General features: G+C 53.1%; 39 protein-coding genes across 39 annotated transcripts; 15 read left to right on the top strand and 24 right to left on the bottom strand.

Moving 5' to 3' along the window:
* Window positions 1-2,339: 2,339 nt before the first annotated feature.
* On the top strand, window positions 2,340-3,308 carry N0V89_012462 (uncharacterized protein; the record flags this gene model as incomplete). Its single annotated transcript, XM_056221183.1, has 3 exons — window positions 2,340-2,437; window positions 2,487-2,890; window positions 2,941-3,308. The coding sequence occupies 3 exons, from the start codon at window positions 2,340-2,342 to the stop codon at window positions 3,306-3,308; spliced, it is 870 nt and encodes a 289-aa protein (XP_056065170.1).
* Window positions 3,309-3,856: 548 nt separating this feature from the next.
* Window positions 3,857-5,336, top strand: N0V89_012461 (uncharacterized protein; the record flags this gene model as incomplete). Its single annotated transcript, XM_056221182.1, has 4 exons — window positions 3,857-3,946; window positions 4,040-4,352; window positions 4,533-4,658; window positions 4,828-5,336. The coding sequence occupies 4 exons, from the start codon at window positions 3,857-3,859 to the stop codon at window positions 5,334-5,336; spliced, it is 1,038 nt and encodes a 345-aa protein (XP_056065169.1).
* Window positions 5,337-6,630: 1,294 nt separating this feature from the next.
* On the bottom strand, window positions 6,631-10,324 carry SET1 (histone methyltransferase set1; the record flags this gene model as incomplete). The annotated part of the gene is made up of 4 exons (XM_056221181.1): window positions 6,631-6,734; window positions 6,791-9,800; window positions 9,862-9,906; window positions 9,983-10,324. The coding sequence occupies 4 exons, from the start codon at window positions 10,322-10,324 to the stop codon at window positions 6,631-6,633; spliced, it is 3,501 nt and encodes a 1,166-aa protein (XP_056065168.1).
* A 1,504-nt stretch (window positions 10,325-11,828) lies between these two features.
* On the bottom strand, window positions 11,829-12,678 carry RIB4 (lumazine synthase; the record flags this gene model as incomplete). The annotated part of the gene is made up of 3 exons (XM_056221180.1): window positions 11,829-12,249; window positions 12,357-12,522; window positions 12,636-12,678. The coding sequence occupies 3 exons, from the start codon at window positions 12,676-12,678 to the stop codon at window positions 11,829-11,831; spliced, it is 630 nt and encodes a 209-aa protein (XP_056065167.1).
* A 643-nt stretch (window positions 12,679-13,321) lies between these two features.
* On the bottom strand, window positions 13,322-15,691 carry GFA1_2 (glutamine--fructose-6-phosphate transaminase (isomerizing); the record flags this gene model as incomplete). Its single annotated transcript, XM_056221179.1, has 4 exons — window positions 13,322-15,092; window positions 15,230-15,461; window positions 15,535-15,605; window positions 15,687-15,691. The coding sequence occupies 4 exons, from the start codon at window positions 15,689-15,691 to the stop codon at window positions 13,322-13,324; spliced, it is 2,079 nt and encodes a 692-aa protein (XP_056065166.1).
* Window positions 15,692-17,813: 2,122 nt separating this feature from the next.
* On the bottom strand, window positions 17,814-22,199 carry N0V89_012457 (uncharacterized protein; the record flags this gene model as incomplete). Its single annotated transcript, XM_056221178.1, has 7 exons — window positions 17,814-18,504; window positions 18,560-19,786; window positions 19,893-20,530; window positions 20,580-20,982; window positions 21,412-21,691; window positions 21,741-22,122; window positions 22,188-22,199. 7 exons carry the CDS (start codon window positions 22,197-22,199, stop codon window positions 17,814-17,816), a joined length of 3,633 nt encoding a protein of 1,210 aa, XP_056065165.1.
* A 345-nt stretch (window positions 22,200-22,544) lies between these two features.
* On the top strand, window positions 22,545-25,165 carry N0V89_012456 (uncharacterized protein; the record flags this gene model as incomplete). The annotated part of the gene is made up of 3 exons (XM_056221177.1): window positions 22,545-22,549; window positions 22,699-24,940; window positions 24,992-25,165. The coding sequence occupies 3 exons, from the start codon at window positions 22,545-22,547 to the stop codon at window positions 25,163-25,165; spliced, it is 2,421 nt and encodes an 806-aa protein (XP_056065164.1).
* Window positions 25,166-25,565: 400 nt separating this feature from the next.
* Window positions 25,566-27,125, bottom strand: MAK11 (the record flags this gene model as incomplete). Its single annotated transcript, XM_056221176.1, has 1 exon — window positions 25,566-27,125. One exon carries the CDS (start codon window positions 27,123-27,125, stop codon window positions 25,566-25,568), a length of 1,560 nt encoding a protein of 519 aa, XP_056065163.1.
* Window positions 27,126-27,433: 308 nt separating this feature from the next.
* eaf1 (RNA polymerase II transcription elongation factor SpEAF) lies at window positions 27,434-32,062 on the top strand (the record flags this gene model as incomplete). Its single annotated transcript, XM_056221175.1, has 4 exons — window positions 27,434-27,489; window positions 27,613-27,768; window positions 27,872-31,025; window positions 31,073-32,062. 4 exons carry the CDS (start codon window positions 27,434-27,436, stop codon window positions 32,060-32,062), a joined length of 4,356 nt encoding a protein of 1,451 aa, XP_056065162.1.
* A 1,615-nt stretch (window positions 32,063-33,677) lies between these two features.
* Window positions 33,678-34,552, top strand: N0V89_012453 (uncharacterized protein; the record flags this gene model as incomplete). The annotated part of the gene is made up of 3 exons (XM_056221174.1): window positions 33,678-34,063; window positions 34,117-34,212; window positions 34,270-34,552. The coding sequence occupies 3 exons, from the start codon at window positions 33,678-33,680 to the stop codon at window positions 34,550-34,552; spliced, it is 765 nt and encodes a 254-aa protein (XP_056065161.1).
* A 316-nt stretch (window positions 34,553-34,868) lies between these two features.
* On the bottom strand, window positions 34,869-36,170 carry N0V89_012452 (uncharacterized protein; the record flags this gene model as incomplete). Its single annotated transcript, XM_056221173.1, has 2 exons — window positions 34,869-35,125; window positions 35,387-36,170. 2 exons carry the CDS (start codon window positions 36,168-36,170, stop codon window positions 34,869-34,871), a joined length of 1,041 nt encoding a protein of 346 aa, XP_056065160.1.
* A 1,182-nt stretch (window positions 36,171-37,352) lies between these two features.
* Window positions 37,353-38,333, bottom strand: N0V89_012451 (uncharacterized protein; the record flags this gene model as incomplete). Its single annotated transcript, XM_056221172.1, has 1 exon — window positions 37,353-38,333. One exon carries the CDS (start codon window positions 38,331-38,333, stop codon window positions 37,353-37,355), a length of 981 nt encoding a protein of 326 aa, XP_056065159.1.
* Window positions 38,334-38,990: 657 nt separating this feature from the next.
* N0V89_012450 (uncharacterized protein) lies at window positions 38,991-39,878 on the top strand (the record flags this gene model as incomplete). Its single annotated transcript, XM_056221171.1, has 1 exon — window positions 38,991-39,878. One exon carries the CDS (start codon window positions 38,991-38,993, stop codon window positions 39,876-39,878), a length of 888 nt encoding a protein of 295 aa, XP_056065158.1.
* Window positions 39,879-40,238: 360 nt separating this feature from the next.
* Window positions 40,239-41,684, top strand: N0V89_012449 (uncharacterized protein; the record flags this gene model as incomplete). Its single annotated transcript, XM_056221170.1, has 1 exon — window positions 40,239-41,684. The coding sequence occupies one exon, from the start codon at window positions 40,239-40,241 to the stop codon at window positions 41,682-41,684; it is 1,446 nt and encodes a 481-aa protein (XP_056065157.1).
* Window positions 41,685-45,772: 4,088 nt separating this feature from the next.
* On the bottom strand, window positions 45,773-46,792 carry N0V89_012448 (uncharacterized protein; the record flags this gene model as incomplete). The annotated part of the gene is made up of 2 exons (XM_056221169.1): window positions 45,773-46,387; window positions 46,667-46,792. 2 exons carry the CDS (start codon window positions 46,790-46,792, stop codon window positions 45,773-45,775), a joined length of 741 nt encoding a protein of 246 aa, XP_056065156.1.
* Window positions 46,793-47,423: 631 nt separating this feature from the next.
* SEC59 (dolichol kinase) lies at window positions 47,424-50,294 on the bottom strand (the record flags this gene model as incomplete). Its single annotated transcript, XM_056221168.1, has 2 exons — window positions 47,424-49,594; window positions 49,646-50,294. The coding sequence occupies 2 exons, from the start codon at window positions 50,292-50,294 to the stop codon at window positions 47,424-47,426; spliced, it is 2,820 nt and encodes a 939-aa protein (XP_056065155.1).
* A 483-nt stretch (window positions 50,295-50,777) lies between these two features.
* On the bottom strand, window positions 50,778-53,636 carry APE2 (Aminopeptidase 2 mitochondrial; the record flags this gene model as incomplete). Its single annotated transcript, XM_056221167.1, has 2 exons — window positions 50,778-53,274; window positions 53,482-53,636. 2 exons carry the CDS (start codon window positions 53,634-53,636, stop codon window positions 50,778-50,780), a joined length of 2,652 nt encoding a protein of 883 aa, XP_056065154.1.
* Window positions 53,637-55,715: 2,079 nt separating this feature from the next.
* On the bottom strand, window positions 55,716-57,851 carry N0V89_012445 (uncharacterized protein; the record flags this gene model as incomplete). The annotated part of the gene is made up of 1 exon (XM_056221166.1): window positions 55,716-57,851. One exon carries the CDS (start codon window positions 57,849-57,851, stop codon window positions 55,716-55,718), a length of 2,136 nt encoding a protein of 711 aa, XP_056065153.1.
* A 2,822-nt stretch (window positions 57,852-60,673) lies between these two features.
* N0V89_012444 (uncharacterized protein) lies at window positions 60,674-62,387 on the bottom strand (the record flags this gene model as incomplete). The annotated part of the gene is made up of 2 exons (XM_056221165.1): window positions 60,674-61,800; window positions 61,883-62,387. 2 exons carry the CDS (start codon window positions 62,385-62,387, stop codon window positions 60,674-60,676), a joined length of 1,632 nt encoding a protein of 543 aa, XP_056065152.1.
* A 7,362-nt stretch (window positions 62,388-69,749) lies between these two features.
* txl1 (Thioredoxin-like protein 1) lies at window positions 69,750-70,857 on the bottom strand (the record flags this gene model as incomplete). Its single annotated transcript, XM_056221164.1, has 3 exons — window positions 69,750-70,518; window positions 70,572-70,719; window positions 70,779-70,857. The coding sequence occupies 3 exons, from the start codon at window positions 70,855-70,857 to the stop codon at window positions 69,750-69,752; spliced, it is 996 nt and encodes a 331-aa protein (XP_056065151.1).
* A 649-nt stretch (window positions 70,858-71,506) lies between these two features.
* N0V89_012442 (uncharacterized protein) lies at window positions 71,507-73,253 on the top strand (the record flags this gene model as incomplete). The annotated part of the gene is made up of 2 exons (XM_056221163.1): window positions 71,507-71,640; window positions 71,801-73,253. The coding sequence occupies 2 exons, from the start codon at window positions 71,507-71,509 to the stop codon at window positions 73,251-73,253; spliced, it is 1,587 nt and encodes a 528-aa protein (XP_056065150.1).
* A 1,126-nt stretch (window positions 73,254-74,379) lies between these two features.
* On the bottom strand, window positions 74,380-75,048 carry rpl36 (ribosomal protein L36; the record flags this gene model as incomplete). The annotated part of the gene is made up of 5 exons (XM_056221162.1): window positions 74,380-74,463; window positions 74,550-74,631; window positions 74,768-74,867; window positions 74,937-74,966; window positions 75,021-75,048. The coding sequence occupies 5 exons, from the start codon at window positions 75,046-75,048 to the stop codon at window positions 74,380-74,382; spliced, it is 324 nt and encodes a 107-aa protein (XP_056065149.1).
* Window positions 75,049-76,335: 1,287 nt separating this feature from the next.
* On the bottom strand, window positions 76,336-77,279 carry N0V89_012440 (uncharacterized protein; the record flags this gene model as incomplete). The annotated part of the gene is made up of 2 exons (XM_056221161.1): window positions 76,336-77,138; window positions 77,189-77,279. The coding sequence occupies 2 exons, from the start codon at window positions 77,277-77,279 to the stop codon at window positions 76,336-76,338; spliced, it is 894 nt and encodes a 297-aa protein (XP_056065148.1).
* Window positions 77,280-77,991: 712 nt separating this feature from the next.
* N0V89_012439 (uncharacterized protein) lies at window positions 77,992-81,800 on the top strand (the record flags this gene model as incomplete). The annotated part of the gene is made up of 3 exons (XM_056221160.1): window positions 77,992-79,068; window positions 79,115-81,403; window positions 81,450-81,800. The coding sequence occupies 3 exons, from the start codon at window positions 77,992-77,994 to the stop codon at window positions 81,798-81,800; spliced, it is 3,717 nt and encodes a 1,238-aa protein (XP_056065147.1).
* Window positions 81,801-84,065: 2,265 nt separating this feature from the next.
* Window positions 84,066-85,649, bottom strand: N0V89_012438 (uncharacterized protein; the record flags this gene model as incomplete). Its single annotated transcript, XM_056221159.1, has 3 exons — window positions 84,066-84,777; window positions 84,879-85,311; window positions 85,358-85,649. 3 exons carry the CDS (start codon window positions 85,647-85,649, stop codon window positions 84,066-84,068), a joined length of 1,437 nt encoding a protein of 478 aa, XP_056065146.1.
* Window positions 85,650-87,899: 2,250 nt separating this feature from the next.
* Window positions 87,900-89,984, top strand: N0V89_012437 (uncharacterized protein; the record flags this gene model as incomplete). The annotated part of the gene is made up of 3 exons (XM_056221158.1): window positions 87,900-88,224; window positions 88,396-89,372; window positions 89,424-89,984. 3 exons carry the CDS (start codon window positions 87,900-87,902, stop codon window positions 89,982-89,984), a joined length of 1,863 nt encoding a protein of 620 aa, XP_056065145.1.
* An 86-nt stretch (window positions 89,985-90,070) lies between these two features.
* N0V89_012436 (uncharacterized protein) lies at window positions 90,071-90,752 on the top strand (the record flags this gene model as incomplete). The annotated part of the gene is made up of 2 exons (XM_056221157.1): window positions 90,071-90,587; window positions 90,643-90,752. The coding sequence occupies 2 exons, from the start codon at window positions 90,071-90,073 to the stop codon at window positions 90,750-90,752; spliced, it is 627 nt and encodes a 208-aa protein (XP_056065144.1).
* Window positions 90,753-92,724: 1,972 nt separating this feature from the next.
* On the bottom strand, window positions 92,725-93,303 carry DPH4 (Diphthamide biosynthesis protein 4; the record flags this gene model as incomplete). Its single annotated transcript, XM_056221156.1, has 1 exon — window positions 92,725-93,303. The coding sequence occupies one exon, from the start codon at window positions 93,301-93,303 to the stop codon at window positions 92,725-92,727; it is 579 nt and encodes a 192-aa protein (XP_056065143.1).
* A 1,091-nt stretch (window positions 93,304-94,394) lies between these two features.
* Window positions 94,395-95,725, bottom strand: N0V89_012434 (uncharacterized protein; the record flags this gene model as incomplete). The annotated part of the gene is made up of 8 exons (XM_056221155.1): window positions 94,395-94,775; window positions 94,839-94,926; window positions 94,998-95,272; window positions 95,352-95,363; window positions 95,418-95,437; window positions 95,498-95,544; window positions 95,596-95,603; window positions 95,714-95,725. The coding sequence occupies 8 exons, from the start codon at window positions 95,723-95,725 to the stop codon at window positions 94,395-94,397; spliced, it is 843 nt and encodes a 280-aa protein (XP_056065142.1).
* Window positions 95,726-96,949: 1,224 nt separating this feature from the next.
* On the bottom strand, window positions 96,950-97,413 carry FMP32 (Protein fmp32, mitochondrial; the record flags this gene model as incomplete). Its single annotated transcript, XM_056221154.1, has 2 exons — window positions 96,950-97,007; window positions 97,064-97,413. 2 exons carry the CDS (start codon window positions 97,411-97,413, stop codon window positions 96,950-96,952), a joined length of 408 nt encoding a protein of 135 aa, XP_056065141.1.
* Window positions 97,414-98,384: 971 nt separating this feature from the next.
* N0V89_012432 (uncharacterized protein) lies at window positions 98,385-102,213 on the bottom strand (the record flags this gene model as incomplete). The annotated part of the gene is made up of 3 exons (XM_056221153.1): window positions 98,385-98,924; window positions 98,975-99,581; window positions 99,635-102,213. 3 exons carry the CDS (start codon window positions 102,211-102,213, stop codon window positions 98,385-98,387), a joined length of 3,726 nt encoding a protein of 1,241 aa, XP_056065140.1.
* Window positions 102,214-106,846: 4,633 nt separating this feature from the next.
* N0V89_012431 (uncharacterized protein) lies at window positions 106,847-108,109 on the top strand (the record flags this gene model as incomplete). The annotated part of the gene is made up of 5 exons (XM_056221152.1): window positions 106,847-107,070; window positions 107,124-107,178; window positions 107,218-107,502; window positions 107,553-107,858; window positions 107,906-108,109. 5 exons carry the CDS (start codon window positions 106,847-106,849, stop codon window positions 108,107-108,109), a joined length of 1,074 nt encoding a protein of 357 aa, XP_056065139.1.
* A 490-nt stretch (window positions 108,110-108,599) lies between these two features.
* On the bottom strand, window positions 108,600-109,951 carry N0V89_012430 (uncharacterized protein; the record flags this gene model as incomplete). Its single annotated transcript, XM_056221151.1, has 2 exons — window positions 108,600-109,462; window positions 109,513-109,951. 2 exons carry the CDS (start codon window positions 109,949-109,951, stop codon window positions 108,600-108,602), a joined length of 1,302 nt encoding a protein of 433 aa, XP_056065138.1.
* Window positions 109,952-110,582: 631 nt separating this feature from the next.
* Window positions 110,583-116,124, top strand: N0V89_012429 (uncharacterized protein; the record flags this gene model as incomplete). Its single annotated transcript, XM_056221150.1, has 5 exons — window positions 110,583-113,256; window positions 113,307-114,388; window positions 114,437-115,366; window positions 115,414-115,689; window positions 115,738-116,124. 5 exons carry the CDS (start codon window positions 110,583-110,585, stop codon window positions 116,122-116,124), a joined length of 5,349 nt encoding a protein of 1,782 aa, XP_056065137.1.
* A 732-nt stretch (window positions 116,125-116,856) lies between these two features.
* Window positions 116,857-118,299, bottom strand: N0V89_012428 (uncharacterized protein; the record flags this gene model as incomplete). Its single annotated transcript, XM_056221149.1, has 2 exons — window positions 116,857-117,327; window positions 117,397-118,299. 2 exons carry the CDS (start codon window positions 118,297-118,299, stop codon window positions 116,857-116,859), a joined length of 1,374 nt encoding a protein of 457 aa, XP_056065136.1.
* Window positions 118,300-119,166: 867 nt separating this feature from the next.
* Window positions 119,167-122,027, top strand: N0V89_012427 (uncharacterized protein; the record flags this gene model as incomplete). Its single annotated transcript, XM_056221148.1, has 4 exons — window positions 119,167-119,465; window positions 120,143-121,146; window positions 121,272-121,318; window positions 121,374-122,027. 4 exons carry the CDS (start codon window positions 119,167-119,169, stop codon window positions 122,025-122,027), a joined length of 2,004 nt encoding a protein of 667 aa, XP_056065135.1.
* Window positions 122,028-122,106: 79 nt separating this feature from the next.
* On the bottom strand, window positions 122,107-123,291 carry N0V89_012426 (uncharacterized protein; the record flags this gene model as incomplete). Its single annotated transcript, XM_056221147.1, has 3 exons — window positions 122,107-122,439; window positions 122,507-122,834; window positions 122,885-123,291. 3 exons carry the CDS (start codon window positions 123,289-123,291, stop codon window positions 122,107-122,109), a joined length of 1,068 nt encoding a protein of 355 aa, XP_056065134.1.
* A 1,259-nt stretch (window positions 123,292-124,550) lies between these two features.
* Window positions 124,551-126,230, top strand: N0V89_012425 (uncharacterized protein; the record flags this gene model as incomplete). Its single annotated transcript, XM_056221146.1, has 1 exon — window positions 124,551-126,230. One exon carries the CDS (start codon window positions 124,551-124,553, stop codon window positions 126,228-126,230), a length of 1,680 nt encoding a protein of 559 aa, XP_056065133.1.
* A 1,986-nt stretch (window positions 126,231-128,216) lies between these two features.
* On the bottom strand, window positions 128,217-129,161 carry N0V89_012424 (uncharacterized protein; the record flags this gene model as incomplete). Its single annotated transcript, XM_056221145.1, has 2 exons — window positions 128,217-129,084; window positions 129,142-129,161. The coding sequence occupies 2 exons, from the start codon at window positions 129,159-129,161 to the stop codon at window positions 128,217-128,219; spliced, it is 888 nt and encodes a 295-aa protein (XP_056065132.1).
* Window positions 129,162-129,840: the final 679 nt, after the last annotated feature.

Genomic DNA, 129,840 nt, shown 5'->3' with positions numbered 1-129,840 from the left:
TAGCATCGCGGCATGTCCCACACTGTCCCTTGTGGCACAATTCCTGACATCGATGATCCGGGTTACCGCATCTCAATTGACGACCGCAAGGGCGGGTGCAGATATGCTCTGCTTCAAAGCCCTCATCGGGATGGGGACGACGTGCAGAGTCGATGGGTCGGTGCTTCCGGCGCTGAGATTGCCGCTCGCCCGCTTTACGCTCACCAGAGCAACAACGTTCTCCGCATTCATGACGCCCACAGTTCAGCGATATCCGGCATATCCTCATGCAGTGAGGTGGCTCTTCAACGCCCTGGTGACAGACCGTGGTCGAGGTTGTGCGTCCGCAACGACAGTTAATGCTGACAGTTTGCAGACACGGTGGACACTTTCCTTGGTGACACCGCTTCTCACATGTGTGCCCACAGTTGAGTGTGGTCCCGCACGGTCTTGAGCAATTCGATATGGGGTCCTCGCAGGAAGACCGCGGGCTCTCTGAAATTTCACGTAGAGGTGTCTTGCCGCAAGGACAATGCGAAACGACATCAGGCGAGCGTGGACAATGGGCTGGTTGGGTATCCTGTCTGTGGCACTCTTTGCGACAAGAGTGTTTACCACAGTCAAACGGTCTCTTGCAGAGGTTAGGACATTCGAAGATGCCCACCCAGCGCTCGACGGTCAATGAGCCATCGTCAGCCAGATGCAATAAGCTGCTATCCCTCTCTTGGTTGCGCTCACAGCACAAGATGTCCTTTTCTTCCTGTCCACAGTAGCACCTCGCCGGAATGCGTACCTCACATGCGCCGCAAGGTCCATCGTGACATGGCTGGGGACATGTATGCTCTCCACACGGCATTAATTGTCCGCAGACAGTGCCGCAACTCCAGCCGCTCTCGTAATCCGTGTCTAAGCAACGGCGCGTAACCGAGCTCTTGCCACAGAAACAATGTTGCGTAGGTCCCATCAACGTGCAAGGAGCGCAGGGTCCAGCGTGGCAGGTCGTTGAGCACGGATGCGGGCACTTCTTGGGTAGCACACGCGGTCGAGCACATGTCTGACCACATGAGAATGGTGGAAGACCAGGGAGCGACTTAGGATCCGATTCCTTCTCACACCAACATGATGGGACCCTCGGCAGCTCGTCTTTTGGATAGTTGCAGCCTGGGCACCGCCATTGTCTCGGCGGGGGTATCTCGCCTTCGGGTGCTTGCTGTCGCGCGGCTACTGAGCCTTCGTTGGTGGACCACTTCTTGATGCAGCTCAGGTGGAATACCATCCAACACGTTCTACATGACCATATGCCCTTTGTTGTCCTCCTGACTTCCTCTGTGCATATCGCGCATTCATAGTGCCCATTGTCTATGTCCTCGTGTGTACGAGTGGCAATATCGGGGGCGATCGATTTTGGGCCTTGTGGTTTCTTATCGCGCGGTGGTCGTCGTGTTCGCTGGGGAGCCATAGGTCTTCCGGGAGTGAACTCTGGCGCATCTGCTTGTAATCCAGGCGTCTGCGCGGGAGGGTCATTCTCATGCGCGGCTGACAGCTGTGCTATCGCTCGTGGAGGCGCTCTTGGATGATGGGGACCGCCTCTTCCTCTCCGGACCTGTGAGCGAGGTTCTATGGGCGCTCCAGATTCCTGATCTCTGCTCCCTGGCGCTGGTTGCCCACGTCCTCGCCCGCGCCCTCTTCCTCTACCACCTCTTCCTCCTCGTGCGGCAGGTGCCTGTGATCCCGGCACTTGCCCCGACTCTTGTTGCTGTAGATCCGCGACCTGGCCGTTTGCGTGTCGATTTCGATTGCGAGGACGGCGTTGGCGCTGTTCGTTATTCTCCGAAGGCCTTCCAGTACCTGCCACGGCACCACTGGCGGCCGACATGCTGTTCTCAATTAAGTGCTGATTGAAGCTGTACGGGCAACCCAATGTGGATATATCGACTTGAAGGCAGACAATCAAAGGGGCCCTTTGCGCGTATGTGTCCTGAGTTCAAGGAAAAGAACCCAGGCTGTAAGTTCAGTATTATTCCTGACGTGAAGGTGTCTGGTAAAGAATGTGGGAGAGCTGCAAAGGCGGGCGAATTAGTGGCAATCGAGCAGTTAGTGAATAGCAAAGGATATACCCGGTGCCTGAACTAGCGCCTGCCACGGACGGAACTTCTGTATGACTCAAAATGAGTCCCGTTCCTTCGTTGCGGCTCTGGGTGGCGCAGGACCGCAGGCAAGTGCGTGCATGCAATAATTTTGGTCCCTCCAAGCGCGTCATAGCCAGCTCCAGCCTCTCGGCAAAACCCCGGCCAGATTGGCTCGACTACGCGCAGCTGTCGCATCAACCTCACAGCATCCACCACAGCTCCATCTACGCCATGGCCAAGTCAATAATCGGCGCACTCGCGCTGGCCTCGCTGCCGTCTGCCCTTGCTTTCCGCAACACGTCGCCCTACTTCCTCTTCTCCACCGCCGAGTGCGTACCAGAGGCCCCCCGAACCACATATCTAGGCTAACAAGTCCAGCTTGAACATCCCCTCTGACGATGCCGACGTCGCCCGCGCCAATGTTGTCGTCGACCAGATGGCCTCGGCACTCGAAGGATGCCCTACGAAGACGTATTTCGTCGTGCGACAGAACGGTGTCTCCTCCGCCGACTTCAGCGATGCAAGCCGGTCCGCACCGCGATTAGCCAGCTACCTGAGCGGCAAGAGCGAATATGTGAAGAGCACTTTAGTTGTGCCAGAGGTCATTGAAGAAAACTTCACGGCGCAGGGAATCTCGAAGTACCTTGAAAGCAAATGCGGGGCCGAAGTGTTGCGAGAAGACCAGACCCCATCCCACAGCGACAAGCAGCGCGTTGTACAAGTGTCGTTCGCTGCGCCCTCTGTAGACAGAGACCTTCGACCGACTGAACTAGAGCAGAGGGGTAAGTGGATACGGTGCGATGGTACAGAGCTTCAGATTAACTCTCCTTAGATAACGACCTCCAGCAGCTCATCTCGAAACTCGCTGATTTCGAGGACTTCACCGTCATCTACACCTCCACTCCTCATACCAAGTTCCATTCGGAACACCCACCGTACGAGATGGAGACCCCCTTCGGTGGCGAAGTACAAATGGAGCTGAAGCGTGACCTCTCCGCCCACAAGCGCGCTCTCAACGGCAAAGCCGGCCTCTTCGAGAAGTACCAGTACTTCACGCCGGGACTTTTCATGGGTTTCTCCGCCATGGTCCCGCTTTTCCTTATCATCGTGGTCGGTGTCAAGGCTCTTTTGAGCCTGGAAGTTTCGTATTTCGCATTCAGCAAAGAGATGGGCCCGGCTGCTCAGCGACAGCAGAAGTAGACGGAGTAACAAGGGCAAGTGTACATTCTGTATCAAGTATGAGAGCATTGGCACGGGCGTTGTACAGGATTGTTTTGTAGCGGACTCGGTATATCAACCTATTGGGCTTCACCTCGTCTTCCTCACGTTTTCCACTGCGTTCTCGTAGTATCCTGCGAGGACGATTACGAGTACCTCAGTCGGTGTCAATTGCGGTGCATGGTACGACAAGCCCGGCGGAAATGGCGTAGCCTGGAACAAAAAACTACTAACCTCCAGCCAGCTGTCGCCAGCACCCAACATTCTCCACCCACCTCTGGCCTACACCGACCCCTTTCCACTTACACATTCCCCCGCCACAGTTTGCGATGTGCAAAACTATGGTAAACCCGTTAGCCCCGCATTCACCTCGCTAATCGTTGTACGACCCTCTGATTGGCGCCCCAATGTCAGAATGATAAATTGGGGGTGTCAGAATTGCACTTCGCTCTTGATATATCAAGCCTGTAAGTAACAACAGTAGTGGTATAACTCAGTAAGTCCACACACAATATTATCAATTCGAAACAATGGCAGCGAAGCAGAAGGTATTGCTACTCGGTGCACATGGCGAGACGGGCGGCGATATCCTGAATGGCTTGCTTGAGGACGGGGGTTTTGTAAGTTTATTCATTTATTTATTTATTTATTTACTACACTGGAGTTGACTCGGGTACGTTGCATGTGTGTTGGAGCACTCTTCTAACCCGTAGTCCCAGGAGATCTCCTGCCTCGTGCAGCCCTCCTCCGCCGAGAAGCCAGCTGTGGAAGCGCTGCAGGCACGCGGCCTTCCCATCGTCGTCGCTGACATCTCAGGCGACGTCGAGGAGCTTGCGAAGACGCTGCAGGGCTTCGATACGGTGATCAGTGCTATCCACGCGCTGCACATTCTGGCTCAGATCCCGCTCGTCGACGCTGCGGCTAAGGCGGGGGTGAAGAGGTTTGTGCCGTGTGATTTTGCAGTCACGATGCCGCCGGGTGTGTCGAAGCTGAGGGATGAGAAGGAGGTCGTGCATCAGCGGATTTGTAAGTGTTGGTTCCTTTTTGTGGCATGGATGGGAAGTAGGGGTGCAGAACCAAGTTGATGCAGACGCATCGTGGCCTGTGTAGCCCCAGGATGCACTTTCACCATCTTCTTTCCACTCGGCGTAGTTTTGATCCAGCTGGTGTTACCAAAAAGCGGCGTACTAACATCGTACCTCATAGGGCAGGCCCACCTCCCCTACACTTTCATCGACGTCGGCTACTGGCACCAGCTCTCCTGGTTCCGCGTCCCCAGCGGGCGCCTCGATTACGCCCTGACCTTCGACACGCCCGAAGTCTTTGGTGACGGTACGTGAAGCCCGGTTACCTGGAACATACAGTATCTCGTCAAGATGTGGTACTTTGCGTTACCCCAGGATTCGCAACGATGTACCCAAACTTTTGATCCAGCACTGTAGATCCAAGATACCAATCCCTCCTTTCGAAACCTACACTAACTTCAAACCCACACACCCAGGCAATACACGCACCCTCCTCTCCGACAAACGCGACATGGGCCGCTTCGTCGCCCGCATCATCAAAGACCCCCGCACGCTAAACCACAGCGTAATCGCCTGGAGCGACGAAATCACCCAGAAAGAAATCATCCACCTGATCGAATCCAAAACAGGTGAAACCGTCTCCGTCTCCACCGTTTCGCCTCAGCAACTCGAGGTAGCAATTGCAGCCGCGGAGGAGACGCTGAAAACCGATCCTGAAAACTTGCGTGCCTGGGTGCAGCGCTCGGGCGCGCATTATAACCGCGCGAAGTGGATTCGTGCAGATGGGACGCTGGAGAATGCGAAGTATTTGGGGTATTTGGATGCGAGGGAGTTGTATCCGGACTTCAAGCCGGTTACCTTTGAGAAGTATATTGATGAGCTGGTTGCTGGGGAGGCGAAGAGGCCGTATAACGAGACGGTGTTTCAGGCGTTGATGGGGACGAAAGGGGACGGGGAGGAGAGACTCGTTCTGAGGACTGGGTAATCGCTACGCTACGCGTAGCTCATCATATTGGCAACGCGGAACACGAACCATGAGAGTATCTCGACGTATCCTACGCTTCGTGTTTACAGAGGGAAGCATAGACTACAATCCGCGTGATGATGCTCTTGTGGTGGAGGTACTGACGCAACTTCATCTGAGTTGCGTGTTTGATGGCATTCTAGCTATTGTACGTGAATGAATGCGTAGGTAACGCTTTGGGAATTTCTGATCTTATGGATCTACCCACAAGTCCGCCTTCTCAATTCCGTCCCAAATCTCACTGCTACCATATCGAAAGAACAGCAAGCAGGTGCAAGTAGGTGTACGACGCCTGGTCAGTCTGTACGGTAAACTAAGCCGCGCCTGTGATTAGGGAGGCAGAACAAGACAAAGATGGGAAGGGAAGGGGGAACGTAGAGAAGGTACGGCGACGATGATCCGAGCGTGGGGAACAGACGGCGGGAGAAGAGAGCACAGAGTGCGAGGGAATAGAGATCCGGGTGCGTAAAAAAGGAAAGGAAAGGAAAATCGGGCTTAGTCACGAGGTTTGCAGCTAGCCAGCAAGAAGAGGACTCGGGGCAAAGGAAGGGAAGGGAAGGGAAGGGAGCACCTTGACAAACTCGGTGGGTGGAGAGAAATTGCATGTGTCGAAGGAAGGAAGTAGCATCGAGAAAGCAGGTACCGTACCGTAGCAGCGCAGCATACACCTAGACTAGCATCGAGCTACCTTCACAGACAACACAACACTCAATCTGACACTTCAAACTTCGCTCTCAATTACCTATCAAACGCTCTCTCCCCTTGCCCGCGCTTCCACCCGCGCGCGCCTAAATACCTCATCTCATCTCATCGCTTTCCTCACCCACCCCTCTACCCAGTCTACCTTTGCATCGACAAATAGATAAAATGATACACTATAACACACTCGCGCCTTCAAAAGGGCACGCTCAGAACACGACGAGCCAAACCCCGCCCGCCCCCAGAAAACCCAGCCGTCGCCCTCGAGCTTTTCGCCCTGTGATGAATACCCTTTTCCCTTCCAACGCTGGTATGATGATGTGCAATGGCAAGAACAAAGCAAAGCAAAGCAAAGAAGAAAAAACGCCGGATGCATGCAAGTCAGGCGCTGAGGCTGCGCGTCAAGGCAGCCGAAGCCAAGCGGGTCATCGATCGAAGAGAGCAGATGCAAAAGATAATGTTGAAGCAGCGCAGTATGGTGAAGGCACTGTTGATCGAGATGTTGAAAATGTGCGGTGAGATGAGTACAAGGTAGGCTGGCAGTGAGATGGCTGGCTTAGTTAAGGAAGCCTTTGCAGCCGATGGAGCCGCAGAGGCAGGGGATACGGTCCGTGGCATCGAGTTCGCGTTCGAACTTGTAGTCGTAGGTGAGCTCTTCGTCTGCGTGCTGTTAGTATCTGTGCGTGAATGGGAGCAGATAGAGGTGCAGAACATACCTTGACCAATGTCTCGTAGAGCATAGATGACGATTCGCTTCGTGCCTTCGACGCGGATGATCTTGGCTGTGCAGTTTGGCGTACAGCTGTGGTTGATGAAACGCGCAATGCCGCCCATCTTTGTCGCATCGATGACTGTGTCCTCGTCGATGCGGAACAAATAGCTGGAACCCACACCCTGCTGGTCGTAGCGAGCCTCTCGCAGATCTGCCACGCGCTGCCGCACCTTCTCACCAACATACTCAATGATCATGTCGTTGGCGATGATGTTCTCCTGGGCATACAGTCCCCAGTTGTGAATAGCAGATCGGTCAAACTTGACGAGCTTCTTCCGCTTCTTAAGCTGATTGAAGCGCAGGGCGTCGCCTTCCGCACCGGTCATGTTCTTAGAGATGCTGATGTCGTTCACCAAACGACGGTTGTTCGCACGGTTGGCGCGGGAATTCACTGTTGTAGATGTTTTTGCCCCGCCAGTCGAAAACCTGAAGCCTTCGACGACTATGTTTGTACGCTCCTCTTGCTGCGCTTGGCGCTGCCGTTCTTCCCGTTCCTGCACGACACGGAGGCGGTGGGGCAGGTACTTCGACTTCTCAACCTCTTTGATTTTGTCCACGCCTTCGGTCCTGGCGGAACCCGTCTTGTTCGGGACGTAGTATCCGTTGATCTTGGTCTCCGATCGAGAGACGCCCTCTTCGCCTGGCCGGTTGAGATGTTTGATCGACTTCTGCTTCCAAGCCCAAGAGTTTGCATCGCCGATGTTGGCGGGAACGACCTTGTCTAAGGCAGCCTTGAGCAGTAGCAAGTCCTCTTCGTCCTTGACCAAGTGCTGCCAGCCATCAATATCCATGACCACACTAAGATCATCTTCAACGGTACGTCGTGGTTCGACAGCGGACACTCCGTAGTAGACACCGTCGCGCTCCTCTTCTGGCGTTTCTTCCAGTTCAGGTTCCGGAACGGCAGGCTCGGTTTCGGCGATGTCAGGGAGAACGGTATCTTCCTCAGCAGGCTCGACAACTTCAGAGACCGCGACTTGCGCAGCTTTGGCTTCCTCCTCCAACTGCTTCTTAGTCTTCTTCTTGGGCTTCGCAGCAACGCCCTTCTTCTTAGTTGCCTTGACCGGTTCAACCACTTCTGTAGTCTTAATAGGCTTGGCAGCCTCGTCGTCGTCCTGTGTGATGATGACTTCTGGCTCGAACTTCTCCTCGAGGTTGGTTTCCACGCCGAAGATAGCGTCCGCTTCCTGTTCGATCTTCCGTAATCGCTTGAAGCCTCTTAGGGCCTTGTCCGCCTTCTTCCAGATAGGCGAGGAGCGAGGAAGGATTGCGAGCACCTGCTCGAGCTCCTTCTCCGCCATCTGTTCGGGATCTTTGTGAATACAGTGCGCGAGTAAACTGCGGGCGTGGCTGTCATCCATCATCTCCTCGTCACTATCATCCAAGCCCCAACCAGCTTCAACTCGTCGTCGTTTGAAGCGTCGACTTCTAGCAGAATCTTCTTCTTCGTCGTCTTCTTCGATATCTGAGGTTGCAGCACGGCTGATGGGTCGGCTCTCCTGCTCTTCGGTGCCGCGGTTGATAGAGCTTCGTCCTTCGTCATCCGACTCATCCATGTCCATTTCCAGCAGCTTCTGGTATGGGTTCCTGTGCACTTGTTGACGCGGCTTGTGGGTTGCTTTTCTACGCTCATCGACAAACACATCAACTGGTCTGAGTGGTTTTCTGCCACCCCGGTCGCGATTGTGGTCACGTGGGCCAAGTGCTTTTCGGCCACCACGCCCTCTAAGCGCAGCAGTCCGACCCTTGGGCACCAGTGCCGAAGCCTCCATAGAAGGAAGCAACATTGACGATGGTCGAATTGTCTCTTCCTTAACATGTGGATCTGCAACATCGAGCTTCCGTCTCTTTTCAACATGTCGTTCGGGAGCCATGAGCTTCAGCAGTTGTGGCCCTGCGATTCGGGTTTTCACTTCGCCCACCAGCTTCTCCTGTAGCTCTTGCTTCAAAATCTCCAAAGCAGCAACAACCGGGTCCAAAGCTTGCGCTCGCTGTTGCTTCTCATACTCCAGATCTTCGGCCTCTTCATGCGCTACTCTATCCTCTTCGGCTTTTCGTTTCTTCTGTGCCACGACGCGTTCCGGGCTCGGGCTTCGTTCGTAGTTAGGGTCGCCATATTGGTTGCATTCCATGTTCATAACGTAGGTGAATAGCGGTGTCATGTGGAACTGCTTATAGCACCTCACGGTCTCGTCTTCGCCCCATTTCGACTCCTCGAAAACCACGTAATAGCCCGTTTGGTCGCACCGTACCTCCTGCATCCGGAAGGCCTTTAAACGTTTCCTCAGATGTTCAATCGTTGTGCTAAGAACTGGTACGTATTGATGTGCGATGAAAATATAGGGTCTCCGCTTCAACTTTGGTTTTATCGGCTCCCTCTCGATTAGGTGTGAAAGTTGCGCCTTTCGAGACAGCGTTTCACGGGGCGGAGGTGCGAGACGGATGCCTTTTCCGGAGGGACCCTTAGGGACGTTTGCTGGCAAATCAAAACTTGCAGTTGCGGTAGGCGTCGCTGGCGTAGCGGTTGCGGACTTCACAGCTTGAGCTGCCTTTCGCTTATCCTCTTCTTTCTTCAAAATCATATGGACCAAACGTTTGGCGCGCAAGCCCTCTCGGTCGCGAACTACACGAACACGCTGCATTCCGATGCGCTCGTTGTTGCCCTTCTCCTCTGCCTTCTTCGCAGACTCTGAAGCTTTCACGGGCTGGCCACCCCTTGGCGCTGGGCCATCTCGAAATTTCACCAAACATATTCCGAGTGGGCTACCAGTCATTGGGTGGACCTTGTTGTTGATAGACTCAACCTCACCGAAAGACGAACCAAAAGCGCGGAGCTGCGAATCGGTGGTCAATTGGTCAAAACCACTGATGACGATTTGTGTGGCAGGCCCGGGCCCGCATGAGGTCCTCTCGTCGAAAGAGTACGGCTTGAGGGTCCTGGGTGCAATGCGCAGCTTAGATTTTGGGGACGTGCTGCCTGGGGCAGTCTTCATGCGATATTGGCCAACAGCATACCCCCGCGATGACCAGACGCGGGTCTGGCATCTCAGATGGATCGTCCTGCAACACAAGTCACGTTAGCCTTAGCGTCGCAGGACGACCCATCTCTGGGGTATGTGTATAACCATCAACGTACCAGTTGTTTTATCGGTATATATTTCGGTTTGTACTTTTGTTTCTCTTTCCGATCCAGCTTGGGGTCTAAGTGGGGATCGTAGAGCCTCTTCGAGCCCAGGATCCCATCTGCTGGCCATATCGATTTCCTCGTCTCTGGCGGCGTGTGCACGGGCGTTATGGTATCGGCACCATTTCTTATGGAGGCGCTTGACGGCGCATTGCGTGAGGAAGCAGTCGCGTGCATCGTCTCATTCGGAGGCTTCGCAGACCGCGGACTAGGCAGCTTGCCAGGCGGAGACGAGTCTGAGCTCGTCAAGGGTGTGAGGGCGTGTAATGAAGCGGTGCGACCAGGATACGACATGGTGCCAGAGACTGAAAACACCGACGAGGCGACGCTAGAGGCAGAGGTATCAGAACGAGAGCCTGTTAGCAGTTCGCTGCGGCGCGCGCCATGGCTGCTGAGTGTATATGTGTTTTTCTCCTGTGTCGTAACTTCTTCCCGGGCCATCTAGGTCCCCTCTCCCCAACTGCGTCGCGCCGACGGACGGCTGAGTCCACGCAGAACACGTGTGCCCGTTGCGCTGACTTGCCTTCGCCCTCGCTGTTGTCAATGTGATGGTATATCAGTGTTATAGGTTCGAGCGCAGAGGCGCGCGAAATGAGCTGGCAGGGCTATTCAGCGATGTTGCGCGCCCCATCAACGTATGGTTGTGATATGGGTGGCCGTTGCTGCAGGAGCGTGGCCGGGGGGTGCCTCGAAGCTGGCCTCGCGGCGGTCAGGATGAGGAAAACGCGCGCTGGACGCGGTGAGATGCGTGTCGGGCTGCTGGCGGCAAAGCAGGCGTTCGGGAGCCGCGCAAAGAAGAGAAATGGGAAGGGATGCTGAGGCGCTGCAGTCGGCGGCGAACAGCACGCACGAACAGAGCTCGGGGTGGTGATGCGGGCGGTTGGAATGCCGTGGTGAAAGAGATGAGGTCGTGAGTGCCAAGCATCGATTTGCAAGGAACACTGAGAAAGGGGAGGCGCGACTGTCAGAACCAGTCTTGCTGGCGCGCAACGCCTAACATGTAACAACCACCCACCCGCCCGCGGAAATGCTGCAGCCAAGGCCTCCTGTACACTGCGGGCCTCTGGCCCTCTCGTCAGCTAGCTCAGACGACGTCCCTTTACCCTGAGCGTCTCGTCAGCCTGCAGCGCGCTGCAAGGTGTTCATCTGCATGCCCCAGCCGCAACGTCATGCCGACCTTTCGCTTCCCGCCTCCCGCGCCTGCGCCCGAACCCCATCGTCGCACAGAATACCTCGACGAACAGCCATTGTCGCGACTATCCGCTCGCGAGCAATCGCTATATGTGATATGCAAACTGATTGATAGTTACATGCATGTAGGAGTCCACGTGGGCGCAGCGACGATCCAGGCCAGGCCCTCCCGAGAGGGGCACACGACAACCCGACTTGCTCTCGGAAAGCGCATAAAGGGGGGTATGATCCTTGACATGCATACGTGCCTATAGACACTTTGAACTACCGACATTTTCATGTTCGGACAGCGTTTTGGGGCATCGCGACGCTGTGACTAGATGCGCGGGGTCATTTTGGGGAGTGTAGGACGCAACGGCGGAAGCGGAATGTCTGCTTGCATACGGTGCCTGCGACCAGTTGCAAGTACCGCCAGTTCTGTACTTGGGCAGCGTGTTGGAACCTGTCATCTTAGACACAGGATCCCGTAGCCGTTAGAAGCGGTCCTAAAAGCCATTGTATGACTGAACGAGAACAGCTTATGCATCTTTCCGCTATGCTGTCATATCTTATTGCTTTTTCGCCTTCTACCGCTAGACTTGCAATCTCATTTTGGTATCCTTCGTGTCTAGTCGACATACTTCCCGTCCAGCCACCCCTTCCTCTTAACACCCAGCTCCACCGCCGCGCTCCCCCAATCCTCTCCATGATTATGTCCCTCCTTCCCACTGCTCCCTCCAATCCCCGCCCTCTGCAGCCCCTGCTCATCGCTCAACAACGTCAATAGCCCAAATATCAACGGCACGTTGTTATCCAATTGGACCCTCATAAGCCCGTGGCTCACCGCATCCGCAATGTACTCGAAGTGCATAGTCTCGCCCTTGATAAGCACACCAATGGCAATGATGGCGTCGAACGGCGATTGCAGGGTCGAGGACGTCGGTTTGGAAGTGGGTTCGGTGGAAAGGTCAGAAACGGAGCCGAGGAGGTCGGCGGCGGCACCGATGACGCTCGTGGAAGAGGACTGGACTTGCGACGCGGAGTGGAGTCTGAGGGTTTTTAGCCGCGATACGGGTATGGGCCTCCCTTCAAGGAAGCAAGGTATCTCGAACGAAAGAGAGAGGATCAAATGCAAGGAAGATAGTTTCAGACGTACTGCTTCACAGCATACGGCAGCTCGTAGCTCCCTGGAACGCTCTGCAGGATGATGTTCTCGTCCTTGACGCCCGCGGCCTTCAACGACTTCTTCGTCCCCTCGAGCAGCGCATCGATAATCTTCGTGTTCCACCGCGCGTGTATGATACCAATCCTCAAACCAGATCCTGATACATATCAGCTATAAGCTCCTGCTAGCTTCGCGAAGCTCAGAAGCTCCAGACACGCGGTGGGCTGTCCGAGCACCAACGTCTGAACGCGGGGTGGGGTTCTTGCGTACCATCGTAAGTCTTTGCCTCACCGGGTCCCTTGAGCGTCGTCATCGTGGTGTTCCGGGTATATGTCAAGGGTGGTGGAAGTGGGAGAGCGAGAAGGACAGTTGTCAAGCGTAAGTGGTGAGTCCACGGGTGGTGCGGGAATGCAGGAACAGACAGGAACACCCCACCAAGACCCAACGCCGCCCCCGCGCACTCGACAGGGATCACCTGCATTGCGACATCAGCCAAGCGTTCCACCAAGCTCTGCGTCCATCTCACAGACTCACTCTGCGCGACACAGGGTATGACGAACTACCGAGAGTTACACCGGAATGTCTGATACAATTGCGGACTGTATCAAAAAGGGCTAGTTGCATTGGGGACATGTTAGTACAAGTGGTCGCTATGTCGTAGATCCAGGATTGTAGTGGTGAGAAGATCTCTCATTTGTCCAATCACGTTTTTGCAAAGAACATGATAGTATGTTATACGTGATTCATATTCCGATCTGCTATATCGCCCAATGGCAAGCCTGCAACTAAGAGCTCGTACATCATATCGCAAATCTTCCTTCCATCCAAGCGAGACAGCTTTTTACTCATATAATCGTGCATTCAACCCAGACAGATCAGTTAGTTCCCAGACGCAGCCAGCCAGGGTGTGCAGCCTCTAATTACGCCAATACCAATGTGTTCATAACAATCATGCTCTACTCCACGGTGACAGACTTGGCCAAGTTACGGGGCATGTCAACGTTGACGCCCTCGGCAACCGCCATCCAGTAGGACATGAGCTGCAGAGGAATGACGTTGATGAGACCCTGAAGGCAGTCGACCTGCTGGGGCACCTCGATCTTGTCGGTCTTGTCAGCGGGGAACTCGGGGTCGTTCTCGTTGCAAATGATGATGGGTCGGCCGGCACGGGCAATGACCTGTTGGTAGGCGTTCAATGACTTGGCGAAAATGCCGTCGCGGGTGAGGATCATGACGATGGGGAGGTTCTCGTCAACGAGAGCAAGCACACCGTGCTTGAGCTCACCAGACATGACAGCCTCGCAATGAAGGTAGGAGATTTCCTTGATCTTCAAGGCACCCTCAAGGGCAGTGGCGTGCTGAGAGCCACGGCCGAGGAGCAGCAGAGACTTCTGGTCCTTGAACCTCTGGCAGAGCTGCTTGATGGGCTGGTCGAGCTTGAGCACCTCCTTGAACTGGTCGGAGATCTTGGTGAGACCGTCGATGATCTCCTCGCGCCTCTTCTGCTTGGAGGCACGGTCCTCAGAGAGGGAAAGAGCGAACATGACCATGCAGACGAACTGCGAGGTGTAGGCCTTGGTGGAGGCAACACCGATTTCGGGACCGGCGTTGATGTGGACACCGCAGTGGGTGAGGAGGGAGATGGAGGAACCGACAGAGTTGACGATACCGACAGTGAGGGCACCGCGCTCCAAGCAGTAACGGAGAGCCATCAGTGAGTCAGCAGTCTCACCAGACTGTGAGACGAACACGCAGGTGTCGTCACGGAAGACGGGTGCGGAGCGGTCCAAGAAGTCAGACGCAAGCTCGACGGCGATCGGGATCTCAGTGAGCTCCTCGAAGATACCACGAACAGCCATGCAAGAGTGGTACGAGGTACCGCAGGCAATGAATATGATCCTGCGGCATCGCCTGATGGTTGTGATGTACTGGCGGAGACCACCAAGGGTGACGGTCTTGTTCTCCGCATCGAGACGTCCACGCATGGCGTTGACAACGGACTCGGGCTGCTCGAAGATCTCCTTCTGCATGAAGTGGTCGAAGCGGCCCTTCATGATCTCCTGAAGCTCGATCTCGAGAGTCTGGATGGCACGGACGTTTGAGGCACCGTCCTCCTTGGTGAGACGGTGGATGTTGAGGGAACCCTCGTGGATGTGGGCAATGTCGTCATCCTCGAGGTAGAGGACCTTCTTGGTGTGCTCAACAATGGAGGAGGGGTCGGAGGAGAGGAAGAACTCGGTGGGCATGGGGACACCATCCTCGGAAAGGAAAGCGCGCGACTGCGAGCGGTGGAGGAGCGACTTGTCTGGGGGAGCAAGCAGGCTGTTTGCGTTCTTCAAAGCAACGTTCTGCGAGGCACGCTCAGCAGGGAGAGCAGCCTCATCCTGGTACTCAACATCGACAAAGTCAACCTTCATCTTCTTCTGTGTCCGCACACCAACGACGAGGGGCGAACCCTTACGGGCAGCGACGACCTCGTGGGGGAAGTGCACCGACTTCATGAGCAGACCGAAGGCGCCCTGGAGCTCCTTGATGACGGTCTTCGCCAGCTGGACGAAGCTGAGCTCCGGGTGCTCATCGTAGATGTATTTGGCGAGCTTGGCGATGGCCTCGGTATCGGTCTCGGTCTCAAACCTGAAACCCTTGCCCTCGAGCAGCACCTTCAACTCCTTGTAGTTTGTGATGATACCGTTGTGGACAATCGAGAACTCCCAGTTGGGGTCGGACCTAGAGGGACGCGTGTTAGCGCTGCGCACAATATATGACGGAAGTCGGGGCGAGAAGGGCTGCCGATCAACGGACCAGCGGTTTCAGCAGGCGGGCGAACTCGGGTCTAGGGGTACAGAGTGGATAGTACCACATACCTGTGCGGGTGGCAGTTGACGCGCGAGGGGGGGCCGTGGGTGGCCCATCGGGTGTGTGCAATACCGGCGTGCGAGTCGAAGACCTTGGACTGGTCGAAGCCGCTCTCCTCGACGAGCTTCTTGAGGGCGGCGACCTTGCCGACCTCCTTGACGGCAAAGACCTCGTTCTTCTTGTCACCGTCAATGGCGAGACCGGCGGAGTCGTAGCCGCGGTATTCTAGACGCTGGAGGCCTGCAATGGTGGTGTTAGTGGGGCATGCTCACGAGCTGAAGCTGAGGAACGAGCGGCGGCGGGGGGCACTTGCCATTGACGAGTGTGTTGAGAATGTACTTCCGGTCCTTCTCCACCAGGTAGTTGATGTAGCCAAAGATTCCGCTGTGCAGTCCACCGTCAGCTACGATTTCCGTTTGCGGCCAGCTGTGTGCTGCTGGCGGCGCGGCGGGGCAGCTAGCTTACCACATAGTGCTACTGGGAAACGATTGTGTAGGGTATCAAGCGGGAAAGATTGTATAGGACGAAGGCTCAAGCGATTGGGTTGCGCAGAGCTGGTAGGGTGCGCTGGGGTGCAGTGGGGAGGGGAGAGGAGCAAAAGAGCGGTGTTGATTGTTTCTCTTTATAGTGGTGGGCCAAGCAGCGCTCTCTCTCCACATAAACGCTTTTCGCTTTTCAGCTGCTAGTCGGGCCCGCCCCTGCACCGGTGGCGTCGCCTCAAACTGGTCGACCATGCTCCAATATTGCCCTCCCGCCGTGTCCACGGCGACGGTGACACTGCGGGCTCTCGCCGTAGCCTCAGCCGTCCCCTATTCCGCCGTTTCGTCATATCGTGGGAGGATGCCGGTCGATGGGGGCCCTCAAGGGCGCGAGGCCAATGGCCTGCGCCTCAGGCATGGCCAGTGCCTGATCGACGCTATCGCTTTGATCAGGGCCCTGGGGCGCAGTGTTGCAAGAATAGCAACGCTAGCCATCGGCCTCATTGATTTTCTCCATTGAATGCTCCATTGAATTTCTCCATGCTGCTGCAAAAGTTGTCTCCTCCGAGTTCGATATTCCCAAGCTCCGTTGGCGTCGGGCGCTGTGGCTAGTGCTTGCCTGTCTCTCCTGCTTACGGGCAAGCTGCTATTCCTGCACTGCGCTGCACGCCGCGCCAGGGACCTCAACACCATGCACCCCTCGCAATCGTCGTCAGCAGCATCCCTAACCTAGCCGCCAATCAATCGATACTGTGCACCCTGCTGGCACCCGCCCACGTCTGCGGCGTCCGCACGGGTTGCTCTTCACGCTCATGCTCCCACCATGGCTTTGGCTCCGGCAGACGTGTCGTGGCGACGCGGTACTCTCTCCACTTAGACGGCTCCACCACCAGACCACGGCTCCACCTGCTGCCACAGAGCAACATGTGCGATCCAGCCCGCCGAGCCAAGCTTGCCGTTGCTATCAGACGGTGAGCAACGACTCGCACGTGTACACGCAGACCACGACGCTGGAGTAGCGGACCCCATTCGCACCCGGCCTATCGCGCCCTGCAGCAGCCAAACGTGAGCTTGTCTCAGCCGCAACGGCGTCCACTCGTGCCAGTTCGCACAAAATGCACCAAACCATGCGCCTAGATCAACCTCCAAAAGCTACCCCGTGTCCCTGCGCTGGCTCGACCACGCCTCAGAAGACCCTATACACCGCTCAACCCTTTTCCCCTTTGACAGCTCGAATTTCCTGTATGGCGCTTCAGCCTTCGAATCGAGCTTCTAGCCTTCCCATCTCGGCGTTCCGCTTTGGGCCGTCGAGCAGGGCCGTCTTTCGGCCTCAGATCCATCCAAGCTGACTGTGCTTTTCCTCGCTGTTCGTTCCAGCGACCGTATCTACTGTGTAAGGTTCGCCCCACGGGGGTTTCAGATCCCGCTGTTCTCCATTGGTGCCGGTTCTCGTCGCATCTGTGCTTATGGCACTGCTGACAAGCGATTATGGGCCACTTGGGCATGAGGCCGTGGTCGTTCATAAGACTTCGTCCGGAGCGCGCGAAGGCGGCTCTTGCCATGCGAAAGTTTTCCCTTCCCGGATCGTGACTTCCTCACTAGCTTCTGCATATGCTGTCTCAACGTGCATCATGGACTGAAAGTGATAAAGTATTGAGGTGCAAGAGTGGTGCATCACTAGCGCGGCTAGAACTGCCCATAAACACTGGCAAGGAAGCTCCTGCCGAACACATCCAGAGGCCCCTGCCTCAATAACGATCACGACTTCCTTGTTAGCTTTTGTGTAGCAACGTGCATTCTGGACCCTGAAAAGCACCATGATCGATTTCATTGTGTCGTCTGTGGCTGACGCTAGTGACAATCGCGAGTAACGCCTGTACACTCAGTATACTCAAGTATATTGCGCATACTAAACAATCTATCCTGATCCCCTCCGGACTCCATATCAAGCACGCTTGAATTTTGCAAAGTACTTCCCAATGCGCCACGATCCGCTCCTTTACTATTGGACTGCCTTCTCCCACTTCAAAAGATATAAACCTCTAAATGCATACGCCTTGTTCATTCTAATGCTGGAAAACGCGCCTCTCAATGCACCCCCTTCCCCTCCCCCTCACAGGTTCATCGTCACAGTCATACTGTTACTATGCACCAACAAACACGGCGGCAAGCCCTGACACAGCACCTCCAAATCACTGATGTACTTCACGCTCTCCGCCTCGCTCTCGCTCGTGCCCTCCACGGGACTCGGCAGCGTCGTGAACACTACCGCCGTGTCGTCCGAGTGCTGACGGATCAACTCGTTGAGGATGAGATGCTGGGCTCGGCACGGGAGGTCGTTGAAGGAGAGGGGGATGGCTTGGTGGAGGGGGTAGCCTGAGGCTTGTGGCTGCGGGGCTACGGCTGGTGGGAGGGTTGAGCGAGGTGGTGTAGAGGATGAGGGTGAGCTGGGCTGCGAGGATGCCATGGCGGAGGCGATGGGGTCTTTCTTTCGGGCGGCGGACGGCGAGGGAGTGTCGACGAACATGATGGAGGGTCCGGCGGTCTCTTCGGGGGCGACGGCTGTTCTTGGGGTTGGCTTGGACGTGAACTTCGGGAGGGATTGGTGTCGAATTGGTGGCGGCCGTACGTTGACAGGCTGGGTTCGTGGAGAAGATGTGCGTCTGTTAAATGAATTCTCATCCAATTTGCTCGTCGTTGGTAGTGCCGTATCGGAAGTCGTGGCATCAGGATGTGGCCTTAACGGGGTCACTGAGTCTGCCGTGGGGCGTTCCTCCTGAGATGGTGCCTTCCAGAGAGCTTTCCTATTAGGCAATGAGTATACGCATAGTGCAGGTTGTGTAGACTCGGTAAACTTACCGTATACCAAGCTTTTGGGTGATGAATGGAAGGCCTCTGACTGCAGTCGTGGTCGGAGCCCGTTGTAGCAGACCTGATGGACGGCCTTCGTCATCACTGTCAGAAGCGTCCAAGTCATACTCATCAAGGTCATTGCTCATCCCGACAGAACTTCCAGTATCAACAGCTTCTTCCTCGTACTTAACATCGTCCCCATCGGACGAGCTCGTAGATTGCTCGCTGTCGCTGTTTGACAGTAGCTCCGCGGGCAACCGCTGCGCACGGATACCAATGGTGGCACCAGTCCTACCAACGTCGCTCACAGAGGCCTTCCGCTTCGCGCGACGTAGTAGCTTCTTCAGCTCCGCGAACCGCTTCGGTTTCGATTCCTTTCTCCCGTGTTGGAATGACGAAGTCGGCCAATTAACAACAGCCTCTAACAGATCGTCGACCTGAGCCAGTTCTTGGCTGGCGGTGAAACTTTGTGGCTTTCGTAGTCCCTGGATGTCTCTCCACCACGCTTCATCCTCCAAGGTATCGTCAACATCTTGCGCAGCTTCCGCGAAATCGCTATCATTCTTGCCGTTGACAATGACCTCGTACATCTTAAGACTACCACTCGCTAGCCAGAACACGAGTACCTCTGCCTCAATGCGTAGGTTCTTCAGGAGAGTGGTTACCCGCCCACGTTCTTCCTCGACATCAGTTTCGTACTCAACAAACACGGCGACTCGGAGTTTGTATGTCCGCTTCCACGACGGCACCGTGTGCAAGATACACCCGAGCTGAAGGATGAGAGTATACGTGTCAAAATTCGTGGTAAGGACGTTCTTTCTGGAAGGATCATCGCCTGCGGTAGCAATTTCTGCCGACATCTGAATGGGCCACAGGTCAATATATTTCTTGGTCGGCTCAGCTTCCTCGTCATCCGCCAGCCTGAGTGTACTTAACAGTTGCCGTCCCTTCGTAGGCTTCGGTGTCGGCACCTCCAGTTCTTGGAAACCCTTTGCAAGGGCCACGTTGATCTGGAGGCGTAGTACGAGATCCTCCACGATCGTGACATAGTTTTGGATTCCTATAGAGTTTTCGGGTTTCATAGCATCAGTCGGTAGTATTCTAAATAGCTCATCCGTGGTTTGGTTTTGCCTGGCAAGGGCCTGGATGGCTTGCCGAGACAAGGGACGATTCGCGGCCTTGCTAACAGGCCGCGATGGCTGCGGCGAGGGGATATCGATAAGTGGCTTGGACCTGAGCAAGTGCGTATGGAGTCAGTCAAAGTCAAGAAAGTGAGGGTTGAATGTAGTCTAATAGGTCCTACAATGTCCAAATTTAGAAGTTCCGGGGTCATACGTACTGGCGGAGTTCACCCAAATTGTAGAAACCCATGACAACGACATTGGGCCTCATGCCACCGAGACCAGCACTTAGCACCAGATTCCTTGCACCCCACTCGACCATGGGCGATATGGTAATATTTACGAATGCCTTGATCTTCGAAAAGTCGATGTATTTAGTCCACGACTGCTGTTGTCGGCGTGCTTCAGGTACAGCTGCACCAAAGTCTTGTGAGATAATGACATGACCGAGCACGAAGAGACCTCCTTTCTTTAACGAATTGCAAAATTGGATGAGCTTGTACTGTCGTCTTGGGTCGTTAACCAGCAGCAGGATTTGGGGTCTCCAGAACTTGACGTGCTCCTGCCGTAGTCGGAGTAGGTACTTCCGCACCTGGTGGTAAATTAAACTTTGCGAGACATCTCCCCAGGGTTTCGGAGGCGTCGTATAGTGAATGAGTAAGAAAACGACTATCAACAAGGCAACACATCCCGACGCATACACGCCGTCCACGAAGAACATGGTTGCGCCGGAGACGATTGCACCGGTAGCCGCCGTCTGCCAGTTGAAGAATTGGAAGGATGGGCGGAAATTCGGCGCACTCCCGATCTTCAGGGCGAACGTTGCCAGATTCGTGACCAGGAACGTCATCAGATACTGTATAGTGAAGTCAGGCTAGCATAATGATCTCGCGGGAGTAACGTACAGTCATGGTAACGAAAGAAGCGATCTGGTTGATATCCGCGAGCATAGTAAGTTGAGCCAACAGATAGGTAATCATAATAGCGTAGGTTGGATCGTCGGATTTTGCTGTGCCCTGGCCGAAGATCGAGAGGCCGGGGAGGAGGTGATCGCGAGCAAGTGCTTGTAGTAGCTTCGCTGAGCCGATGACACCCATCAGAACCGAGAACGATGACGTTGCAAACTCGCCCAAAAGGATAACGATGCCGGAGATGTTGGTCAGCTGTATAACATTGGTGTTGTTGATGAACGATTCACGCGTGATTGTCGCAGCCATGGACAAAATCACGACTGTATAGAACACAAACGTCAAACCCAGGCCATAGAGAGTGCCCTTCGGAATAGCCTTGGATGGATGCTTGAGATCTCTTTGATAAGTTAGCAAAATGGCATAAATCGGGAGGTCGACATTACCCGGACATGCTAGCACCACTTTGAGAAGTTAGCAGAATGGCGCAGATTGGGAGGTCGACTTTACTGACGCAAAAATACCGCTACACGCGGGAAATAAGATACCAAAGAGACTACTCCAACTTTCATGGTGACGCTTGTCTTGACTTCCAGCAGCACCTCTTGTAAAATGTGGGAATAGATTTTGTCGGAGAGTCTGCAAGCTCAGGCCAGTAAACTCAACACCTTCTCTAGCATCTGAGAAAGGATCGCGAATCAGAGCCGAAAGCGGGATGCTGATAATGGCGACGATTAAGAGGAACAGCAAGCCATTGCTGCATCGCGCAAAGAGGCCGCTACCAGCGAGGCAGATAAAGGTGCAGAGTACCAAGACGATGGTAGCCCACAAGAACTGCCATCTGAAGCCTTCCAGCATCAAAGGAAACCAGCTGCCAGTCTCAACACCGAAGTTCTCTATGAAACAGTCTATGAGACCGACGGCGTTCATGCTCGTGTTGAAAACTAGACCCAGGTAGAACACAATTCCTATTGAGCCGCCAAACTCAGGTCCTAATGATCGCGAAATCAGGTAATAGGCACCTCCGCCCCGAACGGTGCCATTCGTTGCGATCGCTGAGATCGAGAAGACCGTGATCAGGTCTATGGCATAGCAAGCGACGAGCATGCCTACTTTGTGTTAGCGGCTGATTAAATCATGATGATGACCTTGACTGACCCAGCATTCCTACTACACCGGCTTGGCCTAGGAGGAACCCAAACCTTAGGAACATAAGAATAGAGAGAACATTAAGCGTAGTGGGGACGAATACACCAGCAAAGGTCCCAAGCTTGCTAGTACCACCAACCGGTCGGGGGAAAGCACCTGGTCTAGGTTTCGCGGCATCCGTTCCTGCATTGTGTTTGCCTTCCGGTGGTTTGGAGCTATTCTTGGGAGATGTTGAGCGTAGCAGGCGCAAAGGCGCAGAGAACCAGTCACGCATGGACTCGAGTGCATGATCCCTCTCTTGGGGGTTTTCAGTCTGTCCATCTCTTGCAAGCAGCGGCGTTTCTTCTCCAGGCGACGGTGCTGGTAGTATGGAACCCCGTCTGTTCAGTCTCTCTGAATGGTCAGTGGCTGTACGAGTTGCAAAGCTCGAGTGGGATCTCGGCGGCATCCGCCTACGGGCAGGTGCATCTTCGGTCATGGTCGCACGCCCTGTGCCATGTCCAGGTCACGGGCTGTGGTGCAGGTCCAAGCGTCTAGACAGGGTTCGTTCCAGGAAAGTAGTAGTAATGGATTCTTCACGGCTCCGAAATGTGAGGGAATTGAGATGTTTCGGCTCGCTGATGAGGCATCTGAAGTAACCTGAGCAACAGGATTGAGGCGGTACAGCTGTAGCAATTGGCAAAGACGTCAGTGAGGTATTGTGCAGTTGCTGCCAGGGTAGCGCGGCCTGGCGAGGTTTAATGCTGCAGGGCCCAGCATGTGACCACCCCACGCGCGTGGGGCTTTTCAAGGTTTCCTCGCGACCCCCAGCAAATGAGGTCAGCCGCGGCATAACTGGGCAGGCCGATACTCACGCACAGCTGGCACCGAGCCGTCTTGTTCACCTTCCTCCACTCTACACCCATGGCGGAATATACCTTATAACGCAAACAGCACCTTATTAGAGGCAAAATCTGCACCCCGATAGCTCGTTTGGACTCGAGCCAATCCGCTCGTTACACGAAGATATCTCAAGCGTCCGCAACGCGATTGAAGCAGCTGCACCAGGCACGAACACTACGAACGAACGCTTCTTCCTGCCGAGCATGGCGAACGATGGTTCCGAACCGACGAAGCCGCTGGCCGTTCCTTCTTCGTCGCGCGCCTCTGAGCGTAGCTCGCCCTCCGCTTCCGTTCAACGCGAACAGTCAACAGCTCGACTCGGTTCTCCCGTACCTTCTTCTGTTCCGGTCGGTTCTGTGCCAGTACAGCAGATCCCCACGCCAGCTCAACTCGCGTCCGAAGAGCCATCGACCAACCAGACACCGCTCCCTGGGCGTGAGGAAGGCCAGTCATCGCTACCGGGGCCTGGCGAGTCAGCTCTATCATCAGCTCTAAAAGAGTCTTTCGGCAGGAGCCCACCACGATTTGGCACGCCGCCGATACGACCGCTGTCGCCTGCACAGGAAACCACCGCGCGCGATACCCTCAGCCAGTATGGCTCCTATGATGCGCGGAGTCGATCTCCGGGCGCGCCCTACGAGGACCCCGAGATCATTCGCCGTCACTTGGCAGGCCCTCAGAAACCGTCCATTTCGAACCTATCAGCTAGATATGGCTCACCCAGTAGATCGCATGCAGGATTTGGAGCAGACGCAGACGACGTCAGCAGGGGTAGACGAGGGTCCTCGGATGAGGAAGAGGGCTTTGACAGTCTGCAACTGCAGGGCGGGGATATTACACGGCAGATTTATAGGTGGTCAGCACAGCAGGAAGAGGAGCAACGGCAGAAGATGAAGCGCAGCCAGAGCTTCTCAGCAGATCATGCTCGAGCTAAAGAGCCTCTGTTGGACATCAACTCGATCAATCAGCCTGGTGGTTTCCGACGCAACTTCATTCGCAGGGCTGCCGACCAATCACCAGCACCAGGGCCTTCGGGTTATGGTACCGTCACCCAGAAACCGCAGCCTGTTGTCTTCACGAACAACTTCCTCGAGTTCTTGACATTGTATGGACACTTCGCTGGTGAATCGCTAGAAGAGGATGATGAGATTTTGGGTCCGGACGAGTACTTCTCTTCTGATGCCCTGACATCTGGAGAGCACACTGAGGACGAACGAGAATTTGGGGAGAACAGTGCCTTACTTACACCAGGCAAGAGGCGGAAACGCAGAACGAAGGTGGCAGGAAAGGGAAGTCCCACGGGTGCCGCTATGCTGCTGCTCAAGAGTTTCGTCGGTACTGGTGTTCTCTTCCTCCCGCGAGCCTTCCTGAACGGAGGCATGCTCTTCTCCAACGTGGTGCTCCTCAGTGTGGCTGCACTCTCCTACTTCTGCTTCGTCCTATTGGTCAACACTCGCCTTGCCGTGGAGCACTCCTTCGGTGACATGGGACTACACATCTATGGAAAATGGATGCGCAACCTGATCAACTTCTCGCTCGTCATCTCGCAGCTAGGATTCTCATCCGCATACACCGTTTTCGTGGCAGAGAATATGCAAGCCTTTGTGCTCGCCGTGTCAGATTGCAAAACGCATATTAGCATAGGACTCATGATCCTTCTGCAGATGGTCATCTTCCTGCCACTTTCGCTATACCGCAACATCAATCACATTCAAAAACTCGCCCTTGTCGCCGATCTCTTCATTGTCCTGGGACTTGTATATTTGTATTACTTCGACATTTTCACCATCGTTGATCAAGGCGGAATTTCAGACATTGCCAACTTCAACAAGAACGACTGGACACTGTTCATCGGAACCGCAATCTTCACGTTTGAAGGCATAGGGCTCATTATTCCCGTCCAGAGCGGTATGAAGAATCCGAAAAAGTTCCCCAAAGTGCTCGGCATGGTTATGATCGTCATCACCGTCATCTTCATCAGCATGGGTGCGCTCTCCTATGCGGCTTTCGGCTCGAAGACAAAGACTGTCATTATCCTGAACATGCCTCAAGACAATAAGTTCGTCAACGGTGTCCAGTTCATTTACTCTCTCGCTATCCTCCTCTCGACGCCGCTGCAGTTGTACCCAGCCATCGAGATCACGAGCCAGCAGCTCTTCAGCAGGACCGGAAAGTACAACCCATACGTCAAGTGGAAGAAGAACTTTTTCCGCTTTTTCATGGTCGGCGTCTGCGCGCTCCTCGCTTGGGTGGGTGCAAATGACTTGGACAAGTTCGTTGCGCTCGTGGGGAGCTTTGCGTGTATCCCGCTGGTTTACATCTATCCGGTAAGTTATACCCCATCGCAATCACAATGCATGTGCTAATGCTGTATACAGCCTATGCTTCACTACCGCGCCGTTGCACGTACCACTACTGCGCGTGTTCTTGATGTCCTGGTCGGCATCGTCGGCCTCGTTAGCATGGCGTATACGACTGCGCTTACGATCAATAGCTGGGTACACGGTGGTAGTACAAAGGCTCCGGGATATTGTGACGAAAGAATGCCTTGAAGCCGTTTTCCCTCATTGTAATTTCCATTGGTCATTCCTCGTTGTATAGTTCTGTCGAGAGTACTTTAGCGATAGCATGAGTTGTCCGTGTCTGCATAGCTCTTGAGACGCTGCGCCTTTTTATTTCTCGATTGTAGATGAGAATGGGTTCGTGCATATGGGTAGATGGGGAAGGGACTTGTCGAGATGAAGGTCCATAGAAAAGCTAGGGCTCGCGCCTCGGCATAGTGTTTTGCAGAATCCATACAGCATTGATGCAGATTGAGCATTGCGGTATACCTGCGCAGGTCGCGACGAGAAGATAGCATCGTAGGCATGGAGCACAGACAGAAGAAATGGCACCGTGGCCTCATAGTGTGCAGCTCCAAGCAAATAGAATTGTGGTATATAACGCATAACACTAGTCGCTACCCTCGCTGCTCGACTCGTCGTCTTTCTCCACAGGTATTGCTTCCTCGTCTTCCTCCGCATCCGGCGTACCCGTCATAACGAAAGATTTCAAGCACGTGATACGCGTGCCTGTCGTGTACGTTCCTAGCAAGCGCCCAACCTGCTGCGCTGTGAATCCCGACCCCTTCTCCGACTCCGCAGGTGTCTTCAACTCGTCTGTGCGAAGTAGCCACAACCTGACCGTGCCGTCGCTGCTCCCGGAGATGACCAGGAAGGAAGCCTCAGACAGCCGCAGAAGATCGAAGTCTTTTACTCGGCCTGAGAAGCCTGCTGCGGGGCCGCCGATGGCAGCAACGAGATTGCTCTGCGGGATCTCATCCTCCTTCTCGGCGTCCGCTGCAGGTTCAGTCGTGGAGTTTGTATCGTAGAACATTATGCGGCCGTCCTCTGTGGAAACGAGTAGGATGCCTGGGTGTGTGTCCGAGGGCAGGTAGCGCATCTGGTGAATTTTTGTCCGTGGTGTAGGGGTGATCTTCGCCTTCGCCTTCATGTCGAGACTGAAGACCACGACGCCGCGTTCGAACGCGACGGCGAGCTCCTCGCCCTCGGTGTCCCAGACAACTTTGCGGCCTTCTCCGCTGCCAAAACGGCCCTCGCCAACGGAGGCGAGGATGTCGCGACTGAACTGCAACACGCCGGCTTTGTTTCCGGTGATGAGGTTCCAAAGACGCATGCATTTCTCGCCCTTGCCCACGGTGACCATGAGCTTGTTGCTGGGATGCACGGCGAAGTCATTGACACCTGCGGGGACTTCGCCGGGAGCTGCGGTGTCGCCTGAGGGCCGGCCTTGGGCTTTCGGTATGGGTGCTTTGATGGTGGATAACGGTGCCCAGTCGCGCGTCCGGGTGATGGTGATGGTGCTGTCCTCGGAGGAACTCAGAAGCTTGGCCCTGGAGGGGAAGTGTAGGGCGGTGACGCTGGAAGAGTGGTGCAGCAGGGCGCCGAGCTCCTTGTTCCTGGAGTTCTCCGATATTGAAGTGCCATGGAATGATGGAAGTTGAGGTTTAGATTTAGAAGGTGCGGGCGGGGCTGTAGATATCGTGTAGAGGTTGATTCGCTCATCGGTGCTGCCAGTGGCCAGGACTACCTTGGAAGATTCATCCGTCGGGGGTGTCAGCGCAAGGCAGCGGATCGCTGAAGTGTGTGCGTTGAACAGGAAGGTGTCGGCAAAGTTAACCTTGGGTTGATCTTGCTCGACGGCGTCATCATCCTGTCCCGTGATCAGGGCCTGGGGTATCGCTGCGGTGAAGCCGTGCAAAACTCTTTCGTATGAGCCGGTGACGATCTGAACAGTGGTGGTGTCATTGGTTTCCCCGGCTGTTGTGATTGTTGTTGCCTTGTTCTTTGCGCCTGCCTGGTCGTCTACTGCGGCTTCCTTGCTTCTGCGTGCTGGTGCTGGAGACTCTATCTGTACTGTTTTTTTCGAGGTCGAGGCAGCGACTTCTTTCCCACTCTTCAGAGCCTTCGCCGGCTGGGCCCTGTCTGCGATCTCTCTCTTTCTTTTTGCCATTCTGAAGTTGGCTGTGTACACTTGACGTTGCTCGACGCGTTCAGCAGCAACACGAAATTTTGAGAAGCTGCAGGACGCTACTGCACGCTAGACAGGGGTCGGGAGCTTATCGACGGTTACCACGTGACCTACCGCCGCCCGCGGACTGATCCTCCTTTCCTCACCATCGCGCGCGAGCCCGTTCGCCCATCAGCCCAAGTACTGCCCTCGACATATCCATCAACGCCCACCTCGCCAACACCCGAAAATCCATCACATTGGCGGCACTCGTGGAAAACGGATGTCGGCCACCGATTGTCGGTCTTCATATGTCCCTCGACAGCCTTCGTGATGCGTATTTCCGGGAGAAAACGAATGAGATTGCGTAAGTAACTTGCGAATTTAACATCAAATCGCGAATTTCCCGTGTCGCATAGCTCTTGCAGCCCCCAAAAATCGCTCCGATTTGATTAATATACCTTGGTTGTGCTGATAATTGCCCATATAGACAATGCGCGGCTTCGTTGAAGCGCAAGCTGCGCGAGCTTTATGGGACTACCGCGCTTCTGAACGCGGGTCACCCGCTCCAGGCCCAACACTTGGCCCTCAACGATGAACCAGACGAGGACGAGGCCCGTTTTCTGGACGAAAACGACATAACTAAGTAAGCTACACTTTCCTTTTCCATTCCATAATGTTTTTGAATTACTTGTCGTTGTCGTCGCCGCGATATTGATGTTGGCGCATTCCACTAACGGCCCATGCAGACGACGACGCTTTAATGATGCAACTCTGCCACCTCCTCTTCCTCTCACATCACCGTTCCAGTCATCTACCGGCCCGGATTTATCTTTTACATCCAAGTCGTCACCAGCTACCGCCGTCGGTCCAAGCCTGGAGGAGCAGCTGCGCGCCGCATCTGCATCGCCGTCTGTTGCCACACAGCGGCCGCCCCCGACGGAGGAACCAGGCGAAACCGAACCATCCGCCGTCGCGAAGCCTGCATCAATTCCATCAGGTGTTGAGGCACCTCACGCTGCCGCATCCCCAGGCGACGCGACTGCTGTCGATGAGGCTTCCGGTGAACTGCAGCAGGCACCTCCAGTAACAGAGACACCCGTTACTCAAGACTCAAGAGAAGCGAACATCGTCGCGGACGCACCAGCTGTTGACCTGCGAGATGCCATACCACCGTCTACCGAGGAAGAGGACGCACTACCAGAGGACGGATTGGTGAATGGGCGAACGCCAAAGCCGCCTAAAGCACCGCAAGTTGTACACCTACCACCTCAAGAAGTACAGGAGGCGAAGTTGAAAGAGAGAGCGCGGAGGCTAGAGAAGGCAGCAGAAAAGGAACGTAAAGAGGAGGAGAGATTAGCATTGCCGAATGGCAACGTACCGGCGGATCTGGCATCGTCACCATCATCCACTGTTGGACCGTACTCGCAAGCGACGCCACACCCTCAACATCACTCTCCCGACACCAGTCCAGAAACCGAGTCGTTCCGTGAGCGAAGGCAGTCGCTTATCGAGGCAGGCCTAGTGGATCCTGTGGCGGAACAGGCCAAAGAAGAGCATGAGCGCGCGTTACAGGAACAGATGCGCCTGGCAAGGGAGTCTGCTCGTGCAGAGAGTACCGCGGAGGATGACGTTGAAAGACAGATCGAAGATGAGCAGGCTATCCGCTTGGCACGTGATGGAAAAGCACGATTGAGCGAGTCAGAGAGCGCTCCTCCTGTCGGACCGGATGCTCTAAGTGATCACGCCAGAGATGTCGTTCGCGAAATCGAAGCTGAAGAGGCGGAAACGGCTGTTGAGCAACCTGCGGCCGACTCACTACCGACACCTACCACGACTGCTCCTGAACCCTCAACGGCGGAACCTGAGATATCGGATAGTGCGGAAGAGCATCGGCCACGCTCCTCATTAGGCCAAGATCATCCGACTCCACCTGCAGACAATGATGTGGAGATGGACGAAGCACCTGTTTCTGTAAAAGAGCAACTGGCCCCTTCTACCTCCCCTCGACCCGAACGTATGACAACACGAGTCTCATCCGGCGCCCTGCAGCAAAAGTCCATCGCTCAGATCATCGAAGAGCGTGCAGAGAAATCGCCTGCAAAGGTTGTTCTTACACCACGTTCGAGCAACACGTCGCTGACTACAAGCCCTGCGCGGCCCTTGAAGGAGCAAAAGCGCAAAGAAGTATCTACTGTCATCTTTGCTAAGCCCGATTTGAACCGGGCAGCGAAGGCGCTGCAATTGTATAATGAGGATTACGCATCTCTTCAGGGCGCATCACAAGACTCTAGCAGGGATTATCTGCAAGGTCTATTCAATTACCAGGCTCATCACCCGCCTCGGTCATCACCTCTTATGGATCTGGTCACTTCTGCGCGGAAAACTGTGTCAACGGCTGGGGTTCTTGCTACTATTCGAGAGGCCCATGACTACAAGATTCTCAAGAGGGTTTACCAGCTGCAAAACGCGAATCGGTGGTCCCTTCGGCAGTTGAAGAAGTCTGCTGAACCCGAGCGACCTATTACCCATCAGGATCATCTACTTGCCGAGATGAAATGGATGCAAACTGACTTCAAGGAGGAGAGGAGCTGGAAAAAATCTCTTGCTGCTACTTTCGCTGGATGGTGCGCGGATTATGTGAACAGCACGCCCGAAGAACAAACGTCATTACGAATCAAAGCTCGTATCCCGAAGTCGAATGCAGCAGACCAAGACATGGACGATGCACCCACTCCGGATCTGGTTCACTCTGGTGCGGACGCGGAAAGCGAGTCTTTCGCAGACGACGAAGAACTATTGTCTCCGCTATGTTCCAATCCACCCGCTACGCTCTTCTCTTTGGGATTCAACGATGTCGTCATGAAGATTGACCGAACACCAGCTAGCGACGCGATGCTCCACGAACTTCCTCTATACGAGCCGATACTGGAAGGCGCAAGCGACGTTACACCTTTGTCTTTCGTGGATCCTCCTCTCGCCCCTGTATCTAAATTTGTCTGCGGTAAACTTGTGTCGCAAGTAAGGGGTCCTCCGAGAAAGCGCAGCCGCTACGAATATGAGTCAGAGGATGAGCCAGCTACTCCACCAAGTAGATCTGGAACCTCGGCCGAACATTCTATGCCCTCTACCCCTGGACGAAGGCTGTTCCACCGGAATGATCTGCCACCAGAGATGAGTGATGTAGCCTTGTTCCACCCCGAGAACAGGCATATCCGCGATCGACTCCAAGCTTCTCACCAATTCAGGCCGCCTACTGAGTTCCCGATGCCGTCAGTGTCTTTCTTCGAGAACCGGCAATCGTCACAGTGGCTATGGGAAGAGGATCAGAAGCTACGTGCCTTGGTAAAGGAGTATACTTTCAACTGGTCATTGGTCGCACAGCAGCTTGCTTTGCCTTCAATGCTCGTAGCTGGATCCGGTCGACGAACGCCTTGGGAATGCTTCGAGCGTTGGGTGCAACTTGAAGGGCTGCCCTCAGAGATGTCTAAGACGCAGTACTTCAGGACGTATCAGAGCCGCCTTGAGCAAGCGCAAAGGACCGTTGCCGCTCAACATCAAGCACAGCAACAGCTCATCCAGCAGCAGCAACAAAGTGGCCAGAATATTCCAGCTCAGACACCCCGAAGGCGGACAAACCAACCCATTCGAGTTGAGAGACGGAGAGAAAACAGGCATCTTGCCATCATCGACGGAATGCGAAAGCTGGCTCGGAAGCGCGAGTCTATCGCGCACAAGCAAGCCGAATCGGCGAAAGCAGCCGCACTACGTAAAGCGCAAGAACCCATACAGCCAAAGACCAACGTGCATACTCCTCAAGAGTTCTCGCGCCTTAAGTGGGAACGTGAACAACGGATCAAGCAGAAGCTTCTTGAGCAACAGCAACAAGAGATGCACGCAAGAGTACGTATGAATGTTTCTTCAATGTGTGTGTGGCTAATAGCACGTAGCAAATGGCGCAGCGGACAGCGCAGATGCAGGCACAAGGCTTGGCCAACGGCTCCGGTCAACAACAACGGATGGGAACGCCTGGTTCCAACCCCAACCTTACTCCACAGATGGCGAACGCTGCTCAGCAAGGTTCAAACCCAGCTGCTAATGCTGCTATGGCGGCTCGGGCACAGCAGAACCAGATGCAACAGGGCTTTCCCAATGCCAACATGAACGGCGGAATGTCGATGGGCAACACAGGTGTTCCACAAGCGCAGATGCAGGCCAATATGTCCAATGCTCAGCGGATGGGTCCTCCGAATCAGGCTCAGATGGCGGCCATGCAAAGAGGCCAATATCCCAATGCTAACCAGCAACACCAGTTCCAGCTCCAACAACAGCAGATCAACATGGCTAGTAATCTCACCCAGAACATGGGAATGAACAACATGCCGAACGCGAACATGATGGCGTCCATGGCAGGCCAGAACATGAACGGGAACATGACCCCTACAATGAATGGCATGTCGAGCAACGCCGGATCTCCTCGCATCAATCAGGCCTCTCCCAACATGCAGACTGCTGCTCGCCCATTGTCTAGTGGACACATGCCGCAATTATTGCAAATCCAAAACAATCTAAAGGTACAGCATCCGGAATGGTCCCAAGAACAGGTCCAGAAAATGGCGTCTGATCATCTTGCCCGGTTCCTAACGAAACAACGCGCACAGGCAATGAATGCAGCCGCAGGCTCCCCCGGCATGGCCCATTCTCCCCAGATCGGCAATAACATGTACGTTCAAAATGGCAATATGGGTGCCAACAGCCCAAACCAGGGTGCGGTCCACGCCTATCAGCAGCAGCTTGTTCGCCAGCAGCAAATGATGAGCCAGCAGAGAGCGCAGGCAGGTAGCCCCGGTATCAATGCCGCCAGACCTTCGAGCAGGAGTGCAACGCCGCAGAATCCGCAGCTGCAACAGAGCCCGGGTGTTCAACAAGCCCAAACGTAGAAACGAAGCGAAAACTCCTAGCACAGTGATGCTGCCGGACAGGCATCGCTTCACGTACGACTTCGAACTGTACATGTTTATTTAATGAATCCCTTTTCAATTCTGTCTACCGCGAGCATAACGAGCGATGCGCGCACTCGGGGACACAGGAGGCTCGGTTGTTACGGATAAGAGCATGGTGTTTGGCGTCCGGTGCGTAATGTCACCACGACTTGGTTGGGCAGTGGAATAGAGTCGACAGGGTCGGTATGAGATCAGACACCCTGAATAGCTTATGGGAAACCTCGACCATAGAAGTCGAGACAATCAACTATTTTAGCGCCCTTGCTTAAACAGCCCGAGGCTCAATCCTCCTTTTGTGGTTTTTTCCGCTATGTGATACTTCCAGCAGCCAATACTGTACACTAGCCGCCACATTGGGTCCAACGTTGGAGTCTAACCACTGGACTCGTAAAGTAACATCCACGTTGAAACCATGTTGTGAGATTCACACATCTGCACTTCTCCCATACAACTCCTTCTCTTCAATCATTCTCGACGCTAGGTTGGTGTTGCGACTGATACGCCACGTACTTTGCTAACTTCAATAGGTATAAAACCGCCGTTGCATATTGGTGCATCGATCAGAAGAGCATAGCTTCGGACTCACCGAAGTATGCTATAATTGAGCACATGGCCATAAGTGCCAGGCCAATTGAGACGGCATTACACGATCAGCTTCAAGAACGGACAAACAGAATTCACTGGTTGGTTAGTATACGTGTATATTCAATCAAATTATTGAAAATAAAAATCTTCTGAAACTCAGCGAACTTGGAGCATATTCACTTTCACGGCATCGATCTAGATTCGTAATAGATGCAGTTGAGATCGATATCCGCGATAGCCCTCACCGTAGTACAAACCCGCCAAAGTAGAAAGGTGCGTGATTTCGAGCTGCATTCTTTGCGTTCATGCTACACGACATTCCCCCGCCTCCACACGGTGCGCATGGGAACGCCGATCCCTTGCTGAATAGATCCTGTTATATGAATTCCAGGTGCGTCCTCCACCTCGTGTAGCCCGATGATTCGCATCAGCGATACCAAAATCATCTACAAATGTCTTTCATGCCTCAATTCATACCGTGTCGAAGCAAATTTTCGTATTGAGAGCTTCACATACAACGCCATCAATGTCCCTGTCGTCCGCAAGATTGGGACATCGTAGCTCCCCCAGTTTAGCTGGTTCAATTACGACATTTTAGTGCCACATCTGTTGCTGGCCCATTTACCTGGGCTAAACAACTATGGGCCCATTTGCTCAGACCCAAGATACATCGCCATCCTGGGCCAATATAGACCGTGTCAGACGCCAACAGGCAATCGTCACCTCGATTCTACTTGTGTTTATGATAATCTTACTGGCCAATCGCATCTATGTGAAGATATGGCTGGTGCGGCAATGCCGCTGGGACGACGGTATATAGCTTGAACCTCGATATCGAACACCATCTGATCCTGACTTCACAGGCACCCTGACCATAGCCGTGATAGGCACCCTAATATTATACTCGACCACACTCTGGATTTCTACCCACGGGAATCTCAACAGAGACGTACACGGTAACAACATCATGGTCCTCGAAGCGCTCACAGACGACGCATTTATCATCCCAGCCTTCGTTTTACTCACTGTCTTACCGGTCACGTACGGTTTCCTCAAAGCAACCTTCTTCATTCTCTACCTCCAGCTGTTCTACCAGCTCCGATGGATGCGCATCGGCGCCACAGTCGGGCTTTCCGTCAACGTTGCGACCTACACAGCGTTCACGATTGCGACGCTGTATCTCTCCATCGTGCGTAACATAGTCGTGTACGGGATGGTCGCTATTCCCATCTCCGCTTTCGGACTCGCTTCCGACATCACAATCCTCCTTCTGCCTATCATCGCTGTCGCCAACCTGAAGGTCACCAGGAGGAAGAAGTTCGGCGCTATGCTGATCTTCCTTTCAGGCCTGATGTACGTGGGCTGGTCTTGCATTCACTATCTAGGCGAAGACTAACGCATACCAGGGCATGTGTCTGCTCGGCTGTAGCGTTGTATTTCCGAACGAGGAAGGGTACGACGGAGAATGTTATATACCTACTATTTGCGACGAACATCGCCATGTGAGTCAGCCAGCCGCAAAGGAACCGGTTGGCTTGTAGAACGCTAACGCGCTACAGAACGTGCGAGCTGATGATAGGCGCCATGTGTGCCTGCATGCCCTCGTTGGCATATACGTACAGGAACGGGCAAGCTTTCCAGGGCATCCGGGATAGATTGTCAAAGCTGATGCCGCCGATCTTTCTTCGCGGACGCCCTGCGACCCTGCCGACGATAAGGCATGCCGCGAGCGACGAGGATCTGAGCCCTGTTCTGCGGAAGTCGAGCTCGCCTTCGACAAAGTCATTCGAAGACATCGAGCTGGTGGACTTCTATCGAGGCGTTAGTGTTCATGCTGGCTGAGCGTCTTTACGTGGACTGATGATGAAGCATGATCATGCGTTGTCTGCAGTGGAGTCCGCACGATTGGTCGGTCTACCTACAGTAACTCTTCGAGTACTGGCATAGGCTCGAATATGGTAATGGGTATGACGAGATGTCTACGTCTTGATAGCATTTAACAGCGCTTTCAAGATTGGCTTGATAAGGAGCTATTCAACAGGAGCAAGCCTCCAGATCGTTGTAGCGTCGGAGAAAGACGCAAAGAAATTAACCGTTCGACAGAGGCTCCACGTGGCTAGCATGCAGTGGTTCTCCACAACAAACAGATAATTGCACGTCACCGCCGGTTCCGGTTCCGGTGCGGTCCCGGTCCCGGTCCGATACGCATTCTCCCATTACCGGCTCCAGTCGTTGCATGCACACCAGGTCGAGCCCCAGCCGCATCTTGCCATCGCCGAGATTCCCGCTGGCCCTGATTGTTCTCAGGATCCAAACTCCAGTTGCGAGAACAGCGCCTAAGTTTCTGCAGGACCGGTTTTCCTGGGTAGATCTTATAGAATGACGTGCTATGTAGAAGCTCCTGAAGCGACTTCTCTAGTCATTGTGTATTGCTTTCCACTGTCTCTCGTTCGGATGTCTTACGGATACAGTATGCTATAATCGGTGTCGCGCGTCAGTACAACAATGGGTATCATCGTTACAAACCAAGCACAACAAAGTGCATCAATCCACCTGATCCGTTTCAACACTTCTTCCTTAACACCCACCCATACTTCCAAATCCTCGCCCCTGTACACAAACACCATCCCACAAAACTGCTCGCTCCAGCCCAACAAATCGTCGTCGTATAATCACTCGCCTTCAGAATAGCCCCGCTCAACGGCCCTCCCACTAACGCGCTAAACCCAATCACCGTCATCGCCATGCCCAGCCTCGTCCCCGTCTTCGTGATATCATGCGATAGCGACATGATCGCCGTGGAGAAGAGAGACTGAAATGCCGCAGCAAAGATGCCGTAGAACGCGATAAACGTGTAATAAGTGGAGATCGAGTTGACTCCGAGCCAACAAAAGAGGATTACGGTTGCAAAGAAGGTGCAGAGTGAGAACATATTGAGGGGCCCAAGGTAGTGGTCGCAGACGAAGCCAGGGAGGATGCGGAAGGGAAGCCCGACGCCGTTGAGGATGATGACGAGGTTGAGAGACTGCGTGTATGGCATGCCGAGCTCGTCGCGGGCGAAGGAAGCGACCTGTGTATGTGTTAATCGGATATATTCCAGTTGTACCAGATCAGAGGCAGTGCTTACATAGTAAAACACAAAGTAGATTGCCGGCATCAAGAAGCAGACGCCCAGGACGAACAGAATATACGGCACATCCCTAAAAGAGTCTGGATCCCAAAGCGGGCCACTCTTTCTCGGAGGAAGGCGCGGCTTGGAAAGTGCGATGACTATGGACAAGCAGGCCACATTGATGAATCCAAGCACTCTTACAGTCCAGCCGAATCCTACTTGGGGGAGGAGCTGCCGCACCACAGTCGGATAGATCATGCCACCCACTGAATTGCCTACAGTCACGAGTCCAATAGCGAAGCCACGGCGTTTCGCGAAGTATGTGGCCACCAAGCTCATGACAGGCATGAAGAATGTTCCACCTCCAAGCCCGGTACAGATTCCTTGTGTTAATAATAGTTGCCAGTAGTTCTTGGCTCCACTCATGGTAAATATCCCGAGGATTTGAATAGCAATGCCAAGCGTCACCGTAGGGCGAAACCACCCAGCGTCAAAAGCGCGTCCACTGAAGATACCGACGACGAACAACAAACATGCTTGCGTGGATCCGATCCAGGAAATCGTCGAGTTGGGCTCAGGCAGTATAGCTGCGTAATACGTTTGAACTGCGGCAAAATTAGTCAACTCACTCTAAAAGGAGGCCAAAATGATCAAGACTTACAAGCGCCAAAGGAGTTTACGAAACCCCATGTATTTGTGACGGCAAGCCAGGCGCAGAAGACCTGTGTCCATGCACGAAGGCCACCATCAGGAGGTGGACCAGGATTTGTTATCGAGTGGGTGGTGAGGTGCGACGATACTCGTGCCAGTGCGTTGGATGTTGCTGATTTCGTTCTGGTCAAGGGATTGCCTTGCCCTTGTATCGGTAAGAAAGTATGGTCTGGTGTTGGTGTCCGATCTGGTAACTCGGCCTTTTCTATATTGGAGTCCATCTTTTGATCAATGACGAGACGCAACGCTAAGCTATACAAGATATCCCATGCAATGAATGTTCTCGTTGTTGTTCACAGACGTTTCTTGAGAACTGCGAACCGCAAAACCCTGAGTAAAATGTTGAGTCATTAAAGATGGGGATCGCGCCCTATGTGTATGCAGTATAGATCATCTAGTGCACCACCGGGTCAAAAGCGACCTGCCGACTACGCCGAACTTGAGGGGGTCGCCGAAAGGAGTTCAAAGCCGACCCTGCTAGACTTTTATGCCGTTCATCGGAGAGAATGGCGATGCGGAGTTCTAAGCGAACGCTACAAGGGTAACTATCAAATGTGGATGGCTAGCGTCGGCTGCGTGTGGGGACATCCGAACGGTGAACGGAGATAAATAGTTGAACTTCACGCAGATAGCGCGCACAATATCCTTTATGATGCACGCCAGGACACTGGACATCTGGTCATCAACCGCGAAGTTGACTCGGCCCAGAAAATCGAGATGTGTAGCAGCGCCGTGGTATATGCCAAAAAACAGCCACTTCTACCAGATCGTAGTCCTGCTAGCTAGCGGAGCTTTTCGCAACTCATAAGTCGCCAGCCTTCATGCCACTGTCCCAAGCGGCTTCGATCCAGCGGGCAACACACCTCGAAGCACATAGGCCAGATCACGCTCATGATGAACCGCTGTGCCATAGATCCACCTCTCTTCGCTCTTTTTCCAATACCTGTTTGGTAGGTATGCCTCCAGCAAATGGTAATTGTCGCGATGATAAGGAAACTCCAAGCTTAACGGCCCCGGTTTCGATAGGAAGGCATCTGTACCACGAGCAGCATCTTCGTCTGTCATCTCGACGTGCTTGCGCTTATTGCCCTTATTCTTGGACTGCCTTCTGATTGCCTGTATGGTGCTGTCGAGATGCATCTCGAGTATTCGTGCATGCCAGAGTGGGTTCTGCAGAGCGGTGCGGACGACTTGTGCATTCCGACGCACCAGCTCTCGGTTCCACTCAGGTGTCGTACCTCGTGGTATCATAGGCAGCGGTTCGCCCGTGTCAAGGTGCGTCTGCCAATGCGCAAAATCAAGCGCCACACAGAGGTTATTCCAAGCCAGGATGCAGGAAAGGCATGTGCATACGAAATGCTGGTCCGGCGGTTGCAAGTGTTGATAGGGCTTGCGATGGATACCAAGAAACTCCTGTCGTCGTTCGTCCACCAGCAAAGGGCGCGCGGAAGCATCTATCTCGGTGAGAAGCTTTGGTAGGACGAGGCATTGGGCGAGAAGCGTGTAACGCTGCTGAATGATGGCGTTACCGATGACGTTCGAGTTGGCATCGACGAGAGAACGGAAGCGGCGATTGGTATGACTGAAGTTCAGGACATCTCCTGGTTGCAGATACGTAAGAGATTCAATGATCAGCTCAGTGGGCAGTTTCGTAAGACTAATGATGGCATCGCGTTTGCGGTCCCGCTTTACCCTCTGCTTCTTCTGGCGCTCGGTGCGCTTGGAGCGTAGCTGTAATGCAGCTGTCTTGTCATCGAGAGGTTCTTCGTCGTCGCTATCGTGGGCTATATGGCGTGGCATTTTGGGCGCTGTTGTGGTCACAGAAAGGGCGGCGGGGGCGATGATGCATCCCGAAATATGGTGTAGTCAGCAACCAATCGGAGGTAAGTGATCTCCGGGATCCTGGCATTGAGAAGGGGGCGCCAGAATCCTTTTCACATGATGACATGCGTCTGATCGTCTAATCGTCTAATCGGACGTAATAAAAAATTAGATAGCAGCGACTCGATCCCCCAAAGGTCAACTACGACGCTTGATCAAAATGTGTAGCACCAGCAATGTGACTGCATACGTCGACTTGAATTGACAAATCAAAGAGATGCAGTAGGAATCAACGCCACTATTGGCTATCGTCATATGGAGATGAGTATTCCTGCTTACGATGTATGGCGATGTCGTGCTTCGAGAAGAATGCAGAATTAGGCCGGGGATAAAACTACACGTGATCTTGGCTTAATATGATTGGTCAAATTGCAAGCCAACTGTGGCGTCATGGTCATTTCTAATCATGACCTTACACATCCGGCCCGACCTAGTCGCGGAACGCCGCCGCATATAAGTATACTCAGAGTCGGAGTCCGAACTTCAAGTCCATCCAGATATAAGTTCATGTCTTCAAAGCTCCAGCGTCTTCTTCGTCCAGCCCAATCAGCCAATTTGCATACAAGCGCCAGAACGATGACAACAGCACAATTCATCCACATCGACCCAACCTCCTTCACAGGGAAGCCATGGGCTAAAGTCGATGGCCCTGGATGGTCCTACAAGCAAAATCCTCACCAGCGCGAAGTGATCAGCCTAATAGGACAGGAAGACAAGTTCAACACCGACAATGCGGGCTTCGCGGTCTACAAGTCGCCCGCCAAGGAGAAGTTATTTGAAGATGACAGCACAGTCAGAAACTCTTACTATCCCGAAGTAGAGTCTATGCTCCGCTCGAAACTGCCTGGAATCAAGAAGGTCGTCATGTTCGATCACACGATCCGTCGTCGCAAGAAGGACGCACCGCGCCAGCCTGTCCAACAAGTCCATGTAGACCAAACGCCAGGTGCTGCCGCCGCACGTGTCCGTCGCCATTTGCCAAAGGAGGAAGCAGAAGAATTGTTGAAGGGTCGCTACCAGATTATCAATGTATGGAGACCAATCGAGAATCCCGCGTCGGACACGCCTCTTGCAGTAGTCGACTGGCGCAGCACCGAGCCTTCGGATTTCGTTCCTGTGGACCTTCTCTACCCTAAGACCTCCATCAACGCTGACGGGGATGCTCGCGGAAAAGAAGTCCTGCCTGATGCTGAATCTTCGACATCAACTGAAGGCTACGAAATTTTCGGCGAGACACTCTCGGTTGCACCAAACGACAAGCACAAGTTTTACTACATGAAAGACATGTCTCCGGAGGAGGTGATGCTCCTGAAGTGCTACGATTCACGGGGTGACGGCGAGCCGGGTGGGAAGAAGGGAACGGCCCTCAGGGTCGCACATACGGCCTTTACGGATCCAAACACTCCGGCTGATGCACCTGGTCGCCAGAGCATTGAGGTTAGATGCTTGGTGTTTTACGAGTAGGATCTTAAAAACTGTAGTGGGATTCAATTTGAAAGTATATGGTATGATAGCGTTTGAGTCAGAGGTACGCACTATTTAATTTACGAATGCATGAAAAGTCTATTCTAGTACGACATAATGGTTACACACGTACGCTCTCGAGTCATTTACATGCATTTTGAGTCATTTCGTAAACGCTCGGAGAGATGCAGAAGCGCGCTCAATCTCATTCGTTCTTGCCCAATTCGTAATGTTCACCTTTCACCTCAACTCGCGTTTGCTGGTTGTTTACCCAGTCCATGTGTCAACAGCATCTCTCCGTCGCACTATTTACACCTCAAGTCGCGCTCGCATAGCAATACTTCATGATATCTGAACGCCATGGCCTTGGGCGGGTATAAGCGCGTCGCGCTCGCGGCGTTTCTTGGGCGGAAGCGTGCACAAGAGCGAGATAAACCACGACAACCCCAGGAACAGATTGTCAACCGCACCCAACCCAGCTCGGATCCAGATCCTGAACAAGCGAAACAGGACGAAGCAGCACACACGAAGGTCAAGTCTCGCGCTGCTATTCTGCACGAGAAAGAGAAGCGACGGCGAAAGAAAGCGAATCAACGGCAACGCGAGAAGGAGCAGTCACGGATTCACCGCCAAGAACGGTGTCTCAATCGCCCCCAATCAGGCTCGAAGGTAGCTCGCGAACAGATCAAATCAGAAGAAGCGGTAATCACGAATGTACCATCTTGCACTGCGCACTCGCACAAGAAGGAGAAGCAGCAGCGGTCTAATTCAGAGGAGCAGAGGCTCAAGGACTCAGAACCGTCGAGCGAAGAGAAGCAGCGACTTCAAAACGAAGAGAATAAACGACTGAAGAAGCTGAAGAAGCGGCAAAAGCGTAGGAAAAGGATAGATCGGCAGACTGAAGAGCTCCAAGAGCAGTCCTTCGGGACCACAGAAGATCCTAGCAATGTGCCGGAAGGGGCAGCGCATGGTTCTCCAGAAGTCGGTGACTTTGCGGACAGCCATAATTCTTCGGATCGTGTTGAGGAAGTTGACGAAGGTGCGAAGTACGACCTCGCCGTGAAGTTCCGGTGGGTAAAGCTGAAAAACGACATTCCGGAGCCCATCCAGGATAACTTCTTCGACTCCGCCTTCGAGGACGACCATCAGCTGCGGAGCAAGGAGCTCAAGTCAAGGCAAGAAGAATTCGATGCCCCGAAAGAGCCATATCCTCAGCCACACCGGAGCCCAGCTCACGAAGAACAACCGCGAACGCCTACACGCTCTCCTCCGATCCAAGAGCCCGTAACCCCAAATCAACCGATAAGGACTCCGGACGTCCTGGTAGTCACGCCCAGCAGACGACGCCCCAGTCCGCAGCTCGAATACATTGTCTCACCGAAGTCATCTGCGCTTCTTCAGGCCGCAGCCAACATGCTCGTCACCCTCAAATCCCGTACGGCACGCCTGAACGCGCAAATAGCCGCTTTCAACACGCAACTGCTCGGTTTACAAACCAAGCAACCGTCGCCATCGAAAAGGAAGTTGGATGATGACTCGACATCCAAGGCGAAGATCCTAAGAAAGATACTCCGCGCGATGGAGAAACACTCGAATCAGGTATTCATGATGGAGTTTGCTCTGCGAGATCTGGTTGACGAAGGAGACGAAGACTTGCCGAAATCTCTGAGGGAGACAGAGGTGGAGTTTGCAAAGTTGGTCAAGACCTATGAGGGCAGGATGCACAAGCTTATGCGAAAGTTGTGCCCGGAGGCGCTGGAGATGACGTTGAAGGAGGCTGATGATGGGTTGGATAAGAATATGTAGGATGTCGTAGCGCGAGGTACATAAGCAAGTTTGGATTTCGCCAAAATGAGTAAGATAGATTGAAGTCAGCTCACCTGCCCCAATGTTACAGGAATAAACGAAAAGATTACCACGTATATGGCAGTGTTGAGTTTCAGACATAGGTCTGAAACTCCACGACTTTGAGATATGCTGTAGCCGCCCACCTCTTTTAATCAAATTTCTGCTATTAGAGTTCATGACGGTATGTGCATTTGCGAATTTCCCTGTCTTTCGGAAGGGAAAAAAGATTGAAGACGATATAATGTTCGCATATATGACATGACAATAGCCGCTTATGCAGACTCTATGCGCTGCATTTCTGTCAAAAAATTGATCCTACGTCTCGACTTATACAATCCTGCAGCCATATGTAGCGTAGCGGTGTGCCTGTTTATACGGGCAGTGGAAGCACCTCATGGGCGTGTAGTTTCCTGTATAGGTATCAAATAGACAGAAGATAATCGAAAATAGATAAACATACAGCAACAGAGAGCGCCATTACGAAGTAAACTCATACTACCATCCAACAACAGCTGGAAAAAAAGAGGACAAAAAGACAAAAAGAACAGTGAGGCAGTCCCCCAGTCGGAATCGAACGCCCGCGCTCAATCCCCGAGGTCTCGGGTCATAAAGTCCCTAAGGCAACCGGTAGGGCCAACCCAAAGTTCAGCGCAAGGTACTAATCCCGCCCATCGAGGGGCTAGGCTTTGTACGAGAATTCTTCTGAATAAATAAATATATATACCCACAGAATTCTTGGTGGTGAGCGAGTGAGTGTTTGCGGTGCGTGCGCGCCTGCCTTCTTTGTCGAACGCAAGCACTCACTCACTTCGACTGTGGCCCTTACACCTAGGCCCAATTGGTACTCACCTCTTGCATATGCATTCTCTACGATCTGAGCACTCTCTCTCTAGGCGCAAGGATCGCTTACCATAGTTCACATCTGATCGCACTCATGATACTCAGGATAGACTACTTGCTCACAATATATCCGGAAGACTTGATCGAATGAATGGCGATCAGGAGCGCGAAAGTAATCGTAGTCGACTTACTTCATGTCTGCAGATCGGGTCATTGAAGAGACACCCGTTGGTCAGCGCCATGAACATGCGAAAACCAAAAACCGACGAGGTCGCGGACATGTGCAGCACGACCGCCGTTCGAAAATGAACTTCAGCCAAAGACGATGTCTACGTTTTTGGGCGTCCAGACTTTTCCACGTGCTCTCACTCACCATAATGAGACAAAGTGCGGTTCGAAACAACGACTTCCTTGGCTTCTAGCTATGCAAGCGGTACATCCATCCCTTTATTGCAGACGAACTTAGGCAGACTATAGTAACGTCGAGCGTCAATCCGCTATCCCCATGTGGCATGAGTGAATTATTGATTCAAATTATTGTACGCATCCTAAGTTCATCGAACGCTAGACATATCAAGATGGACGTTTTCTTCCCCCACTACTCCGATGTCATGCCAAATGTACTTTTAGAACCAAAATTTGACAAGCCTTTACAATCCAAATGAACCTACCATGGTGACTTGCTTCACAGCGACAGCAATTAGTAGTAATATCCTAGTCGTACAGCCTGCCTTACAGATGCCACCAGAAACAGGCAACAACGCAATTGAGAGACATGGCTGTAGTAGTTGGGCAACTAACTTGCGCTTGGATGTAAGTTCCTTCCCTCGACATGTGAAACAAAGAAGTTGTCTTGAGGGCTCGTGGTTTGCACTAGCAATTTTGCAGTGCAGCCTATGTTAGATTAATCCCTGTCACATGGCGAGCTTACCCTTTAGACTATGAAACGCACTATAACAGTCCATTGAATCTGAACTATTATGGTGTTGTTTAGGCACACTAAGATAATATATTCTGTTTTTCGTCACACAAATTGTGTGAAATAAGCATAGAAAATGACCGTTCAGCAGTTTTGTATTTCTATACTGTAATAGCTAGCTCGCTAAGAGGTCCTGTTAGCAGCGGAGAGGTTGGGCGAATTGAAGCTTAGGAATAGCGTTCCAACATCCTTAACATCAACTCGATACCATCAACTCAACACCATCAACTCGATACCATCAACTCAACACCATCAACTCAACACCATCAACTCAACACCATCAACTCAACACCATCAACTCAACACCATCAACTCAACACCATCAACTCAACACCATCAACTCAACACCATCAACTCAACACCATCAACTCAACACCATCAACTCAACACCATCAACTCAACACCATCAACTCATGATTGATAGCTGTTCGTTGGGACTAAGAATTGCAGTGCAATTCGGCATATGGTCAAAGTAACCCTCATTTATATGCAGGGTTTGGTTGATGGCTTTTCGTTGGGGCTAAGAATTGCAGTGCAATTCGGCATATGGTCAAAGTAACCCTTATTTATATGCAGGGTTTTGATTGATGGCTGTTCGTTGGGGCTAAGAATTGCAGTGCAACTCGCTTCGCATCCGAGGCTCACCTTTTTCATGCGCAAAGTGAGGCGAGCTATAGGACGAACAGCAGTCGGATACGGTCATCTCCACCAATAAAGGGTAGGATGATGGCTGTTCGTTGAGGCTAATATTGCAGTGCAGGAACATGTGTTCTTGTCCACTGCGAATAAGCATGCGGGTGAAGCGTGGTGATTGGTAGTCTGCGCTGCTGCCTAAAATCAGGCGCATATACAAGGCATGCTTGAGGCAGCTGAAAGCTCGGGATCTTCGTATTGGGTCACCACCGATGCGTAGGCAAACGAAACCTTGGTATGACTTGTCCTACAAAGCGTCTTTAATTCGTAAGTTCAACACGACATCCTCGCCTAAGATCGTAGTGGTTCAAATTGTATTTGTCTGTGCTAAGATGTTGCGCATTGCATATGTTCAGGCCAAGTGTCATGTGTCGACTTGCATATCAATTATGCCAACAAGGCTGACAAGAGGTTACTATACATTACAGCCAGAGTTTTCAACGATCAAGAGATGTATGTGTCACTCTCATAACTGAAACCTATGGGATCGAGATGCTCAGTAAGAGCTAGAGTCATCATATACAACATACACGGACGTTCCCCACTAGACACAGTTAGGACGCTCGGAGACCCGCTCTCTTAAGCCTATGAAGAATTAAAATGTCTTATGGAGGACCGCAGGCAAAGCAGTTCGCGTGTCGTCATAAACACTCAAGAAAGAAAACATGTAACAGACGCACGCCATGCCAGAGCCATAACAGAATAAACGCAACGTAAATTAGAATCGCTGCGTACCCTAATTCAGATAGGACGCAATGCTGTTCTATCATATTCGAAACTTCCGGCAAGGTGCGAAAAAACAAGGTGCGGAAAAAAAAGCAAAAAAGATAGAACAGTAGGCTCCTGTCCGCCCGCGGGATCGAACCGCCACAAGAGTCAGGCAGGATCACCTAAAGTTCAGATATAATACACGTAGGCAACCAACCCGCCATTTGACATAAGACTAGGTATCGTGCAAAGTTAACCTTAACAACTATAATATATATACCCGGAGAAGTCCTGTCCCTTAGTGAGTGAGTGTATGTGCGAGTGTTTACGCGGCGCGTGCGCGCCTGCCTTTCTTGTCGAACACAGCTATTCACCTCCGCTATGGCTTTCCAACTTCAGCTATTCGAAGATCGGCTCTTGCTGCTTAGGTCATCACGAAAGTTGAGGCGCAGTAAGCGTTTCTCATTTCCTACCATCTTTGAAGTGAGGCTGCTCGCCCAGTAAATTATCGGGGAATGTGAATGACCACACAAAAGCCATTTCAGGCGCGACACAACCTGAGTATTTGAGTACATTATCAAATCTCTGTGTCTCACTAAGACGATTAGAATCGCATGAACTGCGGAGGCGAACACCAAGACCATGAATGGAAGATGAAGATCATTGAGGGCTCTATTGAAATCAGAGACCTCTCAAGAGGGCATAGCCCAAAGCTCACTTGGCTGCATTTACAACGCCTAGACAAGACTCAATTTGCATACCCGGGTATCATTCCACGACCCATAACGCCAATGACAAGCCAATCCCTGAAAGCCTAGCCCCGCCATCACATCTCCTTCAGCCCTTTGAGAAACTCTGAGTCCATCCTAACTCGGTCCCTCATGCGCATCGAAGGTAGGTAATGCGTGTAGTACCAGACGATACCCTGCAAGAAATCGTGCGCGAAGTCCGGGTGCCAGAATTGTTGATGCAAGAATGAGGCTCCCTCAATTGCATTAGGAATGACTCTGTCGTGAATGAAGATTGCGGAGGAGAAGATAATCTTGCGGAGGAGTATGTTCTTCTCACAGTTGGGCTTTCGATGGTATGCGTTATCCATGGCTTCAATCCACTCGGTCATGTCGTACTCCATCGATATGAGCCGCTCACGAAGTGCAGCCGTGGTGAGCCGCTTGAGGAAATCGTCGTCGAGTGCATATGATGCATCATGAAGGTGGATGAGTGACACAAGCCCAGACATGGTTCCCGTGTAATCTTTATAGAGCGGCGCATCTTCGGGGGACGAGATAGCTTTCTTGATGATCATTCGCTTCCCATGAGTCATGGCGACTCGTAGCTCGTACCAGAATGTCACAACCTCATCCAGGATGTAGGGCGGGATATTGAGGTTTGGGCAGAGGTCGCTGAAGTTGATCAACATGGGCTCGCGGTGGGTGCCGTTCTAGTAGGAATTAGCTTGAAGTACAAGTGCATGAAGGCCTTGCTACTGACAGCGCGATGCTTTGAAGCCTCCATCTTCATCGTGTTCGATGTCTGCGTTGCGAGTGGCGCCAGAATTTTCCAGGTGTACCCTTGATACATGATGAAGAAATCACCCTCCTCGAATTGAGCTGACAAATAAAAATGCCGACTGTAAATCGTTAGAACCTGACCAATATGACCAATGCAGACTCTTTGCCTACTTATCCCTCCTGCGGCTCTGCATCTCGTGCATGCTCACCACTTCGCCGGACACCGTCTGCACATCGATGCGATCCTCCGCCCACTTCTGCATTGCGCTGGCACTGGCAGGCTTCAACGTATGTATCGGCGCACCCTTGAGATCGGATCCATCTGCGGGAGCCATTGTGGGCGCGTGTCGAAGTTGACGTGACGGCAAGCGGACAGATCGTGAAGCCGCGTTCGAAAACCTCAGAAAGTGCGGTGCCAAGCATTTCCAAAAATCTTGAACGCGTAAGCGAGCGGGTGCGGGCCTTTGTTACTCCGGCGAGCCGTCAAGGTGAGGTGAAAGGTGAAGGGAGCATTGACGGGGTTGCCGTGACGATGACCGGCGCATCGTGCCTTTACGAACACTTCGAAGCGAGATCAGCCGCGTAAAACGGGCAATTTGAGGGTGCCGGGAAGGCTAGAGGTAAGAAAAGAGGCTCTTCGATGGACTAAAGTACCCACAAAGGACCGCCTCGCAACTGATATGATTCCGATGGACTATCCTTTACCTATCACCTCGTTTGCGCTATCACCCCACATGACATGCATGACGAACGCATGAGGCCCACGCGTTCGTTTGTACAAGAGATTGCGGTGTGAGCCGTTGCTAACATCCGAGCACATGATGCCTGAAAAGTCCTACGATGTCTTACGGATCAATGATCATTTTGACGAGCAGATGACACATCCCCCAGAAGACAAACGCAAAGTCACTCAGCAAGGCTCAAACAACGGAGGGTAGAATACCTTTTATTGGATGGGTTCAAGGGCTATAACCCGACCCCTCTGACAAGCACCCACAACACCACGGGCACGACAACATTGTCGTTCCCTCCTGTCAACACCGCCTCCTCCAGACTCGCTCCCGCAGCACAAACAGCTGCTTTTATCACCATTTTAACACCTTCCAAGCCCCACTCTACAAATGTCCTCTCCGATTGAGGGCCCCATCCAACAATAAGCCACACTTTCCCAAGAACTAGGCCGACCGTAACCGCAACCGCAAAGGCCAAACTGCCCTCGAGCGACTTCCCACCCGCCCAGGGCCATTTTCGTCTTCCGTAGCGTCTTCCGATCAAAGAGGCAGCGGCATCCCCCATTCCCACGCACACCACACCAGAAACCATACTAAGATCCCTCCTCTCCACTTCCCACCCTTGCCACGGCTCCTCTCCCCTCCTCTCCACCCCCGCAAGACTCAACCACAGCGGAATCGCACACCCAATCAGCAGGAATATGTGACTAACCACCACAGGGCCACGTAAATCGCGCCCATCCACATATGGCGTGAGGAACGTGGCAATCGGGCCGCTGAGAGGCGGGAGCTGGCTCGCGCGGATAAGGTCGAGGAGGAGGAAGATAGCGAGGACAAGCGCGAGCGCGAGGGCCACGAAGCACGGGTCGATGAAGATGGTGGGCAGGAGCATGAGCACCATCATGCCGTGGAAGACTTTGCGGCGGGTGTCGACTTCGACGACAGAGGTAAGGCGGAAGACGACGACCAATCCTCCTAGGATAACGCTGACGCAGTAGGCGCAGAGGAGGAGGCGGACGTTTGCGGGTCCGAGGATGGTTTGACGGAGGGTTTCAGCGAGGGGGACATGTTGAGTCCATTGCGGGTCGTCGGCGTCGAAGAGGGGAGGTAGCGCGATCCACCAGCCTAGGTCCCAGTTGAAGACTTCGAAGCGGAGGCGTCGGATGTTGCCGAAGAGGTAGCCGAGTGCCCAGCCGAACGGTTCGTGGTTGTGTAGGGCATACTTTCCGATGGTGTAGCGGACTGGGCCGAGGATGAGGGCTGCTACAACGAAGTAAAAGTATGCGGCATAGAGCCACTTTCGGTAGAGAGCTTGTGTGGGGGTGAGAGTGAGGAAATGCTGGGCTATAGATTTCGTACGTCGACTTTGCCGATGTCCGTTTGGTAGTATAGTATTCTGCATGGGAAGACTGGCAACTGTGTTGCGTCTTCGGGAAGCTGATGCAGGTGGGGGCGACCTCAGCTGCCCAACCTGTTCTTGGTAACCTGTTTGGTTCGGTTCTACAGCGGATCGGGGTTCAAGTCCGTTCGGGTTTGCGGTGTTGTTTCTCATAGCATTTAAAATGTCTAACTTCAAGCTCTTAGTCTTTGTCAGAGTATCCTGAAACAAGGGGTCTTCCTCATCAGCATCACTGTCAGACGTTGCTCGAGTGGCGCTGTGTGAACGAAGGCTTTTGTTGAGCACTTGCAGAAACGATTGTTGTGCCTGGATGACCCGACCCGCGCGTCGAAATCTCCACCGTGGGATTCGCGCCAGGGCTACTCCCCATTTGAGAACTTTTCCGCAAAGCACAAAGAGGCTGACACCTCCAATCCAAAGCATAGTTCTCAGTATACCACCCTGAGGAGAGTCCGCAAACAGAAGAAAGTCAATCAATCCGATAGAGAGAAGGTGTAGTTCTGCAGGGAGAAGACTTGTGGTTGTAAGGTAATGCAATGGTGGTAAAAGTGCCTGATGCAGTGGGAAAAGGCAGACTAGCAACTCAGGATGCAATCCATGTTCTGGTGGTGGCAGATCAAGCTTATATGGTGTCGATGCCAGAAACTTAGAAGGGAACTCCGTGTTCTCGGAGGCAATCAGAGGAAGTATCGAGACGAACCAATGAAGACTCGAATAGCCCACTGACGAGGTTCCGTAAGGTATCAACTGGTGCGGTAATGCTGCTAGCCCGAGAAGAATGTTGGGCAATAACGCCCTTGGCAAAGTCGAAAATAGAGAGATAGAAATCAAGACTGGTAATACAGCGGGGTATAATATTGGAGCTGGATCGAAAGCGGCTGGTATGCGTATGCGCTGTCGGAAACGAAGGTTCGAAGGAGGCTGTTTCCGCCACGAGTGGTACAAAAGTCGAACTGGATATAGAGCTAGGACGCCGGCCGTTACGAAGACGTGAGTAAATAGATCTACTGGGGAATTATTAGCACCCATTCTATTGAAATCGTACAGCATGAACTAACCTCTGTGCCATTGCAACAGCTTCTCCCAGCAATTGCACCCGCCGACGGCCAAGATGCCAATCACCCCAAGCAATGCCGTCTCAGTGGTCCTCCTCACGACCTCATTGCGCCGTCTCTTCAAGTACTTTTGCCGCGCTGCTTTTGCTTCGTCATCGGTTGGCGAAGGCTCTCCTGTCCGTGACCCCTCTTTCCTTGGCCGAAAGTACTGCTCTGAGAGCTTGCGCCCTTCCTCATCCACCAGCGATGGGGTCAACAAGGGTGTTGCATCGCCTGCTAGCCCTGAGCCTCGCCCGTCACGCAGTCCTTTACGCGGCCTCAACGGTGGTGCTGGCAGTGCCTTGACAAAACCGTAGCCCTCGTCGTCAGCCTCTGTTCCGCTCTCGCTTGGCGACTGAGATATTCTCTGCCTTCTCCTATCATCCTCATCTGATACTGTGCCTTGTGATGTCGGCCCGGTTGTTCGTGACAGGTCGTTGCTTGACGACTCAGAAGATGGCTGAGCGTTGCGCAGCTCGTGCTGGCGCCGGTGGTAAGGGTGCGGTGAGCGACGAAAGAGCTCGAGAGCTTCGATATCGGACGTTGCAGGCGCTTCCAATTGCGCCTCGGACGGTTCAAGTCGCGCCTCTGGCGTTTCTGGAGCATGCGCCATGCTGGGTAGACGTAGTACTCTGGTGGGGACAATGCGCTTCAGCTTCACGAAGGTGGGCAAATGTGAAAACGAATGGCGCAATGAAGCCGCATTCTAGCCAGGCTGCCACATGTTTGGATCAGAGGGGGAGTGTGGAAGCATGGATGGTGCGCGCTGTCTAGGAATTCTCACATGTTCGGGCGTACGCGGACCTCGAGTAGGCTGACGTTGCTTGTTGAACACAGCTTGCAGGGTTACACCTGCGCGCCAAGGCTGCTGCAATAGGACACCACGTTGGACATCACTCAACAATCAAGAAGGCGATCGATGAGATGAGAACTTTTACAATTGATTATGAGGATATGCATTTCTATTGTACACGCATCTATGCAGATGTCTTATGCTGATAAAGTATCAGGGTATATACTGGCATCGCTCGTGTTGCTATCTTTCAACACGAGATACCTTTCAGAAGCCCCTTCTTAGCCTATGTGACTTGAATATTTACAAGTACTTGTTCTCCTTTAGCCAAGCCTTCACATCTTCTGAATCGCGCTCGATCCAAGCTGCCTTCGCACTAATGGCGTCAATGCTCTGAGCAAGCGCCTTGTCGAAGCCCTTGGTACTCTTGTCTGCGAAGAACGCCTCGATCTCCTTGATATGCTCCTTGCGCGTGAAGCTGGACGTCGAGATAGAGACGACTGAGCTGAGCATGCTCAAGCTAGGAGGAAGCCTCTTCTCAAGCTCCTTCCAGTTCTCCTGTGTCCATGCCCAAAGAGCCTTGATACCCTCTGGGTGCGTACGCAGAGATGAGAGCGGCAGGTAGATATCCTGTGCCTTGACGTCGTCGCTCAGAGACAAGGCCAAAGTGCGCTGAATGAGTTCAGGAGTCTTAGCACGACCCAGAGATCGCATAGCCGTGTTACGCTCATCGCTCGTCTTGGCATTTATGGCCTCGTTCTTGACTACATCATACTCTGCCGCACCACCGTTGCTCAGAACAATAGCATACACGCTGCCACGGAGGTTGGGGTGGATGGCGGATCGGTCGCCGTTCTTGAACTTGTTAAACATGTCGAAAGACGCTTTGACGATAGAGTCGTCTTTCGCAACACCAGCAGTACCGAACATCATTGCCTTGAACTGCTGCTCAAGATGTCCATCCTTTTCGGTGAAGGTCCATCCCAGCTCGTGTGCCTTGTCCTGCGTCAGCTTGAGCTGGAAGGTCTTGAGAGCATCCTTGACAGCTTGGTCCTCAAATTGCCAGGCAGAGCGCAGCACACTAATGCGGCTGCTGATTTCCTGCCAGACAACGAACTCAGTCTCGTCCTTGAAGCTGTCAAGAAGTGAGAGGATACCAGACGTCTTCTGGTAGCCCGAGGTAGCCAGCGCTCCAGCGTCAGCAATCATACCCGCACGGTCTTCCACGGTGAGGAGTCCATCCTTGGCGGCAAGACCCAGTTTCCGCAGACGTTCGGGGCTGTACGAGGTGCGGTAGATTCCGGTGTGGTCGGCGTTGAGCTTGAAGAAGTCGAGGTCCTTGAGCTTGAAGTCAGCTTCGCGAGTGGTCAGAGCCAGTTCCTGGTCGACGCCTTCCTTGGTACGTAGGCCGAGGAAGATGGGGTAGAGGGTCTGATCCTCCTCGGGCTTCACATCAGCCGTACGCAGGAAACGATTCTGCTTGAGGTGGATAGAGTCCGACCCTTCGGTAACAGTGACGACGGGGAAGCCGACATGCTTAGTCCAGATGTCCATGACTTTCTCGACATCTTTGCCGCTGGCGTCGCTCAGTGCCGCCCACAGATCACCGGTCTGGGTGTTGCCGTAGGCATGCTTTTTGAGGTATCTCCGGATTCCTTCCATGAAAACGTCTTCACCAAGGTACTTTGAGATCATGCGGATGACACAGGATCCCTTGGAGTACGAGATGGCATCAAAGATCTGATTGATCTCATCTGCACGCTTGACAGGGACTTCGATTGGATGGCTGCTGCGGAGCGAGTCGAGCGACAAGGCTGAGGAGAGATTATCGGTAACGTACCCCTCCCATACCTTCCAATCGGGATAGAAGACGTTGCACGAGTACCAAGACATCCATGTTGCGAACCCCTCGTTAAGCCACAAGCCATCCCAGAAGTCCATAGTGACTAGATTGCCGAACCACTGATGTGCAAGCTCATGCTGCACAGTCTCGGCGACACGCTGCTTGAGGCTGGCACCGCTGTTCTTCTCGTCGATGAGCACATCAACGACACGGTATGTGATCAAGCCCCAGTTCTCCATAGCGCCTGCACTGAAGTCGGGAATAGCGACCATGTCCATCTTGGGCAGAGGGAACGGGCTGTTAAAAGTCTTCTCGTAGAAGGCGAGCGTCTTAGCTGCGAGGTCAAGCGAGAAACGGCCGTGTTCGATATCTCGGTCCTTGGGCGCATACACGCGAACCGGCACGCGGAAGTCATTGGTCTCGACATAGTTGAGCTCTCCCACAATGAATGCGAGGAGGTATGTGGACATGAGCGGTGTGGGGTTGAAAGTGACTGCCTTCCGCTTCTCGCCCTTGACGACCTGAGACTCCACCGTCTTCTCTGAAGCAACATCCATGTTGCTCAAGCAGGTCATCTTGTCTTCAGCGACGAGTGTCACGGTGAAGGTAGACTTGAGTGCCGGCTCATCGAAGCAGGGGAACGCGCGGCGGGCATCGGTAGGCTCCATCTGCGTGGTTGCCAACCATGTCTTTGAGCCATCCTCGGCCTTGAACGACGAACGGTAGAAACCCGCCATATTGTCGTTCAATGTGCCCGTAAATGTCAGGGTAAGCGAGGCCTTTGCCCCGCCTGGTATGGTATCCTTGAAGCCGACCTTGGTGGTTTGAGCATCGTCATCGTTGGTAAGCTCTGGGGAGCTCGAGATAAGTTTATCACCGGACGTGACCTTCGCGGAGTGGATCTTTAGGTCAATGGTGTTCAGTGTGATCTCTGTGGAGTTCTCTACCACATCAAGACTATAGCGGGGTCAGCAAATACGACAAGTTGTACAACTGGCAGGATGGCCTCCGAGGTAGACCAGAATGTATGATACACGAGCCGATTATAGTGTTCGTCTGAGGCGCCTCGGGTTTTGCACTTCGTACAACTCTCTGCATCATACATCCTGAGTCAACTTGCGCGGGGTACCGTTCTGCCCAGTTGCGGAGTGTGCAATTGCGTACTCAATCGTCACGGAGCCCTCATAGGTGGCCTTCTCAAAGTCGGGCTCGAGGGTCAGGTCGTAGTGGAGAGGCTTCACGTTGGTGGGCAGCACCTCGCGCGCCTGCTGGACGGCCATGGCGGAGCCCTCGTTCTCTGCGCCGAATTGTCTGCACATGTTGCGGCGATGGGAGCAGTGTCGGACTTGGAGAGGGAGTGTGGTAGTAGATTGGCGAGGGGCGAGGGTTCGGCGGAGGGGTGACTCTGCTGCAGAATGGCGTGGTGAGGTCGGAGTGGTGGGGTATAATATGGTGGAGCTGGGGCGCGCGACACTCAGGAAGGAGCGACTTAGCGGAACGCGACCGCTGCTACTGGCGGTGATGGAGCGTATTCGACTCACGACCGCCCCTGCCCCGGCCGCAGACGCTGGCGCTGGCCGCCGCAGGGCAATCCGTGATGCTCTCTGCAGGGCGCCATACTGTCTGAGGAAGCCCATCTACGTCGAGATGGTAAGCGGTGAAGCGCCAATGACAATTCGTCGGTGAAGGATGTTGCAGCTCTTCCGTCCGAGAAAGGCAGGCGTGCCAAGCCGTCCCATGCATGGCGCACACGCCTCCGCTCGGTTAAAACCTTCTCCCGCGCAGCGCGACCGTCTTCTTCACATTCACAGCAAGGAATTCAGTCCTCCCAGCCCGCCTCTTTTATGGTTGCGCTGGAGTTCTGGCGCATTGTCGTCAGCCTTGCGAGACGAACCAACACGCGCACGTTTGAGCCTCTCCGCGATTCCTGCATGAGTGGGGAGGTATAGAAGATTCGCGACATCACGCATCCAGAACCCAAATTGATGACTCCGTTCAAATTTTCCCATTCCTATCAGTAGTCCAAGGGTCCCTGCACGGCAGTCCTTTGGCATTCAACATGAGACCCGGTGATCGCTGTTACCGCGGACATTAAAGCTAGGGCGCTTTCTACCGCTCATCACTGTCGTACAAGAGGCGCCTCAACGTGCTATTCAGGTGTATTACTGATCTCTTGTTCGGAAGAATGCACGATTCTGCCAATTCACCGACATGAAGGCGAGAAATCTGTGATCGTCATGCGGATTCAGCCCCAAACATGCGGTGAATCTCATTCACCATCTCTCTGTTGTGGACTCCAATTACCTTTAGCGCTCTGTAGTAAGCCATCTATTACAAGACATGGTAATTCTGGAATGGCTAAGCTGAGACGTCATCAAGAATGAGTAAACTTTGGCCTGGCTCCCTTCGAAGACAATGAAGACATATTCCCCGAAATTGTCCTGCATCTTGTCCGGGGCTCGTATCGCGCAATCGAGAGTGAGACAACGCCACCAAGTGCTTGCCTTTCGTTCCAACTACGCACCGTGTCCGCATGGCCTTGTTTAGCACGTGCTTTGGCGAAGGCGGAGTCCTACCTTCAACACAGCTTCAGCAAACATGCACTTCAGCCACGGTCAGCCAAACATGCTCGGTCCACGATTCGCCCTGCGAGAGTGACAGCTCATACCGCTCCTTTGTTCCATGCACTGACTCAAGCGTTGACTCATTGCGGTCGAGTCGACGCATATATCAACGTGGTCTTGATGCAAAAGTCGTTTAGCGAACAAGACATCCAAGGTGGCAGCAGCGCACGTCTGAACACTTTCCGATCACCCTGCGTTAGCGTGGCGATACAGCATAACGACTGATTTCCAACATCGACCCAGTGTCAAGCGAGTGTCAGTCGTCAGGTTTATGGAACACAAAGTACCTCAAACTTACTTTCACATATATCGGTGCTGCATTGCTTCCTGTACCACCAGTCTCTATGAATGCACACCGCTCGTCAACCCCGATGGCTTGCCGCCAACCATGACACATTGGCACATGAGAAGCACAACATTGGGCAATTGCCTGGGGATGTCTATCTCATCCAAATGAAGGGCGTGATTGACGATATGCAGTGACTCATTATGATGCGGAGCATCGATCATGTGCGGAACATATCCCAGGAACATGTCTGTGCGTGGCATTGGAGACCCTCCCAAAGTTCAGGCGATGGGTGAGTGAACATTCAAGTTCACCGCTGTCGTGTGCCACTAGAGGCCTATCTGCAATATCTACATGCAAGTATGAATGTCCGTATATCATGGCATCATGACTAACCCGCTGCTATCGAATTTTCATGTCTTTTGAGCTCAAGTGGACGCTGACATTCGAAAGTGTCAGCTTTCGTATTGTACATCCTGGCCAACACCCTATCTTCCCCCAACAATCACCCCTCTGACCTCCCTTCCTTCCTCGCCCCACACCCGCTTACATGGCACCCACGCAATCCCCCTCTTGAACCATCTCGAGTCCGTCCAGTCGAACTTATCAGAAGCATACAGCGTTCCATACTCCATCTGCGAGAGCAATTGCGCAGCATCCACCTCCTCATCCGGGATCTCTACAACGCGGTACTCGAAGCTTTTCTCCAGGTGCCGGACGACCGACTCCTTGACCGGGCTTTCGTCGTCGCGGAATTGCTCTAGTGCATCCACGTTGAGGCCGGTACATGCCCACTCGATGGACGCATATCGCGGCAGCGCATCGACCTCGATAACGACGCAGGGTGAAGCGCGAAGCTTCGCACCGCTTTGTGCTTGCTGTTCGAAAACAGCATAATCAGGGATCGGAGAACGCGCAACGGTGTCATCAAACGCTTTAGAGAAGTTCTTGCGGTCCCAAGCATCCACGACTTCCTCTTCATCCTCGTTCTCCGCATCGGACGGAGGCTCGTGGGCAGCTTTCCACACAGCCTTCGCGACTACCACACGTTCTTCTTGAGCTCGCGCATCTGCGTTCGCCGGAATCATGGCCACGCCTGCAGTCCACCATTTCACGTTTTGCGTGCGTCCGATCCGGAAGAGGTGTTGTAGTGAGAGTAGAGCCTCGCCTTTGAACCCATGTCCGGTGTATAAAGTCATGGAAGCCGGGTCGAGTGGGATTTGTCCCGCAATATGCACTTCACGTCCCTCTCCGAGAGGGACGGAAATTGCTTGGCTGTAGGGCCCGATGTTTGCGGGAGCCCAGTAGGATTGGCTTTGTACGTGAAGGCCGGTACGGGATCTTGGCTGGTCGGATGGATGCGCAATCGCAGTGAGCATGACATCCAGACCAGCTGGCAGAGTGTCGCCAACTGCAACGGTCACGCGGCTTGGTGGGTTAGTGAATTCGAAGAACTTCGCGTATAGCGAATTTATCGAGGAGAAGTCTTTCATGTCGCGTAGCAGAAGCGTGCAATGCGTGATGCGATTCGCCGTCGTCTGGTAGGACTCGAGCAACTTTGTAAGACGGAAGAGGATGTTGCTGAGCTGTAATCTGATGTTGCTCTGGGATGCGTCTGCCTGGCTAGAGTCTGGATGTGTCTTACCAGTGATGTTACTAAGAATGACTGTTCTGCCGTGCTGAAAGTGCCTGCTCGTAGGCAGCGTTATTGGTGTTGATTGCCTCTCCGGAAGGCTGGTCGCACTTGGTATTTGCAGCCGACTTTTTAAAAGCAGGCCAAACTCGTCATCAAATGTAGGCGGTTTCCTGAGGTCCTGCAGACTAAATGTGTCAGTGGCCTTCTCCACAACTTTCATGGCCGCTTTCCAAGTCGCTGTCCCGCCCTCTTGTCGCACAACTTCTCCCTCGCCCTGCACTTCCAGTCTCTTCTTCCACAGCAACGATGGCCCATCAACAACAAGCGTCTCGAATTCGCCTCCCTCACCAACCAAAGCCCCGTCGCCGTTCTCACTGAACCGCCCAAGCGCCTTCTTCATCCGGCTCACCGTCCTTGGATCTGCGACGTTCTCGCCTAGAAAACTTTCATCCAAACCACCAGAAGCCACCTTAATGATCTTGGAATTTTGGCCAACGACATGCATATCGGTGAGAAGACTCGACTGTAGATATGGTGGCAGAAATGGATATTGCCACAGAAAGGAAAGAGGTGTGAGTCCGAGCCTCAAAGCGACATTCTCGACACGGGTCCGCTGATAAGTAGACAAAATAGCACCTGTAGAGACAGCGTTGGCTTCGGGGTGGTGTTGCATAACATCCTCCAAGAGTGGGACTAGATCTTCCGTTTCATCGTCCTGTTGCTCGCGGTAGTCTCTGTCGTGGATGACAGCGGAGCCGCGGATCTCCTGGCGATACAGGGGAACATCAAGAACTTGGCCGTATAGTGATACTAATGAAGATCCTACAGTCTGGTACATGAAGCTGTTGATGTCCTCATCGCCGCCTTCCGGTGGATGAAGGTTGGCTAACGCGACGAGCCGGTGTCCATTTGCCAAGCAGTGCAGAATAGAGAAGAAAGAATCCTTGCCGCCCGATATGAGTGCAATGACGTTCAAGGAAGAAGCCATATTGCACGGAGCGTGATGTTGCAACGCTTCGCGCGGTGCGCGAGCGGTGGTGTCGTGGTGGGGTGCGGAGCTAGAGTCGAGGAAGGTGCGAAAAAATGTTCTTCACAACAAAACATATCGCTGTGCTGAACATCAGCGAACCCATCAACCAAAAGGATATCGATGCTTATACTTGCTGTTACACGTTAAATTCCTTGTGGCACGGACGTCCGCGAAGCAATCGCGCGGGTGAGGACGTCTACATAATTACGGTATTGACTCTATCCTACTACCTAGGTACGCTAGCGGGTACCTTCATTGCACATATTGCTTTGAGAGCATTCCAAGGGGTGCCTTGGAGACAGCATATCTTATAGCCTCACTCCGAGAAATCTGCCATGATTTAGTCACGCCAAATTCCGATTGAGAGGTTGCCCGAACATCGTGAACCATGGATTAGATTTGTGTTCGCCCGCCACAATGGATCTTCAAGTCCGTCAACCACGCTTGCTCCACGTGCCCACCACCAATGGTATTGTCCGTATAGCAAAGCAAGACAAACACGAAGCAGCACATGCTCGATTCTTAGTCTGCTTCGTAATCACCCAACATAACCAAGTCAGACGTGTTTGGGCTAGACTTATCGGCCTTACCAACGCCCACGGTTGAAATCACGACATGATCTCGACCTTTTCAAGGCCCCACAAACTAGAGAACAGAATCGCGCAGCGGCGTTTGAACATCTTGTTACGGGCAATGCACGACGTTCAAAAAGTACATCGAATCGCTATCAAGAACCGATTATGACGAGTAATAGCATTGACGAAGCGATTGGCGCTACTACCATTTGAAGAGATTGTAGGAGGATCATGAGGGACAAGCACAGGACCATTTCGTAAACTGCGACGACCAATAGAAGCAAGAGAATGAATGCGTAGTGAATTACCCTGGACCACCAACTACGGCTCGACCACTGTTCGCATCGTCAGTGTGCCCAAGCTCTTTCCCAACACACTTTAAAAAGGATCTCTCGCCCCGACACTTCCTCTCAGATAAAGAACCCATCTCAAAACCCAGCAACGATTGAGAATTCCGCACCCGGCTCGACATTGCACTCTATCTCCTGATGAGTACAGAAGAGTCCAAAAGGGCCCGGGCCTTCCTTGAACAATGATCCCGACAAACCACCGCACCGTACAAGCGACTACATAGTCCTGCAGTACTTCGAGGCGCTTGGAGGAGGAGGACATATAAGATCAAGCACAGGGCCACAAGATAGCTGCTACGCCTCCGACGATTCCAAAGGACGGCCATAGTAATCAGCTCTCTGGAGACGTACCAAACCGAGCTCAACAACCACGGTTCGTCAGACTGCCATAATGCACTTTTTGAGAAGCCTACAACATACAGCGCCCCAACACCAAAGTCCCTTGCATTACACTTACATTTCGACCACAATTCAAAACACAACGGCTACATGGCTAGGAGGTATAACACATCGGTATACACATGCTGCTTATCCTTCTTAGCGAGAAGGTCCGCACAAGCAAGAAGTACAGGAGCTCGCGCAACTCGATACTATATTCATACAATTACAACAGACACGCAATAGCTCTTCATACAGGCCGTTGGCTGCCAAAAGGCTTCGCAGAAAGCGTCTTGCTCGAAGAGCACGCTCAAGGAGGCCTACGGAGACGTACAACGCGTACATAGAAGTAGGACGCACTGACAATAAGCCCGGCTACTGTCTCCCTGGGAAAGCAGAACAGCTCACCGCACTGCGTTACGCGAATGACAGTGTGGAAACTTCCTCGCACGGGGTGGGGTCAAGACGGATATACTCGGAAAGAGGATACACAAGAGGATACGTAAGATACACTCAGAAGGGCCCACCGTGACGTACACCACCAACTACCACCCTCCCCTCTACCTACCCGCCAACCAGATCCACACGCCACCTCCCATCCAAGATTAGCACAACACAAGCACAAGAGGCACATCTTACATCAAACACCACCATCCAATACACATTACACATTACGAGGTATCAGCGATTCAAGCGACCAGCACCTAAATCTACAAGCCACAGCCACAGTAAAAGCGCGGACTCGACAGAAATAGCAGGTAGGAAGGAAACATCTTGCGATCGATCAAAAACGTAGTCAAGTAATAGAACTACAATTTCCCCTCTTCTCTTCTCTTGAATCGAACCAGGCGAGACAAATTGCCAGAATGTGCCAATCAACCAAGGGCAGGCAGACAGAAGCTGCACTACCCACTATTACAACGAGCGTAAGAACTCAACAAAGATTTAGCTTACGGACGAACCAGGCCCAACAAGTAGAGTATGTGTGCCATGGCGTGTCGTTCGTGAGCGAGTGTGTTTCCCTCCTTTCCCTGAATAAAGAAAGCCGAAACACCAGAGGAAAAAAAGTGAAAAAAAAGTCTATCCAGATGTGTTTGTGCCTCCCGACCGAACCTGAACCCAAGCCGCCAGACCTCGATGAATAGCGAGGGTGGAAAAAACACCCCGGGCAGAAATGGCAAACGCTGATGCAAAAAGCAGTATGAGCAAATTCAGCAGAATACACAAGAAAAGGCCGCGCCACCCGGGTTGGGGTGGAGGGGCGGGTAAGAGATGGACTTTTGCAGCCAGATGTGGAATGAAGAAACCCGTACCCCGGTCCGCCAGTCTATATAACCCGAGCCCGTAACGACATTAAGCAGACGGGTGCGGCATTAGGGTACTGTACTCCTGTTACGGAGTGAGTTGGGAGGAGAGATGGTCATGTCGGGTCGTAAAGAAGCCAGAAGGAAAAGAGCCAAAAGAGCAAGGACTAGTCTTACTCGTCCCGTCTGCGCTTGCGCATCTTGGAGATGGGCGAGGCGTCGAGGTCCGTCGAGAAGCCGTCCGAACTTGAAGAGCTGGAGATGTTGGCGGCAGCCGAGTACAAGATCTGGCCGAGCATGGCGGGATCCTGATGGGTGTAGCTGACATCAGACTGCCCAGATATCTCGTTCGGCTCAAGGACACCCATCACCATGGCACCGGCACCGTGGGTGCGCTGGTGTTGCGAGAGGTTATCGGAACGTGAGAACTTCTTGCCGCAGTCAGTGCACTCGAAAGGCTTCTCGTGCGTGTGGAGAGAGCGGTAGTGACGCTTGAGGTGCTCCTGGCGACGGAAGCGACGGTTGCAGAGCTGGCAGACGAAAGTCTTACTTGGGTCCTCAGTAAGAGACTGCTTGCGACCACGTCGGCTGGTTGGCTGAGGAGGCGGGGAGGCGTTGTCATCCGAGCTGGAGGTCATCGCGTCGTCGTTGGCACCATGCTGACTTGAAGCGCCAGACTGAGTGTTGTCACCCGAGTTCTGCGGCTGCTCGGTCGACTCACTGTCGCTGCTGTCCCTGGACGCCTTCTTGGTGGAGCGCTTCTTGGGCGCAGGCTCGGAAGACATCTCGCTGTCAAAAGAGCACGGGGTCAAAGGCATACCGCTGAAAACAAGGTCGTCCTCAGAGTCGAGGTAGCTCTCGTCGGTGAACGAGTCCTCTTCAGGAGTGATGAGATCAGGCACCTCGGTGCGCTGACGCTTGTTGCCAAGGAAGTGGGCGTTCTCGGTCGACGGGTAGGTGACAAAGCTGGTGTTGAAGTCGTCCTCGGAATCGAGCTCAAAATCCAAAAGGGGCTCCCAGGCAGGCAGGCCGTTGGGGGTAAATGATTGGACGGGCTCAAAAGCCTTGGCAGTCTCACCCTTGAGAACAACTCGGTGCTCCTCGTCACCCGAGAAAAGCGTAGGCAGGCACGGGCCAGAGGTAGCCGCAATGTTGAGCAGATCCTGCGGGTTGCAGAAGTTGTTCTCAGCCTCCGCGAAGGGCGGGCGCGGTGAGGGTGAAGGAGTGAGAGAGGGGCAAGAAGTCGCAGACAGAAGGTAAGACCCCTGTCCAAGCGCTTGCGCCTGTGGCTGGATGTAAACTGTCGCGAAGTCAGCCCAACGCCCACAACGAAAATTTACGCGTAAAAACTGGAACAAGACGCGTCGAATTGTTTCTCTTACCTGGAGTCATTGGTGGCGAAGCCGAACCAGGCCAGTCTGCGCCTGGAGCAAGAATCTCGGTGAAAACCTCCTCTTCACAACCCTGCTTGACGCCCTCCATGCCCTCACCTGGAAAGAACGGTTGCATCGGCGTAGGCAGAACATCGCAGGACGATGGTGGGCTGCTGATGCTGCTTCCACACGATGAAAGCGGCGGTGTGGCGGGCACGAACTTGAAGTCGGTGTCGATCGGGTGCAAGAAGGGCGAGTCCTGAGGCTGGACCAGGATTGTTGGCTTCTGGTACATGGGCTGAGGCGACGCGACAGGTGTCAACATGGCGTGGTTGAAGCTCTGCTGGAATGGTGTTGATGGTGAGCTCGATGAAGACGACGGCCGTTGCAAAAGCATCTGTGCGTGGAACATTTGCTGTTGTTGGCCCGACGGGTGCGGTGTGAAGTGGCCGTGCTGGCGTGCCTTCTCACTTGTGGGATCCGGGTTGTAGTAGAAGAAGGGCGCCTGACCCATTGCTTGTGGGTGCATATACGATCCTTCCATTGTATAGTATGTGGTGTTTCGTCTACCCACGTGGAATGTTAGAGGATCCATTCCAGGCGACGTCAGACCCATCATGGCTTGAACTTACTCTTGTGAGTTTACAGCAGTGTGCTATACAGCGTGTTATACACGTATCAAAGGGTCCTCGATGTATGCGTGGGTGGTTGGGTATTAGGTTCCGTGGTAACGATAGTCGTACGATGGAAGCGAGCAAGCAAATGGTATGAAATGTTGATCTGAGGGAGTGACTGGACAACGGATCGATGAAGCGAACCGTCTACTAATAGGTATGGTACTGGATCGCGGACGATGTCATGGGGTTCGTGCGCGAGAGTGGACGGGTCCAAAGGAAGGGCAGGCAACTATTCACAACCGTCGCGATAGACAGCTAGAAAGTAGACCAAAAGGGAAGATCAAGAAGATGACTTGGGAAGAGAAAGACAAGCGAAGAGGTTGATAAACCCTGAATACAAGGAAAAGGTAACGAGTGAAGGGCAGGCCTTGGATAAGTAGGATGGATCAGCGAGCGACGAGACAGCGATTAGGTTAGAAGAAGAAAAGATGACCAGGCACAGACGGGCGGGCGCACGGAATTGGTTAAGGTGAATTGTGGGAGGGGAGTCGGGAAGCGTGCGAAGGCGCAGTACGGACTCCACTTGGGCCAACCACGGCGAAGGGCATGCATGCTACAGCGACCCCTGCGCGGCCTCATGCACTGATTATTTTGCGACGGGGGGTCGACTCGTGGGCGCGCCGAAGCGCAGCTTAGGGCAGCACGACGCGCGGCATAATTCTTGTGCTGCAGGATGCACTAATCTTGGCCGCCAACCGCCTGGCCTGCCCGTGGCGGCACCGTGGAGGGTCGCGAAATGAAGACCGGCGCAGTCGTGCACACCGGCGTCACAACTCGCGGGCAGAGTGCTCGCCCACAGACGCCTGCTATCGATAGGCGACGGGGGCCTCCGCAGACGCCTTGTTGCTGTGACTTCGCAGCTGAGCCGCCGTGTGTGCGAACAAGCTCTGTCGAACGAGACACAAGAGGCCACATTCAGCCTGTGCTGCCAGACGGGCGCCATCAGCCTATCCGCCCAATCGATAGTGATAGCTGCCCGTTGGACAGGGCCCCGGTCCTGGCCGCCGTGCCGCCAGACGGCGCTGAGACCTGCTGACCCTCCATGTGGGATGTTTGGAAACATTGCTGCCAGCGAGTGGACGCTGACGGCCGGCTCACCCAGTCTCAGATGCGCACACGATGCAAAACCGCCGAATCGAATCGCGGGCTCCCTACGCGGTGCCACCGTCACGGCGGCGCGAAGGCAACCGACGACATGGACGTTGCCTCTGCCCTCCGGAGGCGCCGTCGGTGGCCGGCCGTTCGACAGGCCTGCGTCACGACGAGCGAATCCGCGAGGCTGCATGCCATCTTCACAGGACTGGTGAGCCCGACTGTGGAGCGTCTCGGAGGAGGGTGTGTGTGAGATGGAATATGACTGCATGGCGTACATGTATGTCGTCCCAAGTTTCCCGCTGTACAATCCCGATCGACAAGGACGAGGCGGTTTGCTGGCCTCTAGCAGCCATCCTGCTCGCGCGACGCGTGCTGATGAGAGACTCGAGGCCTGCAGGAACAACGGGCTCTGGTGCAGTGCTGCAGTAGGCCGACGCGCGCTGGGTGCTGGGTCTGATTTGCTCGGCCGCTCGCAGCAGTTGCCATCCGACTGGGTGTGTGGGGAAGCCTCATGTCACTCTATTTCGATGGTGAAACATCGATGGCGAAGGCTGCGAGGCAGTCCATGATGCATCGCCACTTGATTGATGGTGTTGAACTTCACCCATGGTTGCCTCCCGTCTGCCGTCGGGACTTGAGCAGCTAGCACGCAGAACCTGCTGGTCGGGCGTTTCAATCCTGCATTGGGTATATCTGCTGCAGCTGCATGCAGTCGTCAGGCTGTTTCGCAGTATTTAGGCGTCGACGAACTGGTGGAGCGGTGACACCTGTCCGGACGAGCATCTTCGTCTGATGTTGCTATCGATAGAGAAGACAGACGCAGACGCAGTCAGCACGGGCGTGTCCATGTTCGCGGCTGCCAGATTTGTGCACACGGTGTATAACTCCGTCCGCCCCAATAAACACTTATCCCGCCGTGATAATCCGCACAACTTATTGAACTTCTATTTTGGGTTGGTTAGCCTCGAATTATGCTTGCGTGCACACCACCATCGAATGCACATCGGCCACCATTGCATCCCCATCAGGCCTAGCCGAGTCGCTGCTTTACCCTCTCAGAACTCGCTCGCCTGCATGCGAAACGGCGTGCATGGCACCTCGCTCGCCCAATCGCTGCTCCACCCATTCTCTGTCTTCCCCACAGTGACGCGAAGCGGCCTCTTGGTGGTCGACGACGCCCTCTAATGCAGGTACAGCGCAGGAACAGCCATAGAGCAGACGCCGTCGGTATTCAACACCACTTCGTGTCTCACGATGTTTGTTATCTGGTAGAAAACTATCAATCGACCCAAGTTTCTGCAACATGGGCCTCTCTGTGTCTCACTCTCTCCGACATGCGCATGCTTCCGATGCCATGCAGACCGTAACCTCATCGTTGTTAGTCGCATTCTGGAAGCTTTGTTAGGCCATCCTTCACGACTCACTCACACGCCCCACGACGAGCACGATTCAGCATGTAGCCCGCTCGGAAGGTCTGAGATCTCTTCCGCGTCCAACAACCTGTCGACGGGCTCTGGTCCTGGCATCCGCCTCGCCAGGGCCTCGGCGCCGGGGAAGCCCGCGTAGCTTCCATAGCGTCCACCTGGTCATGACGCTTCTCCACTCGCCAACCTTATCATCTCGCCGTGGTACCCTGATCTTCAGAAAAATCTCTGATCCAAGGCCGCATCGCACTCTGTTCGGCGGGGTAGACATCCGCACCACCATCACTTCTTTGAATCAGGGTCTCAAGCCTTCGGTCCCGCAGTTGCTTGTCATGTCGACATGGTCTAGTGAACGTGGCGCTCTCCATGCGAATTTACCCGAGCGCCGACAATGTATCATGAGTAATTTCCAAGTGTTGAGAATCTGTTCCTGCGTCAGAGACATGTTCATGCAAGGATGTCTCGCCTTCATCGCGTGAGTGCCTGTTGGGCTGAAGGCGGCCTAGTGCTGAAGGCGGAAGGATTCGCCCACCATCCTCTCGCCCGGCTCCAACATATCGTGACAAAACGCTCATGATCCGCGGCGCAGGAACGTCTGCAGTCGCAAAGACCCCACCGGTACGAAACAGACGCTCGCTTCAAGTCGCTTCTGGTCTGGGCTTTGCTGTATGCAGAATCTCGTTCGCCTAGGTGACATTTGACGTTCAATGCTTGGGCAGACATGACAGCGGCATCTCTGCTCTGTACAGGTTAGCCTTGAAGCCTGAACTGCATGTCTGTGAATCAATCGACGCCCATGTCGACCGTAATCTCGTCGAAACATGTTGTGCTCGCCTTTGCATAACTACCCCACACGCTTCCACATCTATCCTAGATAAGGCAGTTGGCAGCATCCCGCCTGGCGATCCAACACACTGTGAGCCGTTGTCGGCGCAGGGACCAGAAGACCCTGGTGGTCAGTCCGTTTTGTCAAGATCAAGGGAAAGTTATGCTGGTGGTTAGACGTGCTCCAACGCACACAGGAAAGTCGCAACTTGGCCATGGCACTGGTACCCTTTGACCCCGGACCGCACTGGAGGAATGGCCACCCGCACTTCTGGACCGTGGCCTCGTGGATGCTCGCCAAAACTCCCGCCTGCACGTTTAGGATTCGTAAAAACTGTGCCACTAGCGACACCCTCGGTTCGAAGTCCAGCATTCTTTGCGTTTCGCATTGAATCCTCGCACGTAGACGCAGCTCAGCTGGCAGTATCCCGCGACAGAATGAACAATCGTAGTAGACGGCAGGTAGGCGAGTGAATTCAAAAACGTGTCTCGTGTAATGTGAGACGGGAAGTGGAACCTCGGCGAGGGCCACTATCCTGGAACCATCTGATGTGGCGACATCTCCGTGAGGATGCCTCCCGGCAGTCACGCCAGTCCGTCAAGGGCGCCCATGGTTCTTGAGGAGCATCTGCCGGCGGCCACATCCCGGCAAAGTCTATCATCAAATCACGTGGGATGGTTTGGGGGCCTGATTGAATTTGGTCGTGCCTTCGCCGTTACCTCGGCAGGCAGGGTGGGATGGTGTCAAACGCGCAGGTGCCATCGGCTGAGCTTCTGCCAGCAGGCGACGCTACTGTAGCACTGTCCGTGGCGAAGTTCGTGTTCAGCTCGGCACTCTTGGTGGACGAGGCTAGCACTGTCGCACCGCCACAGCTATGCGCTGGCGTGGTGGTACAGTGAGCGTGCGGGAGATAGAAGGTAGAGATTCTTCCGTGAACGAAACAACGGGTTCCTGGTTGACCCACGATCATCAATTGCAGGGTCTTCTAAGGTCCTGTGCGCTGGGTAACAGGCATGTTGCTTTAACCTCATCTCTCTTCGAGCGCACGTTTCTTGGTGCGTCACATCATCGGACTGGAGTAGTTCCAACCGATCAACCAACACGTCGGCGCATAGGGCTATAGATTGAAACTTATCAAAAGCATGTTTCGAAGATCTTGATGTCGTACGAGCCATGGATGTGGCCGGCTTCGGCGACCATTAAGCCTTTGACGTCAGTCGTTGAGCTGATCTTGGGCACGAACTTTTGCAAAATGTTGATCGTAATAGCCTGTTACGCATGATGATGTCCTATCGACTTTTTTGAAAGACGCGTCTGAGTCGACACGCGTCCGTGGGGTATTTGGCTAACCCATGTGTGTTTGACTTGCTCCCGTGTCTCACTATCGCTTTTGACAGCTTTCTTTGACAGATCTCTAGCTGGTGCGTTATCTGACGATACTTGGAAACACGCGGTGAGTAGCACGAACTGAAATCATGGGCGATCAAACGCGCGAAACGCAGACAACATCAAACGCGTAAAGAACGATTGGCTCTTCGACGCGTAGCTTTTCCGGACATTTGAAAGGTGTTCTTGAACGTCGTGTCGGCTTGGCGCATAAGGCGAATCTTCCGAAAGCCATACCCAAGCCACTGGATACGCACCTTCGTGCAGCATGGGAGGTAGATTGGGACTCAACAACTTTCGCGTTGGTCGCCATGAATGTTGCAGCGAAGACTTGCCAACGCTCAGCTCCGCGTTCTCGAACGACCATCGGTCCGTCCAGTCGGAACACCCGTCAGAGCATGGGTATGGTCGCCAACGTGCTTCGAGTACCTCACTCACGATGGCTCATTTCCGTCTCGCCCGCCTGTTCATGCGAACCTTCTCCACAGCATCCTCTCGCCCAACGTTCGCTTGTCCGCCGGTTAACATGGGGCATGACTGCTGTTACTTTTCATAGCCACGCGATGCTGATTGGGAGTGGAGGTATGAAACGTAGGTGAGACGATGGAAGGCCGAAAGAAGACACGAAGAAGGCATTCAAGCACGTGTAACGCGCCCTCAACATGTGGCCTCACATGGTACAGATGAAGAGAAGTGGAGAAGAGTCGTGGATCTGGGACGTCGGTATGGAGGCGGCACCGGTGCTTGTCGTGCTGATTTCGTTCCTCGCATGCGATGCTCTTTCAATGCGTTAACAGCCGAAGTTCTGTAAGAAACGGCGGAAGATGTGATTTTGCAGCCGGGCTTCTGGAGAAACAACCGCAGACACAGTGAATTAACGACCGCATTTTGGAATAGCATAGCACAGGAGCAGTGATTCAACAGCCGATTGTTCGGAGATAAAATCGTAGACCAACGAATCATCAGCCGGCATTTGTGAGCAAATATCAAAGTACTGAACCAGCACCCGGGATTTTGAAAGACGACGTCAAAGTCGAAGGTCTTTGTGTAGGATTGCATTGGTGTACGTTGGCGATAGACGGCCAACATTTTGGATCGCGTCACTATCGCCATCCTCATACAAAGCCAGCCGTTCTGAGGTCTGCAAGATGTCCGTGCTGGCAGCTTCCAGTATCGACATGTGCGACATGTGTCGTCTCTTGAAGCACCAGCTGCTGACACAGTTGAGCAGTTAGCTGTGCTGCGTGTGATGCGATTTCAAATGTTGACGCAGAATGCACGCTTCGCATGCGCGATTTGATGTGGAAAACAGGCCTCGGTGGTTGTAGATGTGAGATCAGTCCCAGCATTGCCAGGTCATTCTCTTCCTATCATATGTTGTAAAGATTCTCGTCATCGGCCATGAAAGAGTCCCCAACCACCTGCACAAACTTTTTGAAGTTCGCGCGCGACTCACTAGTGCGCCAAGCCCGGCCGGAACAACCGCTTCCGACAACCTACAAAAACTTCACGCGCCTTTGGAACCTGCTTCTCTTCTTCGTGCGGCGAAGATCATACTGAAGTTTCCCAAAACGTTATTTGCGTGGCTAAAACTGTGCCGCGCAGATGTCATTGATCTCCCAGAGAAAACATATTGCATAATCGATCATATACACTTTGTGGTGGCGTCTGCTGCTGTGACGCTACCGCTGGAAAAAGGTCGAACATACCAACCGTGAAAACATGATTTCAATAGCTCCGAGGTTTTGCAAATATGCACGAATGTCGATCCCAATGATGCGGAATCTGCTCCGTTATATTGTTGCGCCTGCAGGTCATACGCAGTATCACATGGCCTAGGCATGTCCACGGGTCTGGCTAAGACTTCATAGGATCACTGTCTACGCGCTTCTTCTGCAGCCATCAAATTTGTCACGCTTCAAGGTCTTCCTTGATACCTACATCTGGTGCTGAAGGTGTACAAATGAACACCGGCCACGTATTGCGTCTGTGAGTGACCACATGCGTTGCTGCGTAAAGTAGTTTTTAGGCCATCCTTGTCCTCTAGAAAAATTGATAAAAGGTTGTAACTTCGTGTGGCCATCTTCTACCCTTGCTGTAATGTGATATCTCGCGGCCTAGTCACATTACGTTTGCTGGTACACAACGTCTCGAGATTAAAGAACATATTTATTTTGGGAACTTGCAAATGGTCCACGCGTTGTAATTAAACTAGAGCAATCAGAATGGAACAATCACAAGAATGAAGTATGGTTTTTCTATTCCACGTTTCAATAAACCATATTGGTTCCCCGTCCAAGCATGCAAGCAATCGTTACGAAACCCTCCACAAGTAGAATCACTACCATCCGCTCACAGTCCTGTCGTAACGCCGCAATACCTTTCTAACTATGCCGTCTTTTTTTCACGATGCTGGGGGGATGAATCTACCTTATGAGCACATGCTCCGTAAATATCGTATCAAGTCATTAATCATCACCACCGACCTTCTCCAGTTTGCCCATTTCCCGCTTCTCCCCAGACTCTCCAATGATCCTGATACGATCTATGCGTGTCTTTTCGCCGTCACCGTCGCCATCCACAACGAATAGTACCAGAGAGTACACGTTTTGGAATTTGACAAATCTGAGCTCCAGCTTCGCAGTGCCGGTGCTCTCGTCCCAGTCCGACGGCTTGAGCTCGAACGTCTGCGTAGGCGCAATGTCTTCGGCCTCTTCGAAGCCGAGGTTGTGCTGGCGGTTCGTGTACAGGTGGATGGTCTTCGGTCGGAGCGGGACTTCGTCGTCGTCTTCATCGTCGGCCTTGGGTGGGAACGAGGTGATCTGTATGGTGTGGATTTTGAGGTTTGCGTTGAATGGCACGTACAGCATCAGCTGCTCGTCCACATCACTCTCCACCCAATCTTTCTTAGACTCCCCTACTGCCTTGCCCTTGCCTGCGCTGCTCGGCTGCGTTGTGTCGAACAGCGTCCTCACGCCGCCGAACTCACTGTCTGAGTTCAGCAAGTCTAGTCCCCGGACGTCTACCTGGTCCGTAATATCTGTGTATCCTCTGGGCAGCCCAGCGCCCCGCCATCCTCCAGCGCCTCCACTCGAACCCGACGCTTCGCCGAAGCCACCCTCGCCCGACTCGACCTCCGCGGCGAGCTTTTTGATGTTGTCCGAGAGCTGCTGAGGATTCTGGCCTGTGAACTTGGAGACTTGATTGCCGTTCTTGAAGATTACGAAGAGGGGCGGACTACGGGCGAACGTCAGCAGCGGACCGCAAAGCTTGACATCGGGTAAGCTCACTTTGTGGCGCCATAGCTTTGCGCAATCTGCGTCTGCTGTTCGGCGTTGACCTTGGCGAAGGAGACGGCGCCCGGACGGGCTAGGGAAGCGGCGAGCTGGTCGTAGACGGGAGCAATGGTCGTGCACGCTTGGTTCCACTCGTTGTAGACTTCGGGGTTGTAGCATTAGCACGGGGATGTTGTTGTCGGACATGGAGAGGCAGCTTACAGTTGACGACCACGATGCGCGACGATGACAGCAGTGTACGTAGTTGCTCGGGTGAAGATACCTGCGTGGAGCCCGACATGGTGTAGTGTTCGCGTGGTGGTTATGAGCTGGATGTGTCTGTTGCGAATGTACAAAACTCCGGAGACCCTACGGTAGCGCGTTGGTGGGGGCGGGGAGCGCGGATGGGCTTGGACAGTGCTGCCTCATGTCATCACCGCAAACACCAGCACACGCGTCGCGAAGCTTCGAGAAGCACCAGAAGTTAGCGCAGCAATTCAGGCGCCCGTTTACCAGCACGGGATTCTGACGACCTCGAAGTCTGCCAAGCTGTGGCCAAACCGTCCTCGCGGGCATTCACATTAATGCCCTCGACGACCGAGTACTTGACATCTTTTCTTTTCAAGGGGTTTTCGAAAGGAGGAAACTGTAGGTTGCCCATGGCTACTTCCTTGACATCTACAACCATCGTTCCTGCACCCCGAAACAGATTTTACCTTCCAGCATGAGCATCGCTAATCAACGCTGCCAGACCAGTCCACGCTTTCGCTCCGCACCCCCGAGGCCTCGCTCCTCCATATCCTCAATATACTTCTGACCTTCGAACACTGTGACAGCGTCTTCAAGGGCCACGGCTGGCGTTGCTGGTACGCCCGCACCGCACTCATCGTCCACGCGCCCGCCATCATCTTCAGCGCATTCAGCCTGTATAAGATATACCGTGCGGCATAATGTCACACGTCGTGGTGTTTAATGCAGCGGCGAGGAGCCACAAGATACCGACCACACCAGTGAAGTACCTGACGGAAGTTCGCGACGAGGCGTGTCAGAAGTTTGGCGTCAGCAAAGAGCAGTTCACACTGAAGTAAGTGGCCAAATGTTATGGTGATTTAGCACGGTGATAGGGAGGATTATGCACAAAGGAAGACCAAGTTTTCTGCACCTGAACTAGGCTTGCTTACGTTCGGTCTCTCCGTCTATGTATTCTACTGCAAATAGTTGGCGAGCTTGCTAACGTAGGTTAGATACAACAATAAGCCCATCTCGCTATCCCAGCAGATACGGCACGTGAACCTCCCGCAGGGCGCCCGATTAGAACTCGTTCAAGCCTCCCGATCACCCACAGTCATTTCGGTAGCATTGGGCCTCCCTTCGTCCGAGAAGAACGCGCGCTTAACGCAGAAGTTCGCCAGCAATACTTCACTATGGGAATTGCTACGACAATTCGAGAGCGGCCAGGGAGCCAACTACAACTTCACACAACGAGGTGTACCGGAAATGAACGGAACGGGTACAGGCGCAGGCAGGCTGAACTATGAAATGCCCATCATCACAGTCATGCCTGGTCATAAAGAGTACGGCACATTTGTGGATTTGCAGAAGACCCTCAGCCAGTTAGGCTTCGATAGTGGCAGCGCTTCGCTGCGATTAAATTTCAAGAACAGTGGTACGCCACTTGAGGAGGCGATGGCGCAGATCTCACAGTACTTCAAGAACGCGGATCCTGCACCGAGTGGTGCTCATTCGGGGAGTTCGGCACAAGCTGGCTCCATTCCAGACTTAGATACAGCAGCTCCTGAGGCAGCGACGACAGTTGCAGGTGAGACGATACGATCAGAGGAGCCGGACCCTTCGCCCATGGAGGTGGATCAGGATCCAACTGCTGCCGAGCCCTCAATATCCGCAGTTGATGGTCCAGCTCAGATGCCTTCAATACCCCCCGCTCCTTTTTCTCCACCTCCGCAGTCAGCACTGTCTCCGCAGGAGCCCTCCTCTTCGACGCTTCCCCGAAACATACAAGTCTTCGCCGCCCCGACATCCTCCACACCCCAAGCCGCCCGCCAGGCCTTCAACGAAGCAGACTATCAGCCCTCCGTCGACCAACTGCGCGGCTTACAAGCATCCTATAAAGAGCGCTCCAAGAACACGCGCCTCCTCTCCGACAAGGAGCTCGAGGAACAAGAAAACGAGCGAAAGACCAAACTCGCTGCAACTGCCGACAAAGGCGGCATCGTGCGCGTGCGCCTTCCCGACGGCGCATTTGTCCAATTTGCTGTTTCCAAGACTGATAATGCGGTTGACGTCTACGACTTCGTGACCAGCTGTCTTGAGCACAAAACCGAGCCTTTCCACCTGTCCTATCGCGACGTCAAGGGCCAATTTGTCGCTATGGATCGCGACTCCAAATTGATCTTTCACGATCTCAAATTCAGCAGTAATGAGCTACTTACGTTCCGTTGGGACGATGGCGCGAGTGCGGCTGTGAGAGGGATGAAGCCTGTGCTGAGTAAGGAGTGGCAGCAGAAGGCTGCACCGTTGAGGGTTGAGGAGCCCGTAGTAAACGAAGCAGCGCAGGCTTCGACGTCTTCACAAGGCCAGACGTTGGGACAGGGGAAGCAGAAGAAGGAGTACTCGGCGGCGGAGAAAGAGAACAAGCTAAAAAGCTTATTAAATAAGAGCATCTTCAAGAAGAAGTAGGGTCGTTGGAGAGGGTTCTCCGCGGGGATAGGGAAGAAGTTGGAGCTCCCATTGCACATGCAAGTGATGTAAACACGTTGGACCAAACAGATTTAGACGATGGGTGTAGCATTGGCGGCATGGGGCAGGCGCACGTGTTGGAAATTTGTCGTCCGTAGCATCTGTAGCGGAGTATCCGGTGTGAGGCTTAAAACCTGTAGTCCAAGGGCAATTCTGAATGATTTGTTAGTCTACAATGCGGTGTGGCGCTATAAAGCGAGCGCTCTCTACATAGCGCCGCACGACCATTCGTGAACAAGGTGCCTGTCTGGCATATGGCAATAAATTCTATTATTGTAGAGTATTGACTTCTGAGGTGACGCGAGTTGTTGTTCGGAGAGCTCGAAGAAAGAAGGCTTGAGGTCGTCTATGCCATGCTGGAGGCTGGGGAGGAACTCCATGGTGACGGAGTCCTGTTCCGGGCTGATAGACCTCGAAGCATGTATACTGCCATTTGTAATGCGCGGGCCAATCCGCCCGCAAACTAGTTAATTAAATCACTCGTCCTGAGCCTACCATCAGGCCGACTCGCCGATCGGCGAGCTAAGACCAGGCAACGTCTGAACTGTCTGAGAGATTCGAACAACTGAAAGCTTCAGGTATTGCGCTGCAGGGTCATCACCCACGTCTCATGAAGTCCGTCGTCAAATGACACGCTGCGCGGTGTTGTAGTCGGATAATTGTGTGACCAGGTCGACCCAACAGCCTTGTTGGCGAATGCGAGAACGGCGAGGACGGAGAGTGACTAGCTGTCAAGACGCCAGTGACAGAAGAGCAAGATTCCAGAATGCACGAGGCCGTAACATCACGCACAGTAGACAGAGAACAAGTACTGCACTGGTTTGAACCGATCACATTTTTCATCTTTTGAGACACTGCTAGGTATCCTCTGCCCCTTAACGTCCATTCATTGTCAGTACTCCGAAATCGTGCCCTTTATTCTGTGATGCATGTTCCGAAGTCGTGTCAATCCCCGCCATGAAAGAGACCTAACACCATGATTCGATTGATTGATGAAGCGGAAAATGTATAAGGTCCCCTGCGTCCGTCGCGATGCTCGTTGCCCACCCTGGCGTTATGAAAACGCTCAGTGGTGACCAGCACGGCGGGACTCCTGGATGACGTTGGTCATCTCCTCGACCTTCCTCTTGGCACGGCCGAAGGTACCGAGCTGTGTGATTGTTAGCTAAAAATTCGTTGCGACGGTGACGGTGACGGTGCGTGGGTGTGGAGTGTGTGTATCGGAGGAAGACGTACCCTCTTCTTTGCGAGGCGACGGGCGCGCTTGTCCTTGGCATTTCGGAGCAACTCAATGACACGCTTCTCGTACGGGGCAAGACTGAACACAAGCAAGTCAGCGACGTTCCATGATTCCAATTTTCTCAGCGGCAGTCGTCGGTTCCAACAGCGAGCCGCATTGCGCATCTGCATGCAATCCCGCCTGTCCGCAACGCTGTGTGCGAAGTGTAACGTACCCAGCAACCTCACGAGTGATCTCCCTCACGAAAGCAGTCCTCTTGGAAAGGAAACCCTTCCTCCGCGAGATCCGGGTGGCCGGGGTCCTGGGGGTGACCTCTGTCCGACAAAGTCAGTATACGTTCGCTCGTCGTTATCGAGTAATTTTCGCTCGTGGGGGATACGCACGGTGGCCGGCGTTGGGGCCAACGATGAGGCCTGCAATTATGTTAGCATTGCGCGAGAATACATTGCGAGCGTATATGTGCGTACCGGACTTCTGCTTCACTTCCTTGGGCATGGTGGCGGTTAGTCTTGTCGTTGGAAAGAAGTCTCGTGGAGTTGGCGATGGACCTTTTCGATAGTGGTGCGGTCGCTTCGCTTATTTTCGCCCAGCCAAACTAAACCCAATGAGGAGGAAAGAACTTGCTGCACGTGAGGCGCTAAGCGCCTTCTGCCAAAATAACGTCTCGCCGAACACCGGTAAATGTTAACATGCGCGGTACAATTCTTTCTCTTGCTCGCAATATGTGCGGAATATCAACACATCAAGCACCAGAGGCTCCAGAGAAGCAACTGTTCATCGTTCTGACATCCTAGTCTTACGCCATCAAAATGTGAAACATATAGTGGACTGCTCAAGAATGTGAGCCACAAGGTATTCATGCGACACAATTTAAAACGATGTCTATTGTTGTATGCGTGCCAAATCTAATGTTTACGCCTTTTACCGGCGTTACGCACCTTTGGTGTGCTAAAACATCTCTCTCCAAAAAAAAAGAACAATCAGCTTCATGGCGCTCAACGAAACTTATGCGTAGCTACTCCAGCAGGAGTAACAAGCAAGAGGCCGGATGGCCAAACTAAACTCAATATGTAGGCTACTTGCGCTGTGGAAGTAGAAGATGGTAACTTTGCCGTGTTGGATCATCGTGACCTGACCTAATGACGAGAGGCCTAACAATGTCATTGAAGAGCTAAGTATCGATAGTCATGCCTAATTTACGACTACATATGTCAGCGAGACCCGCATTCTGATGGCCACCATATCGATGTCAGCAATTGAATCCGAAAGCAATATTACAGCACATACATATGATACCTAACATCCTGATTACTCAGGATCACCCGAATGTTCGAAGTAAAGATGCTACAATGCACAAGGTCTTTCTGCGGAGTATACATACTCGCGAACAAATGTTACAAGAGTGGTTTTTGAAAGGTTAGTAGGTAAGGTGTGTGCTTGCATGGTGTTGATGTTGTCATGATGAGTCCTCTGAGACTAACGCACACTGCTTCGCAAGCAAGAGACTGGTTGACGATAACATGTTTGCAGCCCCCAGTCTTGAATGTGACAGGTGGCCTTCACTCAGAGGGTTACATTTGCTGCGACTGACGTTATTTTAGTGCTATTTGATATCCCGAGTCGCTTCAAAACAAGTAATTAATAGGCTGCAAGGCTCTTGGTTACGACACAGTACAAGGGTGTAGAGCATTTGGCGCGGGTCTCGAAAGCTTTGCCCGTTTGGGTTTCAAGTTCGATATTGCGCGTGGGGATATATTATTATTCCCTAAAGATGTGAGGAGTCTATATTTTGGCATCTGGCTTCCTTCTCGCCGCCGTATTCCTCGCTGCGTCTAACACAAAGCCTACATGATGACTCAGTGCAACCAAGTCCCCCTCCTCATCGTGAATGTGTACTTCCAGGTCCATCCTGCCATTCTTCACTTTCTTCACCTGCACCCGTATAGCCAACCACTTTACTCCATCTGGCGGCAGGGCCTTCTTGACATCTAGATTCAGCAAAAGTGTCGGGTACCAAAAAGGTCCCTGGCTTTGGTCTCGATACGACTCCACAATTAGAGGGAACATATCGGCTACGAATCCGATCGAAGAGTTCGTAAAGTTTGAACCATCGCGAAAACAGAGCCATTCATCCGCTATATTCGGGAGAACCTGGCCACTGCGCGGAAAGTGGAATTTGACCTGAGCCGATGCTTTCCTAAACTTTCGAAAGGGCATGTTCTCCTCCAAATGCCAATTCTTGTCCCCGTTCTTGTCCAGTTCACTCAGAACCACTGTTGGCGGTGGTGGGTGTAATTTGTACTGTGTATCGAAGCTCACACCTTTCTCGGTATCCATGTTCGAGTTCGTGGCGTAGGCGACGACCTCCTCACGGCCCTCCTGAGACATGCGAACATGTACGATTGAGGCTTGTCTGCCGAGCTTGACATCCTCGACCTTGAAGATTGCGGGCCCCACTTGTGTTCGGCGCAGGAACTCGATGTGGAGAGCGATGGTATGCGGCTGGTTCTGCTTCGAGAGGGCGGTCGAGAAGTGGGCGGAAACGACTTCAAGCACACATCCAGTCACGTATCCGCCATTGGGAACTGTCACATATGAGCTCGTTTATGATGACACCCCTCCGTGCCGAGCTTACCAGTTCCGATGCACCAATCATCTTTTAGGGTGCATTCATAAACGTTTGCGCTGAGCTTACGAACCGCTGTAGCGTCCCTCCACGATGGCATCTTGACAAGCTATAAAGGTTACTACAATCTAATGAGAGTGTAGATTCACATAACGACCCCCAGTATTGCTAAAGAGCGCTTCCTCGTCGAGAATGGACTCCGAGGTCCTTCCCCACACTAGAGACAAGCCTCGGCTGTCCGCTAGCGGCTCACTAAACACACCATGCTATTCTTCTCAGAAGAGTGCGAAAGCTGCTTGAAACGCATTTGCCATGGCCGTATTTCACTTTTGAGACCTGCACGCGTCGATGATTGTGCAATCAGAACGGGCGGCACCGCGTCTGCCAAATGTGGAAGTGGGGAAGGTGGCTAAAGCTCCGTTCGCTCACGTGTGTCGCAGGTCTCGCCCTGAATTGGATTCTACCATACGTCATGGCCAAACAGGTTACCTCAGGAAGCCCCTCTATGGACGGCTATACGGCGCAGCCTTACGTTTGGTACCCCATCGCAACGCTGCAGTGGGGAATAACTGGTCAGCTTAAGGTTTCGAGAAACCTGTCGCGATCGCTGTACATACGTCAAATCGATACACGGCCTTCGCTGCCTTTCAATCCTTCCACATCCATTTCCTTACTGTTCTCGCACATGCCACCTTTTCACCAAAAATCAACTACTTGACGATCGAATGTCTACGAGCCCACGACTTACGACTCTCTAATTGCACAGCTCACGCAGCCCTTCGGTCCACCACACTCACTCCAGAAACTCCACCATGTCTGGTGTAGAGGACGTCGAGGCTTCGCAACGAAGGCACAAAGCACCGTACACACCGCACCACCCTGTGCCGACCGTTCAAGGCTACCGCGAAGAGAAGCAGCAGCGCGAGGAGCAGTATGCTCACCCAGATGGTGAAGGACAAGATGATCGCAGCAAGACCAACCGACTCACAGACGCGTACACCGCACTACGACACGGCAAGGAAGCCGTGAATCCGAACGAGGGCACACAGCCATACCAGGCTACAAATAAGAACTTGGAGGAACCCGACGATGACAATATAGCGGACGACCATGCTGGACGAGTGCAGCCGAGGGATAACAATGAGAAGTTCAGCAAACATAACAACGAAGATGAAGATGACACACCAGAGGATACCACAGAAGGCGGATTACAGATGACCACGGATCCCAAGAAGGCCAGGAAGTCTATGAAGAAGTGGAGCGCAGACGGTACAGAACGAGAGGTCACAGATCCGGTTACACATCTGCCCGTGACCATTCACGATTACACAGAAAAAGACTTGAAGATGACACCCAAGAATGGCCCTACCGCAGGCACGGAGGCCAGGTCTGCTACTGGTGCCTTTGCTATGAACAAGTCCGACGAAGAACTTCAAGAAGAACAAGAAGAGTCTCAAGATGCGCATAGCGGCATGGACCCTCTTTTCCCATCTCCCGACTTCGCTATGACACGCGAAGGTATCACCGACGCCTATCGCAAAGCTATAACAGCTGGACTTGGACTGGTCAGCGCAAGTATAATTACAGTGGTAGCACTTTTCCAGTTTACAAGTGGCTTTTCGGGCTGGTCGAGGGCCTTCTTCACTTTACTTGAGGTGGCCGTCAGCATTGGTGTCTCGGCTGCTGTCATCATGGGCACACGCCAATGGACGGAAAATAAAATCAATGATGTGTGGGAGACCGAGGTTTGGCAGGCCGAAAGAGAGAAGGGCCAGAAGCTGGTCAAGACGAACATTCCGGAAAGCGCACAATGGCTGAACTCATTCTTGGCCTCAGTCTGGCCTCTGATCAACCCCGATCTGTTTACAAGCATATCAGATACCCTCGAAGTAAGTTTTCATCTTCGTACCAATCATATCAAGTTGACCAAAACAGGATGTCATGCAAGCCAGTTTGCCGAAGATGGTTCGTATGGTCTCTGTAGACGACATCGGTCAAGGCAGCGAATCGTTCCGCATCCTGGGTGTCCGATGGCTACCTACAGGTGCAGCAGCAAGGTCTGTGAATGAGGACGGCAAGCTCAACAAGAAAAGCGACAAAGACAAGGCGACAAGCGACCGGACAGTCCCAGGCGAAGGAAACGTTGATGACAATGCGGAAGGAAAGGATGAGGACGACGACGGACAGGATGATGGAGTTGCAGAAGGCATGGAAGCTGAAGAAGGTGACTTCGTCAATATGGAGATCGCATTTGCATATCGTCCGTCGACTGGACGGAAACGCATGAAAGACCGTGCCAAGAAAGCGCACTTCTACATGGCTTTCTACCTGCCCTCCAACATCAAGCTTCCTGTCTGGGTCGAAGTCGAGGGCTTCGTGGGTGTAATGCGTATGCGACTCCAGCTCACTCCAGATCCACCTTTCTTCTCTTTGTGCACCTTTACTTTCCTCGGACAGCCAAAGGTCGATATATCTTGCGTTCCGCTACTCAAGCAGGCACCCAACTTGATGGACTTTCCGCTTATCTCCCGCTTTGTTCAGTCATCGGTCGACGCTGCTATGGCTGAGTATGTGGCACCGAAGTCACTCACTCTGGATCTGAAGGATATGATGATGGGCGACGACTTCAAGAAAGACACCAATGCGCGTGGCGTTATCGTGGTTACTGTCAAGCGCGCTTTCGACTTCAAGGAAGGAGATGGTGGAATTGGTCCGATGAAGGGCTCAGCCGATCCATACGTGAGCGTGGGCTGGGCTAAGTTTGGCAAACCCATGTGGTCGACACGTGTCCAGACGAAGAACATGGAGCCCCACTGGCATGAGACTTGCTATTTGCTGGTGACCTCAGATGAGCTGAATGTAGACGAACGTCTGAGGCTGCAACTCTGGGACGCAGACCGTATGTCTGCCGATGATGATCTAGGCCGGTTCGAAGTGGACGTCAAGCAAGTGATGAAGGATAAGGCGACGAATGGAAAGATGCATGACCGTGAAGATGGATTTCAGTCTCTCAAGAAGGGTGAGGGAATGCCGGGCAAGCTGTGCTGGAGTGTCGGTTACTTCTCCAAGACGAGGATTACCGACGATCAGCTCACTGCTCAAGAGGAGGACCCGGATGTTAAGGACATTGATCAGCTCAAGAAGAAGGTGTATGAGGAGAGTGAACGCAAGTTGCGGGAGGCGAGCAAAGACGAGAGCGATGAAATTGAGCAGCAGAAGGCGCAAGACTTTAAGGCACGGCAAGACGATCTCATTATTGCGTCACCACCGTCGCCAAATTATCCTTCCGGCATCCTTAGTGTCGTTGTCCACCAACTCACGGGCTTGGAACTGTCGACTCTGAACAAGAAGAAGGTAGACGATGACGCTAGCGAAGAAGAAGAAGAAGGCGATGATCTTCCCTCTGCCTACTGCACCATCATCCTCAATCACCAGAAGGTTTTCAGGACACGAACCAAACCAAAGAATTCCAAACCGTTCATGAATGCTGGTTGCGAGCGGTTCATCCGTGACTGGCGCAACACCGAAGTCCATGTCTCAGTACGCGATGCACGTGTGCATGAGGACGACGCTCTCATAGGCGTTGTGTATCTACCATTGTCGAGAGTTCTCAAACATCGCAGTCAACTCGTTGCCAACTTCCCCATCGCTGGTGGCGTCGGTTACGGTCGCGCTCGCATCTCGATCGTGTTCCGGTCGGTGCAGCTTCAGTCACCTCCAAGGATGTTGGGCTGGGATTATGGTACGCTGGAGATTCAACCGCTTGTGAAAGCTATCGATATGCCACACGATCTCGAAAAGCTAAGGATGAAGATTCGCACGAGTCTCGCGCGTGGCAAGTTGCACTCCGGCACCCAAGACAGCGAAGCAAACCAACACGATGGCCACACCGTCTGGAAAACTAAGCGCGACCGTCCCATCCGCCTACCAGTACGCAAGCGCTATGCTTCGCCTGTCATCGTCGAGTTCCGGAAAGACTCTGCGCTCTCCGATCGCACCCCGGCCTTTGCGATTCTTTGGCTCAAGGATATATCCGACAACCAGGAGCAGAATGTTCGCTTGACCGTCTGGAAGGGTGACCTCAGCCGCGCAGAGAACAACGTCCTCGAATCATACGGCGAGAAAGTTGGCGAAATCGAGCTTACCATGACTTTCTGGTCTGGCCTCTCCGGCTACCACCAACCACTCGCGAAAAAAGACCGCCATATCGGCCAAGTCCTAGAGGTACGTAACCTTTGATTCTCTAATGTCAAGCACTAACACTGTATAGGTGCTCGATGCGTGCAACGACAACGATGACATGGACTGGAACGACGGATCCGACTCGGACGGCAATTCCGACACATCGTCATCAGACGAGTCAAATTTCGTGCCGAGCATCCTGCACCCGAACTCTAACAGTGATCCGGACAACGATGGAAAGAGGGGCTTGAGGGATCAGATCGTGGATTACAAGAAGAATGCCAAGCAATTGCATCGGAGCAACCGGGGGGCCATGCAGTGGAAGGGCCCCAGGACGCTTGCATATCTGAAGCATTTGGCGGAGCGGGGAGAGAACAAGGTGGAGGGGCTGTTCAAGCACAATGAGAAGAAGTTCCAGGGCATTGAGACGGAGGCGTAGGGGACATGCGTGCACGAATTGTACTTTACGGTGGCGTTGAGTACGGTGTTTGGTTTGGGAGATCAAGGAGTTTGCACATGGATTACGGAATAGGGGCCGGTCACAGCGAAGAGTGATACTCATCAGGGTAGGTTTATATGAAACTTACAGATATCTTAATAATTCCGAGAGAAGAATATTGCGTTATGCCGTCGTTTGCAAGTGCACACGAATACTCCACTGATCAGTAGGTCTTCACCAGTTGTCGTCATGTGTGCGGAATGATTGGCTAGTATGATCGCTAGGTTTGCACAGGCGATAGACCATGGTAAATGTGTAAGGTTCCTCGTACACGATCGCATAGGTCGTCGTTTAGGGGAGGTGTTGGCTGCTACGATGTGAGCGTCGAGCCAATCAGCAACGACTCGGCTCAGCTCGATTCTTATGTTGCGGGCTTACACAGCCTGTTTGGGGAAACGCGAGAAACGCAATGGACATTTAGATATCCCAATGAAAAATTTCGCGGAAATGTATGACATGGGTGCTCACCTAGTCATCATACACTTTCTAGTATTACAAGACTATGCCATCCTCTCTGCAACTTGAAATCGCGTCATAATATTCCCTCTGGTGCTAGACCTTTTGCCAAATCCGCAGCCCTATGATGGCAGCTCGGAGATCCACACCCCACATCTACTCCGACCGCATCCCCAACGCCGAGCCCTGGGACTAAATCCGAGCACCGTCGACCGCGCCAGCATCTATCGCATTCCCATTCGTTAACGACACCACGAGCATACCCTGATGGGCTCGGAGATGCCTAGACGGTTTGCAACCCCGGATCTTTGCTTGTAAGGCTAGACTAAGTTACGACATCTGCCTCGCAGTACATTACCGTGCGTATCGCACTAAGTCGGATATTATTTGGTATGCTACGTACGCTAAATCCACGTGCACCGCGATCAACACGCGTCTGCCTGGCCTTCGGGGTAGTGGCTTTGCCGTAAATCGCGTATGCGTGCGTACCAGCCAGCCAGAAGGGCAAATTAGCGCACACCGGAGCTCGAGCGGTGACATGCACTCGCGCGTATATTCAAGAGTCATCAGATGTCTTTATTCCGAGAAACGGCTTGAGGTGAGGATGAGCTGGTTTCTGGCGATGTCGTGATGCGATGACGGCAGGGGCGAATGACTCGACTGGCTTTGTACGCGTTGTATATTTAAGAGTAGGGAGGGAAGTGCTTGTGCAGTAGCAAGCAGCATTGAAACACCAAGCCTCACCGGGACCATCCAGACACCAAGCTATCAGCTCTCGCACCCTTTCAAGTCAAGACACCTATGGTGTAAAAGTCAATCTCCACCATCTATATAACAGACTTTGTATGAACGACGCTCACCACGCCGGCTCGCCCATCAACTTCTTGATCCAACGAACCCACTACTATATAAGTCACCCTCGCCCACAATGTCGTCGTCGACACGCACTTCGCAGACCGCACCCCCCGCCATACACCTCCGACGAGACCTCCTCCCTCGCGTCAACCACCAGCAAGAAACCTCTTCTGAAGTTGTGGCATCGGAAACGTACGCTTCCCACCCTTCTCGACGAGATGCACGACTGACATGTAGCTAGCCTCGGAAAACTCAACGGAGAATAAGGAAGCTCAGCATAAGGCACCTCAGCAACACTACAATAATGAGCCGTTCTGGGCGGCGGCAGCGACGTGGGCGGCGATGCGGTAGGCAGGCGATTGGCTCGGAGGATAAGATGGGTGATGGAGCTGAGAGGGAGGTAGCTCGGAGGGTCGGCGATGTGGAGCGCCCGTGTACTGAGGTGGGACGAGAAGGCTCGGAGATATATATTGTAGCGCCCGCAGACGGGGTAGGACGGCTTGGTCGTATGGGTGCTTTCGAGTGCATGGATTGTTTGTTGTGATGATTTGATAGGTATATACTTGGGATAGGTCTCCTGACAGTGGAGCGGACCCGGATACGCGAGGAAAGTATAAGTATAAGGGAGGTGCAATGGCTTGACGAACGTGTGGGACTCGAAGTACACGTGGATGCCGGGATGCAGCGATTACATCTCAATCTACCATCTGTCATGTCGTGCGGGTATCTACTCTAAAGCTCATCCATCATCTATCTCCCTCGGTGCCAGCACGCCGCCATCCCAATCTTGTCCGTCTCTCATTAAACAAAAAAAGAAGAAGAAAGGAATATCAGCCGTGATCCAAGGAAAACTTAAAACAGATACTACTCTTCATTAACGCGTCAGCCTCTCAATCAAAATCGTCCCGGACCCACCGTATTATTCCAATTCGCATTGTCCAGCCAATTCAAAAAGTCCTCGCTCTCTGTCGGGATGGGCTCCATGCCGTCTATCATGGGGATGTCGAAGAAGCCTGCTCCGACACCGGCGAGCACCGCCGACGCGCCATCGGCTTGGCCCTCGTTTGAGGGCGGCTGGTAGTTTAGCACTTCGTCGAGGACGAGGGCTATCATCTTGTTGAGCTCGCTGCATAGGCGGTGGTTTCCGTCGTCGGGGACGATGGCCCATTCGACGCAGGAGATTAGGACGGAAAGATTGCGGATGATGTCTGCGCGCGAGACTGTGCTTGGTAGCGGGACGTTTTCCAGTGTGCAGCGGCGGAGTTCCAGCGCGAGGACACCGGCGCTGGGCAGACAGTAGAAGAGGACTAAGGTGGCAAAGTGGCGCTGGACGTTGTATTCGTGATTCCGGTTCTTGTTGAAGATGAGGGCGGTAGAGAGGAGGTTCATGGCGATTTCGAGAAGGGCGGGAAGAGCGTTTTGAGTGTGGCGGCGGAGAAGTCGCTGGATTTGGAATCCCGCATGGAGGTGGTCGAGGTATGCCCCTATCATTCGTAAGGCTGCTTTTGGTTTGAGAGTTCTCCAGACTGCTTCGTTGTCGTAGAGGTCGTATCTGAGGTGCGCAGGCGAAGTTTCCCAGTTCTTTCGGTGCTCTTCGCGTATTGCTCTGCACTTGTTAGTGCCTTGTCTTGTACGATAAGACCTATCATGGATGCTCCCAAGATGACCAACATCAAAGCGGCAGGTTGGCATGTGATGTTCACTTACTCTATCTCGTCGATCACGAAGACGTCCTTCTTCCCAGCAAGAGATGCTTCAAGGAATCGCTCCTTGACTTGACCTAGCGCCGCACGTAACCGTATCCATGATGCTGGTCTGATCCGACCATCCGTAGACCACCCATCAGGATCGAGATTGGATATGGCCTCATTTAGAATCGCTTGATCGTCGCATGTAGCAATCTGGTCATCAATGTCAAGAGGTAGTGGTCGGTCACTATACCGCTTGTGCATCATGGGCGGACGCCCGAAGAAGTCAGCTAAGCTCTTGTCCGTCCGGTACACTGCAGCGTAAATTCTACGACGTGATTCTTGAAGAAACAGAGGCTCTTCGGATGGATTGACGATTGCATTCTCGCAATGTATTCCTTCGGCGTGAAGCGCTGAAATAACATCTCCTGTACGCCGCCATACTCCGTGGTCTACATGCGTCAGTGTTGAACATTGTGGAAGCATGAGGCTACATACAGTTGTCCCCGTACCAATTGCTTTGTACGAGCATGTTGTTGTACAAAAGCCAGACCATGATATCGTTCACAGCACCATGGACTTGGCAGATGGTGATACAGTCGTTGGTAGCATGGATCATGTCTAAAATGAAGTCATCCTTGTTCACCCTGTCACCGTTCTCGAGGATGAACAGAGGGTCATCTGGTGGGGAGAACTGTGCACACGACGCTGCCAGGGCCATCATCAAACCTATGGTTTCCCATCGTAGATTTGGACCAGTAAAAAGTGTGTGAAATTCCGAAGGCAGCATGGTTGGTGAAACTTTTAACGGCTGGCAACTGTTCTTTGTGATCTCGGCTAGTATGGGATACGGGTTATCTGACTGTGAGACAATGTACTCTATGTCTCTGCGCAGCTGAGGCAACGCATTAGTGATCAAAGGGCCAATCATGGCTGAGCCTTGATTTATCCTAAAGTATGTTCTTACAAGCCGTTCCAGGAAGGCAAACTGTTCACACTTGGAGATGACTAGGCTGCCGACGCTCATACGGCAATGGCGAGTGGCCTCAAGCCCGCTGGCCATGATAGTAGGCGTCCCATGTATGCTTGCAGGAGGTTGCTCGTGCAAGGCGTTGGGAAGCGGTTGCTCTTGAGCGAAGACACTGGCATAGCTGGTGCTCCCCAGGTAGAAGCTCCTGGAATCAGAGCTGCTTTGGGTAGTCCTTGTTGCAGACTCAGGAGGAGTAGGCCATGAGTTGACAATTGAAGGAACTCCAATTTCGTTCCGTAGTGCGGTAGGGCTAAGACTAAGAGACGGTCGAGACGCGTGATCTCGCGTCGCGTTCTGACGCGCTTCGGAAGCGCGACGTCGAGGCTCCGGCTTTTTACGAGGCACGCCAGGAGGTCTGGTCATAGGCGCCGGATGATAAAAGCACTGCATCACACTGTCAAAAGCGTCTGGAGAGTGGCTGTTTGTTGCTAACTTGGTCTGTGATGCCCCGCGTCTTGCACTTCTCGCACGTGGGTGTTGCATGGTCACAGCGTATTTTAGATATGCGACATGGTTCGCAGGACCTGGACGTGGTATAAGCTTCGGGTCAAGTGTCTCGGAGTCGCACAAACCTAGGCTTGCCGTTCCGTCTCAACATTGCGTGGCACTCTACACAGTGCAGTTGTGATGTCGTAAGATACCCATAGGCATAACTGCAGACGTGGGGATCTCTATCAGATCGGAATGCTCATGCACTGGAAGCATCTACTCCGGGCGCGGAGCGGTTAGTGACAAGTTCCATTCCGAGACTTACAAAGCAGCTGATGAGTCAGGATTGGGCGCGATTGATTCGCTGGAGTACTGCGGCATGCCCCAAGAAGTAAGCCTCGGAGCATTCGAACGCTGCTGGTGTTGGTCAACTCTACGCAGCGCCCTTTTCACCATCCACTTGCAGTTGCCAGTCGTTCTGCGCTCGTCCCGTTGCTACTGGTGCTCCTGGAAAGTTTAGTCCTTCGCTGACTACCGGACGATCCCCTTGAAAGCGTCCTGCGCAGCGAGGCTGACTCCTCGAATAGTGTGGTGCACAGGGACGCAGCCATCTTTGTCCCGCGACGCACCGTTACAAGTCTCTGAAGCCAGACCGCACCGCCCCAAACGGCGATTTGAAACCAATCTGCGGCAATTTGTATGTTTCCTGGCTCGTTGACACTGCTCTCAAAAGTCGCCGCTGGTCGTCGTCGTGCCATGGCTCGTATCCAGGTGTGCGCTGGCAACGCGCCGATCCTCCACGTTGGGCATTGGACGTTTTGGTCATGGCTCGTGGAAAATGGCCAGGACCAGCAGCTTCAGACCAAACGACTGGCTTGAGCGTCGCAACGGCATGCACCACTTGGCTGCTCGTCTTCATCGACAGGAAGTCGGTCAACGCAACAGAGCCGCGCGACGACCACGGCGGCCAGTGAACAGAGGACGCGCTGATGCACGCCTACCCTTTGGTGCTACGAAGGCCCCGTGGGCGGTGGCGCAGTGCATCTTCATATCACCACCACGAACCTCAGGCATCATCGCATCGTCGGCGCATTGTCAGCATGCAAGCTCATCCCAGTCCCCCAGTTGGCATTTTCGCTCTTACCGCGCGCCGTCTGTGTTTGGTGCTACGCGGATGCTGTGCAGCGCGGTATGCAGCTAACCCCAATAGCTGCAGTATCCACCCGAAGCCTTCACCGGTTTGAGGGGTGCTACCGATCGAGCCCATCGTTGAGTCTTGTCATCTTTGAGACCTTTCTTCCTCAGCCGTACTATGAGACCGCATTGTTGATTCTTCGCTGCCCTTCGTTTTCGAGTCTTCGAATCCCTCGCACTGGCGGGGCCAGCCGTGCGTCTCTTCGGGTTACCGCTCCTTCGCCGTGTAATCCACCCGAATACGAGCTGTCCTGGTCGTTCCTCGTCCGGCCACCAGCTCGTGGATCCGGCGCTGGCCCACCTTCCGTAAGGCACATCGCACATCGTTAGAGACTCAACTCCCCAGAGCTTCCTTATCCCAGGGCCGCGCCCGACCGTCTGCTCACCATGGACAACGGTTACTACTACTACCAGCAGCCCATGGGGCCTGAGGTTCCAGTAGCCCCGGGTGCTTACACCTATGGACAGTATGGTGCGCCGCGATCGAAAACGCCTACATCCCTGGTTAACCATACTGGACTCTCCCCTGGTGGCCCTCTTAGCACCCCGCCGCCTATGAGTCGCGATGCCTCTCGAGGACCCGACCCGCCCCCAGGCCAGTACCCGGAGCAGATGGTCTATGGCGATAGCGCCTCCAATTCTCCCACCTCTTCTGTGAAAACCCCGGACAACGATAGCTTTGAGGACTTAGCACTTGACGCCCATCCGATGCGTGACCATCAACCGTTCTATCAAGCTAACGGAGGCTTGAATACCACCCAGGCCTTCCAAGGGCCTCTGACAGCCGTGGACAGCAACATGTTCCTCACAGCCCAAGGAACCATTTCAGATCAAGGCATGCACTCCGGTTATCACCCTCGGCGCTGATACTAATAACGAGCAGCTCTTACCGAAGCGCTCAATGCCACAATGGCCGCTCATCCACAGCACTTCCCTCCACAGCAGTTCAATCCGCAAATGCGACCGCAACAGAGTGCTTTCCTGCCTCAACAGTACAACAATTATCCGGGTCAGAGTTTTACACATCAAGCAGCCCCATGGAACAGTGAACAACCTATGCGAAGCCCCGATGTTCCCCGTTCGGACGTCGTTGTGTTCGACCCTGTCACCGACCAAGTCGATTACTCTGCTTTCATGAATCCTGACGTCGACTTCTGGACAATGCACAACACTGACCCTAACTACCTCATCTCTCCAAACGAGCCTGTAGGGCCACCGCAGGATCTCTTCTCAGTGGCCACCCAGAATATGCTTCAGCAGCAGCAGCAAAGAAGCCTCCCGGTCACCCAACGTCAGGTGCATACCGATATGTACGTCTCGGGCAGCAGTCCTGTAGAAATGCGACTACACAGGGCTTCTCCATCGCCCAGCTCACAACGCTTCGCCCCCTATGAGAGAACACCCACCCAACACATGGTAAACCGGAGACTTTCTCATCAGCATCCATCGCCAATTGCCACCTCAATTGAGCTGCCGACTAGGATGACGTTGCAATCACCTGCCAGCCCATATGCGTCCGCGTCAAGCCCTGGTGGTTCGGATGGTATGATCTCTTCCTACCAGCATTCCGAACAAGGATCAGAGCGCCGCGAATCGCAAACGCACCAGCCGTTTGGTCCGATCCGACCGCCTCCATCTTCCCTTGAATTTTCTCCCAGCAGGACACTCCTCGAAGCGGCCGCTGACTTCTCACCCGACCCGGAAGGCTCATCCGCCCAGCGGCAAGTAGGCCCAATCAGGAGTACTGGCAGGCCTGGTGGACGAGCATTGGGTACCCACTTGGAGCCAAGGGTTGCAAAGGCAGCCCATGACATGCGCAAGATCGTTGCATGCTGGCATTGCGTGTTGCAGCGAGACAAGGTAAGACCTACAGAATTCCTTCAATGTTCAGATCAGACTGACATGGTATAGTGCGGGCCTGGTGACGTTTGTGAACGTTGTCTAAAGCGCGCCCAGCGCCCCAATGCTGATTGTGGCCTGGGCTGCTCTCGCATCAAGCTGATCGAGCTGTCCGAGTACTTCCTTCCTACTGTGACCATGCAGATTCACGAGGATAGCCATTTGACTCACTTTGTCTCTCAATTCATCCACCAATGGGGAAGCCAAGAGATCTGCGTATACATGACTTGCGAGCAGAAGAAAATGCCGCGCATGCCCGTCAAGGTGTACGAATTCCAGCCTCGAGGAGAAGAGTTGCTCGTGCAGCTGCAGTACCAAACCAACCCCGTGACCCAGGAGCGATATACCCTTAGAAAGCGAAGCCCGGCTCTCGGAATGGTGCACATCAATCACAATGAAGAGAAGAAGTATGACAAGTATCTGAATGATATCGTCGACAACCACCTCGATGCTTTTGGCGAAATCTGCTGGGCAGAAGACGACAACGACTTCTCGCCCCGACTCTTCAAGCTGATGACGCGAGTCAAACCGAAGAGCGATGACGAAGTACGGTCTTTCTCTAAACAACCATAGATCTATGCTGACAATCACAGGCCAAACTCCTTCGCGAAGTTTTCCGTCTCATCGTCTGCACGTACATCATGTCACACACCATCACCATGGCCGAAGAATCCAAGACCCAGACCCTGGCCAAGATGCACTCCTACACCGATCCCTCAGCCTACGTCCAGAATTACACCTCCCCACGCATGACTGCGCGTCAGCTCAAATACTTCTTCGCACGCCTACAACGCTCCACGCTCGCTCTCGTCCTCAACAAACTCCAACAAATATTCAAGTCTAGCAAGGGCTGCGACAAGTGGCTCGCGGCCTTTGTCGCTGTCGTCGGCATGGCCATGGCACACGAGGACCAGCAGAAGACGATCCACCAGGTCATGGCGACGCGCGCTGTGACGGAGGGCTTCGACCCGCGGGACGCACAGGCGCAGGCCGACATTGCGAACCGCGAGGTCGACCAGCGCATGAACTTCGTGAGCCAGATCTTCAGGTGGAAGTACAACCGCAAGTGCAACCCGCTGCGGGACTGCGAGCAGGACTGGGAGAAGGAGGCTGGGTTTGGGGACGAGACGTCGGTGACGTTTGTGCGGTCGGTGGCGCAGTTGGTCAAGGAGAACAGTGAGTGCCTTCCTTTACACACGTTGTGGAAGAGTGATGGCTAATGTGGTGCCAGTCGATTATCTCCAGCAGCGCCAGGGCATCAGCATTTCCCCCGCGAACCAGGGCAAGTATACGGCTCGCCTCGTGGCGCCCTTCTTGCTCTCCTTCTGGCTCCCGCAATAGCCTGCACCCGTTGTTCTCCGATACCCACCTCTTGCCCACTACCGTCCTGGAGGCGTAGCCGCTTAGCCGCCTCGGACACTTACGACCATGTTCTTTCTCCTTCTACTCATGATTTTTCCTTTCACACTTTCGGATGAGTAACATACATGTACGCTTCTCGTCGAGCGATTCAGCGCTGGAGTCATGGAAATCAGGACGGAAGCGCCACGTCACGTCACGGCATGTCTCATCACCGAACAATACGTTGAAGACCACTTCACTCACGACCTACTTTGCACGGCCTTTGCACACAATGCATCCCATCTTTGCACTCCGCACCCTTCCATATACCCACCCCTTCACACCCACCTTAGCTACCCCCTTCTCGGCTGTCTTATCTTGTGTTACCAAAACGGCGGGGTGGATATCTGTCTGTAGCCTACTTCTAGCATAGTTAATCAAAACGTAATCCAACTTCTTCCCTTCATTCGTGACTACGCACGAGTTGACTTGTCGCTGTAAGCGCCCATCTTATCCTGACCCGTCCCCGTCTGGACTGCGCTGCACGGGACGAAACGGTGGCTGGGCAGTCCCTCCGGTGAACGACCGGTGAGCAAGGGTACCGCTGGCAGCCTTCCTTGCAGCCATCATCACGTCGGCTCCACTTGCACATGATGTGCGCCTTAGCTGGGCCGATCTACCGCCTGTGCGAACCTTGCGCGCAGTACATGCTGTTACGTAGCTGTGGAGACGGTGGGTGTGGTTTGCAGGGCTGGATGTAGATGGGGGGAATGGACGTGGTGTTTGTTGTGAGGGGAGGCGGCAAACAAAGGAAGGAGGGAGGGCAAGGTGTCGCGTGCCGCGTTCCTTACTACGCCAGCAGACGCATAGTGTATGTACGTTCTTCGTCCTGCTTTAAATACGACGAGGTTCAGCGCAATTCTTCCTCCGCTGCTTTGCTGCTGCTGGGTTTCAAAGTCGCACGACTGCCTATGCCATGCGGGCTCAAGCGCATACGAGGTCGGCTTATATCCAGACTTTTACATTACATACGTTCGAACGAACGCGCTACGCTGCAAGCATCTCTACAAAAAGCCTTGAAGCTACCTAGAAGAGCGTGTAAACTCTCTTTCCCGTCATGGTGCCGCGCGACATATCGCTTCTTCCACACTCACCTATAAGCGTGGAAGTCACGCCAGTGTGCTACATATCTACTTGCCGCGTAGAACTTATACAAATCAGAAGACGCTAGAAACAAACTTTGCGCATGTTATCTTTTTCATTGCGTAGTCTGGACTAACGGTCAGGCTCGAGGGACATGGACGGATGTTGAAGCGTACATATTCTCCGTGCAAGCGCGGCGGTTCTTGTGTCCTGCAGAGTTGCATAGTTATAGAGCAGGAATCCGGCCTTGGACGCCATGTACCCGAGCTGAGTGAGCAGTCTTTGAGAAGATGATGGTAGGAGTGGCGATGAGAGGTAGACTCTTTGGGACGCGAATATTTATACCAGTTTGGAAGCTTCTGGCTTTGACATCATCGCCGATGTTTCGAGACAAAGGTCTCTCCGTCTGGAAGCTCTACGGTTCTACGCCGTATGTGTCTCGAGCTGGTTGTCCCCTGAAAGCTCATGTCGAGTTTCGGTGCATCTTTCCGCCATGCATCTTGCATCTCCTCATGCTCAGCCATGCGCAATGCGCGACGTGCTCGTGGTAACTGAATCCTTCTGGACTTCTGTCTTGCCAGCCCAGAATTATTCCCAAGTTGCATAGCCAATGCTCTAGTCCCACACGCCCCGGACTTTGGTATATCCATTCCTCTCCCTCAGTCTTCACCCCTCCTCAACATCGAACCCGACCCGCACCCACAAACTACACCCCTCACACCCCACAAGTACCTCCTTCTCGCCTCTTGCTTCAGCCTCTTCCAATTCCCGCTCCTTGATTATAAAACCCTTGTCCGCACCGCAGCGACACTCCCTCGTCCACTCCATCTCACCCTCCCCCCCTACTATCTCTTTCCTCCTCCTCCTCCTCCTCCTCCTCCTCTTCTAGCCCATCGACACTAACGCCATTTTGTGGATCCTCCTCTGTAACCGGTGTAGAAGCAGCATCAAGCTTAACCCCCTCAACCGCAGCAGCCAAATCCTCAGGCCCAGGAGATTTCAAATCATCAAAGTCGATATCCGGCGTCGCCGCTCCCGATCCTTCCAGCGACGGCGTATCCATACGCACAAACGGCGGCATGCCCGCCTCGAAGTCGCTCAGATCTAACAACTCCAGCCCTAGCACAAAGTCCTCCTCCTCCTCCCCGTCTCTCCCACCACTATTCCCACCCTGCCGCTGAGAAGCAAGCCAGCGGTCGAATTCCCCACGCGTAGTAGCATCAGACAGCACGGCAAGCGCCTCCCTAACGTCGTCGACGGTATACGCGTTCGGCGTCTTCGACGCAGACGCTTTATCCGGATGCGCGCTCAGCAGCGCCGCCTTGTACGCTTTCCTCAGGGCATCCTGCTTGAGCGCTGCCGGTGCAGAGATGCCTAGAACGGTGTAGTAGTTCTGCGTGAAGACCATTTGCTCTTGTCCTCTCCTCCTTTTCCTTTCGCTTTCTTCGTGTCGATGCCGATTCGAGTGCGTGCGGTGCGCGTTCGTTTCGCGTCCGATGAGGGTGTGCTCTGTGAGGCGAGCGTGCTTTTTGTCTCGGCCCTTAGTTCTTTGCTTTTCGTTGTGTATGCGCGCGGTCGAGGTATGAATCAGGTGAATTTCGCGCGTGTCGCAGGACAGTAATTCGAGAGCGAGGGTCTGCAGGCGCCATGTCAGGACCAGGACTGACAATAGTGTGTGATAGACATACCGTAAAACGCTTGGAATCGGTCCTACTGTGTGTATGCGCGAAGCAACGGTTGCTGTGGTGGGAATGTTTTGGCGCGGGGTTTGCTCCGAGACACTTTTTTTGGTGGCGCCTGTTCGTGGGGTTCAGGGTCAGGGTCAGGGTCGCGCTTTCGCTTTCGCCTCCATGAGCCTTGAGTCAGGCGTAGGCAAGTTCCGAATAATGTATATTGAATATACAATTGAATAGTGTAAGTGACAAGGTTCGCACGTACATCACAGCTACAATCGAAGCAGGCCACATGAAGTATAAGAGTTTCCCCAACTATCTTAGGAGCGCAGTCACCCGTACCTTGCCACGCAGTCCCACGAAGAATCGAACCTTCTCCGTATGGACTCAAGCCCTGCCTCCAAGGAATCGCTATCGACAGAAACTCACACCGTCGCTCCTTCTCATCGCCAAAAAGGGGGGATAGGTGTTCACATGGTGCTAAAAGGGAAAACATTTGGGGGAAAACTTCCGGAGAGCACAAGATGGAGAGGAACCAGACGCAGACCCACATCTTACTCCTACACCTCACTTCCGTAGAATAAGAGCTGCGAGCGGAAGACATGCCACCGAGGAAGGAAGCATGCTCAAGATGGGATAGTGCCGGTTGAGAGAGGAAAACACATAAGTCGTGGGGGAATCCGTCCGCTCGCTAGAAACCGATTTTCGACAAAACACATACACACAACTCCGATGACGCTCGCTGCCTAGACAGCTTCCTTCCTCTATCCGAGGATAGATGACGGCGGCTGATGGAGTCTTACAAGGTCGAGAGCTGTTGATGCGCTTAAGCAGCAGGCGCCGGCGGCTGCTCTTCAGTCGCGGGGGCGGCGGCGGGAGCCTCTGCGGCCTTCGGGGCCTCCTCGGCGGTCTTGGCCTCCTCCTTGGGAGCAGCATCGCCGGCAGCCTCGCCCTCGGCACCGTCCGACGATGTCCAGAGCGTGAGGTTGTCACGGAGCAGTTGCATGATGAGCGTAGAATCGCGGTAAGACTCTTCAGACAGCGAGTCGAGCTCAGCAATGGCGTCGTCAAATGCCTGCTTGGCAAGGTGGCAAGCGCGGTCGGGTGAGTTCAGGATCTCGTAGTAGAAGACAGAGAAGTTCAACGCCAGACCGAGACGGATAGGGTGGGTAGGAGTGAGCTCAGTCTGAGCAACGTCCGTGGCCGTCTAAAGCGCCTAGTCAGCTCTGCTATACGCACCCTTGCGTATGCGGTGGGGATTGCGTCATACCTTGTACGCCTCGTGGGCAGCAGTCGCGGCAACCTTGCGCTTCTCACCAGAGGCAAACTCAGCAAGATAACGGTGGTAGTCCCCCTTCCTGCAGGCGCAAACAGGTTAGCGTTCACTCTAGATGACCAGCGCAGCTTTGGAGGCATCGAGAGTCCTTACATCTTGTGGTAGAAGACCTTGGACTCGCCAGACTCGGCCTTGGGGATCAAGGAGTCATCGAGAACGTTGAGGACATCCTGGCAGACCTTCTCGAGCTCCTCCTCGATCTTCTTTCGGTACTCGCGAATGGTGCCGACGTGCTTCTCTGAGCCCTTGGACTCCTCCTTCTGCTCGATGGACGAGATGATGCGCCACGAGGCACGTCGCGTGCCAACGACGTTCTTGTAGGCAACGGACAGAAGGTTGCGCTCGTCGACGGTGAGCTCACCGCCAATCTGTCATGTGTCAATATGCGCTACCGTGGTTGACTCGCGGCCCATGGCGGCGGTGACGGGACGGATGCAGCTGGCATACCTTGGCGACTTCCTACGCAGCTGTCAGTACAATGCAAACAACGAGCCAGGGGAGAGATAGACTGACCTTCATGTACGTGACCATCTCTGCACGAAAACAAGGTTAGCGACGCGATGCAGATGCAGCACGGACACGGCAGCACTTACCATCGTAGCGCTCAGCCTGTTCGCAGAGCCGGGCGAGGAACGTCTTGCTGTGGACTCGTCAATGGGCTGCATGTGGTAAGCGGGCGGTCGCGGCGTACCTTTCGCGCTGTGCACCGGGTTAGCATGCTGTTGACGTTTATCGTGCACACCAGCGGGCGCCAGAGGGGCATCCCACCAGCAGGTGTGCGGGGGCAGCGCAGATAAGGAGAGACATACCTCGTTGGCCATGGTGATGGAGTATGGAGGCGGATTGTGTGAGGGTTGGTAGAAGCTGGCGGCGGGCGTGGAGAAGAGAGAGTGTGGTGTTGAGGTTCAGTGGTGGGTCGTCGGCGATGGAGTGTTTTGAGTGCGAAGCGCAGGCTGCGACTAGTCTTGTCTTTCACAGGCTTGCCCATTATTGATCCGCCCGGCCAGCACACTGCCTTCCCCGGCGCTCCGCCCGCATCGGCCCCTAGCTCACCTCTGATATCTGGTCTCCCTTCGAAGGCAGCCATATGTTTATCTACCATTTGACCCTGCGCGCGAGCTCAATCCCCTCCAGAGCCCTTGTCTTGGCGTGGAGGGGTCTGAAATGAGCTCCTCACGTGGCCAAACAACAATCCTGGGAAGGAAATGCGGCGGCTCCAGTGCTAGGACGCTTCTGACGGCAAGCGATGCATCCGCCATAGGTCTCGCCCGCATCGTTTTGCCAGATGTACGCGGTCACAAGTCTTTGTTGTACCCACTAAGCCTCCCATTGTCCCAAAGCTGCCCCGTTACACCAGTCACGCCCGTCTGCGCAGCCGCGAGCAAGAACGGCTATGGACTTGGGGGCCAATCATCGTCACTTGGAACCAGCTAGAAAACTTGGTCAAGATGGATGCGAGTCCGCAAAGGTTATTAGATGGGAGCACGAATCACCCAGCTTCGCGTGGAGTAATGTGTGTATTTGCCCATTTTTCCATCTGTCCCATCTGTTTCAGGCTGCATTTCGTCTGATTCCGTCGAGCTACCGACGCATCATGCCCGCCTGCAAAGTGTACATGCGTGGCAGAGCACGGCTGACAGCGAGCTATTGCATCATCGCTGGGCTACTCTCTGCCTTCAGGGTACATCCATATCAAACATGCCCGAACAACAAGGTTGCAGCTGTGATATACGCGCCCTCCTGCTAAGAAATATGTCGCATCGCAATCTATCCTGTTGTACTCGTCTTCAGCCTGCTGAACAGCACTGCCCGTTATCGTGAACTGTCGCTTCCGCCTTGTATCAATGCTGCAGTGCTGCCAACGTTCATGGCTGTGCATGCTGTACCACGATCGTGATGCGATACAGGGATGCGCAGCAAAATCGCTCGATTGACCATTTCCTCCCTGGGTATCTACCGTGCTCCGTCCTTGCCGGGTTGTTGTACAAATAAAATGATTCCTTCATGCCCAAGTCTTCTGGAAGCAATTTGCGGCGTCGCGTGCTTCACATAAGGATACGCCAGACACCGAGCATAAGAGCCGCAGCACCAGTGCACACGCCCCTGCAAATATGTTAGCCAAGTTTCTTATGCTCATAGTTCTGTGCTTGTAGACGTACACCAGCCACTGCAGCGTCTGGAACTTGACGGTTTCCAGTCTCTCACGCAGCTGCGCTGTCTCCTGCTCTATCCGTGTCTCGGTCTCCTTGAGCTTGAGCTCCTGCACGTTGGCCTCCTCTCGTATCCGGCCCTTCTCGAGGTTGAGGTCCAATCGCACCGAGGCCTGCGTTCGCTGTACCTCGTCACGCAATCTCGAATTCAGCTTCGCCAACTCATTTGTCAATCGCTCGTGCGAAACGCGGGTTAGGGATGATTCGGTGGAATCGGCCGTCTGAAGTTCGGAGCGTAGTTTGGCGAAGTCGACTCTCTGATTGTAGGTCGCTTTCTCCTGCTCTTCCCGAAGCACCATGGTGCGAGTGAGATTTTGGATGCTACATGATTTAGTGGACCTCTTGTATTGCTGATTCAGTCGGAACACACCTCTCCTCAATGACATCGCTGAGCACCCTCATCATAGCCACTGCTTGCTCCTCTGTGAACCCTTCATCCTTCAATCGCTGCACGAACTTGAGCGTATCGAAATGATGGTCCTTCCACTGCGCAGGTGTTGCACTGAACTGTCGACGATGTGCTAAAATTGTTGCAATGCTCGGAGACTGATGTGTAGATCTTGTCCGCCACGTGTTGGTATGTAGACATCGATAGCTATGGTAGCTTGTGGAATGCGCCGGTGTTGCTGTTTCCGATGGCGATGCAGAGGCGCCATGATGCGTGGGAGCGACTACGCTGTTGAAGGCCACCGGGCGTAGAAGCCGTGGGGTCAAGGTTGTTCGAGGAGACGCGAAACGGGATATCGATCTTGAAGTCGCCATCATGGTGTCGTGAGGGTTGCTTGGTTCGGCCCTTCTACCCTTGAATTTGTTCGGAAAGGCAGGGCGATCTCGGAATGACTAAGCTGGCGATCATCGTGAATACCGAGGCTTCTCTTCCGTGTCAACATGCAATCGGCCATAAGCTTCTTAGATATTTGGGCTCCCGTACATCGATGACTTGATGATAAATCCTAGGAACACGCGGACTAAGAAACGTCTCCAAAGGTATGACCCGATAGTGTATCGGCGACGATGTTCACACGCACGCGAAGGGCTTCCGAGACACGCTGGAAGCTGCGATGGACTATTCTCTACATTTAAAGCAGCTGTTCTTTCACGACCATGTAATTACTAGATGAAGTGTCATAAGATTGATTCATAGCCGCCCAACCGTGGCTATCAAAACGCCTCCAAGAAATCCTCACACATGCTATGCATTCCATTGCTCGCTCGCTCAATTGTTCAAGCACACAAGCTGCCTTTTCCATCCTTCACACCTCATCAATCTCTACCTCCCATACTCCAAACTCGGCACAATGACTGGCCCATACTTCATCGGCGCACTGTAAGGCCCCTCATTCTGCACCATGAAGTCCACCGCCAGGCTCAGCTTCCCGCTTCCATGTTGTCCCGGTACCTGTCCGAATGTTCCATTTACAATCTCCGGATCATACACAACGCAAGCAACGTAATTTCTCCTACCCATTAATCTCTTGTATTCTCTCGGAGCGCCGTTGACGTCCTGGGTGAAGATCTCCATCATGTCTTCCTTCGTGTCAGAAGGCGCATGATTGGAGCGATGCCCGTTTTGCGGGATGTAGAGAGCGCGATTGTTGTGCAGGAGGCGGAGGACGTAATTTGAAGGGGGAGCATTGACGACGCTGGAGGAGATGATTTGATACATGGTCTTGTGGTCTTGGGGTTTGGCAGGGTCATGTACGAGGCCTGCGCCGCATACGTCGACACCACCAGAGAAGAAGGTCATGCGAAGTGACTTGTTGTGGGCAATGCCTTGAAGAGTTCGGATCAAGTATGTGCGCTCGAGATCCTAGAAAAGGTGAGCTAGAGCCAATGGATAACCTGCCTTGAGAGGCTTACCTTTGAATCATGCGTCCACTGGTCGCGAAGCTCGTCGAGCAGGTCGATCTCGCCAAAAGGACTCAAGACACCACTCATGAGACCTGACTTTCCGATGGCTTTCTTAACCGAATTGAAGCCGTCGCCGACCACGCTCTTAGCACCGACAACACCTGCCACACCTGCTGTCATTTTCCCAAGCATGTTGAAAGTTCCAGTGACGGCTTTCTTGCCGGTTGCCATTGAATTGGCGAGATGCTCTACAGATTCCAGACGGGGGTAAACCACAGGAACTGGGACCATCCATATGCAGTGTTGCACGCTTGGCGGAAGAGTCGCAACCTTCGGGAAGATGCCTTGGTACGTTGGACCAGCCATGACCTGATGTGGGTTTCGCTCAGACCTACAATCGGGTCCTACAACCGTAACACAAGGTCCGAGATACTTGATGAAATGCCAACCGGTGCCCGTTACCGTAAAGAGATCCATGTCGTTGTTCACATTGCGAAGAATCTCCAAAGTAGTATGGTGTTGGAACAAGAGATACATCTCGATGCCTATCCGGCCGATGTTCTTGAACATGTTGGAAAATTGCATGTATTCGGGATATGAGCCAAATCCATCAAAACTGAAACGTCCGTTAGCGATGCTCGAGACAATCTGTGGTAACACTGCACTTACATGTCATGATCGTCGAGCGCTAGGATGTGGGGAATCTGCGCAAACGCTTCTCGCAAATGCGGCTGGTCGAAATGACTTGTGTAGTAGTGGAAGTACGCATGGCAAACTTCCTCATCATGTTTCGCAGTCCACGGTGCGTTCTTACGGTTTTCTTTGCCGCTCATTGCCGTCCACTGCTTCAGCAACGGTATTTCCTTCCATAGTCGATCAGCGTAAATATGCCCGCCTAGGCCAAGCTGCACATGGAAGCCACCGCACTCAGTGTTCTTCTGAAGGATGTCCTTCCACATGTAGCCTACGCCTCCAAGCTTAGACCGTTCGTTTGCATTCACATTGAGAGCAAAGTCATTGCCTGAATGAGCAATGAAGCGCCAGCTGGTCTCGTTGCGGCCCGCTACCAGGAACTCGAACCGTGTGCAGCCCAGATGCGAAGTGATTGCATAAGTCCACTTCGCCGCATGATCCTCTTCCATTCGCAGCTCGACGTCGTAGCGGTAGAAGATCCAGGTTTGATGGGTGTAAATAGGATTTGCTTTCAGTTGCCGAGGATTTGGCGAAAGATCTACACTCTGATGGATATGTATCGTTGGAGGATGCGGGGTGTTTGTGATGAGTAGAATGGAGCCCAACCACAGACCACGCTCGATATCCATATTCGTGTACCTCAGATACGGACCAAAGTACACACTATTCGTCGGGTTGATCTTGTACTGATCCACACCTGCAACAGGGGGAGGTCCAGTAAACCCACTAGTGGTGGGAGTTGCAACGGAAGCCATACCGAGCATACCGTCGGGGTAACCGGCGGTCTGAGTAGGAAAGCCAGGAGATGCAAGTGGTGTTTTGCCAAATGCTGGAGATGCCAAAGGATTTGCAAATGAGCCCGCTGGCGACATGGGCTCGTTCAGGTTCAGGGGTGTGGGACCCTTTGGAAACTCCCATTGTGTCGATTGCGTGGGCAAATGAATATAGTAGTACTGGCCGGAAGTCTGATCGAGATGCGCTATCCAGCCCTCAGGAAGCGGCGGAGGTGACGCAGGACCAGGTCCCGGTGCTGTTGGTGCGGGACTTGGTGTGCTTGCATGCTGTTGTATTTGCGGCGTTTGTTGCGGGAATTGACTGGCGGTTGGCGTTGGCGCTACAACGCCCAGCGGCTGTGAAGACGGACCTGTCTGCGTCTGCGGAGATCGTAGATCGTTTGCAAAAGCCGGATGTTGCTGGAGATTCGGGTCGCTCATCACACCAGGCTGTTGAGGTGCTTGTGCAGCCGCCCCTTGTGGGCGTTGTTTCTCCTGGGGGTATCCGGCCGATGATGAAGCTGGAGGATGCTGGATACTTGAGTACGCTGGTGGCGGTTCCTCGTTCATGTTCATACGGCCCATGTCCTGCGACAACGAATGCTCTGGTTGGCCATTCGCAGGGGCCGGAGATCCTGTGTTGACTGGGACATGACCCGGTACCTGAGGCAGAGGCGCTTGTGGAGGGCTACTTGAAGGTCCGACCTGATTCATACCTTGGTATACGGCTGGCGGACCATGGGGGTGGCTGCCCGGCTGCTCTGTGGGTGTCCATGGTCGTCGCGGGGGCTGCTGATTCGGGGTGGGTGAGGTGACGTTCTGTCTGGGCTGCTGGTTTGCGTACACCTGGTTCCTCTGTGCAGCTGCGGCATTCTGTGCGGTCTGCGCTTGTAGGCTCGTCAGAGTGGATGTGCCGGCGATTCCCGCTGCAGCGAAACGTGCCTCGATTCCACCACTAGGTGGAGGTATGATGGGCGTTTCGGGAGGAGGTGGCGACCCTCGTTGCGCTTTGGTCGTGGAAGTTGACGCAGTCGAGCTCAGCCGATTGATGCCGCCAGGGTTGGGAATATTCAGCGTCGGCTGTGGTGATTTCGGACCTCCAGGTACTTGAGGCGGCGGCCAGTATTGCTGGTGGTAGTCTGGGAAAGGGTTGGGATCCGTACTACCCTGCCTCTGCGGTGCTCGTTGGAAGAGCCCCTCCTTATCAGGCGTCTCTGGGCCTGGAGACTCTGGGAGAGGCTTGGGCGCAGTTCCCCTCCGCTCAGCCAGTCTAGAGGGCTGTATAGATCCGTCTGGCGCTCTTCCAGGTCCGCCATAGCCTGCCACTGACGGTCTGTTTGGGTCGTTCGCATCGAATCTTGCGCGCGAGGCTGGTGATGAGGGGCTCGGCCCTGTAGAGCTGCCAGAGCCTCTTCGTTGCTCCTCTCGGTATCTTCGATCTTGACTCTTCGTTCGAGTCTCGGCGTCACTCTGTGGTGTGTATCTCCCTGAAGCCAAGGTCGGCTGCTTTGGTGGGCCGTCGTCGTCTGGGTAAGGCAAGGGTGCGGTAGGAGGGTTCGTGGGCGGCGCTGGAAATGTTGGCATAGGCGGAGGCCGCGAAAAGACAGGCTGGTTGGACTTGGAGCTGCCTGCCGAGTCTGTTCGCGGTGGAGGGCTCTTGGTGTGTGACTCGCGCTTCTGTATCCTGAGGGGCCCTACTATAGGCGTCTCAGGCGCATCCTCAGGGCGCAGGAACAGCTCCTCGTCGGGGCGACCCTGCTTGCGCGCCTCCCGACCGTCCATGGTGTGGATTATATGCGCGTGTATGTAAGTCGTGCCTACTTCGGCCGTGGGATCGCCGGCGGTGGGAGCGGACACTTATTTTTGGAGAAGGGTGCAGCTCGAGTCTCCGCTGGATGTACGTGGGCGGGCGGCGGCGGGGTATCTCGAGAGATGACGCTGGGCTGGGCTGAGGGCGATGAAGACGCAGCAGCGCAACCGGCCGGTGCTAGAGTGCAGGATGCGTGCCTGCGTGATCGTGCAGGGCGGAAGATGCGCAGCTGGAGGGCACACGAGGCGACTGCTGACTTACGTAGCCTCTGGTACTCTCCTGCCATGGCATCGACTCTCGCCGCCTGCACAAGGTCGCTTCTTGGGCCGCGCCTCGACAGCTCCCTGTACGCGCCCGACGGGCCTGCGTGACGCCTGATTGGGCAGCATACGCGCTGGCGACCGCATCGAAGACCTGCTCGTCACCTTGGCGGCGCATACAAAACGACCCGGCATCCGACTGGCAGAGAGGAGAGTGGCTAGTGAGAAACCTTTCAGGAGAGGCGCCTGGAGGAGGGCGTGGTTGGCTCTTTGTCCACGCAAGTCCCGGCGCAAGGGTGCGGCCCGCTCACCATGACCACGCCGGAGCCATGCATGAACCCTTTTCAGCCTCCCGTCGCTCGCGGTGCCACACTACGGCACTTTCGTAGGGCAGCGTTCCGTAAGGCAGCACCAGAGCACGCGGGCTCGGTTCTGGTGTGGTGGCCGAGGTGATGCTGAGTCGAGTCTAGGACCTTACCATCACTCTCCAAGTCTCGGGAGCTTCAAAGCATTACATACTTAACGGCAGAAACCCTCAGTCCTTGGCTTCCCAACGAAAAGGAGACAAATGCAGACATCATACGATACACATAACGGACCTTGTACTAATGCGTACCTGGGTACCATACACTTCATGTGACTTTTGCCGCCATTGACACGGCAAACACGGGAAGCTTATTGGAACAATTCGATCGGTTGTAACAACACTTCACTCGCAATATACCTCTGGTGAGAATCGTCAATCTTTCCCATGACTACACCTACCATACACACTGGATGGGAGGCACTCAACTATTGTGATTGCCGGCCATTAACTATCAGGCCACAGTCTTATGCACGCATTATATAGTGAGTCACCCCAGGGTAGTTCACTCTATACTTACTACTTGAATGCCCTTAGCTTGCAAGCTCATAGCCAGAGGTTGACTCTGGCACCAAGAGGCTCAAGTTTTTGTGTCGCACACTGAACCGCATAAAGAAGCTTGCACATCCTCAACTCCCACCAACTTAGCAGATCCCTCCACAGCCTCTCCTCCTCCCCCTCCTGAGAAAGTAGTGAGTCTAGGGCTGACAGCATCAGTGTCCTTGAGTCAAGAGCACCGCCTGAACATTCACCCCACTACCTGTACAAAGGCATAGGGCAAGAACAACGCCAGCTGGAGAAGTAAGATCTTAGGAGCTAATGCTTATCGCACCGTGATCAAGGCGATCGGCGACCCTGCTTCTGCACGACATTCAGCAGCGTGTCATGGACGTAGTCTGACGCTGTATTCTACACAGCGTTGTGTTGCGATGTCTACTTCTTTGCATCTTCTCGTAAATATACTTACTACATAGACGGGGATCTCAGTCCAGAATAAGGGAATGTCGACTATGTGCCATGAGATGACTCGGGCTTCTATGAGCTCCCCCTTTCGGTGATGCAGTACGGAAGCCTAGCATATCAAGGCAACTGACCGGAGGACCTTCCACTGATCGAGTTTAGCACAATGTATAATCGGAGGCCTGAAGTATATGGCCCCAGGCCCTGATATCCTTGACCCCACGGGGTTCTCGTGATAGAAAGGAGTGTCTCGGGCAGCATGCATCATTGGCCGCTCGCTCTCACGAACCCAATGCCGGTAGTTCTATCCTTGAGGCATATGTCGCCTCTCCGTAAGTGTCCGAGGTAGTCCCAGTCCTCAGGTATCAATACAGTTGGATGTCTTGGTTCTGCGGAGGTCGGCGAGTTAAGGCACGAAGCGCTCCGTTCTCGCATCATCCCGACTGACAGACTAGCATTGCAGATTACCATGTTCGGATGTTCCTCGTCCGCTACCATCCGCATGGCGGCGAAAAGCCCCCAAACCAACCGACCCAGAGGCCGCTCTCTGCGGCGATGGCGACCACGCGGTCCGTACAAGCTGAGCCGCGCAGACCGTACTCGCCTTCTTCGTGTTCGCTATAGGCTCCATGTGCAGGTGCACGCACATGTCTTGCCGTCATCCACGCTCTTATACCCATTTTTGGAACCCCGCGTGAACCCAGGTCTGCGTTCCCGCATCCGCTCGTACGTCGCCAAGACAAGAATTCGCCTGTGAATGTTTACCATATTATTGGTATGCAGACGCGGAATCCCACTCCGCGATTTAGTATGCCAAGGCTTGCTGCTTTTGCTTTTGCAGTAGTAGGATTGGTAGAAGAGGCTGTCAGCGGACCCGGCGCGAGGTGCGGAATACGAGGGTGTGGCTTTGACGAAGGAACATGGGAACGACATGAGAACGACCCAAACGACCGGATGCGATGTTTGGCGGCGGACCATAGATAACTCTTCTGGGACGGATCATCAGAACGTCCGCAGCTTGGTGATGCTTTACAATCATCGTTGCTTGCGTGTGATGCTTCATGCGTTGCTAGGCACTCGGAAGTGTGTCCTTATGTAGAATACTACATAAGCGGAGGGATGTTGCAAGACGCGCTTCAGGCGCAAATCTTGGTATGTCTCCAGTGCCACAATGATACCCGCAAATGGCTTGCTAGGCGAAGCTTTCGTTGCTTGCGAACTCTTAAGCTGGATAAGCGTGAGCGTGGAGGTGGTACGACGTGAGCGCCAGTGTGGCGAATTCGTCGTGTTCGCCTCCAAGCCATTTTGCGAACTTGAATGACATTCGCGCGAGCTTCCGTGTTCTAAGATTTGCGACATGAGTGATTCGAGACCTCCACTACTGATGTTGAGTTAGAGAGCGTCGACCTGCCGATACGAACCGCAGGTACCCAGAAGCGATCCATCAGCCCGGTTCTTTTTATCCCCGTTTCTGCATAGCGACAACCGGTTGAAAGTGATCCATCGGCAGCGGGCCGTCCCAGATTGACTAGGCTCGCGTGGTCCCCCGACTGCCACGCGGAGCTAGTCAAAGAGCGACAGGACTTGCAGACTGCGCTTTTAACGTTCGAGACTCGTGGTAAGTTTGTTGGTGACCTTGTTAGTAGCTCTTGGCTATCGCGAGGTAGATCAGTGCTGTGCCCGTTGTCGGACTTTGACTAGGTCGAGGGTTGACTTGTCAGCTTATCCTATTCAGCTTTCGTAAAGCGTTACGACCTCCTGTATAGCTTGAAGGACCTCTTGTCATGGTGAACAGACACAGAGGCTCGTAACAAGCGTTAGGTAAATGGTAGGGCAATGCGAGGAATCTTCTTTTAGACGGCCAAGGACTGCTTCGGCATCAGCTGTTCCGTCTCCACACCACAAAGAAGGCTGCTGTCCGCCTACTGAATGGCACAGCCACTGATACATTGACTCCTACAAGCCCTCTTCTTGGCTGCGGATGTAGGCAGTCGTTCACCTCAGACCCGGCGCTGCCGAGCTGGAGGTCATGCAGGTTTCGCACAGCAGCACGCGTATCTGGGACCAAAGTTCGACACCATGTGGCCTTCCCAAGAGCTAGAGGCTTGTCATGGCTTCATTTTATGTTTAGTGTCCTGTTCGTTCACCGAATTCGTCGAGCATGTCCGATGCGTACTTGGCATTACAAGAGAGGCCGAATCCAGATGTAGGCCAAGGGACTTAAGAGTTTGCCACAGTAATGCAGGGCGCGGCGGACGAGCTTATGCTCACAGAAGTCCGTGGTTCCAAAAGTAGGCACAGTAATGGTGATGCGAAGATTTTTCTCCGACACCCAGCAACGAGCATAACTGACCTATTTCATAGTCTTAGTAGACATCGATCTTACTCAGGATGATACATACCACCCTAGCGTTGACGAGGGTTACCAAAACCCAAACTCATCTCGTACGTCCCTGACCGAGCCTCTCGGCGGTTTGGCAGAGCCACCCGGCCGAATCAACCTCGTCCTGCAGTTCGTTTCTTGGCTTTGTGAAGGTTGCCTCGCGTGGTCTGCCCTGTACACGAAGAAATTTCTGTACTCGGTCTAGTTGCAGTCCTTCAAGGCCGTGTCGCGCTCGGGGCTCACCACCTAGATGGGATGTCTAGACCAATAGCAATCCCGCACTCTGTAGCTTCAGGTCGCGGGAGTCCGAAAAATAGCATCCGAACCGTCTTCAAGCCTCCAGCGCTTGGGTAGCAGGATCATGGCACGGTCGGCCTCGACTCCCTGCTCGCAGATTCGATAGTACGACGCAGTGCGACTCCTCTCGATGCAGGGGCAATGGAATGACAATGGCGGCAAGAGCGGGCCAGACTCGGAGGAGCAGCTTTTGAGGAGTGGAAGCCTACAACAGAAGGCCAGTGGAACAGGTATAAGTATCAGCATGATATCCTATCCAACATCCATCGAGCACCGACTTCTTAGCTCCGGTCGTCAACTTTCCTCTTGCCACATACTTGCCTACAATATCTCTTTCAAGAATGTTGTCCAAACTCGCTCGAGCCACGGTGGCTCTCACGCTCACTTCGTCTTGTCTCGTGCAGGCTCAATTCGCCACCAAAGTTCCAGCAGCCGAAGCCTCTGCTGTTGCGGGAATCGTAGAAGACGACCCTGCCGACTTTCCCAAGTTCAAGAAGACGGGAAGTCCCGCGTATACCTTGTACTCGGAAGCTCTTCCTATTCCAGCACCGGCCACTCCTAAGTAGTGCGTGACACAACCATTCTGCTTCCTTCCTGGACTGATCTAACCTGTCGTAGTAAGATTATCAACCCAGTGACGAATAAGGAGATCTGGTATTATGTTGGTGCCCTGGTATGCAGTTGACTGACCTCAGCTAACCTCTGCGGTCAGGAATTCGAGATCAAGCCGTTCAATCAGCAGGTCTACCCCAAGCTCAAGCCCGCTCGACTTGTGGGGTACGATGGCAAGTCCCCTGGGCCTACCATCATCGTCCCCAAGGGCACTGAGAGTGTTGTTCGTTTCGTGAACAGTGCCGATCGTGAGAACTCGGTCCATCTGCACGGGTCTCCATCTCGTGCTCCATTCGATGGATGGGCAGCGGACATCACCAACCCTGGCGAGTACAAGGACTACTACTATCCCAATTTCCAGTCTGCTCGCTTCCTGTGGTATCACGTAAGTATCTCTTCTAAGAATGATTTGTCTGCCCTAGCTGACCTTGTCAGGACCATGCTCTCCACTGGACGGCAGAAAACGCCTACTTTGGCCAAGCCGGTGCGTACCTCATCACTGATACCGAGGAGGACAAGCTTGGCCTTCCCTCTGGCTACGGAAAGCAAGACATTCCTCTCGTACTCTCATCCAAGCAGTACAATTCCGATGGTACTTTGTTTTCTACTCAGGGAGAAGACACGTCGCTGTGGGGTGATGTAATCCACGTGAATGGTCAACCATGGCCATTTTATAACGTTGAGCCCCGCAAATATCGGTTTCGCTTCCTCAATGCAGCTGTCTCTCGTAACTTCGATTTGGTAATTCCGCATATTCCCGCTGAGTGACAATGCTGATGACATCGCAGTTCTTCGTCACATCTACGGCCACGAATACCAGGATCCCTTTCAAAGTCATCGCTTCTGACTCTGGACTCCTTGAGGGCCCGGTCCAAGTTGATGACCTCAAGGTGGCTGTTGCTGAACGCTATGAAGTTGTCTTCGACTTCTCGCAGTATGCAGGCAAGACCCTGTTTCTCCGCAATGATGAGCAAGCTGGCGACGGTAAATAACCTTAGAAGTGCTGCCATGTCTCATGCTGATCCGCACAGTTGGTGTCGACGAGATATACGAGAATACCGATCAGGTCATGAAGTTCGTCGTCAGCAGCACGCCTGTGACCGATACCTCAAACGTGCCATCGACCCTCCGAACCGTACCATTTCCTCCGGCTGGCCATACAGATATCGATCACCAATTTCGCTTCCATCGATCTGGTGGTGAGTGGAAGATTAACGATGTTGGCTTTGCCGATGCGGCCAATCGGGTTCTTGCCAAGGTCCCTCAAGGCAAAGTTGAGATTTGGCAGCTTGAGAATAAAGTAAGCCCTCCTTCTACCAATTATGAAAGGTATCGGTTCCGCTTCCTCAACGCATCTGTCTCTCGTAACTTCAATTTGGTAAGTGGGGCAGGTACATTTGCAGACAGACTGCATCGTTATCACGATCAAAAAGACATGCTATGTATCCACTCGGCACAAGATCCATATTGTGGGTACTCAATCTATAGGATTGGGACTTCAATACCCAATGAAAGCATGTTCACGTCGTCTTTTCGAAGATTTTCAATCATCCTTTCCTCGCTCATTCCCTCCCAGAGGTCCAAACTGCGCCTTTTCGTCTCCCATTCCAAGAAATGCACAGGCCATTCGTCATATGAAAGACTGCGTTTCAGGAAGTCCTCCACGTGGTATTCGATCAGACGCTCGATATTGGTATCCCGGCGTACCGATTTGTCAATTCCAAGAGCTCGAAGTCTTAACAAGAGCTTTGTATCTGACATGGAGGTGTAATCGAAATCGGTGGTAATGGTTGGTAGAGGTGCTGTGTGTTCGTGTCCTAACTTAGCCCGTTTTGAAGACCCGTTACTTTGTGGAGTGTCGTCTGACATGACACGTTTCTCGGGCACCACAGCCTTCGGCTTCATCGTTCTATCATTCGTGGGTGGAGTTTGCTGTGGTTCCAAGTGCAGACCAGTCGAATATTCCTCATCCGTGGAACCATCGGCATCAACGTCTGAAGTGGAATCTTCTTGTAGTGGTTCATGACCTGCCGGCAATTTTGTCTTTCCCGTCGTCTTGCTCTCCTCACCTTGTTCTCTTGTTACGTTCTGTTCATCCAAATCTGCAACAACCCTGTCTCTTACAAACATGAGCGCCTGTCCGAGCAGATTTCGCCCTGTCCAGTCGCTTGGTTTCCTGCTCTTGGCTTGCTCGACGTTCAACCCAATCCCCCAAATCTTGTCTCTTGGGGACGCTTCCGCGAGCAAGCGTTTACCCGTTGCGAGAAGCTGCGGTTTTAGTTCCTTAGCCGCCTCTGATTTCGTGAACTTCAACCAAGTGGCTGATGTCACGACATGAAAGCTTTCTAAACCGCGCGGTTTAGCTCTCATCCAAAAGTAGCTAGTTTGGTCTTACCTGTTTGCCACAGGTCCTTGTCGAAAGGCTTGACCTTTTTGCCGAGTGATTTTTGCTTCTTAGGCTCTTTCTCGTTGATGATCGCCTCCATCATCTTCTCGTCCTCGAATAGAGCAGCCTTCGCGTACTGGAAATATTGTTCTGCAGAGTTAAACTTCAGCCCAGCGTGGTCGAACCTGACCGGATACATCTGTGATAGAAAACCGTTCGCGTTGCTGGCTCCGTAGAAGTAGACGGGAACATCGTGTTCAGGGTCATCGCCTTCGACTGGTGTAGTTGCCTGCTTATTGAGTTTCAAATTCGATTTGTGCACATGCCTCTCAACTCTGCGGCTAGTCTTCCCGTTCTCCGCACTTGGGCGGGGCGCGGAAATCGGCGCGGCGTTAGGTGTTTTCTGCTTCTTTTCGCCGCTGTTCTTGCTTTTCCGTTTGCTCGACATCGCGGTGACTGGCGGCACTAGGCTATACAAAGCTATTTGATCTATTTGGAGGTATCGAGGCTGTCAATGAATTCGGGCTCAAAGCGAGACGCGCCGGCCTGGGTGAGAGAATTGTGTGTAGTAGTCATCGTGCTCTATGAGACATAAATTCTCACCGCAGGTTGGAGGAAGGTGAAAATTTGCGAAATGGGGCATGTCTCGGGCGCACTGCACTTTGTGCTGTGTGGTCCTCCGTGATCAACGATCAGAACTCTGTGAGATGACAATTAGTAGCCTTCGTAGCACTTGGTTGCAGCAGCTATCATTCGACTGAGCGGCTTTACTAGCAGCATCAGAAGTGCGGTGAAGCGCGCTACAAACGAAAACGCATCACCTGATTGGTTGCGCCGGCAACGATTTACTGTTTGCGCAAGCTTCATCCTCGTCACTTCTTTTCTCACTCGAGACACTGCCAATCTAGGCAGTGCCCACTTCCTGATCCCACAATCTATCCGCCTTTGTCACAACAAGAGTAACAACGTGCTTCCTTCGACTAGAAAATAGCTCGGTCTGCAAGGAGAGGATAACGCTGTTAGTAGACCCCAAACCGCGCGGTTTGAGCTCTTATTGAAGCTAACAGTATCATAGCATCATGACAGAAACTCCCGAGACCCCAGCGGCAACACAAGCAAGAGAGACTTTGCAAGCTTCGTCGGACCCCTCGACACCAAGAAAAGGACGACAGTTACCGGGCACTCCAACGACACCGGATTCCGGTACGAAGATTTTGAGACCCATCAAGATACAAAGGGCAAGATCACAGAACAAGAAGGGTAGTAAAGATGATCCTCGACTGCCTGGCGATCCAGCGAATCTATCGAGCTTCTGGACCAAGATTTGGGAGAAGGAGGGAACTCTAACAGGTTACCTGGGCTTTAACGACATTTGCGATTTACGACAACTTGCAATGAGCCCACTTGTCTTATACTTCTTCAATGGTCTCGCGGAAGACCGATCAGCCATGCTAATGGAAAAGGTCCTTGAGCTCATCAAGGACAAGGCTGTGGAAGTCGAGTCTGATGACGATCCTTGTTCGCTCTACCCCAGCGAGCATTCTGGCAACTTACACTACCGGTCAGCTTTGCGTGTTGCGCAAGCAACGCGTGCCCTCCAGACCGCGCGGTCCGGCAACACCCATATCGTGTTCAAAGAGTCTGAGATAGAGGCGGCGGCATCGCTCTTCCACGCACGTTTCGGAAAGACCATTCCCCGGCTGACACCGAATGAGCCCTACCGGCTTCCCGACATGGGGAAATTCCCCAATCGCAAAGAGAGTTACCTCGAAGATTACGCAAGAACGTTTTCCCTACTCAAATACATCAGCCTCAGTCTGGCAAAAGTTTGGCCAACAAGGTTTGGTGCGGACAAGTGGAACCCAAATTTACAGATATCAGAATCGCAAGTACCTTTTTGGATGAGAATGAAAAAGGCCACGGTAGTCGAGTCGGCTCCCGATGTACCTGCTGCATCTCTGGAGATGCCAGAGCGCCCAGCTCTGAATATGAAATTTGTATGGAAGCTCGATGCCAAGGGTAAGGAAGGTCCCGAAAAATTTCGGGACCATATCAAAGATGAAGAGCTGGACGATGATTTGCCGAACCTAGAACAGAATCTCAAAATCGAACCTGCAGCTAGCCGAGAACAGGTCCGAGACGATGTGAGAAGAGCCTTCAAACTGGACGACTTGCAGGGCCAGATACACAAGCTGCGACTAGAACTTAAGGCACAGGAGGAATCCGATGAAGCTGTGAAAGATGAGTCCCTTGTTATTTCCGCAATGGAGTGGAGCAAAGTGCAAGATTTGCTGTGGAGCGGCAAATATGATACTTCAAACAGCGCATTTTATCTAACCACTCGCCTTGCAGACGAAGGAGAAGTCATATGGGAATCTACAGTTCCTCTTGTGGTTGAACGCTACATGGCGTTCAAAGACGGTGATGTCGCTGCTCTTGGAAACGAGGAACTCATGCCCGCAATTGAAGGGTCCGCCACCGAAGGGAAGCTCGACGACGTTGAAGAAAGTGATCCGGGTGCCGGTCTTGTTTCAGCCGTCCGCGATAACTCGAATGAAAGGATCTTTTTGGATCCAGAGAAGATGTTTGAGGGAAAGAAAGCAAAGATGATCACGTTCTACGAGGGCCACGATCCCACGGTACCCGGTGAACTCAAGAGTTGGCAACGGAAAGTTGCCGAGCGATTGACGTTGAACGATGACTTTCGACTCATTACCAACAACATAGGCACGAAATTGGGGAAGATCAAACTCTCGGCCCAAGAGAGACATGCCCTGGCAACGGCTCGAACTGAAGGAGAGCACAGGATGTTCAGCGCCGGTGAGGCCTCCAGAGATGATTCAGACGTGTCAGGCCAGTATTGTGATCTCAATATGATCCACACCGGAACATCCGCCCAAGTTGGTCTTCCTTTAGTGGTATCAGCCCAAGCACTCGACATGGAAGCTTCAAAGGATGAGGAAGGCAGGCTCATGTACAGATCTAGGGACGCCGCACTTGGCCATCGCCTTTGGTTCCCTTGGCAGGTGAATGGCATTGCAACTTGCATAATAGCAGCTATAGGATACATTCCCGTCCTTCCAGATGCATCCGACGATGTGAAGCGTGCGGCACAATGGCTTCGCGGTCTGGCGACAGGGGGAAACATGGTGTGCGACCAAACAGGACTTGGAAAAACGTTGGTCATAGTTGCGAACCTCTACATCGCCAGCCGCGTACCAGAATACAACAATGAAGGCGCACAGATCTACCGCGTCATGATGCTTGTCGTCCCAGCTGGAGTGCTCAAGCAGTGGGCTGATGAAATATTTGACCACTTCAAATATTTCACTCTGATCATCAGTTATGATGAGTCTGGTTTGACTGATGCGAAATACAAACCGAACTTCGTTAGTGCGACTGCCATGAAGGAGTTTCCCCACTCGAAGGCCAGATGGCCAGTGCAGTTCCATTACATCTTCAACGAGTCGGATCCTCGTTGTGCCAGAACCATTATTTTGACCTCGAATGACTGTAATGTTACCAGGTCCCTAAAGAGCATTTGGCATACCGTGGGTTTCGATGAGGAAAGTGGAGCTCCCATCCAGAAGCTCATTCGGAAGAGTCGATGGCGGAACCGCGTGGGAAGAGCAGTCGTTGATGAAGGCCAGAAGCTCAAGGATGAAAGCTCGAGGCGATGGCTGGCCTTTCATGACATCCAAGCACCGATAAATTGGATAGTTGGGGCCACCCCCATGTCTAATGTCTCTACCGGTAGGTTTTCCCAAACCGCGCCGTTTGGGTTACCGGCTAATTTGTTATAGACTTTATTGCTCAGCTCAAAATAATATGGATCGGCGCCCGCCGAGAGTTGGTGAGAGATAACGCAGCCTACGAATGGGCAGCCACGCGTTGGCGCACAATGAAGTTATGGAAGGAAGCGGCAGCATTCAAGCCAACAGACAAACGTCGCCTAGCACTTTTACACCCTCCGTCAGTCCGGCATCTGTTGGAAACCGCAACAAAAGTGGAAATAGCGTCCTATTTCCACTTATGCGAGGATCAAATTTGTCTAAAACGCTTCATGGGAAGCAAGCTGCCATTACGTTTTGACTCTGACGAGTACTTTGACATGGCCAAAGCCATGAAGCCGTACTTCATACACACACTTCATTGCGAACACAAGAAAGAAGAACAGGCAGCGCACCAAATCCTTCACCGTGAGGCTAGTCGACGGTTCGTGGAGACACTGCGTGGATTCTCTATAAAACAGAGCCGCGCCAGAGCAATGGGAAATAAGGAGCAGCACCTGTACCCAGTGGCAGAGATGAGAGAGCTCGTCATCACAGCAACATCAACGATGCTCCGCCTTTTCCATGAGGCATGCAAACATATGGATGTCGACACTCTCGTCGAAACGATTCAGGAATACCGTGGGAACGGCTTTGATGGATTTCGCTTCGTGCGCTTTATGTGCACAAGGCTGAACTTAGCTTTACCCACTACCGCCTACGGCTACCTGGAGATCCTATGCCAGGGCTCACCAATAGCACGGGCACTGATACACCAGCTCTGCCTGATTGAGGATGGAAAGTTCTTAAGACCCAGAACTCACGGAAAGTTCATCGTGGCAGAAGACGTACCGCTGAACGCCATGTTCCTGGAGTGGGTTCTCAATATGATTGGACTGAAAGTCGTAGTCTTCCATGCAGGGCTAAGTGCGCAAGCACGTAACGACCTCCAGGAAGAATTTAATGACCCCAAATCAGACATCGACGGATTGATTAACATGTACAACGTGGGCGGCGAGGGACGAAATTTCTGGTTAGATTGTCATACATTGTACATGGCAACCTCGGGGAAACATGAAGCAGCCGAAAAACAGCAGGCAGGTCGGATCATTAGGGTAAGTTTCGGACCGCGCGGTTTGTTGCTTGAGTGCTAATTGGGCTAGGCGCCGCAAAAAGAGAACGTTCAGATCATCAAGCTAATGCTGAAGAATTCAATTGCTGCTTATCGAGAGTCAAGGAAACGACATAAGTACATGATTGAGCTCGCCACCAGGGCGCACGACCCGGTTATTCAGAGGCTCCTCATACGCTGCCTCAACGAATGGCAAGCTTTCGTGAAGGAGGCGCAAGATGACCCTGCAAATCGAGCTCTGATGGAGCAACTGAAGGAGAAGTCTGAAATTGATGAAAATAAGGAAGAGATGTTCAAAGCGGGCGCTGTTGCTGATTCGGTGGATTTAGTGGAGCTGCCAGCACCAGAAGGCCCACGCAAAAGGCAGCAAGTCCGTCGCTTTGCTGATGCGACCTTCGTGAAAGATCGCGAGATCCAACCAGGTGATCAAGAGCCGCATAACTTGAGCGGCGCGCGAAAGAAGAGCAGGAAGATGAAAGGGATGAAGAAGCGTAGGCGAGTCACTGGGAAGGTTGACGAGGATGAGGAGGAGGAGGTGCAAGAAGAAGAAGAAGCGGATCTAGAGGTCGAAGACTGCTATTCTGAATATGAGCCATCCGATTCTGGCGATTCGAACTACTCCAACTCTGATATGAGCGAGGAAGACAGCGAAAGAGAGGAAGAAGACCCAACCGAAGAAAGCACGACTCCGAAACAAGCGACCTCTAGCAAGAACGACGAAGAAAAACTCACCAATGCACAAAGGAGAGCAGCTAGAAAAGCTGCAGCCGCAGCAATGAGGAACGAAGAACAAGAGGAAGAGGGAGTGCGACAATTGAAGTTACTATTGACTGCCGACCCCGAGAGGGTGTATACCGTCGAAGATTTAAGCTCCGAGAAAGTTCTTGAGCGGGCTTTGGAGATTACATATTGTCTCAGAATTGGACAGAGACCGGATAAGGTCCCAAGTGTCCATATAAACGTCAGTGATCAAACCGCTCGGTTTGGTATGGGCTAACACTTCAATAGTATAGCGCCATCAACCACCAGCTGTCAGAAAAGATCAAATTGCAAACCAATGCCGACGATTCACGAGAATTATTGAAAGATATGCTTGCCGCGACGTCGAATGTGGCACCTGATGCTCCACTCGAAACAGCAACGGTATCAACGGTTCCGCCTGCAGACTCTACAAGCGCCGAAGGAGCACGGGAATACTCTAAGGAGCTCGCACCCGTACTTTTGCAGATGTGCAAAGCCCGCAAGATACTGCGCAACGAAACGCGCAAGGAAGAGTATATTCAGGTGAGGATCTTCGGCTATTCGTAGGAATATTGTTGACAGGCATTCTAGCTCCTCGAGGCAGACGATGCACGAATACAAGTCGCAAAGACACGAGAATCCCTAAAGCCCCGGCCCCTAAAAGACTATTCTACAGAGCCGCCTGAAGAGCTTCGTAAAAAATTGGTGGGCTTGAATGTCCCGGGCGCCGAGACCATGGATCAGGATGACCTGGTCTACACGGCTCACACGATTAACGTCACCATGTTCAAGAAAAAGAAGGTGGAGTACGAGGAATGGCCAGATTTCTATCTCATATTGGACCTTGCTAGGCGGAAGGGCGTGAAGATCAAGGACGTCGAGGAGATAAGCCGGAAAGAGCGTATTGTGGCACTGAGGCAGATCGACAAACAGGACCACATCTCTACTTGGCGGGAGAAGTTCATCGTTTTCCCATAAGCGCAACCCTTCGAGCTCCTAGTTAGTCGGGTCATTGGTAAACTGCGCGGTTTGGAAGCTGATAGGGGAAGAGGCAGAGAAGGCATGTGCTGAAGACTGCGTGATCGTTGCACGCAGCCTATCGTGCGGACAAGCAGGGCAAACCAGCGAAATGTTTCTTGGAATAAAAATCAAACCTCATGTCTACAGACGGAAGCATAAGGACTATAACAGGCGTGGTGATGCTCTCATGGTCCCTGAACACACTGACATATTCTGATTATAGGGCTTTTGCATTGCGCGTTTAGTCTCGTCGAGGCTTCTTCATACCCAGATCATGGCTTCCTTATCAGCTTCGTGTGTTGATTCTTCGTGCATTCTAGACTCTAACAAGCACCATGACGAATTTTCTGTGTAACGCTAGTGAGCAGTGTATGTACACTCAGCTCACGTAGAAAATACTTAGGTATGTTGCATATGCTACTCTGATCAAGAGAAAGACGCTTGATTAGGTTGAAAGTATGAACTATAATATGTTGAAAAGGAAGCTGAGATGCATACATGTAAAATGAAAAATTACCGCCGTAAAACCGCAACCACCACACCAGTAAAATACCATCGTATAACAACATATATGCCGATGTCATGTAGATAGACCAGGGGTCAAACTGCGCCGTTTGTGGTCTGCCGAGGTATCACCCATAGCGTCTCGATTTGTTCCCTCGAACTATCCATGCCGCCTTACTCCATAGCTTACGCCGAGTTCGTGGGTGGTGCCGCGCTCTTCGCATTCTTCTTAGCCACCCGTTTGGCATGTCTGACCCTCTCCTGCCTGTTCCTTTCCGCCTTCTCCTCAGGAGTCTCTGTGGCTTTTCTCCTCGCTCGGCCCTTCGCCTCCGATTTCCTCTTCATTGCCAACCTCTTCTCCCTCTGCTCGGTATTTTCGCTTGCCACCTTCTTGGCCATGCCTATCCGGTCGGATTCATTCTTCTTCTTCTTCCTCTCTGCTATCTCTTCGGGAGTCAGACTTGCTGCAAGTATGGTCTTGGAATGAAGAAATTGGGCAGCGTGTTTCGCCTTTCTCTCTTTCTTCTCTTCGGCAGTCTCCTTCATCTGAACTTCTTCTCTCTGATTTCTTTTTCTGATTTGGTCCTTCTCTAGTCGCGCTTTCGTCTCCTCGGGAGTTTCGTTCGCTTTTTTCTGTGCCTTTCTGTATCGCGCTCTCTTGAGTCATTCACCGTCAGTAGTGGGTCGAACTGCGCGGTTTGACCTCCAAGTCATGGAATAACTTACCTTGGCTCTCATCTCCTTCATTTCTGCCAGCAAACTCGGGCTGTAAGACTCTGTGAGAGGATTTCCGATTCTTCCCTCCACGGCTTCTTTCAATGCCGAGCCGCCCGTGCATGCACCTTTCCAGATCTTCAACGTCTCCGATCTATCCCACAAGCTGAATGTAGTGATCGAGCCGTTGGTATTGGCACAATGGAACCAGAAGGCTGTAGTGAACAGTGTTTCTAACAACAGAATCAAGCCTTTGCTATACGAAATGTCATGGTTAGAATCGGGAATCGGAATTGCTGCGATGACCAAAGCGGCAGATCTCTTCCAGCCGTCCTTCGCAAGCTGGGGAATCAACTTCGGCATCGAGCTTGCGTATGTCCCATCCTCCAAGAACGAATCGTATTGCAAAAGTCGCTTGCTACCTCCCCTAATGTGGGTGGATGAACCACAATAGATGGTGAGTATGTATTCCTCGTCGCGTTGGAATACTTGCATGTAAACGCAGAACTCGTTCCGGCCGTCAAAATCATCGAGATGAAAGGACAAGATTTGTGAGTGCGATGGCGGGCTTTCGGCTTGTAGAGCTTCTACCAGACCTGGTGAAAGGCGCAGTTCAGTTTGAAGTATCTTATTGTAGATACTTTCGAAGTCTGGGAACATGGCCCGACTCAGTATTGAAGCGGAAGAGTCGTTGATGAGGAGATGGTATGCTTTCTTAGCGACCCAGGAGAGGTTTTGGTCAAGGTCAGTATCTGCACTACTGTTGCCCTCACTCCCGCCTTCGTCGGTTTCTGTCATGCACAGAGCCAGGTATGTGTAATGGTCTTCATCGAATGCGTCGCAGCTGTCGTAATCTTCTTCTGAATCGTCATAGCTACGTTCCAAACCGTACTCATCATACATGTCGGTGTCCATAGCAAGCGTTAGCGACGCGTAGGCACGCACGGCTCCCGCAGGGGATGAGAAAGAGAATCACAGAAAGCCTCACGATGGACAGAGAATGGAATGAGAGGTAACAGTGAGTCGCAAAATCTCGAGAAAGCATTGTGTGCGTCATCTCTCATGAAGAGAAGGCGCGATGCTACAGGCTGCGGAAGGAGCCGTGAGGCAAGAGCACCCGCGCATAGGTAAGCACAACCTCCAAAATTCCGAAGCGCTTGAGCGAGAGGTCCACAGGTTTCCGAAGCGCACGAGGGAGAAGACTGTCTCACATATCGCGGCATAGACATATCGTCAATGTCACAAGGAAGTCGTAGAGTGATGTACACACTTGGCAGTGAGCGACAACAAAACTTGAATGCGGCCTAGCCTAAACAAACAGTCCATAAGTCACTGTCTCTCTACCTTTTAGCTGCCTACGCAGCGCACTACAGCCGTCGCATCGGCGCTGTTGTCAGGGTCGCTCGCTGACCGACACACACGAGGCACACGCGAGTCCCTTTCCGATTGACACCCAAAACTGCCTTTCCGCAGCCTATCATGCACAAAGAATAGTTGCCCAAAAACATATATCCAAAAATCCTTCATCATGGTCCCATCCTATCCACGTGCATCTCGTCGACTTCAAGGTCGTACAACGCAATGGCCGAGGTGTGGAACCTTATGAGTCTGCCGGTCTGAAGGATGTTGTCTGGCTTGGAAAGAACGAAGTCGTGCTTGTCGAAGCCCACTACGCTCCCTGGAACGGAGTGTACATGTTCCATTGCCACAACCTTATTCACGAGGACCAAGATGTAAGCTTGTCCCCTTTTGCAGCTTCATCGCATGCGCTAACCTCACCAGATGATGGCCGCCTTCAACGTCACCCACCTCCAGGACTTTGGCTACAATGAGACGACCGATTTTGGTGATCCAGAAGACCCGCGCTGGTCTGCGAGGCCCTATGTTCACGCAGACTTCGAGACAGGAACCGGTCCTTTCAGTCAGCAGTCCGTGACCAATCGCGTCCAGGAGATTGCCCGCGAGCAGCCATACAGCGAGCTTGCCGAAGTGGAAGCGGCTCTTGATGAGGCTTGGGCTGATGGAACAGCTCAGAAGCGCAGCCGAGCCGGGCCAATTCCGCATTACAGGCGCTTTATAATGTAAAGAGCGCTCCAGCCGACCTTCGAAACGCTCATGTCCGGCCCATACGCCATACGCTCGTTTCCTTGATTTCCTGTCGCTCTTGCTGTTCGTCTAGTCCAGTCTCGTCCACATTACCATCCTACAACCTTCTCCTGTACATAATTCTCCCCCGTTCTTGATCGAGTACATTTTCTAAGAGGCTGGAACGTTGAATACACATGGAAAGTAGCGGGTTACGAAGGAGAGCCGGTAGGTTTGATAGTTTTAAACCGAAATCGAATTTCTCTTTGCGATGTGTTCCTTCGAACGTGGGCAAATGTGGTTGAGATAAGTGAAGTGGAACGCGTCTCATCCGAGAAGGAAGGAGAAGTGGGGCGCTAACTCGTTTCGACTTAACGCAATTTGGAAAGGAAGGTGAGAAGATATGCGGTCTTTCAACGACCTCTTCCATCTTTCTCTCCTTCTCTTTACGAGATCAATCACTCTTCAGCCGCTCCATTTACGGACCCTCGGTCAAGCCCTTTGCGCGCATTTCAAGCCACAACTCACGTCGTGTCGGTTGCCCCGCTTATCGCCGGGCACTAGCGCGAGCACCGTGATAGGACCTCGAGAAGATGCGAGACCCAAACTTCCTTCAAAGTCATTTACGCGCGCCGGATCAATTGCCACTCCGTGAGCCACCACTGACGAGCAGTGCGTCGTCTGACAGATATGTGGCTTCGCCGCAATCACCTAAAGGTGGGGAAATCAGTGAGAGAATTGAAGATCGTATCATGCGAGTGCAATGGGATTTGAAAAACCTTCAAGATTTCTGGAAAGTCCGCAGCTCGCCTCATCGCTCAGAGAGGCTTCAAAAATATCTTGATGCGGAGCTGAAAGTCTTGGAATGGATGCCCTTTCAAGGCTACGATCAGAACGAAAGGATCGATTATCTGCTCCTCAAGAACTTCCTTCGCAATCAGCTAAGCCAAGTGCAGCGAGATGCTGAACTGGACTCTAAGGTGCTGACTTTCTTGGGTGGCATCTTTCCGTTACGGATGGCAAACATGATTGAGGCAAGGCAGAGGGTCGACGACCTCGATCACCAAAGAGCAGCTGCGTCGCTTGTCGAATGTACAAATCGCATGATTCTGGCTAAAGACTTGATACTGAACAAGAAAGAGACGGCTGAGCCCATCGTTGCATTCAGAGCCACCAAAAACCTGGAGGAGTTCGGCGTTCATTGGCAGGAATGGTATAGTTTCTATGACGGTTACGATCCATTGTTTCCGTACTGGATCTCTGAGCCTTACCCGAAGCTGCAAAAGGCTCTACAGGATCTCATTGACACTATTAAGAAGGTCTGTCTCGGTCTGCAGACCAATGATGAAGACACCATCATTGGTGAACCGATAGGTCGAGCGGGTATCCTTGAAGCGCTTGATGTCGAGTTGATTCCGTATACACCAGAAGAGCTCATCGAGATTGGTCGAAAGGAATACGCATGGTGCGAAGCTGAAATGGAGAAGGCCGCCGATGCACTTGGTTTCCAGGATTGGCGCAGCGCCTTGGAACATGTCAAGAACTTGTACGTTGAGCCAGGAAAGCAGCCCTCGCTTGTTCGGGACCTCACAAAGGAGGCGAACGAATACATCAGGAAGCACGATAGTGCGACCATTCCACCCATCGCAGAAGAGACCATTCAGACCTTCATGATGAGTACGTGCATGTTTCATTATAGACCTAGTTTGCACCTGAGCTGTCAGACGGAAAAGGAAAATTCGATCCACAGCCTCAGATACGATTGTCCGTAGTGTTTGACTGACTGGTACGCAAACATACAGGTCCGAAAGCGCAGAAGATGAATCCGTTCTTCCTGGGAGGTGACGAGGTACGTTATCTTCAACGACACTGCCTCCATATGTATTGACACGAATGCTCCCCAGATCATTGTCTCTTACCCCACCCCGACGATGAGCCACGAGCAGAAACTGATGAGCCTCCGCGGAAACAACATCCACTTCGCTCGCGCAACAGTTTTCCACGAGATGATCCCCGGCCATCACTTGCACATGCACTACATGGCGCGTATTCGTCCGTATCGCCAACTCTTCCAGACTCCCTTTTGTATCGAAGGATGGGCATTCTACTGGGAGATGATCCTATGGGATTCTCCAACCTGGCACAAGACCCCTGAAAACCGCATTGGTATGCTTTTCTGGCGTATGCATCGGTGCGCTCGTATCATCTTCTCGCTGAAGTACCACCTCGGGGAGATGACTGCGGAAGAATGCGTGCAGCTTCTGATTGACATGGTGGGCCACGAGAGGTACACAGCAGAAGGCGAAGTCAGAAGGAGCGTGATGGGAGACTATGGTCCGTTATACCAGGCGGGATATATGCTTGGAGGGCTGCAGATCTATGCGTTGCGGAAAGAGGCTGTGGAGAAGGGGATCTGGTCGGAGAAGGAGTTCCACGACGCTTTCCTTAGGGCAAATCAGCTTAATATTGAGCTGTTCCGAGCGCTTATACTTGGTATAGAGCTTCACGAGGACTACAAGAGTCAGTGGAAGTTCTATGAGGAGATCAAGCAAGATTGAAGCCCAGTATGGCACGGAGGGACTGGATGATTGGAACGTTCATGCAGGACGAATCCTATCTTATAACATAAATTTAACGCTACAAGTTCGACCTCTCCAGCCTCTTCCCGCTCTGGTCGAAGTGGATCTGCTTGCCCGTTACCAACGCCTCCTGCAGCCAACTCCCGATCTGAACCGCCTTTACCGCGTTCTCAATGGGCATAGGCAACGGCGTGTCGTCGAGGCACGCAGCAGCGAAGTCGTTAGCCTCTTTCACGAAGGCCATCTCGAATCGCCCATAGTAGTGTGCTGGCACCTCCTGTGTGATGCCCTTCCCGCTGTATATCCGCACCAGATCGTTTTGGGGAATGAGGTTCACGCTGAGCTTGCCTTCCGTTCCAATGACTTCGGTAACATCTTCCTGCCCGTGTGCCTGGCGATCACAAAGTCAGTAACCGCATTACTCGAGCAGAGCAGACACTGGTGTTTGGCTAGCTTACCATCATGCGTGTGCAGTAGTAGTACGCGATCTGCCCGCCCCAGAACTCGACGATTCCGACAGCGTTATCGACGTCCTTGTGCTGCGCCAGACCAGGCTGAACAGCAATGCATCCATGAGCGCTGGTCGACTTTGGCACGATCTGGTTGCCGAAGAACCATAAGGTCAGGTCGATGTCATGGACAGACATGTCGACGAAGACGCCTCCAGACCACGCCGCATATTCGACGAAGAATCCAGACGGATCGTGCTTATCGCATGTCTGCGAGCGGAGGATAGTCGGTCGTCCAATCTGGCCATCTGCAACTTTGCCGTATGCGTTTTGGTAGCTAAAGCGTGTTAGGGCCCATGGAATCCGACACACATACAGTCCACATACCTATCATCGAAGCGGCGCGAAAAGCCACACATGACCTTCAAGTGCGGCCTCTTTTTAGCTTCTTCCACAACCTGTCTGCACACATCGACGCTTGTACTCAACGGTTTCTCGCACAGTACATGTAGGTTTTTCTGCATCGCCTTGATCGCTTCTTCCGCATGCACCAACGTCGCAGTTCCGATCACGACTGCATCGAGGCCTTCCTGCTCCAGCATCTCGTCGTAATCGGAATACAGCTTCACGCCATGTGGCTCGAGGTGTTCGCGCGCCCATTCGTGCTCTTTGGAATCGGGCGAAAAAGCAGCGACTAGCTGAGCGCGAGGCGTGCGGTTGAGGAAGTTCAGCGCGTGGCGATGGCCCATACGGCCTAAGCCTGCGGCGGCGATCTGGAGTTTACGAGGAGCCATGATGCTGAGGAAAATCGGAAATCGACAAATTTGGAGAGCAGAATTTCACGATAGATGCGTTTAAGGAAGAGAAGACAATGAGCACGAAAATTCCATTTTTATATGTGTAGCGATGCGACTATGTAGGTTGTGGTGCATATTCGGAGGAGGTTTCTGTGCTGTTGACGATACCAACGCTGCCATTATGTGTGGATGGATTTTGTCTCGGAGGAGGTTTTCGACGCCGGAGGAGGTTTTTGCAAGTACACACAGTACGCGGCGGGGCGAGCGCATGGGGTTATGTGCCAGGTGAGGAAGGATGAATCGGGCCTTCTGCGGTGTGGGGACGAGGACGGTGATGCCTTTTCAGCCCTGGGAGATCTCTTGCGGTTACCACAAGAATTTGCTAACAAGTCAGTGATGCGCAGAACCATGCAGCTGAGACGCAATGTCAACGAGAGATCAGTACTGTATGTTCGTTGCTCGAATCGGGAACAATCCTCCAACCCTTTCCATCGCCTAGGCATCTCGGCTCATCCAAGGCGTCCTGCTAGGCCACGGCTAACGGCATCGTGCGGACAAACCTGCCATATCCAAGTCACCTGGCCTCGATCAGGGTTCCAATCGAGAGCCCCCACGACCAAACGTCATGCCAGACCCACAACCGATCCGTGCAGCAACGCGGAGACAAAATGCGGGGTATGTCGGCCCCTGCCATCTTCGCATCGTCCAACAAAAACGGTTCTATTTCCCGCACCTCGATGTAGCATCATTCTATCTCACACCACGTCTCCCAGCAAGAACAATGCGGCAAAGAAGCGGTTGGTGAGTCTTCCCCGGATCCACCATACATCTCAACTGCGTCGCGCTAATTCGCTGTAGCAAAGCCTGTCGCGAACGGTAAGTAAGGGGTTACACTGCATATCACATCTCTTACCCATTTCGGCATCGACTACCTAAATGAACATCACTGACTTGGGCCGTTGTGTAGACATATCAAATGTAGGACCTCCGACTCATGCTATGCTCTGGATCCGATTGTCTCCTTGTGGGAGGGTGAGCTGGTTTAATTTTCCTCGCTGAGCCTCACTAGGCGTCAAACTTCGCGATTCGGACAAATGCAAGTATTGCACCGAGCGCAAGAGAGCATGCATCCGAGGGAATGCCTTTCGTTTTCGTCCGGTTACCGCGGTAAAGTTCAATGCCGGAGAAGATGTCGGAAGCGCTGAACAATCGCTGGAGTTTGGAGGGAGCCAAACATGGGTTACAATACCGCCTTCATGTGGGTCCCAGCCTATCGCGAGACAGCAAATCTTACTGACTTGAGGGTAACAGTACGCTTCATCGCTCCAAACACCGACGGCGATGAAGAGGCTGTGGAAGACGAGCCTGAACCAGAGCCCGAGTCGGCATCTGAAGGCTCTGATCCGGCCCTTCGGCGAATGCTGGATGTAGGCTTTGAGACGAGGAGTCCAGTAGATCCCCTTTTGCCATTCCATCAGAGGACTTCGTCGCAGGCGCTGCACCGATCAGATTCAAACGCATCACAGGATCTCGGCGGCATCATTGACTACCACGCCCAACCTCCATTTCTTCCTCCTATTTCCGATGTCTTGAGTACGACACCATCGAACCGAGATGTAATCAGCGATGCTCCTTCTCAACCGTACTCAGGCCCGCCTTTCGAAAGAGCGGATTCAGGTACATTGTTACGCGGCTCGGTCGATTGGTCTGTGATATCGCCTGGCCACAAGCACAGTTCGCCATCCTTATCCCAGAAAAGAAGCCCAAACGACGTCAACCACATCTCGCCGTTCTCAAATTCGGCTTTCTCTCCGAATTCTTCCATCTCTTTGAGCTGGCCAGTAAAAAATCCTCACGAGGCACGTCTTTTTCATCACTACATCGTGGCCTGCAGTGACTGGATTGATGTGTGTGATTCGAGGCGACATTTTACCCGCGAGGTTCCCAAACGCGCCGCACATTTCCCGGTCATTGTGAATGCCATTCTCGGTCTTGCATCACGACATCTGTGGCTAGTAGGGAAGCAAGACGAAGATCGCTCCCAACTCTATGTCGACCAGTGCCTCCAATCGCTCATCGTAGCCTTGGAGGACCCCTTAGCCCACTGGGACGAGAATTTCCTCGTCGCAGTCATACTCCTTCGTCTCCACGAGGAAATAGGGGAAGATGATGAACAGTGTCATCACTTCGGCACTGCACGTATTCTCAATTCCATATCTTCATTCGCTGCCGATGGCGGTTTGCGCGAGTCGGCGAGCTGGGTCTCGCTCCGTCAACACATCTACGTTTCTCTCACCAAACAACAACCCTTTAATCTCAGCCTGGACAACTACAAACATTCCAGTGTGTTTCGCGAATACGATGACGAGGCCTGGGCGAATCGCATCGTCTACCAATTCGCACTTATACTACAACACGTGTTCGAAGATGCGGAGCAGGCAAATTCGCTCTCGCGCGAAAGGTGGACCGAGCTCAGTGCAGACACAGACGAATGGTACAGGACAAAGCCATGGTCCTTCGCCCCTCTATACTTCGACCCAAGAGCCGGAGACTCCTTCGATGGCTCATGGCCCGAATTACCTACGCCACAAGGTGTCGTCGCAATCGGTCTACAATACTATCATCTTTGCAAGATCCTCCTCACAATATACTCACCAAACGCGTCCTTGGTCGGTCTCGCCGGAGTGCGCGCGCGGAAATCCACAGACGCAGCGATACGGAAGCACATCCGTCTTGTCATCGGCTACGGTGTCAGCAATAGCCATTGTAGCAATGTCATGTTCCAGGGAAGCCATATATTGAGCGCCTGTGGGGCGTATATTATTGATAAGGCGGAACAGCAGGCATGTGTTCAGTACTTGGGCACTTTACAAAGCATGATAGGATGGAGGACGGACAAGGTTGTAGCAGAGGTACGCGAGCAGTGGGCGACATGAAGTGATTTTCGTATCTGCTGTGATTGCTCTATTGGTACTACTTTGCAACGTGCCGCGCGAATGGCTCACCGCCAAGACAGTGCTTTCAAAAGACTATGAGAGGCATATTGCTGTGTGGTGGGTTTAGGTACACGGCAAACTCGATATCAATTCCCAGGAGACTGTGCTGATTTGAAACATGTGGCCAAATCATGCGCAAGTGTCAATGTATCACACCTGCTCGCAGCTATGTCACACTATATGACCTTGTTGTGCGTTACAGAGGCCATCCTCCTCGGATGTGCAAAGCTCGAAGCCTACATTAGCACCCCATTATACACAACTACACGATGAGAACCAGGACAGCACATTCTCGAATGTTCGCCAGGGTCAATCTGCAGGAATCAACTTGAGTGCATTTGAAACGCGCAACAATGACAACCACAATCCTACCGCATACCAAACTTCACAAAATATGACGACCTTCAACAATTTCGATCCGCCTTTCACCTTGTGATGCAAACACGAGCCCGCAACGACCGTGCCACAAATCTTCTCGACCATCACCGGACATCTGACATACCCAAAGCCCCACATGACATGAACACATAGGCTCTGTGAGGCTCCGCAAGGCTGACAGTCACAATATTGACTCCGTCCGCCGCGCCTCGCCCACGGAGCGCTCATATTACCACTCTAGGCAAGCACTTACGCTTCTTAGGCTAGAGCGTGAATGAAAGAAGTTCTGGAGGTGGACTTCACAGCAGGTTACAAAGATCACTTGGAAAGCCAAGGAGAGAGCTGAGGCACATGACCACTGGGATGGGTCCGGATGGGGAGGTACATAGAGCTCTTGAGGTTCTTAAGGTGTAGAAGAGCTGAGCAGGTCGCAGGATTCCTCTGTTGATACGTCTATAAAGGGGAGAAATCTTTGAGTACGTTCAGAGGTACAGAGATATCCTTCTCGTCTGGAATCCACTCCAAACCGCCACGCACACAGCTCGCTATCAACCCCCCGCCTCCTATTGGAGTAGCAGACAAGCTATCAAAGGTTCTCGCTGAGGTTCCCAAAAGTACATATAGTAAGTTTCAACCCTCTTACCCCCTCATCGAGAGTCCCAAATGCTAATTCTCGGGACACAGATGAAAGGCCCGTGCGTTATGGCAAGCAAAACGTCAACGTTCAGGGAACGATGGTGAGTTGCTTTTCCAAACTGCCTAATCGGGTAATATCGAGTTAGGTGTGGATTGCTGTGTTGGTCACCGTCACTTTCGACCAGGTGAATGGCCCGTGCACGATGGGCGGCCCAAGCTCATAAACAAAAACAGAGGTCGGTGAATGATGAATGCTTCTGCACGGCGGTTGTCAAAGTCAGGACCGCCCTTGGGATGCCATCGTTCTCCACGCCATCCGGAGTATCGATTTTACCACCAACGGCTCGACCACGGATCACTTCCTGACCTCGACCAACCATGACGAAAGTGGACATCGGGATTGCGCCTTAACTCGACCGACGTCCGGCCCGTTCGTAAAGAAGGCCATGGACGCCTCAATGCGCGACTCTCCCGAATCCTAACGCAGTACCGAGACAACAGAAAGTTGTGCGTGTCGAAGTGCCATCAAACACTGGTTCTGTCATGTTGTCAGCCTGTCATGAAAACATGACGTCATGGTCACCACTCCTCACCATGCAGTCCTGGGCTGTGAAACGGTCAATTACCGAAGAGCATGGTGAGTAATCTCAAGTAAATTAACATTCGTTGGAACTATGTTTGACTGATGTTGTTTACAGCCAGCGTTAACGATCCTTTTTGCGCCGTAGCAGCGTGCGCGATGCCCAACCCGTCTCAATGCCAGCCTCGTCAAGTCCCTTGAGTCTTGTCAGGATACACCAACCACGTTACGTTTCCCCGTTATACGTACTACATGCATGCTTCGTAAAGTCATCAATCAACCCTTGGATACGCGTGAAAAGAAGTGCGACTGCCATTCCCAATCCAAGAATCCTAGCGCATGGGCCCAAAGCCAATCAAAACCTGCACCGCAGAAAGAACGACCTTCGAAGAATACGGCTGCTCCAGACCAGACGTAGCCACTATTTGCGTGAGCAGAGACCACAGGTCTGGAAGAAGTTCTTGGAAGAAGGCAGCCTGGGCCTGCGGGCTGCTCTCCATTTCCTTCATGCCTTCGACGTTGCCGTTGCGCATCGCTTCGAGGAGCCGCTGGACTTCGATGGTTAGGAACTCTTCTGCTGCGGCGACAATCTCTTCGGTCCAACCGCGTCGTTCTCGGGCTCCCCATGATTGGGCGTTTGATTTCACTGATGATAAGAATGTCCGGAGATGCCTGAGGCGACTTTGTCGTTGCATGTCGTATGCGGCTGAGGAGCGCGCGAAGTCCGTGGTGTAGTACGCCGTTGCCATTTCGTCGAAGTTGTTGAAGCCAGCAGCTGTCATGGCTTTAAAAATGTGGTTGAAGCGTACGCCATCTGCTTGGGAAGGGGTTGCTTGAATCGGTGGCCCTGCCAGATTCTCTCTTAATCTTGAGATGCGTTTGTGAGCATCCTCGAGTCCTGCCGCTGAGGGGAAGCCCTGTATGCTCCCTTGTGAAATAGAGGATGGTGTTATGTATCCCTCGCCTATTGATTTTGTTTGATGATGTGATGCTGGTGACGGGTTTGAGGAGGCCATGAATGCATTGAAGTCTGCCATAGGAAAGGGATAGTTTTCAGGTGAATTATTAGGAAAGAGCGAAGGGTCGACCAGTGCATCCAGTTCCAGGTCCGGCGACATGAAGAATCGGTCCCCATCCTGGATTGTCCATTGATCGTGAGCAGCTTGATCCATTGCAGCGGCTTGTGACGGTGACTGGGGACTGAGCCACGTGGTAAGTTATGCGGACCGAAACGGTGGTAAAGAAGTGATGACTTACCTCCTACTCGACTCACTCATGGTAAGACTGGGTGGTTGAGTAGTTGTATCCTCATCCATACCACCTTCGGTCATCTTTAAACGCTGCCCTACAATGATCAGCTTTGCGCTGACAGGTGGGGTCCATTACCATGACTTTGACTTACGGCGTCTCCTCTGTGCTAATCGATTCTGAATCTTCTTTCTGTCTTGAGAGTCGCTCACGTCCCGCCATGCGTCGGCGTCTATGGCATGCATTTTGGAGGTGAATTGGATGTGGTTCTGGATAACACTGCGCGGGTGTTGGCTGCACTATACGTTCTGCTACTAGCGCAGATCTCTTCTTGTAGTGGTCTTTAAGATATATCGGCCTGCATCAGCCCGCGAGTACAAGCACCTCAGCAGCGGCAGAAGGCTATGCATATGTCAGTTTTGCCAGAGCCATGTTGTCAGAACCGAAGCCCTAGCCGGTTGACTAGTGGCGCATGCTTGTGAGCTCAGGTCGTGACCTGTGCTGAGCGCAGAGCCGTTCGTGGTTTTCGGATTCCGGGGCACTCGGCGCTCTCCGAAACTGGCGCAGTGGTTGCGGTATGCATCTCATTCCCGCGTCGATGAAGGGATCAAACAATCCCGGTCAAGGGCTCCAACGCAGCAAAGGATCGCACGACTGACGCATCGTAGGTGATTAGACCCTTCCACGGCCTCGCTTGCGTCTGCGCCC

Source organism: Didymosphaeria variabile (genome assembly GCF_027946475.1).
Source record: "Didymosphaeria variabile strain IMI 356815 chromosome Unknown scaffold_10, whole genome shotgun sequence".
Classification (NCBI taxonomy): domain Eukaryota; kingdom Fungi; phylum Ascomycota; class Dothideomycetes; order Pleosporales; family Didymosphaeriaceae; genus Didymosphaeria; species Didymosphaeria variabile.
Note: the sequence above shows the minus strand (reverse complement) of the source record. Positions and strands in the feature narration are given on the sequence as shown.